Raw genomic sequence first — 129,247 nt, 5'->3', positions numbered from 1 at the left:
AATGTAATGAAGTATTTGTACTTTGTTACTGTATTTAAGTACATTTTTACGTATCTGTACTTTACTTAAGTAAAAATAATAATGCATACTTTTTATTTTACTCCACTACATTTTGCGGTAATTATCTGTACTTTCTACTCCACTACATTTGTACAGTTTATGCCATTATATTTTATGAACACAATTTCCTCAAAATGTTGCATGAAAAAATAGTTCGCCTATTGCGTTCTGGCGTTGTTTGCCATTTCCTACCAATCAGGATTTATTAGCTCCGATGATGGCAGAGTGCGCGTCAGTTCGCAGCACGAGCTGGTAGACGAGACATTCAACATGGACCCAGAGCTGCATCTACTGAGCTCTGAATCACAAAGAAATCCTTGTCCGGATTTAAGAAATTGTCACGTGGGGGCTGGACATGGCGATGAAGGAGGACGCATATGCGCGACTTCACAAGACAGGGGTTTAATACAAACTGCACACGACAAGGGATTAACACGCAGTGACCTGACGGCGAACAGACACGAACAGGACAGCGTTATACAATTATATAAATATACAACAGGTGAACACATCAGGGAACATTACACAAGACGAACATGAAACTCCGGTCCGAACTCCGGATCCGGAGTCACCCCTGTCGGTCCGGATCATGACAGAAATTTATTTGAGTACTAAGGAGCAAAGAATGAGTCCTTGCGATTTCTTTGCATCCCATGCCTGCCTCAACATAAAGAATTGTTGGCATTTAAAAACTCCCCTTTGAAAAAACATATAGAGGTAAGCTATGCTATGGTATGCTATGCTTTTGGGTATGTTATGACATGTTATGATACTATTATCTAGCAAAATGTATGATGATATACAGAAATAATATAAAAATCACACCAGTGTAGCTTCATTATTTTTTTAACACGGTGGTAAGATAAACCTGGTTTATTAGCTCAGAGAAGATAGCTTAATGTCTTTGCTAGCATAATGTCCAGCTTCAGTCCACACTGAAAAAGAACTAGTTCACTTTCATAGTTCATTTTTTAAAATTTTGAACCAAGTTCACAGCTCAAAAAATGAACTAGTTCACATTTGTTCTTTAGTTTTTTTTTTTCTTTCAGTCCGTGAAAATGTAAACAAACTGCTTCTGCAGAGGCATCCGGACTCGAAGCACCAGCCATGCTAGCCTGTAACCAGCAAACTTTAAAACATGAGCGGCGTTCAGTCTCTCCAGAGTGAACGTCACTCACGTTCACATTCATCATTTGTAAACTGATTCATTCAGTTCAGCATTCACGAAAAATATGAACGCCATTCATTGAACGCATTCATGCACAACACTGGTCCAGCTTGGCTGGAAGTGGTGCTTTCCGCCTGTTTCACAATCAGTAGTCATCTCTGACTAGAGATCACAATACACCAACACTTTCCTGGGTTTCTCACATATTTAGAGACCCCCTCCAATTTGGTTTTGTATTCACTTAAATGCAATCTCTCATAATTATAAGGTTTATATACATAGTTTAACACAGTAAATAGGCCTAATAATATACTTGATTGTGCTAGTTACTTTGTTACCACTGGTGTTTGGTTACTGTTGTGTTTCACTTTTACTGCTCTTAACAGAAGTGTTGAATAGTTTTGCAAGTACATAAATGATTTAAAGATATATCATGTCCTGATTGGTTTATCTTAATGGTATATTAGTGGGTAATACCTAGTAGATAACTTGTCATCCACATAATTCTAAGGTACACACAGGAGTGCACGCACAATAAGCACACCAAACTCTCCAATACACATACTATATAATTGCTTGTAATTATTATGAGCAATGACATCAGTACAGGCATAAGTCAGTATATGTACTATGCTTTTACAAAATGGCAAACCCCAGATGTTGAGACAAACCATTGTGTGAGTACTTTCTTTAAAAAAAAATACTTTAGAGTAAATTTAAAACTAAGTACTTGGGACTTTTACTTAAGTAAGATTTGCAGGTTACTTGTACTTTTACGCCTTACCTGAATTGATGGGACGGAATCTGCTAACTTTAGGAGCCCCATGCCGCCGTCTTTTCTCCATGAGTACAGCAGTCCGTCACACGTCGAATGAGGAAGACGCAGCCAAGCCTTAACCGCCCGCTTTACCAGCCCGTCGAGCCTGGCAAGCCTCACTGATGTTTCTTCGGCATGATCCGCTCTGTATATTAGTCTCGGTAAAGCAAAGTCGTTAAGGATCACCACTTTCTGGGAGGGCTTCAGTGGTGCCTCGTCGATTCTCTCAGTTTCTGGCTTTGAAATACCTGTCCAGGGCCCTATCCGTACTCCCAGGTATTTCTCAGATTCCTCTGGACCAATCATGTGCAATTCTGCCCTCTCGATCGACCATGGTTGGCAGTTGTTTACCGTGTAGGAATCATGTGTAGGTGTTATCATGAAGCCATGACACTTCTTGGCTTGCACCGTCAAGCCAGTCAGTTTGCAGAACTTTTCCAGAATCGACAGATTGTGGGACATACCTTCCCAAACGTTACTTAACAGAACGAGGTCATCCGCAAATGCGAGGGCCGCAATCTTCCCACCTTCTGTCTGAAACCCAATGCCATGGGTTTCGAGTGTCCCCAGCAATGGATCCATTGCAAGGTTAAAGAGTAGTGGACTCATTGGATCACCCTGCGTAACCCCAGGTTTGATGTTAATTTCCGGAGTTTTGGTATTACCCACCTCGATTGAGGTGTGGCAATCCTCGTAGGAGTTCTGGATAACTCAGATTACATGGCTGTCCAGCCCCCGCCACCTAAGCACATCCACAATGTGTTCATGTGAAATTGAACCGAAAGCCTTCGCAACGTCGATAAATACCACCGCAAGATGTTGCCATTCCCTTTTGGCTTGCTCCATCATGTATTTGAGAACCATTAGGTTCTCGGAGCAGCCAGGAGACTGGATGAACCCTCGCTGCCTCGGATTCAAGGGACACGCCCTAGCCAATCGCTTGGTAAGAATCTGGGAGTAGAGTCTCAAGAGCATTGACCCAATGGTTATTGGTCTCCAGTTTCCAATTTCCATCAGCTGTTCTTGGTCAGCTATCTTGGGCAGCAGTATCGACCGGCTTTGCTTGACCGCCACTGGGATCTTACCAGTGGCCCACCATGCGTTAAAGAGATCCACCACCGTAGAACCATTGCATAAATCCTTCATGTCCTTCCATGTCATTTTGTCAGGGCCTGTGGCCGATGTGCGGTTCATGGCCGCCAGGTTCTCCCCAATTTCCTCTGCTATGATAAGTCAGTTGAACACACTATTGTCAGCACAGCTCCCAATTGCAAAGGCCCCTAAGCCCCCATATTGGGTGGATGACTCCCACTTCTTCTTGAAGCCGTGCCCTATTCTTAAAATACTGGCACTGGTATCTACCAAATAATGCCCTGCTTTTAGCTCTCCTCTTCATCCACTCATAGGAGGTGTAGACCTTACCCTTGTCACGCTTCCCCTTTATATGGTGTGTTCTTTTATTGCAACTAGAGGCCATCTCTGAAAGTAACTCCGCAGTTACTTTCTCGACGGTTTCATCAATGCACCCATCACCGTTTAACTCCTTAGGGCGGTTGTTACTTCGTCCTCTCCCTCCTCTTGGGCCGGTCCGTATAGCCTAGCAGTTTCCCTTTTCAGGGATTCTGCTATCTCAGATGGTACTGAGATAATCATCGAGGCGGTCATCAGAAAAGCAAGAGGGTCCGCACCCACAACTTGCATGACTTCGGGGGAAGCTGATTCACGCAATTGCCTCCTTTTTTCCGCTACTTGAATGTGGCTCTTGTTTCCCAGATCCGCAGCAATGAGCTTATTGATAGTTCTCGCACCTTTGTGGGTCACTTCAAGCTGCCGAAGTCTTTCAATTTCCTGCTGCGACCATAGAGTTTTCTGCCCTTCTTTTTGCTTGACTGTGACACTGCCGCAATTCTTTCTTCATTCCTTTCAGTGGGGTGTACATGCCGTTTGTGCTGAGAAAGACCGCTGGTGGTCCCAAAAGATTGTCCACACAGAGTGCACTCATGACCTCTAGCCGGAGAGGTCGTAGGAGCCCCGATTGTACACTTTACGTGGTGGCTCAGGATCGATCTTGGGTTTTGGTCTCTCTTACCGCACTTTCCGAAACTGAAAGCCACAGGAACATCTCTGTGGTACTTCACAAAGTGTTCCTGCGCCTTCACCGGGCCTCCGAGGCACTTCCCCACATAATTGCCAATGAATCATAGAATTTGGCAGTATGATTGTCACAGTTTCGCCCTCCGAGGTGTTCTCACTCCCTAGCACCGGCTCAACTAATAGAGAGTGTTCTAGAGCATAACTGGACTCCTCCAGTTCTGTAAGATGGGCTTCATCCTCCTTGCCATCGTCGTCAGACAGGTCCTCTACAGACTCACCAGTCTGCAGCCAACTTAGGTCTGCGCCGTCAGTTTCAATCCTGCTCTCACTCGGTCTGGGTTCTTGGAAAGAACTATTCCAGATAGTGAGCGATAGGGGAATCGATGTCGTGGTGGTATCGCCAGTCCGTTTTTGGGTGTCATCTGATGCCAAAGGTTTGGCATCTTCATAATCCGTTTGTGTCCCAATTGACACAAACAGCACCCTCACCTTGTTCAGATTTTGTGGAGGCCTAATTATAATGGGCTGCGATCCGGCCTCCTGAGATCCGGCCATAGCACGTTGTTGACCCGGGCCCCGTGACATCCGGTATGACAATTTATCGCTTACCTGCATACTTACTGTTGACCTTCAGTTTCGGGGTGGTGTCAGGTCATCACCACCCAGGGGGCGATGTTGTTGCGTGCCGACCCTCTTAGCTGACAGAGGCACAACTCTGTCATTACCAGCGGGATGGTGTGTTGCATCCTTTCTGGATTATTATTAGCTGCCCATCAGCCCCTCGTTCATCCAGTGAAATAATCATCATGGATGAACGAGATTCCCGTTGGGGAAAGGGAAAGGGGATGGGGGTGGGGGTAAGGTGTCCGATCCGATGGGTTCGTCAAACCGTGTAGGATGGCATCACACGGGGAGGCCTAGTATCCCAGGGCCTTCCAGCTGGGAGGTCCACGTTGGTAAAATGTCTGATCCGGTTATGTTTGTTCGGAGTAAGTGCCACCTCCGAACATGACAAGCATATCAAGGGAGTACAGAAGGGCCCTTCTCGCCACTAACCTTCCAAGGGCCTTCATCCTCCCCTTCGTCACCCCGAGTAGTTGCAACACCGCGTTGTTCTGACTGTGCCATTTTCCTCTTGCTCCGATGGGAAAGCCAAAGAAATGCACAGTTTGGGTATCCATGTAATCGCGAACCTGCTGTTCGAGGCTCTGGTAGTAAACTACCTTCTCACTGGCTGCCTTTGCGAGGGAGTGGGAATCAAACTCCCATCGCACAGTGACATAGATTACGATTGCAACGTCCTCTCGTACAAATATAATGTCTGGCTTCCGCAACTCGCCCTTAGTTGTGTATAGCCTTGGTTCTTTATGCGTTTCCCAGCCCAACCTTTTCACCTCGTCAACCAGGATGTCACAAATCTTGTTGTGACGTGCTATCCTCGCAGCTTGGACAGCAGGGCATTGTCCCAGTATATGGGAACAGGACTCGTATTTAGAGCTGCACTTCCCGCAGTGCAGCAAGGCCCCGCTTATACCTCGATTGAGGCTTTCGCGGGTTGGATACACATTCGCCCTGAGCTGAAGAGCGGCGATGTAGTGCCGCTCTCTGAAACCACGGTGGTTTCGCAACCAGTGGTTGCTGATGTTGTCGTTCCCAAAGCAAACGGTTCCCATGCCTTGTACTGGTAGCCGACACCAGTACTCGTACTCGTCTTTTCTCCAGTCCCGGGGGACCGGATAGTTCACCTTTTGAGGTGTGGTTAAGCCGTCAACGTGTTCAGGGCTGACTGATGGTGTATAGGGGTCAGTCAGAGCAGGTGCAGTATCCAGTGCGCCCCCTGCTCTTTTCCAAGCCCTTTCAAAGCCCTCTTGTGCCTTGGCCGAACTCATGAGTTGCCTGATGGTAGGGTCCTCGGAGTGCGCAACTCTCTGAATTCGCCTTACCTGGATTGATGGGACGGAATCTGCTAACTTGAGGAGCCCCATGCCGCCATCTCTTCTCCACGAGTATAGCAGTCCGTCGCATGTCGAGTGGGGGAGACGCAGCCAAGCCTTTACCGCTCGCTTGACCAGTCCGTCGAGCCTGGCAAGCCTCACAGATGTTTCGCTCGCGTGATCAGCCCTGTATATGAGCCTCGGCAGTGCATATTCGTTGAGGATCACCACTTTCTGAGAGGGCTTCAGTGGTGCCTCGTCAATTCGCTGGATCCATTGTTGTAACTGACTTTCTGTGTCTGGCTTTGAAATACCTGTCCAAGTCCCTATCCGTACTCCCAGGTATTTCTCAGACTCCTCCGGACCAATCATGTGCAAATCTGCCCTCTGGATTGCCCATGGTTGGCAGTTGTTCACCGTGTAGGAGTCATGCGTAGGTGTTACCATGAAGCCGTGACAAGCCAGTCAAATTACAAAATTTCTCCAGGATTGACAGATTGGTATTCATGCCTTCCCAGCCGTTGCTCAATAGGACTAGATCGTCCGCGAATGCGAGGGCCGCAACCTTCCCGCCTTCAGTTTGAAACCCACAGCCGTGGGTTTCGAGTGTCGCCAACAAGGGATCTAATGCAAGGTTAAACAGTAGTGGGGACATCGGGTCGCCTTGCTTAACCCCAGTCTTGATGGTAATGTCTGGGGTCTTTTTGTTACCCACCTCGATTGAGGTGTGACAACTCTCATAGGAGTCCTGGATAACTCCAATAACGTGGCTGTCCAGCCCTCGTCGCCTCAGCACGTCCACGATGTGGTCGTGCAATACCGAATCAAATGCCTTAGCAATGTCGATGAATACCACTGCTAGATGTTTCCGTTCCCTTTTAGCTTGCTCCATGATGTACTTGAGAACCATTAGGTTCTCGGAGCAGCCCGGAGATTGGATGAACCCTCACTGCCTCGGATTCAGAGGGCACGCCCTAACCAAACGCTTGGTTAGAATCCGAGAGTAGAGTCTCAAGAGTACTGACCCGATAGTAATTGGCCTCCAGTTGCCAATCTCCATCAGCTGTTCTTGGTCAGCTGTCTTGGGCAGCAGTATTGATCTGCATTGCTTGACGGCCGATGTGCGGTTCATGGCCGTCAGGTTCTCGTGGATTTCCTCTGCAGTGATAAGGCTTTCAAACACACTATTGTCAGCACTGCCCCCAAGTGCGAAGGACCTCCATAGTTAGTGGATGACTCCCACTTCTTCTTGTACACTTCGTGTACCTCAGAAGCGGGGATTTGGCATTTCGTTGTAATATTGCCGTCGAGGATAAGAGCCGCCAGCCGCGCCCTGTTTTTGAAATACTGGCACTGGTATCTTCCAAACTGTGCCCTGCTTCTTGCTCTCCTCTTCATCCACTCATATGTAGTGTAGGTCCCAGCTTCCTTGTCACGCTTCTCCCTCACATAGTGTTTTTTCTTATCACTACAAGAGGCCGTCTTAGAAATTAACTTTTCAGTCACTTTCTTGACGGTTTCTTCAATAGGCCCATCGCCGTTTACCCATCTCCTTAGGGCAGCTGCCAGCTCGCCCTCTTCCTCCACCTGGGTTGGACTGCACAGCCTAGCAGTCTCTCTTTTCAGAGAGTCCGCTATCTCAGATGGGACTGAGATCACCTTTGTGGCGGTTATAAGGAAAGCAAGAGGATCCGCATCCACAGCTTGCGCGATTTTGGGAGCAGCTGATTCGCGCAATTGCCTCCTTTTTTCCGCCACTTGGATGTGGCTCTTATTGCCCAGTTCCATAGCAATAAGCTTATTAATGGTTTTTGCGCCCTTGTAGGTCACTTCAAGTCGGCAAAGTCTCTCAATTTCCTCCTGTGACCATAACTGAGGTTTTCTTCCCTTCTTCTTGCTCGGCTGTGACACTGCCGCAATCCTTTCTTCATTTCGTTCTGTGGGGTGCATGTGTCGTTTGTGCTGGGAAAGACCGCTGATGGTTTTGAAAGATTGTCCGCATATTCTGCACTCATGATCCCTGGCCGGAGGGATCAGAGGAGCCCCGATTTTGCACTTCGCATGGTGGCTCAGGATAGATCTTGGGTTTCGGTCTTTTTTTTCCGCACTTTTCGCAACTGAAGGCAACAGGAACGTCTCTGTGATATTTCACAAAGTGCTCCTGCGCCTTCATCGGGCCTCCAGGCACCTCCCCACATACTTGACAATGAATCATGGCGTTCGGCAGTATAATCGTCACAGTTTCGCTCTCCGAGGTGTTCACATTCCCCAGCACCGGCTCTACCAATAGGGAATGCTCTAGAGCATAACTGGACGCCTCCAGTTCTGGAAGTTGGGTTGCCTCCTCATTGTCATAGTCATCAGACAGATCCTCTACAGACTCTCCGGTATGAAGCCAGCCGAAGTCCGCGCCGTCCGCCTCAATCTCGCTCTCGCCCAGTCTGGGTTCTTTAAAAGAACTATTCCAGATGGTGAGCGAGAAGGGAATCAATTGTTGTGTGTTGTCGTCAGTCAAAGTTTGGGTGTCATCAGATACCAAAGGTTTGGTATCTTCATAGTCTGTTTGTGTCCCAATTGACACAAACAGCACCCTCGCCGTATCCAGTTTTTGAGGAGGCCTAGTTGTAATGGGCCGGCCTCCTGAGATCCGCCCATAGCACATTGGTAACCCGGGCCCCGTGCCATCCGGTATGACATTGTGTTACTAACCTTCATTAGTTTTGTGTTGACCTTCTATACCGGGGTGGTGTCAGGTCATCACCACCCGGGGACGATGTTATCACGTGCAGACCCTCTTAGCCGACAGGAGTGCTTACCTGCCATTTCCGGCGGGAACCACGGGGAGGTAGGGACTTCACTATGACTATGACCGCGCTTCATTGAATTTCTTCACTTTGACATTCAGAGCACTGGGCAGAAATCACATCGCGTCAACACCCGCCGCGGGCCTTCGCGATGCTTTGTTTTAATTAGAACTGGTGCGGATCAGGGCAATCCGACTGTTTTAGTCGGCTGCTAGGCGCCAGCCGAGGCACCACTTCAGGGTGGCCCCCCCCTACCATCCAGCGAAACCACAGCCAAGGGAACGGGCTTGGCAGAATCAGTGGGGAAAGAAGGCCCTGTTGAGCTTGACTTTAGTCTGGCACTGTGAAGAGACATGAGGGGGGTAGAATAAGTGGGAGGCCCTTTGGGACCACCAGTGAAATACCCACTAATCGTTTCTGGTGTCAAGGGCCCGCGACCCGCTCCGGGGACAGTGGCAGGTGAGGACATTTGCCTGCAGATGTGTCACTGGATGCGTCTCACCAACAATTTACTTTACATGTAACATAACCCCTTAAATCTTAATTAATGTTTTTGGTGTTAGTGATAAAATAAACGTGTATGAGTAAAACACATTGTGTTGGGCCACCATTTCCCCAAATTAAAATATCCTCAAATATAAATGAAATGACTCCCAAGAATAAGAAACCGCACAGTAAAATGGAAAAGAATATTAGATGTAAGGATTATATGAAAGTAAATTGGTACATCTCTGAATGCCTCAGGCAGCATGTTATAAATGAAAATAAATGAGCTCAGAGACAAACTGTGATCAAATCGAGGGGCTTCTCGACGGTGATGGAGCTGATCTGTGATTGGGGGAAAAACGCGGGAGAAGGGGGCAGGGCTTTTCAGAAGGAGCAGAGGAGGAGTGTGTGTTTGTGTGTGAGTGTGTGTTTGGAAGCAGTCTGGACTCAGGCAGTGTCTGGCAGAATACAGGAAGAAAGAAGAGGTGCGGTCTGAACCACTACAGTCTGTCGCGTGATCTTAATAAGGTAATCATTAAAACTGGAGGAAGATTCAACATTCATGAATGTGTGTGTGTTTGGATAAAATGGCATGTGTGCAAAATATGAGTATGTTTCAAAAAATTTGACATGCCTTTGACACACATTTATACGTGCATGAAGCTACAGAATGTGTGTGCATGTATGTTAACAGCATATTTCGATTGCACGCTCATGCTTTTCTTTATTCAGTCTGCAACATACACCATTTCCACACAGCAGCCTGGCAGCACTGATGGATGTCTGAAGGGATTCAACAAGACCAGGCTTGGTAACAGAGAGCAGATACAGGACCATGGTGGGAACACAGAGCATGGTTTACACCCTCATACAGTTACTACACAGTTTCCAGTTTTGCTCCACACTGCGTAAGTAATACTAATAATAAAATTTTTAATTTTATTATTTGTAGTAGTAGTATTGTTATTATTATTACTGTTTTACCAGAGTTAACTTTTGTTCAACTTGGGAGGCTGCAGTGGAGTAAGTACATGTACCGTGTGCTTCCGATGACTCTTTCAATGTCTGGAGATGTTTTCCATTCTCATGGGCAGGACATTATCATACATATAATTTGCATTCGATTTAGATATATGGCTTTATTCTAACAGTTCAAGAGATTTTTAAAATGCAATTACCAGGCCACATGCACTGAGTTTGTAAAATGTCACTGTAGTCTAATGATTGAATGGTGGAGGGTGGTCCAACTGTGAACCCAGCATGCGTTCCATCTGTAACACACCTGGCAATTTGTCAGTTAGTAATAAGAGCGCAAAAAGGGTTTTAAATAGGGTATCTTTTGTGTCCTATTAAAAAGGCTGATTATAGAATCTCTAGATCAATATTTATCTAAGAACCCAAATATGCCTTCTGACAGAATGAGGTGTGAATGATTGACCTCTTATTATTGTATAGCCAGGTTGTGGTGCCACATGCATGATTTAAGAGTTAATCAAGAAACTATTGATTTGAGAAACACCAGGCATCTCCTGGGCTGTTGGCTGCACACCAGCCTCCTGTCAGCAAGATTTACAGGTTTACAGCCATCCCATACAGCTGATTAACTGATACGCACAACAGAATGGCTTGCAAAAGTACCCCCAATAAATGATCTCAGACTCAAAATGCAGCTAATAAATATGGCTTTATGTACTTTGATTTTATGCAATGCAGTATAAATGTTATGTACGATGTATTAGACATCTCTGGGGTGTCTGCCTTTGGATTTTGTGCAGCATACAGAGGGAAAGGTCTGACAGGAAGTCAAACAAATATTTTATGTATAGCTTGTATTTTCTATCTGATAAGGTGACCTTGACACACCACAGAATCCATGTATTTCCTAATTCCCTGTTTTAAAGTTTCAAGGACACAGGATCATTTAGGGTTATTTCCATGAGAAAAACACATGAATGAATAATATTACCAAATTAAGTTCTAAAAGAAATGGTCCCGTCAGATCCACATTTGCTGATGCACTAGATAAATATATAGTTAGAATTTGGCCAGTTGTACTTTTTCTTTAATCAGTGCATCTGATTTCTGCTAAGATCATTTCATAGGGCTTTTCTAATGATCAATAGATCAATTAAAGTGACACTAATTACACAAGTGATAATGGGCCTTTACATCAATGTAGATATTCCATTCATTAGCAGTCATTCCTAACTACCACAGTTACTTTTGTAACAATGCCTGGACAGGAGTTTTTGGTCATTTTAATGTACTGTTAATATATAATCACAGCATTAAAGTTTTGTCCAATTAGATACGATTCAAGCTCAGTCTAAGCAGAAGTGTCTTTGGTGTGCCCAGCTGGTCTGTGGTAAGTAACTGAGGTAAAAGTGACGTGCAAAGTTCAGTTTTAGGTCTGTGGTTCCAGGTGATCCAGGTTATAAATAACAGGGTCTGGTTATGGCGGTCAGGTGTGTGACCATGTTTATTGACAGCTGGTCGTCAGTATCAGTAGGTGCTTAGGAGTCAGCGCTACAATCAGCCACCTCCCACTTCTGGGACTAATAAAGGTTTATCTTATCTTAACTTATCTTATCTATCATCCAGTGACAATAATGCAGCAACTTCATTGGACATTGATGTTATGAAGATGTTTATAGTGCACAATACAAAATTATACATAATTCTGACATATTTGTTATAATCCTTTGTTTCTCTTCTCTATGTGTCCAGGAAGCCCTAATTTATCCTCCTATGCTAGAACAGAGGACAAGCTTTTTAAAAACCTCTTCAGCAACTACCAGAAATGGGTGAGGCCGGTGAAGGAACTGAATGGGACAATTCGTGTCAAATTCGGACTGGCTATCTCCCAACTGGTAGATGTGGTGAGCAATGTCTTGTATTGCTCTCTCTCTCTCTCTCATATATATATATATATATATATATATATATATATATATATATATATATATATATATATATATATATATATATTAGATAGATATAGGTTTATTATATAGTATAGGTTCATCTAGTATATATCATATGAATGCACTATTATATTTATAGATGATTTCAATCTATCCTAGGATGAAAAGAACCAACTAATGACGACTAATGTCTGGATGAAACAGGTACATACCAGTTTAAAGACATAATGTAATTTATAAGCACAGTAATTAAACATTGAGTATTAAATGAGGACTATACTATTTTTACCTATTAAAAGAAGTAATTATATAGTTATTACAAATATGCGTGGAAGAGCAAAAACATCAATATTAATCTCTCATTGTTTGTTACACAGATCGTTTATATCATATCTTCTCATATCAAAACCATGCTCTCACCTGCATGAAAAAACATCCTCTAGAACATCCAATATTCCAGATACACATCCTCTATCCCCACACCCATCCACAGCCATCTGTCCCCCTGACTGCTTTATTCCTGTGCTGAGACAGCCATTGTACTCTTTGGCAAGACAGTCATCTCTCAGTGTCAGCAGGGTCAACAGGTCATGGCTCTCTGCTGCAATTACAAAGAGGCCATAAAAATGAGCCAGTCAGACAGACACATCACAATCATCAGTCAGAGCAGCAGACGTGCAGAAGTTCTGAGCTAGGTAGATAAAGCTAGGTTGCTTTTCTCTCCTGTTTCCTCAATTGTCACTTCCCACATTACACATATACACACATATCTTTAAGAAATACGTCCTGGGAAATAACCAGATTTATATATTTAAGTCGCACAGCTGCAGGTGAACACATTATACACAGCACTATGCATGGTGAATAATTGGTTATATTGAAATATAACCAATGTCACATGCAGTACACAATGCATCTCTTTTTTGGCAGTAGTGATTAATACAAGTAAAAAAGAAAGAACTAAGCAGGTGAATAATGGACTCCATAGAGGCGGGATCAAGCTACTTAATTACGTAATAACTACATAAGCATCCTAGTTAATGTATCCAAGAATACAAGATGATTTGCAGCTCACAAAACCTGCACATTATTAAAATTATTATTTTTGAAATGGAAAGCATGTTAATTTACTAAAAATGGGGAAGATTACATGAAAATTAGTGCTGCACGATTAATATAATCGCAATCGTAGTCGCGATGTCAGTCTGTGCGATTACATGAACGCAAAAAGATGCGATTTAAATGATTAGTACATGGATTGGATCGGATATGTTGCCGACCCATTCTCATTCTCTCAAAGTTGGCGAGCTGACTGAAGTCTCACGTCTCACATCTCAGTCGGATGTGACGTGTTTGGTCACATTACTTTCGATTTGGCGACATATGGGTAGACGGCGCATGACGAGCTGCATCGTACGTCAACGTCGCCGCCATATTGCGAGAGGCTCTGCAGTGGCGTGAACCATATACATGTCTATGGAGAGAAGTGCAAAAAATGCCTCACTCTTGTGCTGCTTAGGGCTGTACAAACCGCTGTACACTCCAAACCAGATCCCGGGGGATTACATTTCATAGGTAAAGCGGGACAATTGTTTTGAATATATTTGGCCATTATAAAATCCCGTTTTATAAGTCTTAACCTTAGCTAAGCTAGCGAAGCTATGCATTCCTGTGTTCAAGTCAGCCTCCAAACAACGTTTTGGCTAAACGTAGGCATTAATTATTTAGACTGTTCTTAGCTGTTTAGTTAACTTTTTCAAACTTTGAAGATTTCCTAAAGAAATTCACCTCAGTTTACAAATCTTAACCTTAGCTAAGCTAGCAAAGCTATGCATCCCTGTGTTCAAGTCAGCCTCCAAACAACGTTTTGGTTAAACGTAAGAACTATAATACGGGATTTTATAATGGCCAAATATAATCAAAACAGTTGTTTAGCCTTACCAGGGTTTGTCGTTTGACAGTAATGTAAAGAGTTTTTTGTGATTATTTTATTTTTTTTGTGATTATTTTATATTTGTAGAATATTGTATTTTGAAAGCACTGGGCATTTCAGGTTGTTATAAGTAGTTTGTATGTTTCACTTTGAAATTAAACATTTCACTATTAGTTTGCGACTTTTCATTGATATACAAGCAAGTGTCCTTTATCATATCGCAATCGCATTTCGCTATATTGATCTCAATAATCGCAATATGTATTTTTCCCCAAATCGTGCAGCCCTAATGAAAATCAATGATTAACACTTGATATATGTTGATTCTCTCAGGAGTGGATGGACCTGAAACTGCGCTGGAATCCTGATGACTACCTGGGAATTACAGCAATCAGAGTACCATCTGATTCAATATGGATCCCAGATATAGTGTTATATGACAAGTATGTGCTTAATGTCATTACATTGGATCTCTGTCAGTCTGCAATTTAAAATTAGCAAGACTTTTCAGATGCAGTCTGACTCTTCCTATCATCCATATTCCAAAAACCATGTATCCTGATTTGCTCTCACAGTGCAGATGGGCATTTTGAAGCCACGATCACCAAGGCTGTTGTTAGATATGATGGCACCATCTCCTGGACACCACCTGCAAATTACAAGTCTTCCTGCACCATAGATGTCACATTTTTCCCATTTGACCTCCAGAACTGCTCCATGAAGTTTGGATCTTGGACATACGATGGCTCTCAGGTTGTTGATTAGTCACGTTTCTTCCCTCCTAGCTTTAACTGAACTGAAAATGGGTCATTTATTTGACTCCAATCATGGTGACTTTCTTTATCCTGGATAGGTGGACATTCTTCTCGAGGACGTTCAAGTGGACAAGAAGGATTACTTTGATAATGGCGAGTGGGAGATTGTGACAGCGACAGGCAGTCGGGGTATGAGGAGTGATGGCACCTTCCTCTACCCGTTCATCAAGTATTCCTTCATCATACGGAGGCTTCCCCTGTTCTACACGCTCTTCCTCATCATTCCGTGCATTGGCCTGTCTTTCCTCACCATCCTGGTCTTTTACCTGCCCTCCAATGGTGGAGAGAAGATCTCCCTCTGCACATCTGTATTGGTCTCCCTTACTGTTTTCCTCCTGGTCATTGAAGAGATCATCCCGTCCTCCTCCAAGGTCATCCCTCTGATTGGAGAGTACCTGGTGTTCACCATGATCTTTGTCACGCTCTCAATTGTCATCACTGTCTTTGCAATTAACATCCATCACCGCTCCTCATCCACGCACCACAGCATGGCTCCCTGGGTGCGCCGGATCTTCCTGCACAGCCTACCCAAGTTGCTTTGCATGCGCAGTCATGTGGACCGCTATGCCACCTCATCAGGGAAGCTGAGGCCTGCTGAGGCTGGGAGAGAGGACAACGGACACGTTACAAAGAACTCCAAACAGGAGACAAACCCTCTGCTCTACTCCAGGACTAGCCTTCAGGCAGCCCTGGACTCCATACGTTACATAGCCCTCCATGTGGTGAAAGAGAATGAAGTCCGGGAGGTAAGGCAAATCCTTCAATGCTTTCTATAGCCCTGTTGCATTGTAGTATATACTACAAAATACAAAATGCCGTAATTGCCGTTAGACAAGTACAATAAGATGTTTGGAGAGGCCACTAGATGCAAAATAGAAACATGATTATTAGTTTACAAGTATAAAAAAAAAATCATATAAAAAGCAAAATGTTGAATGAAATGCATATACACAGTGCCTATGTACAGTGACAGTGTATGTAAAAGTTTACGCGTTTTGTGACAATGAATCGTTTAAAAGAAAATTCCCATTTCCGACGTGAACTAGTAAAAACATACAAGAAGCCAACAGCAAAAGTATGCGGCCTTCAGTCTTGTTGGTTAGTATTACATCAGCAAGTACATCTTGACTTGGCAACACTTACCAACTCTTCATTCCTCTGCCAGATTGCAAGGGCATCAGATTGCACAGCTCTCTTCAGGTCACGCCAGGGTTTTCTTTTGGATATAGATCTGGGCGCTAGCTGGGCTTTTTAACTTTTTTTAATTTTCAAAGGGACGTGCTTGTTTTTCCATTCAAATGTATGCATTGTAGGTCACATTGAAGGTGGGTAAGGTAATTACCTTAATTACATATTGTGGTTTCAAATTCTAATTATACTGTTTATTGTTATCCCAGGTGGTGCAGGACTGGAAGTTTGTAGCGCAGGTGCTGGACCGTGTGTTCCTCTGGGTCTTCCTCCTGGTGTCAGTGCTAGGCTCGGCCCTTCTCTTCATTCCTGTCATCTATAAATGGGCCAGCATCGTCGTGCCAAGTTACAATGGCATAAGCAGCTGAGCCATGGGGCTATGAACCGAGGGTTAGGAACAATTTATCCAGAAGCACAGAAATGGATCATGCACTTAGCATTTTCTACTAGAGGGGCATTAACTGAGAGCATTAACCTACTAACATGGCTTGTTTGTGTCGGTACCTCTTCCTTTCTGTTGCAAACCTTTGGTACTCAGTAACATCAATTTATGATATTATAATATGAGCTATATACACTATTTAACTGGAGTTAAATTTAAACTTCTTTAATTCAATAAATGATTGTGTTTGATATGTGATGAGGGTCAACATGTTAAATAATGATGACTCTGCATGATGTTGATGCTACATACTCTTTTTCTCTGTGCATGTAACATATTGCAGCACAGTAAAGTGAAAGAATATAATAAAAGTGTGTGCATTTCTATTTATGTAAGGCTGGTGCACTTCAGGGATGTGTGGCAAAACAGAACGCAACACTTCAGAGTTTTAAATACATTCATGGTATGAAGTATGCTTGTCACATTGCAACACAGGAAACCACATATTACGCCCTGGGATGTTTGCTGCTCCTAGGGCTCTGGGTGCATACAAAGTAGATCAAATTCAGGCCTTGTGTATAAAGCCTCTTTCTGCAAATACGTTTGAACCCGGGCATCTGTGATACAAGGTGTATTATTTTATCTCATTCACTTTTTATTTTCTCAGGTCACGTGGGGCTTCAAAAGGTTAGCCGACCTTTAACTGATTAACTGATCCTTATTTACAAAAGCTGAACTAAAGAGATAGTTTCATGGTTGAAAATGTGAATAAAGCCCTTGTTCAGGATATACAAAGGTGAACAGAACATAGAGAGATCCAAGACCCGCTTAGAAGTCCAGAATGAGCTAAAAAAAAGTTTTTTTTAGATCCAAATCATCAGTCTGTCTTATACCCATGATGCAATTTGTGTGTGTAGGTCTGTGTTTCGCTACATGACATATAATCTGTTAATGACTCCAGACTTTACACTTTATTAGCATAAGCATAATACAGTAATTACAATGTGATTGTTTAATTTATAAAGTTTTAAATGAAGTATAATGCAGCCCTTGTGTCAGTACTGAGCTTTAGGCAAATGTGTTTTGGAATTCGGTTTTGTGTGGGCTATTAGCATACAGTGAAAATATATAGAAATAAACAGAACTATAACAAATGAAAAATAAGTGAAGTGAAGGTTGTGGAAAAGATCAGGCATCAGGCAGCTGCAATGTCCTGTCTCACCATATAGCCACCAGAGGGCGCAACACCTTTGTATGTCAGTGTGATTTCCTGCTTACCTGACTCATGACTCCAGTCCCTGTCATGTGTCTGTACCTGTTTAGCCCACTGTATATTCTATACTGACTAAAATGTGCATTCAATGTAAAATGTTTAAACAAATACTTTACTTGCCCTTATGCTATTCCACTAGCTGCACTGTGTCTCACTGATGTGGCCCATCAGACATCAAAAATAATATTATAGTATTCAGTGTCTCTACATGCACAAATATGCCTTATCTGCAGAGTCAGAATCACCATCAGTCTTTTTTTTTTCTACCCATTTTTGTATCGCTATTGTAAATTGTGGATGAATATTCCTAAATGGTTGCAGAATGAACATTTTCAGCAATAAACTGTTTAAGAATAAACATGGCCTCTGTTGTATACAGTTTTCTGCTTTTATGTTAGCATCGGTTTGTTTTAAAGTCACAACCTAAAAAAGGACATTGAAATGTTTCATGAATTTTAAGATGAATCAACATTTGCATTTGAAGGTAAAATTAGACTGATTGTTAAGACACAAACAAAATCGTGGGTGGATGATGAGGACTCCTATGATGAAGCTGGTGGTGTCTGATGAGTATCAAAATCTGCAGTGAAACAACAATACATGAAAAAAGTGAAGTGATTGTCATTGTGAAACACAGACAATCACTTCACTCACAAACATACACATGACATTTAAATAAGTAAAAACAAAATAATGTTTAACATGGAACCATATTATGAAGACATTATAGTAAAGATAAACCTTTCAACTTACATCAGCTGATATGAAGCCTAAAGCACTCAAGTGAAAAAAAAAAACCCATAGAGAAAGTGTGTTATTCTGCTGTAAGAATCTCTACTAGCCAGATGGAAAAAAAACTAGGCAGAAGCACATGGAAATTGTGGTCTAAATGCTTGAATCTGGTTAAAAATTGCAGCAGCCTTGGAGCAGTGTGGTGATCCGATTCAAAGCGGAAACATATTTTTGCACATGCAGTCCAAATCAGGGTTTTGGTCCAAATTTGACCATCGCTACTAAATAAAAGCATCGCTATAACAGTGTAAAGCATCATCCGGGACAACATAAAGGGCACAAATAATCAACAAGTACATGGATAATGATAAACTGCTTGTTAACCAATAATAGTTTGAAACATTTTTTAAATCAAACCCTGTAGCATGAATCCCTCGGATCACTTTATATAGATCTATTATTATGGCCTGGCCATTTGAAGTGCTGATAACACAAAAAACACAGATCCCATAATGCAGTGCTTCAGTTACTTCAGTTACGCGTTCTTTATACACAGTGGTGGAATGAATCAAAGTATTTGTACTTCGTTACTGTACTTAAGTACATTTTTATGTATCGGTACTTTAAGTAAAAATAATAATGCATACATTTTATTTTACTCCATTACATTTTGCGGCAATTATCTGTACTTTCTACTCCACTACATTTCTACAATTTATGCCGTTACTCGTTACATTTTATGAACACAATTTCCTCAAAATCTTGCATGAAAAAATAGTTCGCCTATTGCGTTCTGGCGTTGTTTGCCATTTCCTACCAATCAGGATTTATTAGCTCCGATGATGGCAGAGTGCGCGTCAGTTCGCAGCACGAGCTGGTAGACGAGACATTCAACATGGACCCAGAGCTGCATCTACTGAGCTCTGAATCACAAAGAAATCCTTGTCCGGATTTAAGAAATTGTCACGTGGGGGCTGGACATGGCGATGAAGGAGGACGCATATGCGCGACTTCACACGACAGGGGTTTAATACAAACTGCACACGACAAGGGATTAACACGCAGTGACCTGACGGCGAACAGACACGAACAGGATAGTTTTATACAATTATATAAATATACAGCAGGTGAACACGATCAAGGAACATTACACGAGACGAACATGAAACTCCGGTCCGAACTCCGGATCCGGAGTCACCCCTGCCGGTCCGGATCATGACAGAAATTTATTTGAGTACAAAGGAGCAAAGAATGAGTCCTTGCGATTTCTTTGCATCCCATGCCTGCCTCAACATAAAGAATTGTTGGCATTTAAAAACTCCCTTTCACACTGAAAAAGAACTAGTTCACGTTCATAGTTAATTTTTTTTTTCATTTTGAACCAAGTTCACAGCTCAAAAAATGAACTAGTTCACGTTCTTCAGTTTTTTTTTTCTTTTTTTTAACATTTTCAATACAACGTCCTTCTATCTGAACCTCCTTCGGTCTTCTCCTTCTGTCATACCTAGTAGATAACTTGTCATCCACATAATTCTAAGGTACACGCAGTATTCCAGAGTGCACGCACAATAAGCACACCAAACTTTCCAATACACATATACTGTATAATTGCTTGTAATTATTACGAGCAATGACATCAGTACAGGCATAAGTCAGTATATGTACTATGCTTTTACAAAATGGCACACCCCAGATGTTGAGACAAACCATTGTGTGAGTACTTTCTTTAAAAAAAAATACTTTAAAGTACATTTAAAAGTAAGTTCTTAGGACTTTTACTTAAGTAAGATTGTTGATGTAGCACTTCTACTTTTACTTGAGTACATATTTAGCAGGTTACTTGTACTTTTACTTAAGTACTAAGCTTCAGTACTTCCTCCACCATTGTTTATACTGCAGCTGAATCTCTTCAGAAGCAGTTTCCACTAGGGATGTGCAATACCACTGATTTCCTTTTCGGTCAGATTCCAAGTAAAATTCATTGGCGATAGTGATAACTTGTTCTAATCTAATGAAATGTTATATATAATCTAATGAAATGTTGGAAACCCTATTAATGTCTAAGAACGAGCATGGAACACTGTTTGCGAGGTGCTTTGATATTTGTGTCACATCCACAAGCTGATGTGGGAATGAAGTGCAGAGGTTGGACATTCTGGGAAACAATGGTTTATTCAACATAAATAAAATGGCACAAACAAATGGGAAACAAAATGGGAAAACACAATCTAATCCATAGGTGTGTGGCGATTGCCAGAACTGAAACCTGTACACACAAGTTGTACGGGCCACATAAAACGTCACAGCCCTGAAATTCAGATAATAAACCTGAGCGTGAGCTACGACAGCAGTCTAAATCCCAGTCTAAAATTCTCAATCCCAGTTCTCCATTATCCTCCAGGACCCGGTCATCTTAATCATTATGCCCAATCATGCTTAAGTGTATTCTTCCTGATGTGCAGATTTAATCTGGACCCAGAGCGGAAGGCCACTGAACGAACACTGTGGGAGGCACTAGAGATCGCCCAGCTCATGTCTGTTGTCAAGGCACTGCCTGGTGGCTTGGGAAAGATGAGATGTCCTGTCTTTTTTTTTCTTTTTAGGGCCCTGTTATAATGATCAGCGCATGATATTTAGGGTATTTAGGGTGTCAACATAACCACTTTTAAAGTAGAATGCCACGGGTCAATTGCTGTTGTATGGACAGATACTTTCATTGGGATTTGCACCAGTTTTTTGCTGTTTGTGTGACTTTACATTTACACATTAAAAACATTTTAAGCTTCAAAATGAAACCCGTAATTGAACCCGTAATCAGAAGGCTGCCGGTATGAGGAAAATATTATTTAGGCTAAGAAGTATGGCAGACGTCTGAAAATAACTCAGATACATAAATACACGTTACTGATGTAGTAATATTAGTACTGAGGTCCAGAGTTCCAGTATACCAGTTTTAACAGGGGGAACCATATGGTCTGGGTACCAGGAAATACTTTTCCCCTTATTATTTAAGATAAGAAGAATGGCAGATGTCTGAAAATCAGTCAGGTACATAAATACATGTTACTGATGTAGTATTGGGGTGGTTATATCCTGGGTACCTGGCAAAAATGTTCCCCTTCATTTTTAGAGAGGGGGGACCAGACATCAGATAAGTACATAATTACACTTGAATACAGGAAACAGCCACTCATAATACACTTTTACAACTAGACTACTGCATATCTACTAAAGACATGACGTCATGATTTGAAATCAGCGCACCAGGAGGAATATGGGGGAACTGAATTTCCCGTAACACCTGCCCACCTCTGCCGTGTTTCTGGTTCACCTGCATGCAGAAAGGGCCGTTGTCGGGGGAAACGTAGTGGCGTGCTGGTCAAACAGAAGGCCCGCTTGCTGCAATCTCATGTTGCTTTCTCTGGAGACATTAGATCGGCACTTCGCTTCATCCTGTGGCGTTCTATCGAGCCTGTCTGGTTCTGGTTCCTGTTATCGGCTTGGACGAGGAGCAACAGACCCCTAGATGGTGCTGTGACTCATGAACAGGAACCAGGGACAAGAGGTCACATTTTTGAAAGGTGCTGTCAGATATTGTGACTGTGCTGTAAGTAGAATAGAAATGCAACTCAACCACACCCAACCATTTCAGGGAAGTTCTGTTTATTCACTTACACCTGTAACTAATACATATATGAATCATTATAACTGTAATTAGCACGTTTATGACCCCAAAGAGCTCCTGCTAAACCCTCGGGTTGCTATCAAACATTTATAGCCAGTAATACGTGAAGGTAACAGAATGTAATGATTTAACATGTACAAATTAATTTAATTTTGGCATGCAGCACAGCGGAACACTGTCGAGATGTTCTTTGTGTTAATGCACTGTGCATGGAACCGGTCAAAGATGTCGCAATGGAAATGTAACAAAAGCAGTGTCAATACAACAGCCTGAATATCAGAAGCATATACTGTGGAGGGAAAGAGTGTTTGTTATCTTCCCAATTTCTTTTTTTTTCCTATCAGTGTGTCACACTTAAATGTCAGATCATCAAACAAATTAAACATTTACAGCATTTATCAAATTAAACATTTCAAGACTTTTACCCTGACAGAGTCCTTTTCTGTCACAACCATGCGGGCATGACGAGGCAGCTTTATCCAATTGACACAGGTTAAAACGATTAGGGAACATTACACAGGACAACAGTGAAACTCCGGTCCGGGAGTAACACCTTTCGGACCGGATCATGACATTTTCCAGTTTTGAGAGCTCTGCTCTGCCCGTGATCCCAAGTACAACAAGTGCAGTTCTGTGCTCAGGATTGTGACAGAGGACATAAAAAATTTGGTCCTGACCTCTGAGTATGTCTAGTATAAAATTGTAAATGCTAGATGTCACAATGAATACGCCCATCTATGGGAGCGAATAATAAACAGAGCTGCACTCTTGGGACGGGGTAGAGCTCTTTTTAAATGAAAAAATGTCTATCAGGTTCAAGGTGGCATACAAGATTAAAACAATAAGCAATTCTTATTGTCTTGGTTTGTTACAAATGTCAGATATGTATTTTGCTACTAAACTGCAAAAAAATTAATAGATCCATACTTTTATGTTCAATATGTAATGTGCATTTAGGTATTTTTTTTATTGGAAATAAACTTAAACTACACTTCTACTACATGCAAAACAATGCAAATACAAACTCCACAAAAAAGGCCAGCAGTATTAGTTGAAAGACCCTGGCAATCTCCATGATAAGACCCATAGCGTTACCACTCATAGATTTATAATTATGCTGTTACAGGCATTTGTATAGACCTGTAGAGAACTATAGACATTGAACTGTACACAAAAATAAATGCGACATCTAGTGTTTATATCTATGCTTCACGCTTAGCACAATGCATCTGTAAAAATGTGTAATATAGCATAGTTCATAAATAATTTGTCATTTAAAGTATTTCTAGAGCAACACCCTCTCCAGACTGCCTGACTTATGACTTAAGCACTGGCCATGTCTTACGGTCTGTGTCCTTTATTCATTAATAATTTAGTGGGTCAAAATTTGAACATTGAAAATCAGGTGTGTAAATAGAGTCTGGAAATTGTGGCCACTAAAAAAAATTAATATATAAGGCAAAACATTATATATGTGAAGGTGTGGATTCAGTCTTTAATAAGGTGAATAGAGTATATATTTTTTACAGTGTCCATATTTATTTTGTCCATATTTAGAAAAAATTATGCTGACCAGAACAAGGCACATGTTTCAGGCTTTTAAAACTCTAAAAGTACACATTCTGCTATTATTCCATATGATTGAGTGACATGGGAGCAATGCTTGAAATTATTGTTTACATATACACATTCTAAGTAACCCAGTGATGCCATGGTTGGTGTTAAGAGCGTTATGACAAGTTATGATTTTACAGCATTTATCAGACACCCTTATCCAAAGTGACTTACAGGGACAGTAGATACAGGGACAGTCCCCCCCTGGAGCAACTTAGGGTTAAGTGTCTTGCTCAGGGACACAATGGTAGTAAGTGGGATTTGAACCTGGGTTTTCTGGTCCATAAGCGAGTGTGTTAGGCCACTACCACCCATACATTATGATGAAAGATGCCTGGTTTCTGACTGGTGTATTGTTCATAAATTAAGCACTGGCCATGTCTTACGGTCTGTTTTTTTTCTCTCCTTTATCTATACTTTAAATTAGTATCAGATTTTTGTCAACATGTGAACACTGAAAACTGTTTGTATCATAAATTAGAGAACAGAAAACTGCTGACAGTTTGTCAACGTTTAGAACACAGATTTAAGATATGCTGACAAGAGCTTTGAATTGATTGTAAGATTGGGCGTCGCAAGACCATGCTTTTGTTTTGCATAGTGTCCGTCGCAGGACAATGCTTTTGTTTTGCATAGCGGCCGTCTACAAGAAGAAATGTGACATTCCTGTGCCAATTGTTGTGCATGAAGATTCAACACCTCCGTTTTTCATGCCTTTTGTCGGACGGCAACGTGTGAGGTGTCGGACGGGAGGCACCGGGGGGCATGACATCAGAAACAACAGGTTCTGATTGGTCTGTGACTACTTTCTGTAGGCCAGTGACAACTTCCTGTAGGCCAGGGGTATAAAGGTCTGATCACATGTGGGGAAGGGACACTTTTTTCTTTTCTTTTCTTTCCCAGCTGTCTTTCCATCGAAACCGGATCTTCTGGTTTTCGAGCCTGCTCTATCATCTCATTATTTCTCATGACTCTTTCTCTCTCTCTCCCTCTTTACTCTTTCTTCTCATTTTTGTTTTCTCTGTAACCTTGGTACCTTTTTACATTTAATATTCACATGTAACTACAATAATTATTTACCGGTGTTAATAAGTTAGAAATTGTTCATTTTTAACCTCTATTGTACCATGCCTCTTTCTTCCAGGTAACATCAAATTGGAGTGGTTGAATACAGTGCTTTTGTGTGGAGGGAGAAAGAGTTTTTAAAAAGACCGTGTGGGGGGGTGAGAGAGCAGAGTGTAGAAAAACTCTTTCTCCCTCCAGACCAGACCTGCAGCACCATCTCTGTCTTCCAGACTTCCTGGTTTAATGATTAAGGACTGGGCAGATGCTTATATGGCATTCAGTTTTAGTGGAATCAAACTGTTCCATAATGTGAAGAAAGGACATGAGAAGACTTTACTTTACTTGGCAGACACTTTAATCCAAAGCGACTTACAAGTGAAAGACACCAGCAATTCTCATTCGGTTTCCATAGATTTTGAATAAAAAAAAACGAAGAGCCCTGACCATGCCTAACTTGTCCAGAATAGAACACCAGCATAAAGACAAAGTTTACAGAAACGTCTTTATACGGGATGTTCTGCCTAGTTTTTGTGAGTGTGAAAAGAGAGGCTGGAAATTGTGGCCACAAAAAAAGGTCAAATATATGAGGCAAAACATTAAATATGTGAAGGTGTGGATTCAGTCTTTAATAAGGTGAATAGAGTATATATTTTTTACAGTGCTTAAAAATGGGATGTATCACAGATAAGAAAACAGAAAATTGCTGACTAAAAAATTGTGGCAGTTTGTCCATATTAAGAAAAAGTTATGCTGACCAGAACAAGGCAAATGTTTCAGGCTTTTAAAACTCTAAAAGTAAACATTCTGCTATTATTCCATATGATTGAGTGACATGGGAGCGATGCTTGAAATGATTGTTTACATATACACATTCTAAGTAACCCAGTGATTGGTGTTAAGAGAGTTATGACAAGTAATGATTTTACAGCATTTATCAGACACCATATACCATATATTTAATATATATACATCGTTATATATTAAATAGTTTCAATCTAGAATTAGTGCACTGCATTCCATAAAATGTACAAAGTGTCTATTTTGGGGTCAGTGGTGGAATCACGGGAAAAGAAACTGGACTAGTAAACAGGAAAGTTGCGGGTTCAAATCCCGATCTGCCAATGTGCCACTGAGGTCCCTTTGATCAAGGTACTGTCCCCACATACTGCTCCCTGGGCACCTTTCATGGCCGCCCATTGCTCACCAAGGGTTAAATGCAGAAGACATAGTCCTTGCTTGGTCTTTATCACAATGACAAAAACAATCACTTTCACGTTCACTTTTTGCATGTAATGCAATTACCTACTGTCAATACTGCAGTTAAGTGGAGTTATTAAGAATAATAATTACACTGCGTTTAAAAACACAGTACTTGTGAACATCCAAGCATCTCATAGTCCCTTTATATAGAGAAAACACAGATAATAACTCATCATACAGTATGTGAAATATTACAAAGTAGGAATCAGTGATGTCTTGTTCCATATGATTTAGTAACATGAGAGAAATGCTTGAAATTATTGTTTACAACTACACATTCTATATAATCCAGTGACAACCCAGTGGTTTGTGTTAAGAGAGTGACGTGTATAGTGTGTATAATGAAGACGACTAGTAATTACGAAAGAAGCAACACTAGACTGTACTTCATTCGGGTTGGCTGGACATGGCGAGGAAGGAGGACGCATACGCACAATGTCACGAGACAGAGGTTTTATTACATGGTGCACACAACATCCGGAGTAGCCCCTTCCAAACCAGATCATGACAGATTGCACTTTTAGTGATTAAGTACATTGGAATGTTACTTTTTCTATGACATAAGAATAAAAACAATTTAATAATCAGCTTCATAAAAGTTGTTTCAAGCAAGGAATTTTCAACAAAAGATTGACTCAAGATACACAACATATTATGTTTTTAAATCATTTGTCTGTTATGAATGAATTCTAAATACATTGAACACCAGGGAAGAACAACAGAGCCTTAAACCATTGATTTTCATTACACGCTAATGCTTCCCAATCACACGACCCTGGGTTTGTAAGGGGTTCTGTGTCCCCATTCCAATACAACGTCACCCATTTCGGTTATTAAATATGGGTGGATTTACATTTTCCCTCACCACGACTCTAACCCTTTGGCTTCTTTGAAAGCTCTCCCTAAAAGCAAACCGGATGAGCTCTTCTCGAATATTTTGATTCTGGGGAATCAAGACCTGAGCTATAGTGGTGCTTTGACCACTGTTCCGCCGACAATTCAGCTGAATTTGAAAGTTATGGAAGCCACCTGCCATTCCTTGCATGTCAATGCGTAGGTACCTTGTCTGGATTAAATTGGACCTTGCCTGGGTTACCAAGTGCCAACTATGCCAACGGTTCACACAATCGTCTACGTCGTTACTCCAACGACGACCATCGAGAATGCATTTGTTATTATCTTGCTCTGCGTATAAAACAATCTGCCGGTTTTCACCATCAGGGAATTCATGGATAGGAATCTGTGACCCTGGGTTGCCACTCTGCCTTTTTCTGCGGGTAGATGAAACGTAGAGACACTCTGCTGGTTCCACAGTTCCACAGTAGTTCCACGATGCCCCCCTTGTCTTGCACCATTTGTACTTTTCACCATTTTCAGAACAGTCATTTAGGCATTGTTCATCCTTGTAAGTAACACCTTGCTGTGGAGAGCAGTAGTCCCAACCTTGCTCAGTTGTGCACCAGTAGTAGTCTTCTTCCATGTCATAGTGACAATCATCCAGACATTCTTCATGGTATGTGCTGCTGTAGTAAATCATTTCTTTTGGCCTCGTAAAGCCACAGTAGCCCCAGGTCCCAGCAGTATTATAGCACCAGTAATACGAATAGCCCCACAGGGGTGATTGTTCTTGCAAGGGATATCTTTGTAATCATAGCCATTATCAGTAGAGCAGTATTCCCAGTCACCTCTGGTTTTGCACCAGTAGTAATTGGAAGAGCCCATATGGCAGCTGCTGGTGCACTGTCGAATTCCACTGCTGTAATAGGTGTTCCTCACAATCTTTGTCACATCCTCACAGTATTCCAATCCTGAATCGCTCCCTTGCACCAGCCACGAAGATAGGCCACGGGGAGATGTAGATGTAGGTGATGAAACAGATGAGATGAAATACGGAGACAACTGGTTGAGGCATTCTTTTGGTGGAAAATTGAATGAGGTGGAATGACAGTTCTGCTGCAGTTCTCTTCCTCTTTATTTATAGCTTGACAATGGACAACACCCTTTTCTCTCAAGTGCCAACCCCCTTCTCTTTTCTAAAGTATTGAAAAATAAATAAGAAAAAAAAATGAATGTGTGTAGCGGTTCTTCTTCTGCGTTGTGTATTTTTTTATTTTGCTCTTCGAACAGCAAATGACAAGATGACACAAGAGATTTGCTTAACCACGTGTATTCTGCACAAAAAGCAAGGTCGCGTCAGAACGTTGCGTCACACATTGCATCTCCTTTCTGCACCTCCTTTTTTTCTCCTTTTTTTACAATAACCATAAATTGAACAAAATTGACCACAATATTGCAAGTATTCAAGTGTTACAAATATTGCAAATATAAACAAATATTGCTTATTTATGTTTTTAAACATAAATTATATGCAAGGAGTAGGGTGAAGGTGTGCAAATGACTGGGGGTATTGAGTCAAGAAGTTGTTGAAAGTGCAGGAATGTATTAGAGTTCTGTCCTATGTAGAGTTCGTATAGCCTGCGGGAAGAAGCTCCTGCTCATTCTCTCTGTGTTGGACTTCAGGGAGAAAGAAATAAACGGTGCAGGACCAAGAGAGCTTCCCTGATCGCAGCCGAGAGAACAGTCCATTGTTGTTCTCCATCACTATCTTCCTGGCCCTGGTCCAGCACCGCTTGCTGTAGATCGATTGAAGGTCCAGTGATGCCTTAGGTGTAAAGAAATAGAAGAGGTCTTGTGTATATTTGAATAAAAGAAGATTACATGACCAGACCTTTCGGGCAGCAGTAGATGATCTGACTGGCTGGAGCGGCATCTAATAAACAAGACACTGAAGTAGCTCCTTATTTGAATTGTCAGTTCCACCTTAAATACTGTTCAGCATCTGCAGTACCATATTCAGCAAGTAGTTCAGCGAGGTCTACAGCCAGGTTTTAAATCTGTATATGGTGATCATCGTTGTACCCACTCAACATCCTGAACTATTAGAAATGGTATGAAGTATTACCTGTCTGGCCTGATACTGTTTTCGCTTAACATTTCACATGGGAACTGTATATTGGATTGATTGAATGGCATTTATTATAAAAAAAAAAAACAGTTGAAAAGCTCTGGGTCACTGAATACGCACTTGTTACGGTTAAAATAGGATGTGTAAAAATATCAATTAATACCTTCCTGGGCCAAAACATTTTTCACTGTAAAATTGAACTGGGAACTTTGCTCCTGTGCACATAGATTTATTATGAATATGGAAATTTCAATGTAAAGTAACTAGTATTGCAGCCTATTTTTGAGGTAGAACAGACAATTTGAATAAGCAGCTGTGAATGAGAAGCTTCAGCGTCGTTGCGTACTCTTAATTCTATCACATCCATTTATGTGGGGCGTGAGCACAAGTTGGGGTGTTTGCCAAGGGCACCAAGCCGGCTACGGTTAATCTCACCAATATAGATGTGAAACAGTTATTCATATTGGGAGTCTGCTGCATTACTGCTCATATTGTCCTATTTGTGCGCTTTGTGTGGCATCCTGCTCGGGCTAACAAGCTCCTGGCACAGTCAGGAAATTCCCTGCGTAACATGGTTGTGATTAAATGTAATTTATTGGAATTTTATGTGACAGAGCAACACAAAGTTGCAAAGAATTGATAAGTGGAAGGAAAATAATTCATGTGTATTTTTAGTGAATAAATGTAGTAGTAGGATGATAATAAAATGCACACGCTCTCAATAACAACACATAAAACTAACCACTAGATGGAGTCAAATTATGGTGATTTATTGTTATAGAGAAGATCGGCAACATTTGGCCACATGGGTAGCAAGAACATTCACAGCAAGGTCTTCCACATGCAAACATCACAATGGAACTAACCCCAGATCTTTTATATGCTTGATTGATGATGCAATAATGAAGGAACTGCCCGCACCCCACACACACACACACACACACACAAAACCTGGTTCATTGCACTTGGGGCCCCCTCCATCACATCACACCACCTTGCATGGATAGATAGATTACAAGTTTTCTAGTGCTGTTCCACCTTGCTCCCCACATCTCAAAGTCTGCTTCTCTGCTCCATCCTTTTCTTTGCATTTTTCTGTTCTCCTTGCAGGCCTTCACCTCTGCCTCTGTGTGGTGTATGGCTGGACACAGCAGCGTATTCACTGCCTGAAGTTAGGCACCGTGCGGGACGCTGACACCCAGACTACTACAAGAAGAAAAGCTACTACAGCCTGCTCTCCCCCGGCTCCTACATGCAGCGTATTTGATGCCGGGATTGTAACCTTGTGACTGGAACAGTTGCCAGGGGCACAAAGCTGCTGGCCCTGTACATAAGCAGACACCGCTACTTTCGATCTGCACTTTATTTAAGGTTCCGGGTGGCCTCCTCGCCCAGTTGGGAACTGGGTAACCATTCCCATTTGTTCCTCTTCACAACAGAACACAGGAGTGTTGAGTTGACAACTGACCCTTTTCTTGTGTTTGGGGTCTGTGTGCACCAGGCCTCTTGTGTTTTACACCATCAAATACACAAGGAGTTTATTTGTTAGCTGGTTGCTCACACAATCTGCAAGACCTCGGAGTTTGCTGCAGAGAGAAGTGTGTGAGGCCACTGATACACACACACACACACACACACACACGCAAGTGTAAAACAGGATCTGAAATCACAAGCAGTCTCTCAGAAGAAGATCATGCCAGACCTATTAATGTTAAATGACTTTTAACCTGATGGTATTAGATGTTTAACATTGATATTTAGTATCATGTCCTCTGTGTTAAAACACATTGTTGCTTATTTTGTACAGAATTTTATGTACATACCCCGACTGACAATTCTGAATATGATGTAAAAGGGAAAATACTTCTAAATAGTACTATGCAGTATTTAAAAACTATGTTTACTATAAAAGGTCTCATGTATGTCATGTTTTTACGTTACGTTTTGTCTTTTTACTTTGAAAGTGTAGCAATTTATATTCATTGTGCCACTGAACAATAAACATCTTTATTTCATTCAGCCCAAAGCACATCATATTTCCACCGCCCTCTGAATGCCTGTTACATAACACTTGCACGACAGTCGTGTCGTTTAAGTCAAGTCAAGTCAACTTTATTGTCAATTCTGCCACATGTACAGGACATGCAGAGAATTGAAATTACGTTACTCTCTGACCCATACAAGTAACATTAAATACAAAAACATTAACAGTAACGAATACAGAGTATAAATACAATTTAAAAAGAAAGGCACAATATACAATTTTAAAAACACCATATACAAATAAGGGCACATGGTGGAGAGTGCAAAACCAGGAGAGTGCAAAAATCAATAGTGCAACAGAGTTTAAGTTTAAAGTGACGAAGTGAAAGTGAGGTAGATGCATGGTCAGTTTGTGTGAGTTAGAGTTCAGAAGGTTTGTGGAGCTGAAGAGGGGAGTGAGGGGAGTGGGGGCAGAGCTGGGAGGGAGTTGAGTTTCCTGACAGCCTGATGGGTGAAGCTGTCCTTCAGTCTGCTGGTCCTGGCCTGGAGACTCCGCAGTCTCCTCCCTGATGGCAGCAGGCTGAAGAAGGTTTTCATTGGGTGGGTGGGATCAGCTGCTATGCCGAGGGCTTTCTTGGTGAGGCGTGTACTGTAGATGTCTTGGAGGGAGGGGAGAGGGACACCGATGATTCTCTCAGCTGCTCTGACTATGTGTTGGAGAGTTTTTTGGCAGGACGCATTGCAGGCTCCAAACCACACAGTGATGCAGCTAGACAGGATGCTCTCGATGGTTCCTCGGTAGAATGTGTGCATGATGGGGGCTGGTGCTCTTGCTCTTCTAAGTTTGCGGAGGAAGTAAAGACGCTGCTGTGCTTTCTTGGCCAATGCAGTGGTGTTTTTTGTCCAGGAGAGATCCTCGGTAATGTGCACACCCAGGAACTTGGTGCTGCTCACTCTCTCCACAGATGCACCGTTGATGGTCAGAGGAGCATGCTGAGTGTTTCCTCTCCTGAAGTCAACAACAATCTCTTTCGTCTTTTCCACATTCAGGGAGAGATTGTTGTCTCCGCACCACTTGGCCAGGCGGCTCACCTCGCTTCTGTAGATAGACTCATCCCTGTTATTAATGAGTCCCACCACAGTCGTGTCATCCGCAAACTTGATGAAGAGGTTGGAGCAGTGTGACGGAGTGCAGTCGTGGGTCAGCAGAGTGAAGAGAAGGGGGCTCAGCACACATCCCTGAGGAGCCCCCGTGTTAAGGACGATGGTGCTGGATGTGCTACTGCCAACCCGTACTGCTTGTGGTCTTCCTGTGAGGAAGTCCAACAGCCAGTTACACAGTGAGGTGTTGAGCCCCAGCTGGATCAGTTTTTGTGTGAGCTGTTGTGGGATTATTGTGTTAAATGCTGAACTGAAGTCTATGAACAGCATTCGAACATATGAGTCTTTTTTGTCCAGATGTGTGAGTGCTGAGTGGAGTGCAGTGGAGATGGCATCATCGGTCGAGCGGTTGGGCCGGTATGCAAACTGGAAGGGGTCCAGTGAGGGGGGAAGGGCAGACTTAATGTGCTTCATGACTAGCCGTTCAAAGCACTTCATGAGGATGGGGGTAAGTGCAATTGGACGATAGTCATTAAAGCAGGAAGGAGATGACTTTTTTGGCACCGGAATGATTGTTGTATCTTTGAAGCAGGTGGGGACGACAGCCTGGGAGAGTGAGATGTTAAAGATGTCTGTGAAGACATCAGTGAGTTCCACTGCACAGTCCCTCAGTACACGACCAGGAATGTTGTCAGGGCGCGGAGCTTTGCGAGCGTTGATCCTGCTGAGGGATCTCCTCACACTGTCCGGTGCTGTTTTTCCCTTCAAAGCGAGCGAAAAAGGTGTTCAGCTTGTTCAGCAGGGAGATGGTGCTATCACAGGTCTGTGGAGGGGGCTTGTAATCTGTGATGGTTTGTATGCCCCGCCACAGGCTCCGTGTGTCTCTGCTGTCTTTGAAGCGACTAGATATTCCTCTGGAGTACTGTCTCTTTGCCTCTCTGATGCCACGGGAAAGGTTGGTCCTGGCTGTCTTCAGGCTCGCCTCGTCTCCAACTCTGAAGGCAGCGTTCCGAGCTTTCAGCAGTCTGTAGACCTCCCCTGTCATCCATGGCTTTTGGTTGGCACGGACAGTGATGGTTTTGGTGACTGTTACATCCTCAGTGGACAGTGGACAGTGGACAGTTAACTGTCATTCATCACTTTGTGTAGGGACAGTGTCTGTGTCTGAAGAACTCCTGTAATTTCTATAATCCTGTAAATCCTACAATCATTACAATCTGAATTCATCTGGTTTTCCATCTGTGCTGTTTTTGATGTCAGAGTGGGAAGGAAGGAATGGTGTTCCACCATGCCATGTCGAGGAGGTTTATGAGAGCTTGTGTTTGTGGAGACATTCAGCCACGAGTGCACCGCAGTAGTAAGTCAAACATTTCCCTAACATGTTGTATCTCTTGAACATGCATAAACATGAATGTTCACAATAGATATTAATATCTTTACATATATTCATATAATACAAATGAGTCAGCAATTTATGGTGATTACAACTAATATTTGTCTTGTCTCAAGGCTGGCTTTCCAATCAAGGTGGATTTCAGCTCATTTCTCCAGGCCCTGACCTGGGGTCCTTTCACTCAACTCCACCCTATCATGGAGGAAACTAACCAGTGCGTCCGTGCTGAGGGCGTGAAAGCAGCTCTTCTCACAAACAACTTCCTGTTGCCAGGTGGAGCCTCTTTCCTGCCTGTGAACCGCTCACACTTTCATGTGGTGGATAAATGAGAGATTTCTACTTTTTCCAAATGTACACAGTATTAGTCGATTATCTGGAAAATGAAACAAAAAAGATGGTAAAAACTAAGGTTTTAAAGATATTTAAAACATGGTTATCTCTCGCAATGTAACATTTTTACTAATTTCAATGGAATTCAAAGCAAATTATCATAATCCAAACATTCAAAGTTCAGTTTGTATATTTAATATTGAAAAGTGCATCAGGCTAAATTAAAATATTCATACAATGCACCACATTTGAACTCTTAGTACTGTCTATCATATGTCACACTTAACAGGTACTGGACGGCCAAGCGGGGTGCAGCAGTGGCAGTCGGCGAGGCAAAATCTCGGGTGTGGGAGGAGTTCGGTCAGGCCATGGATAAAGACTATCGATCAGCTCCAAAGAGGTTCTGGCAAACCATCCGACGCCTCAGGAGAGGAAGGCAGCAACTCGCTCACACTGTTTTCAGTGGGGATGGGGAGCTGCTGACCTCAACTGGGGCTATATTCGGGCGGTGGAAGGAGGAGCTCCTCAATCCCACCGATGCGCATTCCGAGGAGGAACCAGGGCTGGGATGCCTGGATATGGACTGTCCAATCTCAAAGGTAAAAGTTGCTGAGGTAGTCAAACAGCTACACAGCAGCGGAGCCCCAGGGGTGGATGAGATCCATCCTGGGTATCTCATGGCTATGGATGTTGTGGGGCTGTCATGGTTGACATATCTCTTGCTCATCGGGGGCTGTTCCTGTGGAGTGGCAGACTGGGGTGGTGGTCCCCATTTTTTAAGAAGGGGGACTAGAGGGTGTGTTCCAACCTCAGCCTCTCTGGAAAGATCTACTCCAAGGTACTGGAGAGGAGGGTCCGGTCGATAGTTGAATCTCAGTTTGAGGAGGAGCAGTGTGGTTGTTGTCCTGGCCGTGGAACTGTAGACCAGCTCTTTACTCGTCAACTCAATATCATCTGGATCCAATGGACCAGGGGAGTCGAGACCAACACCTAGAGACCATGAATAAAGAGCAACACCATGGATAAAGAGCAAAATCAGCATAAAAAATTCAGACCCGGCCTGCCTGCACACGACAGACACATACCTGCATCAGATGAGGCATCTGAAGCAAATGAAGGAATCTTCAAAAGCTGAGCTTTTTTCTGCTTTGGGGGGGGGAGCATTAATTATTATATGAAATGCCAATACGATAAGATAGCAGACAACACAAGGATAATGGCTCATTAAAGCGTTTAGAAACTGTACATGTTTATGGACAAATAAGTCGCGGGGGAGAAAAACAGAGTCTTCACACATGAGGAGCCCGTGGACACCAAATCTGGCAGCGAGACCTGAGGGAATCCGAGTCTTCGGCCAGGCTGGAGGTGAAGGCTGTCCGGACTGAAGTCCATATTCAATCTGCCCGCTATGTGCATTCCCTCAAGGAATGACGGAGGCACGACATAGAGTCAAAAACGGGGTTTATTCTGGTCTTAACAACCTGTGAGAACTGCTCACAAAGAAAACAAAAGAAAACTTTGCATTAAAACAAGTTCTTGCATGTTTTCTCATACATTTGAAACAACGTATTGATCACAAATAAAATATTAAAAGTCAACAAACCTCGTGAGCTGACATCCATGAGAGGCTAAATATTTTCTTATGGCTGTAGTTTCTTCCCAACATTGCTTTGCTTATTTCTTTTTTAACCTTTTAATTCTCTTTCTCTTCAGTGGCGCCAATCTGCAGCAACGCTGTGCAGACGGCGTGAGTGCATATATAAAAAGGGGGCGGAACCTTAAACCATAATAATTATTCCGTCTGTAATTCACTACTAGATGGCGAAAAAACAGTAAACTGGATTGACAGTTCAAAGAACATTAAATGTAAATGACTGTTACACGCAGGGGATTACAACGCAATCGGTGGCAAATTCCTGTGAATTTGCAGACAGGCTATCGATTTATCTTAACAGCGCCCTGGTGACGAAAACTGACACGAAGTAAGCAGTTTTGGTAGTTTGGAGAGTTTAGAGAGAGAGAGTTATAAGAGTGATGAGAGAAGGAGAAGTAAGAGAATGGAGCCAGCTACGAAGAGGAGGATTTGCCCTGTGTGGGAACATTTTGAGCACATAACTCATAATAACGTAAGCTAAATCTAACATAATTTCAGGTGCATTATGTTTGCTTTTCAAGAACTGTATTTTTCACTGTTTCTTATTTTATTCAAAGGCGAGGTGCTTATTGTGTTCCAAGACAGATAACAGACATTTTATTTATTCTCAGCCACCAGGAAACAATAGCTGGATAAAGCCCTTGACTCCATGATAGTGAAGGATACACAGCGCTTCAGTATTGTAGATGATAATGGATTCAGGACATTTGTTTCCACGTGAACCTAACGTGATCCCTGTTAGGTTCCTCCTACAAGGCAGGTATGTATGGGTGCATGCATGAAAGACATGAGTACTTTATTGTACGGCTCACACTATATATTTGTTTCCTTTAGGCTCTGAAGGCCATGGTGGAGGCCGAGTATGAGTCAGCCAAGGAGAAGGCTAAGGCTAAAGTGGAAAAGGTGGCTGCTGTTAGTCTTACATCTGACATGTGGACATCCATCAACATGGATGCCTACCTGGCTGTAACATGCCATTTTGTGGGTAAGAAAACCCCGCTCAGTTCAGTGCTGTTGGGAGTGCATGCATTCCCCCAATCACACACAGCAGAAAATATAGCTTGTGTGAAAGCTTCCCTGATGGAGGACTGGGGAATCACTAATAAGGTGACATGTATGGTCACTGATGGTGCTCCCAATATGGTTGCCTATGTGAGAAAGCTGAATCTGGAGCATCATATTTGCATTGCACACACGCTTAATCTGATTGTGAAGAAGGCTCTTGACCAGCACCCTGTGCTCATTGGCATCTGGGCCAAAGCAAAGAAGCTGGTTGGCTACTTTAGAAGCATCACCACTGCTAAGGTATGCTCTTTCCCTTTATTGCAATTTATAAGAACGCTAATAGTTTGTGTGTGTTCCTACTGCAGTGATTTATCAGTATTCCATCTGTATCTTTACAGGAAAAACTTACACAAGTGCAGATTCATCTGGGGATGGAGAAAATGAAGCTAATGCAAGAAGTGGAGACCAGATGGAACAGCACATATTTGATGCTGCAATGTTTGGTTGAGTAGGAGCAGCTTTAGCTGGTGCCTTTTCTTTATTGTCTCCCTTCTACAATGTTTCTGCCTCGAAAGTTGTCCCCCGGATGTAAAATGATAAATAAATAAAAAAGGAATCGCTTAAAACCAAAAACTGAATGTTTATTTCTGAATAAACATTCACCTGTTCTGTACATCATCGTCCATACATGACTACCATTTTGTGAAAATTTTCACACAGAATACACTAAAACAGTATTTTATTATACACATATCATCATTTATGTAGAACAATTATTTGGTCATACATGGTTTGTAATTATACACCTGGCCAGTAGGTGGTGTCGTGTGCACAGGAAGGGTTAAACACCACAGTCTAGTTCATCTTTCCAACATATGCTTGATCGCATAACCTGACCATTCACCACTTGAATGACTAAACAGTGATGTTAATATTTAAAGACAGATGTGGGCATTTGAACAGACTTTTGCCATGAGAACAAGATCTTCCTGAGTCATGTGCAAATGAAATTGCAGCTGGGCTCCTGCTGTATGGTGACAATGTGCTCATTTTCATTTTTAAGGCGTTGTTAATTAACAATTCACTCTCAGGTGCCATGGTTTTAGGGCATAAACAGTTATCTGGAGACAATATCTTGAAGTTGGCAGAACCTGGCACAGATGAGTTATCCAATCATTTTACCTTATATTCATTTAGAGGATTATTTAAACCAAAATGGTTTATATAGGAGGAATAAGACTTAGGTTTCAGGACATTGGGGGAAATTTAAGACCAGTGAGGATCTGAAAATAGCGACTGTAACTAATTGGGAACTCAAAGCGATGTTAACCAGAGGGCTTCTCCCAGGGGGAGCGGTTGGTAAACGTTCCCACTCAGAATAAGCTCAGGAATGTGAGTTTCTCTCTCACATACACACACCTCAAGGGCACAAAGACTGAGGGGATGTAAAAAACAACTGTTCTATTAGGCTATAAACACACTTTGTATTAACATTTAAAATAGAGAAACTGAAATGACATAAGATGCTCAGAAGAATTTTATTCTCCTCCTTCACATTACATTACATTACACATTACATATTACATGCAATCCTGCAGTGTTGCTCTGGTTAAGGGCATCTGATAAATGCTGTAAATGTAAATGTAACAAGTGGTCTCAAAACAATAAAGGGTATATAGGGTATATATAAAACAATATAACAATATAGGTTGCAAAACAATATAGGGTTTGCAAGGAATAAAATATATATTTTTGTAAGTATAAATGTAGCAAGTGCTCTCAAAACAATAAAGGGTATATAGGCTATATATAAAACAATATAACAATATAGGTTGCAAAACAATATAGGGTTTGCAAGGAATAATTTTTTTTTTTTTAAGTGCAAATGTAGCAAGTGTAAATGTAGCAAGCTCTCTCAAAATAATAAAGTGTATATAGGGCATATATAAAACAATATAACAATATAGTTGCAAAACAATTTAGGGTTTGCAAGGAAAAAACTATGTACAGAATTTTTTTAAAAGCACTGAGGCACCATCTGAATCTACTTGCAATTAAAGTGCTTTTGTAAAAGTGCTTTTGTAAGCGGCTGTACGTGTCTCTTTTGCTGCGCTCCCCAGCCCAGGTCCGGCTCTTCTGACAGAATTTCTGAAGGTCCTCTTTAAAGGCCTCATGATAATCCTGGGCTTCACTCTCTTCCTGAGAGGTATCTGCTCAATCCGAAATCAAATGCGGAACAGTCCACGTCGTCGAGAGCGAATCACAGGCTACAGTCAAGGAGGACAAAGATGTAGAGTCAGAATCTACAGAGGATCCAAAAGAATCAAACAGTAAAGAATCAAAGCATGTCTCACCGATCCAGGACCTTCAGCTGTTTTTTTAGTCACTAGTGGAGCAGTAAAGTGACTGGCCATTCCCACTGGAACATTGGAGTCACTCTGAAGAATTAAATGTCATTTTATTTATTACACAGAACTGTTTTAGTATGAAACATTAAACTGTCATGGTAGCAAACCCTGACATGCAATCACAGCTATGAATAAAATTATAGTGAACTCTTTGATCTTTGAACCTGAGACAAGAAAATAAATAAATATATAGTTATAGTAATTATATTTTACTTACAGTTTGGGACGGTCTGACTTCATGCACCATTGGGATGTATGCATCAGCTGAGATCCTCGTCCTCCTTTCTCTGACAGGCAGACTCTCATCTGGTGACACCCTTCTTTTTAATTCAGACCGTCGCTGTAGACTGGGTGTTGAGGGAGAGTGGAAAAGCCCGTGTGATCGACAGAGAATCACAGGCTACAGTCCAGGAGGACAAAGATATAGAGTCAGAATCTACAGAGGATTCAAAAGAATCAAACAGTAAAGAATCAAAGCATGTCTCACCGATCCAGGACCTTCAGCTGGTTCATCTGTCACTAGTGAAGCAGTAAAGGGACTGGCCATTCCCACTGGAACATTGGAGTCACTCTGAAGAATTAAATGTCATTTTAATTATTACACAGAACTGTTTGAGTATGAAACATTAAACTGTCATGGTAGCAAACCCTGACATGCAATCACAGCTATGAATAAAATTATAGTGAACTCTTTGATCTTTGAACCTGAGACAAGAAAATAAATAAATATATAGTTATAGTAATTATATTTTACTTACAGTTTGGGACGGTCTGACTTCATGCACCATTGGGATGTATGCATCAGCTGAGATCCTCCTCCTCTTTTCTCTGACAGGTGTACCCTCATCTGGTTGCACCCTTCTTTTAAATTGAGACCGTCCCTGTAGACTGGTTGTTGAGGGAGAGTGGAAAAGCCCGTGTGATCGACAGAGAATCACAGGCTACAGTCCAGGAGGACAAAGATATAGAGTCAGAATCTACAGAGGATTCAAAAGAATCAAACAGTAAAGAATCAAAGCATGTCTCACCGATCCAGGACCTTCAGCTGGTTCATCTGTCACTAGTGAAGCAGTAAAGTGACTGGCCATTCCCACTGGAACATTGGAGTCACTCTGAAGAATTAAATGTCATTTTAATTATTACACAGAACTGTTTTAGTATGAAACATTAAACTGTCATGGTAGCAAACATTGACATGCAAACAATTACAGCTATGAATAAAATGATAGTGAACGCTTTGATCTTTGAACCTGAGACAAGAAAATAAATAAATAGAGAGGTAAATGAGTCCATTATGGGGAGGGATTAAGGATCTGTAATTACCGAGTAGTTATATATTACTTACAGTTTGGGAGGGTCTGACTTCATGCACCATTGGGATGTATGTATCAGCTGAGATCCTCCTCCTCTTTTCTCTGACAGGTGTACCCTCATCTGGTGACACCCTTCTTTTAAATTGAGACCGTCCCTGTAGACTGGGCGTTGAGGGGATCTTCAGCTTGGGGGGTTCACGTTGACTAAAAAGAGAAAAATAAGCATTAACTATTATATGAAAAGCAAATTCGATAAGCTAGCAAACAACACGAGGATAACGGCTCATTAAAGAGTTCAGAAACTGTACCTTCCGAGAACCGCCAGAACCGCGCACAATTCAGTGACAGGGGAAGGCACGTCCGCGGGTGCAGCGGGGGAGAAGATCAGAGTCTTCACACATGGGGAGCCCATGGACACCAAATCCGGCAGCGAGACTTGAGGGAATCCTCGGCCAGGCTGCGGGTGAAGGCTGTCCGGGCTGAAGTCCATATCTGCCCGCTATGCGCAGTGTCCCCAAAAAACGGGATTAATCGGTGGCAAACTCCTGTGAATTTTTGAGTAAGCACACTAACGGTCCCGATTGAAAAGCAGTTGAAATTTGTCTTCCTCCTTCCTTCGGCTGTCAGAAATCGCGCACTCTCTCTGACACCGGGCTCCAATGTCGGGAAGAAAAACTCGAGTCTGTATCTTGTATCTATGTCGAAACCAAGGCAACCAGAAGCGTCAAACTTCTGACCAATAGCAGACACTGTTTTTATCTTCTCAACCAATCACAACCGTGATTGAAGAGGCGGAGGGATGACATACAGAATCGCCATCCAATCAGAAGCGGGACGGTTACAGCTGGTGCGAGCTATTATCCAATCAAATCGTCACCTTGAGCTGAAGGCTGGGTGCAGAAAAATCCGCGTAAAAAACGGCAGATTTTCCCGCGGAACGTTTCAAGCTGCGACTGGACCACCACCGACGAAAGCCCGTCAGCCAATAGAAGTGCGAGTTTTTGTTGCCATTTAAACACGACACGCCGTCTTTTAAGATTCGCTGTACATTACGTTTAATTTCACAATGGCTAATTCACACATTTAGGTCTTGCGCATGATACAGTTAGAAGAATAGTTTTTTTTAATATACATATATGCAAATGATTTCCAACTTTTGATTCATGATAAAAAAAAACCGAGTAATCAAAAATCATGTGGAATTTTTTTTTTATGATTAACCAATATGTATCTGCATGAGTACATGAGTATCATATTTTAAACAAAAAATCTGCAAACTGTGTTTCACTGATCACGAACACCCTCCTCCTGAATAGGTCACACTTGTATGCAAGCATGTGTAAGGGCACTAAGTGATTGATCCATACTGTCAAAAATGCGTATGGTATGAGTGTTACGCTTTGTCATTATATTCAGCCCAGCCAGTTTGTAGGTTGTCAGGTAAAAATCAAGGGGAGTAAAAATGAATGTGACTGACAATGATTTTACTACATCAATGTTACAGTAATTTGAGTAATTTAGAGGCAGTGATGGGTGGAATTTTACAATAATATGTAATCTTCTGTTTATGCAAATAGAGCACATCTTGGAGACATATAATGTAGTGTTTCTGCATAAAGGGAGGCCTTTCTCCACTCTCAACTTATTCTCAGTCTCAGCCTGTGTGGCCTGTAACCCATCTCCATTCTCAACTCACACTTGCATCTGCTATCACACACAGGTGGGTCAAAGCACATGCTCTCTTGGGGGGGTCCACAGAGAACATACCATTGTCGTGGGCCATGCAGTGTCACCTTTGGGTGACCTCACCCATGGTCACTAGTAGAGTGGGCAAAAAATAGCTTCACCTTCACATTCCACAGTAAAGAGCAAATCTCTGTCTTTCAGATAATGGCACTCACAGTCACATGCATGCCCTATAATGTCACCATAGACATGCATAAACTCCACATCTACAGTTGGGCAAACAGAGCAAAATCAATAAAAGTAGTCCCTCTGTATGAAAACACCATAAGAAAATGAAAATAAATATGTAGAATGGAGACTAACACTGCTCATCAGACAAAGTCCTCTGCACAGCCTCCCTTTTCCCATGAGATTGAATTTTATCAGGAGCAGAATCACACATTAAACATTTATATTACATTTGCAGCATTTATCAGATGCCCTTATCCAGAGCGGCTTACAATCAGTAGTTACAGGGACAGTCCCCCTGGAGCAATTTAGGGTTAAGTGTCTTGCTCAGGGACACAATGGAGATAAGTGGGATTTGAACCTGGGTCTCCTGGTTCATAGGTGAGTGTGTTACCCAATAGGCTACTACCACCCAACAGTAAAGCATCCTGAGAAAATTAATGTGTGAGGCTGCTTCTCATCCAAGGGAGTTCAATATTGGTCATTTAGTGCAAGAAAAGTGAGAGAATATTGTAAACAATGATATGATATACCCATATCAGGGACAATGACTTCAGATCAAATGAAGAGGAGGTGGTCTGGATGATAATCTCTGCTTTAATGTTAGTAAGAGAAATTAATTGATTGTTAACTTCAGAAGGACAAACACTGACCCCTTTTAAACATCATACTGAGCCTGATCTGATATGCTGATATGGTGTTCCAGGTGGGTCAGGGACAGGTGACACGCATGATTTTATAAGGACCAAATACTGTGGCCAAATTAGGGGCTCGCTCTTTGTACAGCAAAGCCCAAGTAGAAGCTTCTTAAGAGTTTATTTCATGTACAATAATGTTTTTTTTTTATTTAAAACGCTAATAAAGATCTGATTGTACAAAATAAATGCTTATTTGTGCAGATCTGTGCAGTTTCTTAAGCATAAATTCATAATGTATATTCACACGTTTTGACTGTTAGAAATTCCAGAACATTAAAACCACATGAGTAGGCCTGCTACAAGAGCTGGTCTGGCACATACTCCACATGACCTCTGAAGGTGTCTTGTGTTATATGCTACCAAGACATTGGTCTTGTAAGTGATTGTCACATTGTGATACACAGCAGACAGTGCACACAGTGAAATTTGTCCTCTGTGGGGATGGTGCTTTGCTGAGTGGCACCTCAGTGGCACCATGGCGGATCGGGATTTGAACCGGCAACCTTCTGATTACGGGACCTAAAATGCCCTGGACCTAAAATGGGATTTTGAGGATGCTTTGACCCAGCTGTCACAATGGACTGTGTTTAAGTCGCTTACATCTTTACTCTTGCCAATTTATTCAGAATCAAACATTTCATTATCAATAATTTTTTTCAAGGCATCTACATCATCACCAGGCAGCAACAGCAAGTGAAAAAAATATGTTTTATCAAACCTTTAGTACATCAGACCCTTAGCCATAATTATGCTTCTTATAACAGCAGTAATTATTATTAGAAATAGAATTGTATTTCTCATATATTTTTACTACCCATACCCATTAATAAGCAATGCAATTTTCATTGTCAACATTACATTTATATGTATTTTCATAAAAAACATTCAGGTATCAAGAATGAAGTCGTCATAAGATTTAAAACCACAACTAAATGGCACTCTTTAATCACCTTTAAATGTACATAGTTTATTAATCAATATAGAATGATTACATTACTAAGATTAATTGATATGTTAAATGTCAATCAATTTGGTCTTTGCTGCAGGCTGCAAACATGACTTGTTCAAAATCCCAATAGACAATATTTCATTTGCAAATACAAAAATCAAATTTAATACAAATATGATACTTGCAAATATCATCCTTGTTATTTGTCTGCCCTGACATAGGTACCAAACACGCTGTCCTGTCGATCCAGAAGAACTTTGGGTTCATCGTACTCCAAAATGACCCCGCGCTTCATCACAATCACCACATCAGAACTCAGTATGTTGTTGACGCGATGCTGGAGGACAAAAAGGAAAAATGTCTTATTTGTTGTTACACAAGATAATTTTTTGTGGACCCTTTTTCCAACAGGCAAAAAAAAAATCACTACTCACTGCTATAGTGACAACAGTCCGGTCAGCAAAAGCTGTCATAACAACCTTTTGCAGAATACTTTCCTGTGGAATATAGAGTATATAAGCAGAGAAAGAGTGGTAGAAGTCGAGAAGCCCCCAAATCACACTTACTATCAATGTGTTGTTGAGTCTGACACTCTGTCCTTGTAACTACTCACTATAAGGATACCTGCTAAATGCCATAAATGCCTCAATCAGAAGCATTCATTTTAGTTCAAGACAGTAAGTGCTTCTCTTTGGGGTAGTTATTTGGGGCAGTGGTGGCCTAGCGGTTAAGGAAGCAGCCCCATAATCAGAAGGTTTCGAATCCAGATTCTCTGAGGTGCCACTGAGAAAAGCACTGTCCCCACACACGGGCGCCTGTAATGGCTGCCCACTGTTCACTCAGGGTGATGGGTTAAATGCATAGGACAAATTTCACCGTGTGCTGTGCTGCTGTGTATCACAATGACAATCGCTTCACTTTCTAAACACAAAAGAAAATACACTGAGGAGCTTTCTGTTTACATTCAGATGTGCTGTGACATAGCAATACATCAGGGCCCTCAAACTAGCCTAGAATAATAATAATTATTATTATGTATGAATGTGTGTGTGTTTATATATATTTTTTGTACCTCTGCAAACACTGACCAAAATGTGACAGCAGCTAGGAATTACATGTACACAATGGACATTTGTGGATTTTTTTCAACACAGATCATTTACAAATATGAAAGTGAAATGATTCTCATTGTAGCACAACAAAATGTGTCCTCTGCTTTTAACCCTAACCCTAACCCTTAGTGAGCAGTGAGCAGCCATGAAAGGCACCCGGGGAGCAGTGTGTGGGGACAGTGCTTTTGCTCAGTGGCACCTTTGCGGTTCAGAACTCGAACCGGCAGCCTTCTGATTACGGGTCCGTTTTAAATATGTATGCTGATGACTGGAACAACTGGAATTGCATTGTGGAATAGAACAGTGTGACAAAAGACGTGGTCAAGCCAGAGATAAAATGAGACATTAAAGTGGAGCTGTTACAAGACTGCAGCAGACAATGTGAATTCCAAACCTGTATATCCTGCCTATATTTGCTCCGTTCTGAATTTACATAATACAACATTACATAATACATTTACACCCTACATGTGGTACTCTGACCTCTGGTGACCCTTACCGTGGCCATGTCTATAGAGGCAGTGGCCTCATCCATAATCAGGATGCTGCTCTTTCGCACAAAAGCTCTGGCCAAACAGAAGAGCTGACGCTGGCCCTGGCTGAAGTTCTCTCCACCCTCGGTCACCATGGCATCTACAGAAGAACATGAGAGAGAATTCTGATTGTATTTTTGGGCTGTAATTCTTTTTTTAATTACATGTAGCCACTGAAAAATTCACAGTAAACAGTTATTATTAGTAAATCAGATCTGGTTAGTACATTAGTTTCAATGGTTTGTACTGGTTAGTTGTTAGTACATTAAGGTTCATTTTGAAGCTTAAAATGTTTTTAATGTTTAAATGTAGAGTCACACATACAGCAAAAAACTGGTGCAAATCACAATGAAAGTATCTGTCCATACAACAGCAATTGACCGGTGGCATTCTACTTTAAATGTGGTTATGTTGACACCCTAAATACCCTAAATGTCATGCGCAGATCAATATAACAGGGCCCTAAAAAGAAAAAAAAAGACAGGACATCTCATCTTACCCAAGCCACCAGGCAGTGCCTTGACAACAGACATGAGCTGGGCAATCTCTAGTGCCTCCCACAGTGTTCGGTCAGTGGCCTTCCGCTCTGGGTCCAGATTAAATCTGCACATCAGGAAGAATACACTTAAGCATGATTGGGCATAATGATTAAGATCTTTTCATTCCAGAATTCCAGTAATTTAAATTCACCTTATGGTTCCACTGAACATGACCGGGTCCTGGAGGATAATGGAGAACCGGGATCGTAGGGTTTCAAGGGGGAGTTCAGCAATATCAATCCCATCCACAATAATTTCTCCTGAAGAGGACAGAACTTTTCAGATAAAACATCACCGGCAATCCTCACTTTTTTTTATAAATTAGTCCACTGTTCCTATCTGCCATTCCAATTGTCCGAGAGTGCTAACATAGCACAATATCATCACTTATACATCTGTTAAAGATCATTCTATTATAATTCTTTTGTACATTATTTGTGGCCACAATTCATTGTACTGAATTTTTTTTAAACCTTACAAAAAAATTGACATCTGCATGCTAATACTATAGTTGTTGGTGGATCCATGCAGATTTGAGACACTGTCCACATCTACTCTAAAAAATTCAAACTCATACAAACCTTCAAATGCATCAACCATTCGAAAGAGCGCTAAAGAGAAAGATGATTTGCCGCTTCCTGTTCGGCCACAAATTCCCACCTGCAGGACAGGACAAATTTTGTGGCCTTTATTGTATGATATATGTATGACCTCGTACTGAGCTGATCAACCTTTCCAGTAACCTTTTGTCCAGGTCTGATGTGAGCGTTGACTTTTTTTAGGACTGGTTTTAGACTGCTGTCGTAGCGCACGCTCAGGTTTTTTATCTGAATTTCACCATGCTGTGGCCACCTTGCAGGAACCTGGGCTGGTGCTGTGACACACAAACATACACACACAGCAATGATCAGAGCCATCTGAGGTGTGCGAGGGCATTCACTCACTTTCCCCCAAATGAGAGCCTTTGGTTTCTTAATTGCAGTATAATTGAATATGTTTCAGCTGACATGTAATCTTAATGGATGCAGTGAATATTGTCTTAGTTATTAAACATCTTGACATCATTATTGACATCACATGGTCATTTAGAAAAGGGTCAAATTACTGTCATGGGAAAGATTATATGAACCCCTGCTGATTTTGCAAGTTCGTCCAATAAACAAAGAAATGATCGCTCTATAATTTCAATATTATGTTTATGTAAATAGTGATAGAAGAAGAATAACAAAAATCTAAGTTTTTTTTCCAATTTCATTCTTGGAATTGCCAAATTATCATCAAGCAATGAAGCAATCTTTAATGATTAATGGTTAAAGGATAGAAATCAGTTAAAATGAATATGCAATATTGCTCCATGCAATAAGAACAGTTGTGTTGCACCACTTAAGAGTGAAGTTTATCTGTCCCCCTTGAAAGAGTCCTAGCAAACATCAAAGCACCATGCAAACATGGTTTCTTGCTCATTCTTAGATGTTCACATTGTGTCATTGGTAGGGTTGCCAACTTATTTTTATTAGTTTTTTCAAACACATTTAGTTTTTGAATAAGTTATCACTATCGCCAATACCAACTTGAATTTTATTTGGTATCTGACCGAAAAGGAAATCAGTAGTATTGCACATCCCTAGTGGAAACTGTTTCTGTAGAGATTCAGCTGCTTTGTAAAGAATGCGTTTGTAAAGCACTGCATTATGGGATCTGTGGTTTTTGTGTTATCACCACTCCATATGGCCAGGCCATAATAATAGATCTACAGGGTGGGCCGGTTATACTGATGGGAATGGGAATGGTTGGTGACATTGAATACATTTTATAAGTGGTCAGAAACCTTCAAATAACTCGTTACAACCCAAGCACACCATTGTTTTTCTTGTGAAATTACCAATAAATTTGATGTGTCACATGACCCTCTTCATACTGAAAAAACAAAAGTTGGATCCAATGGCCAACTTCAAAATGGCCACTATGGTCACCACACATCTTGAAAAGTTTGCCCCCTCACATATACTAATGTGCCACAAGCAGGATGTTAATATCACCAACCATTCCCATTTTATTAAGGTGAATCCTTATAAATGGCCCACCCTGTATATAAAGTGATCCATGGGATCATGCTACAGGGTTTGTTTAAAAAAATTCAAACTATTATTGGTTAACATAGACTGACAAGCAGTTTATCATTATCCACGTACTTGATTATTTGTGCCCCTTTATGTTGTCCCGGGAGATGCTTTACACTGTCATAGTGATGATTTATTTAGCCAACTCTTTCATTCAAAATCACCATCGTGCTGTGAGAGTAGGTGTGACTCACTTATGCTGCCATTATAGTGCTCAGGCTCTGTCTGCAACAGGCTGCTAATACGCTTTACACAGCCCAACTGCACCTCCATGTCCGCCAGGTTACGCACCATCCAGTTCAGGTAGTTAGATACCTAAACAGTGAATGACAATCAATAATTACATGTTAGACCTGAGACACTATCTGACAACAAGCTGAAACCTAAATGAAATCTAAAAGTAAATTTATGACAAATTGCTAATAATATCAGAAAGGGTATTATGATGATTTCTATTTTTAACTACAGAGGTTGGCTACAGCACTATAAACAGTAACCTGGACTTTTCATGATTGCCGTTGACTGTTTATTTCAAAACCATTAAATTACCTCAGCATTGAGGCTCAGCTACCTGACGTTCATCTCCTACATTGAAGCATGACTCAAGTCATATAGAAAAGTTAACTAGTTCAAAGAGAGATGTGTGTTTCTGATTTGCAACATGGGGACCTGTCATGATCCGGTCTAGAAGGCATTACTCCGGTTTGGATCCCGGGCTTTCACGTTAGTCCTGTGTAATGTTTCCTAATCATGTTGACCTGTGTCTAATGTATAAAGCTGCCCTGTTCGTGTCTGTTGACCGTTGGGTCTTTGTTATGTTACATGTTCACATGTTACCGGATGTCTCCCCTGTCCTGTTCATTGCAAGATTAAACCCGTTTTGTGACGTCGTGCAAATGCGTCCTTCTTCTTCGTCAAGTCTAGTCATCATTTCCGATCACCTGCCTCGCTTTTCCGATCTCCTGCCTCGCTATTAAATCATTGCTAGTCAATTTTCATACCATCAAAGCGTATGTGAGCCCCAGGCCCACCTGACCAGCGGAGAGCTGTCTGTACAGGGAGCTGCTGATGGAGGCCACTGCAGCTATCAGTACAACACATGCCCCAATGTACTCCTACACACAACACAACACACAACAGAGCTTAACAAAAGGTTACATTTCAATCATCCATATTCTTATATTTCAAGTGCTTTCCAGACAAGAACAAAACAGAATAGAAACTTGTGGTTAAAGACTTATTACCATGCGAACTTCCAGCCATCGATTAGCTGCGGTTAAAAAGAGGGAAGCAATGTTGTTGGCGTCTGTGTATTCCAGTAATTTCTTTTTGAACTTCGCCTCATACCTTCAGGGTAAAAATAGTATTATAAATGGCAGAAAAAACAGTGTTTGTATGTGGCATATAATAAGACATAATCAGACTGAAAAGAATGAACTAGTTATAATAAGCCATGCATTATAAATGTACAGCAACAGTGTCATGATGAGGCATAATAAAGGTAATTCAAGTTAAGCTCTTTCACTTTTATTTGGGGAAGCCATCAGCTGTCAGATCAAAAGAAGTCAGTCAGAGGGTGGGTGTATCACCTGAAGGCTCTGATGGTAGTAAGACCCTCCACAGTTTCAGAGTAGTGGGAAAGTAGAGGGATCTGGGTGCTGTCCTCCAGCTGCTGCAGATCCCTGTTATAGAGAAAGAATACAATACTGTTTTGATGTCATGTGACCTTTGAGAACTGTACTCAAGGATGAGTACCATTAATCCAAAATAATTATACTCAAGTACAGGTAAAAAGTAGTCTTCCAAAAAATGACTCAAGCAAGAGTACAAACGTATTTTGTGATAGAATTGTAATATCTTGCATTACATATAATACAGCTAATGTATTTTTTAGAAACTATATATATAGTTATACTTTCAGTAGTTATTTAGTTATTTTTAGTTATACTTTCAAAAGTGCCTTTGACCCACCTGGAAGCCACTCTGAAGTACTTCTGGATGAAGTAGCAGGTGATTAACAGTGGTACCAGTGTAATGAGGAAGACAGGTGTAACATAGGCAATGACCCCCAAGGCAGAGACACACAGCAGTGTAGAGCGGCTCAGACACTCAAGTGTGGCAGGGATGTGCTGCAACAAACACACACACAGACTTTAAATCAAAAATGTGGAAAATATACACTATTATTGAACCAGTTCTTTTCTGATGTAAGTGGATAAAATAATTATTTTTTACATGATGATATATAATAATCACATGGGATGAGTGTCTTGAACTATAGTGAGTGTTGTGGGGTTAAATAGTGCATCACATGGAATAAGATTTTATTTTAGTGTTTAAAGTATGGTGTTCACCTGGTCAACAGTATTTGTGTCAGCAGAAAACCTGTTTAAAATGTTGCCAACTGGAGTTGTTTCAAACAGCCTGAGGAAAGTAAAGTACAGCTATAAGCTGAAGTCACTTCATCATCACTTCATCAACACATCATCATCACTGTATCCTGGAATAAGGACAGTCAAGTCCATTTATTTATTATGAAATATGAATATTACTAAATTTATTCATGATTTTTCTCTTTAAACAACAGATTTTAAGACAGACTTTGAGCTTTGCATGAATAATTGTCAGGGATGTGCTGAAGACCACATAATCTTTAAACTTTGTACCTAGCAAACCAGTCCAAAATGTTTGAATATGTGACTACAGTATATAAATACAGTATACAGTATCCTGACTTACACATCCAGTCCCACACACGTACCTCATGGGAGCTAGTACAATGATGTTGAGAAGGCTGTGGTGCAGCTGGGTGGCCACATGCAAGCCTGTCCACTCGACGGTCACTGAGGTGACCAAGCACAGCACAATGCCCAGGCCACAGAGCACACAGAACACAAGCAGGTATGAAGAGTGAGTGAAGTCACACACCTAAAAGGACAGGGAAGAAGTGAAGTCACCAGTTGCTGAAGTGCCCAGAATCAGAAAATGTCATTACTCCCAGAGGAAACTGCAAAGGGCACAAAGACACAGAGACTTACATACAAATGTAAGTGCCAAATCTTGGTTGCACAAAGTAATGTACGCGAGACTTCTTCAGAAAATTTCAAAAATCTTCTGTGCACAGATACAAAATGTAGAAAAGAAAAATATCAAAGTTAAAAAAGAATTTCCTTAGATATGTGGGACTGCTGAAATTCTGCATAGTCATGGTCAAAGACTGATGCTTCTAAGTCATTCACGCAACAAACAGCTTCTGCTGAGTAATATAGAACAAATATTAATATAGTAAATTATTTTAAACCTTGAAATTAACGTTGTTATTATTTAGTAATCATTTCCTTTAAATATAAATGTATAAATCTGTCACAGCGGCGAGCTGACGGGGGAACAAACCGCAGAGGTGGGACATAACGAAAACAAGAATTTATTACTAAACACTATTCATTATGGCGCGATGGCCGAAAACAGGGGAAATAACGGGGAGAACGAAAACTAGCCCGCAGGCGTGTGCCGATTGCCAGAACTCAAAACTACACATCAAACAGTTGCAGGGTCCACTACAGAGTTCACGAAAGGAGTTCACGGAGCTCCCGAAGGGCGGAACCACAACGCCTCTTATCCGCAGTCTGGATTGGCCACAAGTGATGTCTCCAGCTGAAGCCAATCCTGACAGAGCCCCCTGTCCAAGGGCTACGTCCTCGGAGCCCCAGCAGTACCATCAGTGGAGGAGGCGGTGCGGACTGCGGTAACCACAGTGCTCCTTCTGGGCACATGCAGCCCCTCTCGTTGCACATCCCTGCTGGTAGAGAGACCAGCTTCTCTCCCTGCCCTGCGCATGGAGGTGGTCCTGGTCCCTCTGGCAACCACATACGACACCCCTGTCTGGTACCTTCTGTCCACATGCAGCTTCTCTCCCTGCAGCACACAGCAAGGTGGTTCCGGACCCTCTGGCAACCGCTCACTGCACCCCAGGCTAATGCCTTCTGGACACGTGCAGCCCCTCCCACTGCACATTCCTGGTGCCAGTGTGAGGGCTTCGCCAGACCATCGGGCCAGCCCCTTCTGCATCCATTGGGACAAGCAGGCCCTCTTCCTTCCCTGTCCCAGCTCAGCCAGTCGGAGTGAGAACGGGGAGCGCCAGTGGGGAGCATTGGATAGTCACCCGTGTGGTCAGGTTTGGGATATGAACCAGCCACTAAGCCTTGTTGCTATGTCATGCTGTGATGACACCAATGTTTGGACACTTTGGTACTTTTATCCAACTTTTATCCAACCAGGAGTATTTTGGTGTATTTATTCTGGTGGTGCTGTAAGATTGGGTTGGTCCTGGATCACCAACCAATCAACCTAAACTGAAAATAAGTGTTATTTTCATCTGCCTGTATCTTATCCCTATACTGATGTGACATGACAGAATGCCTGATCCTAAAGAGGCACAGCAAACAAATAAGAATAAGACATACGTGCAGGTTCTGGCTTGAGGATGTTACCCCACTCAATGAGGCACAGTCACAACCCAGATTCACCAGAAAAGGAAGATCTCAAGAGCCTTCCTCAAGTTCCAGTGCCACACCCCATCTTCCATGGGTTAAGCAATAGCAGAGCTGCTCCTGCTGCCTGAAGTGCCCATAGGGAGAACAGAACCAGAGATGGACGACACAGTGTTGTTTTGTCTCTGTGCATTGAGACTGGACTTTGTGTCGGTCCTCACTTGAGTGAAACAGGACTCTGCCAGGATGCCCCTTACTCTGCACCAGCCCAAAACCACTAAAATGAGAATGGCTGGTCCTTGAGCATCACCTTGTGACAAGAGGAGGGCAGGGTGGGCATTGTGGAACCATGTTAGATATGTCTGGGATCCTAATGTGTCACCACAGCCACCACCGTAACAACTAAAGCTTCAGGGATTTTCAAATGGACCAGTAGCATCATAATTGACACGTATTGTACACCATGACACTGGACTACACTTTGGACTTCTCCCCTCTACAACTGTAAGCCTTTTTCTCTTATTGGACATAGGGCTGGGCGATTTTGATAAAAAAAAAATCTTCCGATTTTTTTTCCAATGCACTTAAAAAATGGCTGCAGACATCAGATATAGTGTCAAAAGTGCAACTTTATTGCTATGATTGTCCTCAAGAGTTAAAATGTGTAGAATCCCAAAACAAAAAGTAAATGAGGCTCTGTCATTCAACAATTTCAAGCTTTAACCCAGGTTTAAGCAAAAGTGCAAAAAGTAGCTTAAATGCTCTGTTCAAGAAATCAGATAATTACAAATTTTGTAACATATAACATTACAATTAAAAAAAATAATCTCAGTTTAGTGTGAATATAAAAAAATGAAACATGCCTGTGGCAGACATATAGCCTGCTCAAAGAATGAACAAATGTATACTTTTATCTATAACAACAAAACACGTGCTTTGTGGCTGAGTAAAACTGCATCTCCTCCAGCTCACTGCGGATCTTTTCCCGAGTTGTATCGGCGAAATACTTGGCAATAAATTGGCAGCATGTCTGTGGCAATATAAAACGTGACCGCCTCTGTAATCGCTTTCCATCGCGCTCCGTTCTTATCATAAGGCACACAGTTTGTAAAGCTGTCAGGAAGTGTACTTTGCTTTTTTAGCAGGTGTGCTAGAGGAGCCGTTTTCTTCGGGATGTTTATTCCTCAGGTGCTGGAAAAGATTTGTTGTACTGCTGCTTCCAGTAGCAACAGCCTTGAAACATATTTTGCAGCAAGGCTTCGTGTGTCTTTCGTCTTCTGCATCAAAACCAAACCAGTTCCAAATGACGGAATTACCTGTGCCTTTCTTTGGAATTAGTTCTCTGCTACACGCTGCCATGTTGTTTTGACTGTGTTACGCGGGGCAGGGGGCTACGGTAACCAACAAGGACGAAACGCGGTCCGAAAAAATTATTGTGGCAAAAAACTCGAGTTTGCAAAATAAAAATAGTCTTAAACTACAAAATCGATAAATCGATGAAATCGATTTTTCCCCCAATCACAATCACAAACCCTGCACTGACATCACTTGCAGGCTCACTCTACCCTGGAAGGGGTCCTTCTCTGTATCACGTTTCTTCCTTTCTTTTTTTCTCTCTCCTAGAGTTTTTTTGTGTGGAGTTTTTCCTTGCACGCAGAAGGGTCAAGTGTGGAGGGTGTCAAAGCCCATTGAGATGTACTGTATGTGATTTTGGGCTATATAAGAAATATATGTTGTTATTGTGGTTGTAATCATCCTCAGCTGCTTAAGAAGAAGCAGGGCTCTATAGGAATTGTGGGCATTGTTATAGGTGTCATCCATGTATTTTGTGTTAACCAGAGCCCGACGTTGTGTTTTGCTTTTCACTATGTTGACTTCATCCCTACACTGATGTAGCATGACAGGCACATGTTTTGTTGAATAATAATCCTGGATGTCTTTACTAGAGACACAGTGTGAGCCCAGAGATGGACCACTTTCCTTTAGATTTGATACCTGATCCTGATGCCACGGCCAGCTGATGTTGGCAACTGGGATCTCAGCTACATTATGAAAAAAGGGCAAAATCATTTTAAATTTGTTCACAGCTCAGAAATATTAAACTGTCTCTCACCTCTACAGCAGTGCAGTTGCCCTTGGTGATGCTGACCTTGGCTGAGATGACACTGGAGGTCCAGTGAGCGAGCCAGTAGTCAATTGCCACCATTACAGAGTGTTTGGTGAGTTGGGAAAGGATGAGGAGCAGGAGGAAGAGAAAACTGGCTGACTTGAGGTATATGCTAAAAGATGTCCAGGGTATGGTGTCCCTCTGGTGCAGCTCCGTGGAGAGGCTGTCCTCATCACTCTCCAGGGACTCTGCAGAGGAAGGCTTTGGTGAGGAGGACGGACTGTGACTGAAGAGCTAAATTAATGGCCTCCCCTGGTCAGGTAAGTGGCTGAAATTGTAGCCCCTCATATGTGAAAGTGAAGTGATTGCCATTTTGAAGCACAGCAAGCACAGTGCACACAAGGAAATGTGTCCTCTGCTTTTAACCCATCACCCTTGGTGAGCAGTGAGCAGTCATGACAGGCACCAGGGAGCAGTGTGTGGGGACGGTACTTTGCTCGGTGGTACCTTGCCGGTTTGGGATTCAAACCCATAACCTTCTGATTATGGGGCCGCTTCCTTACCTGCTAGGCCACCACTGTTATTACATACACCTGCCTCTTGGGCACAATGCATGGCCTAAGCGTTTTAAGAAACTTAAGTTTTATTGCCAAGGTAAGATTGCATATTTTAGGAATTTAAATGTCATTCGCTAGTATTGTTTTCATTTTCAGTTTAAATATGTTCTTGAAAAACACGCAAGGCACAAGAGCTAATTGTGCATGACGGCCACATTTTTCAACACGTGAAGACGTGTTTGAAGCAGGACATGGAAAGCAATTCAAGCAGATATTTACAACAGTTTGAGGATTTTTTTTGGGTGGATGTTGGGAGATTTTGGAATACTTTCTGCACTTTTGGTGTTTGTAGATTGGGAATGCTTGTTTCAAAATCAGTGCAGAATCTGCCTACATATATGTACGTCAGTCATACTTGCCTCAATTTAATTTAATTAAGTCATTGTGTGTGGATTCATCTTAAACTACTGGTATAATAACTAGGGAATGGATGTCCACATTGTTGATTTGTATGTGGTTCCCACCTGGGTGGGAAAGATGGGTGAGATCCGTTTATACCCGTGAGTTCAAGTTCTTCAATATGTTACATACATGCAGCACACTTGGTAAGGCAAAGAGTTGCTTGGATTTATGGGCGTCTAAATCTTATGAATCTGGGGTTCCAAAGAGGCCCTTATAACACCTGCATGGAGTAGGCAACCTGGTGATGGAGACCACTACATGCTCTTCGTACACTTTCAATTATTAGCATTCGTTACCATAGGGTCGGCCCATATACGTGTTTCTGTAATCATTACAAATGGAGTATGTCCTTTAAAAGTGTTTTAGATAGGACTCTCTGCGTCAGGATGGTTTTGGTGATGAGACCAACAGAAACATATTTAGGTTAATTCAGTGAACGTGTTTGGTCGCTTTGATATGTCTTAAGGCTGACAAATGGAGAAATATCAAAGACTGTCAAATTAAAGTTTGCACCTGACATCAGCTACATTTGCTATTGCACAATTACTGGAAGCTGGCTCACATACCCACGTTATTCTGCTTGGCATGACTATGTAACAGCTTTATGGAAATTGGTTCTGTTTTCGTCAGACGTTTTACTCTATGGCTTCATTTTTTCAGCAGAAGCCTCGTTCTACAGCTTTAGGTCCTCAGCAGAAACTATGTTCCCCAAATGTACCCTTGTTCCACAAAAATACAGATTTTGTATTGTTTTACAAAAAATTTGCAGATGTCACTTTTCCTGGAGGTTGGACAGAGAAGACTGGACCAAACTTTAATGCAAATGTGTTTAAACTGTTCTGATTTTCATCAGAACATTACATACATTAAATCTTAAACCTTTTGATGATAATTTGTCAACACTATATTTGAATAACTGACTAAAGATCTGTGACCAGACTGTATATCCAAATACAGACAAGCTCAGGTTCTGTCAAGTTTCACAATGGGACTGACAGCTGCACTCATTCTGTGGACGCAGTTACATGCTGTCAAGGTTTTGGGGAACAATGGGAACTGGGGACCAGGGAACAGTGCAATTCCAGGAACTGGTTCCCTGTGTGCTTTCAAGTGGTTTGCTGCTTGGGATAGGAAGTGGATGCAGGAACAGAACAGGGAAGGAGCATCAAAAGAGTCTTACAATACTATTAAAGTAATTATTTTCCCCATTTAGAATATTGTAGCACTAAAGTTTTGAGACCAGTTGGACCAATAAATCTGTTTAAGCAGATCCCGTAATCATTAAAATTCTTATAGCCTTGAATATCAACATCTGTAGCACAATCTAACACTTCACAATATGTTTACCATTGTTAGGATGTCAGCTATAACCGAATCTGAAAAACATTAACCTGAATATGTGCCTTCTGCGCCAATAAATCTACATGAATGTTGGACCAAAGAGGCACCACTTACCTCCAGGTTTCCAGGTCACATAACAGGATCCTGGGGCCAGAGCTTCCTATGTTCTCCTTAACTCCAACAGTTCACATAGGGGAAATCCCCCAAAATAAATCGAAACCAAAAATAAAAAAAAATGTGCAAACTAGATAAACTAGCTGGGAGGAAATTTACAAAACTGGGGAAGATCCTAAATTCCCCCTCTCAACATCAGCCAGACCCATATTAGCTTCTCCTTTATGGCCCAGCTTGCAGACCTGAAAACCTAGAAGCCAGCTGGTGCCCCCTTGTGGATGTGATTGTGTGAGTGTCCACATCCTATGCATATATTCTATTATAGTAAAATTATTTATTATATTATTTTTGGCCTGAACAATAAATAAAATAAGAGTCGCCACACTGCTGTATTAGTAACAGAGCACCCCGCTATAAAGTAGATGCATGAAGGAAGAAGGTCTGCATTTTCACAGTCACGTCACTTGTGTGGTTATGGTTGCTGAATTGTACAAGCACCAAATAGTAATAAGTGCCAATACATTGTAATGGATTGTAGCACACTCAAGAAACAAGAATGATTAAATAAGTAATTCATTTACAAATTAATTAATTAATTAATCTCAGCTTCCACTGCTCAACCACACTCGACTGTGAAAATGTAATTCATTCAATAGAATGCGTAAAATGGGCAGCCATTCAGAAGGATGCATTCCATTTGTTCCAGACCTTTGTGAGCACTATGGGAAACATCAGGAGCTGGAGAATTCCCACATGTCCACACAGTGGTGCCACAGAAACAAAGAGAACAACAACAGGAACAACAACAGATAAACAACATTGGTTACTGTTACACACATTAAAAAAAAGACTGTCACTTACCCTTATGCAACATAAATATATAATACTGTATGGGTAGATGTGTACTATAAAAAATGCAAACATTATTGGTGAAGTGATTGCACAGCACAGGTTGCTGCAGCAAAGACTGACAACATAAGCTGTATGCTGCAGCAGCTTCAAATATTGTAAATATTTGTGCAATATAATTTAATATAATTTGTAACTGTTTTTAAGCATTTTCTATAATACGTATCAATATTAATCATGTATAAACTATATGGACAAACATGTTAGGATGCCTGACCATTAAACAAGAGGTGATGTTAATTAAATTGCATTCAAATAAACATAGTGTACTCTCAGAACTGAGATTTTGAGAAGTAGTCATTTTGTTTCACATATGTTTCAAAATGGATTCTGTATGGTTGTGCTTGATTTTGTACATGGGACAATTGGTCTGAAACACCTGAATTCAAAAATTCATGTCCCAATACGTTTGTTCACATATTATATATGCCTTTAAACACAATTTGGAAACAAATAGAAATAATATTTTGTTCCATAAGGGTATGTTCCTGAGGCAATGATAACCAAGGTACATTGCTATAAAACAATGACTTCACACGCCTGGGAGTGAAATGAATAGCATGGAGCTGGAAGAAACTGAAGGTTGAACTGGTAACACAACAGGGTCCCACCTTCATCACGGTCTTCAGTGGCCACCATGTCTCTGGGGTACATGGTCCTTCTGAAACTCCACTTCCTCAGCTCATTCCCACTCTCCTGACCTGCTTCCTGTTGTGCAAAGTGAACGTGGTGACAGGCATCAGTGATGGGGCTTTTATAAAGGCTTTCTCTGCAAAAAGAAGTGTTTTAGTGTTCTCTTGTCACTACCTTCCTGCGCATGAGCGTGTTCCACTGCTCATACAGTTCGGGCTCTAAGCCCTGGATGTCACTAAGAGTGCCCTGTGTCTGTACGGTGCCGTCCTTCATTGCAATGATCTAGGATCAAGGAAAGCCATGTCATGATATTTCAAAGCACAAGCCCATAAACATTGATGGTAAGCTTCTAACAGTTGTCTTTTTTTAACACTATAACTACACTTAATTCTGATATTTATGTGTACTTTAAAACGTGTATGTATAATGTGCATATTTTTCACAAATAAGAATGTGTGGTGGATTCTGATTAGACAGTGTTTAGAATTCATGTGTTGTGTCTACAGATACCCAGTCAGCGTGAGGCAGATACTGCAGTCTGTGAGTGACTAACACCACCGTCCTTCTCTCCACCCTCAGCAGCTTCAGAATTCCCTGCTGCATAAGGTGGTCACTCAGGTGGACATCCAGCGCTGAGAATGGATCGTCCTGAAAAATGATGAACAGTATGTTTATTAAAATGTATACTAATCTATAAGATCAACAGAGGGTATGTCTCTGCCCCTGGAAGAACTTATTCTCTGAACCTTGTTCATCTTGCAGTATGAACCTTGCATCTCCAAGGGTGATGGTCAAAAGCAGAGGACACATTTCACTGTGATGCAGTGTTTCACAATGACAGTCACTTCACTTTCACTTCGATGTAGGACTCTTGTGATTTTTCTTGTGAAACCTCTCCTGATGTGTGTTTTGGGGTCCCAACCCTGTTTCTGTTGTTTTGTGACTTTGTATGAAAAGGGATAAAACCCACGAGAAAGCATGAACTGCAGAATTGAGAGTGGAGGTATTGCAAAGCTCAAAATGTGTCCAACACGCCATTTGAATCCATTTACTTAGCTTTCTTCTCACACTCTACAATATTTTTTAATGGACTCACTGCCCACCTTTATTAAACAATTCTACAGATTTTTCAACCACTAAATGGCATGCTGACAAATGTAGCCAGGGTGTCCTCATCTACCACCCATGAAGGGGCTGCCATTATCCCAGAATGAGATTTTTTTTTCACTGACCTCCCAGAACAAACTTTGCTTACTCAGGTTTTCTTCTCCAATTCTCCTTGCATCTCTGCCTCTTTTGTGTACAAACACTTGTCTATTTCCTGTGTTGCTTTCATATATTATACTTCAGTTGTGTTCAGTTGCATTGCATATTAGCCACTTTGATACTTGCACTGCGAAAAAATTGTTTCTGTGGTCTATTCAATTTGTATAATTTCAACACAAAGAGTAAAACCGTATTCACGTATTCAGTTTCCATGCACTCACCAGCAACACTACGTTGGTCTGCTGGTACAGGGTTCGGGCCACACTAATGCGCTGGCGCTGCCCACCTGACAGAATGATGCCCTGTGGAAAAGAAAAGAATTCAATTCCCATTGAAGCAAACATGGCATAAAAAGGAAGAGGGAAGGAAGCATTTGAGTATTTCAGGTTGGTTAAATAATTCTACGCATTTTACGCATTGAACAGCCTTCATTGGTGTCTAATAACATGCATCGCTACAGAATTTACTCCAAAAAGATTCAACAGGATTCCATGGGATTTTGATCTTGGAACTGAAATATTTAGTTTAAATGCACAGCCTGTCCATAAAATAAAAAAGAAAATATGTAATTACTATATAATTGGATAATTGTGGCATAGATTATTATTTTTTACTTATTTAACCATAAATGTTGCAGGGAGAAGCTACTCATTTATAAACTATCATGTTAGAAAACACATCCTGTGGATGTGGAAAATATGATAATCTGCATCAAAATTGCTGGAACAATAAAAATTGGGTTAAGAACTGTGAAACAGCTTATTAAAAACCGGGAGGATAGTGAGGAACCATCATCTTCATGAAAGAAATGTGGTCAGAAAAAATATTGAAAGATTGAGATCAATCACTGAAACATTTGGTGAAATCAAATAGTAAAATATCAACACAGTTGTAAAATACTCACAGCTATGTTTAACAGTGACAGTAGGAGCATTTCCACTGGCCCAATGTGAAGGTAACTCAAGAGACTGGGACTAAACAGCTGTATAGCCTTAATAAAACCACTGATCAGTGAGGCTAATGAAAAAAAGGCTTTTAAAGGGAATTGGAATATACGGAAAGGTCAGATGAGTTATGTTCCAGATACTTGCACTGCGAAAAAATTGTTTCTGTGGTCTATTCATGCCCATCACCCTGTTCCAGAATGATGGGCATGTCAGGATGCAGCTATCATGTCTAGTTCCTACAATACAAGCTTGTGGGGACAGTGCTATGATCTGGGGTTGCTGCAGTTGGTCAGGTCAAGGTTCGGCAATGTTATAAGGTCAGCTGACTACTGAATGACCAGGTATTCCATAAGTGAATTTCTTCTTCCCTGATGTCACTAGCATATTCCAAAATAACAATGGCATTTCTCTTCAGGCTTAAACATGTAATTTTCACACATGAATTGTGTGGTAACTTGTCTTGAAATAAAGACTCAACCACGGAACGCACATAAAACTTGACTACAGCTTTTTTACAGAACAGAGTTGAACAAAGAACACAACACAACCTGAATTTACCTCTCACTTGTATAACACGAACTATACAGATTCTCCACTAAATGGCAACCTCGACCCACACATCAGTCCAACTTGTCCCATGTCCTCAAGATCTCTATAATATCTTGTTAATAATTTCATGCAACTCTGCACAGAAATAAATGTTGTGACATTGCAGAACCTCACTGAAGCAATGGCTCAGAGAATGTGCGCTGTAATCAATGCTAAAAGCAGTCCAACCAAATATTCCAGTGTGTGAATATTTTTTTTTGCACAGGCAGTGTAGTAATGGTGTAACAAAGTGGGATGAGATGGCACAGGAATGAAACTAGGCAACATGCGTGCCTCATTTTCTTTAGTTGTGCCTTTTCCTTCCTTCTTTGACATAATGGGCACACACTCATGTTCAGGCACTGGAGCCTGAGGCAGTCAAGGTCCTTAGTCTTCCCTCTGAGATTGTGCTGGGTCAGTGGAATGGAATAATTCAGCTGGGACCTACACCAGTCACACTCTTTTATTACCCAACAGTGTAACCACCAGGCCTTGTTGTAATATAAAACATCCAATATAATGGCAAATCAAGCCCTACCTGCTCGCCAATCACAGTCTGATCCCCCTGAGGAAGCGATTCGATATCAGGTGCTAAAGAACAAGCATCAATAACTTCTCTATACCTGGACACGGAAACAGAGAGATTGTCATTTTCCCAAAGGTCAGTGGTACAGTGTGTGTCATTATGTAATACCTCTGTTTATCCTCATTTTAAAACTAAACGCATTTGTGTGCAGCTATGGCGTATACCAGTGAATGTGAATATTGTGGAAAATACTACACAAACACATAAAAGGAAAATATTTGGTTACTTAGCAATATAGTATTTGCATATGTACTTTATGCTTTAAGAGTATTTGCTGTTCTATGTTTGATACGTGCTCTTAAATATACGTTTATCGCATATATATGTGTAAATGTATATTGTAGGAGGGATTATCTATTCACAGCATTTATCATGTACCCTTACCCAGAGCGAAATTTAGTCAGTAGTTACAGGGACAATGCCCCTGGAGACACTCAGGGCTAAGTGTCTTGCCCAGGGACACAATGGTAGTAAGTGGGTTTTGAACCTGAGACTTCTGGTTCATAGGCGAGTTTGTTACACACTATCACCCCACTTTATTCACTTTCAAGGGTGTTACGCAATGTGCAATGCATCCTTCTTATTACCCCCCCCTCCAAAAAAAAAAAAAAATGGTGTTGAGTTTGTCTTTTGTGTTTTAAAAAATACATTATTCCACACTCTGATGGCTGCAGTTGGTTATTATGATTGAGAAGGCTTAGGATAAGATTATATTTTATATAAAAAATAACTAAATATTAATTGTCAGAAATAAATAAATGTCTCTCGCTCTCTCTCTGTGTGTATGTGTAAAATACCTGGACTGGTTGGGAGGTGTGTCAAACATGATGTTCTCCTCTAGAGTGGCATTGAGCAACCAGGGCCTTTGTGATGCATAGGCAACTGCACTTCTCTTCCTGTGGGAGGAGTTAGGTGCATAGTTATTCCTTCATCTTGCACACAATCAAGATAATTATACATAACAAGACCTGCACTATACACATCATTTGTGGTAATTAGGCACAAGAAAGACATGGGACACCAGGGAAACCTGGTAATATTCGGATTAGAAGATACAAACTACTAGATGTTGGTCCCTGCATGGATCATGGAGCATATTACACATCCCCAGATGATCAATGCAAACATACCCAGTCAACCACATGAAACAGTAAATGAAACAGTCTGTCATTTGACCAGGCTACCTTCTTTGTCAAGTGTTGATGATCGCATGCCCCTTATAATAGGGTCTGGATATGGGTCTGCATGGGCATTGTGCCTACACAAACAGCATTAATTTTTAATCCTACAGTACCCTCATTAATTTTTAATCCTACATCCATCATTAATGTTTAATCCTACAGTACCCTGTCATTAAATCAGATGCATATAATGGCAGATTAAATAAATCAGATTAAATGCAGGTCACCCACACATTTATGAGTGAGCCTTGTTTGCCCATGACACAGTCACTAGTTTTGCTTTCTGAGTTTTGGAGGTGCTGTGATCCAGCTTCATAATCAGATTTGTGAATTAACCATTTGAGAAACATTGTACCCTACCTGTTTATTTTACTTCCTGATGTGTGGTTTTCAAAACTGTAAGAAAAAAAAAGCAGCACATTTTATAATAATACTCAATCACCCCCTCAGGTTTTTGTATAATCTTAAATATATTTCCTGTGCCACTTCGTTAAACAGTTCTGTAAGTGAAGAGTGTTTTCAAATATTCACTAATGTGATTTTATATATGAAATCATATCACAGACCTCCCTTCTCGCTCTGAATATGGCTTGTGCAGACTGCAAAGGAAAACAAATATCAGATTAGTTTGAATGTGGTTAATGTAGTCAAACCACAGATGTTAATGCTTTCTGGTTAGCTCAGCTTGTTAGAGTGTGGTGCTAATAACGCGAATGTCAATGGCTTGACCGCCCTACAGGCCACATTTAATTTTTGGTGACGGGTAAAATCCTGAACCGGCAAATACACTGCTCATTGGGCATCTAGCATGGCTGCACACTGCTCAATAAGGGGGGTGGGTTAGATACAGACAACACATTTATTGTGTAAACCATGCGCTGTGCTGCAGTGTTTCACAATGACAATCACGTCACACTTCACTTTCACTTTTTTCACTTTCCCTTGCAAAATACATTTTTTTGCAAAAGCACTGGTCACAGTGAACTATTTGGTAAACAGGCCAAAAGTCCTTCTTGTATGATGACTGTTGTGGTTGTGGACTGTTGTGAATGTTTATACACCCTTTTGTTATTTATTTTTTCATTGTTTAAGAAATATCAAGTTTGTCATTATGGGGTATTGGGATGTGTAAAATGGTAAAAAAAAATGACTTTAATGCTGTAACATAAAATGTGGAAAAACTGAGCATTGTGAAATACTTTCTGGATGCACTATGCTAAACTGTGCAAAATGGTACATAAGTCAGTGATAGCTTAGTAAGTAGTGTGTGGAATAAAATGTTGTCTTCTTCTTACCTGTTCCAGCTGATGCTTCCTGACATCTTCTGCATCTCCCCCATAGCAGCCAATAGCAGGGAGGATTTCCCACTGCCAACCTGCCCCACGACCATTGTCAGCCGTCCTGACACACACACACACACACATACACATACACACATACACACACACAAAAACTAATGGTGTCTGAAAACTGAATTCATTGTCATGAATGTATTCAGTACCTAAAATGTGTACTCTAAGAATACTTCCACAATATATAAAACAATAAAAACACTAGTGCTATTTCATTACTTGTTTTTGTTTGCAGTTAATTAGCTACTTTTCATGTTGTTTTTAACATAATTAAAATATAACATTAATTAACTAAAAACATATTAAGAACATGAAAAACAGCTTTTTAAAAAAAGCTCTCTTTTTGTTTTGCAGCCTTATGGTGATTAAAAGGAATGTAATGTTAATATTATTCATTCACAGCCATCTGTACTGTATTAAAACACTTACAGCTAGTAACATTATTAATATGTGCATTTTTGTGTATATAGTTTTTTAAAAACCTAGTTTACATTTGATGGAATGTGATGTGGTTAAGGAACCAGGAAAAGGCCATTTCTTCAAAAAACTTGTTTTATATAATATAGCTAACATATGTGTTTACTGTATTCGGATACACGCCAAACTTGAATGCACACAAGCAGTACAAAATCTAGTGAATAAAAAGAATCTTAAAAACAGACAATCCTACCAAAAGGTACTTTGATGTCAATGTTGGATAATGTGGGACATCCTTGGGTCCAGGTAAAATAGCCATTTATAATCTGCACAAACAGAACAGAGCATACGTATTCAAATAAATCAACCTGAATAGAACAATTACAATGCATTGCAGTGAAGAGAGCAGTGATGAAGAAGTCTAGTCTTACAGAAAGAGAGTGAGAGAGGGGGGTGCAGGGCGCAGACCTTGCTGTTAGCCTCCTATTTAAAGTGGTCAGACAGTTAAAGTCTTTATGTGCCTTTGCCAGGTCCTTGCACGTCTTTCAGTCAGAACATTGACTGCTGCCTCTGGGTTTCTGCCTAAGCAGCCTTTCTACCATGCGTTCATTACATTCTGCTCACTCAATCCCCTTCTTCCGCCTTTAGACATAGTGGATAGCTGACATAGTGATACTACAGCAGCCCCTGCTGAAATTAGACTCTTTAAGGCGTTTGACTGAGCACCTTTACAGTGTCTAAGACGTGTCTGGATACTGCCTGACTGAAATGATACTCCTGGGAGGTTTTGAGAAGCACTGGCCCATTCCTCTTCTAATTGCCTGGAGCAGTGACAGTCTAGGTAATTTGAGTGTTTAAATATCAAATGACCTACTCTTGTTTTTTTGTAATACTATAAGAGTGTTAATTTATTTGTTATAATGCTACTACCACTACTACTAATAACAATGACTGATTTAAAATTAGGCAACACATGTACAAATGTAACTACAAGTGACATTTTTTTAACTGTAAATATGTTTGAAAACGAGGTATCATCTTATATTCGCCGTCTAGAAATAAAAAACTATATTGTTATAATTATAGTCCTGTATGGTAATTCATTTTTTTCTTCTAAAAATAGACCACAAAAATGGTCTAGACCACATAAAATCTTTGTATGATGAATTCAGTGCTGCATGCTAAAAAATGTTGCTAAAAATAATTTGGTGAATAATTTAAATGTCAGTTGTTGTTTTTTTATCTTAACTTGCACTGGATCAGAAAACCCCCTAGTACCAGCTTTTTAAAGTTTTGTCCCAGGTTTTTACCTAAACAATTTATGCAATTATAAAAAAAATATCTATACCCAGAGAACATCTTTGTCTTGTATTGGTATTAAAAAAGGAATGCTGAAAAGCATTCTCTTTTTAAGGTAAATTCTTAAAATCATTATACCCATAATTGTTTAAGATTAGCACTTAATTGAAAGTTGTGATACCACTGTGACCCTGGTGGCACCAATACACATCCTGATTACTTACAGGAAGGGTTACAGGGATTAACCGATTTGATGATTAACCGCGATGTGAAACATTGCTGTTAATCCACCTGTTAATCCATCAAGACTTCCCCACATTGCATTAAAAATTAACCGGAACCAAAGACATAAAATGGCGCAACCTTCACGGACAAAGTGAAACACACACAAAACACCTCAAGCGAATCATGACAGAAGGACATCTGTCATGTCTCATGGCGGCAGCCTTGTGCACACGGTACGAGTAAAGTTGAACTTTGTTGACGCATTGTCGTGCGACCAATAGAATCAGTGCCATCTACTACATGACATTATTGTCTTACTGGGAACACATTTTCTGTGCTGAGACCCACGGTGAGCATGGCAACATTATGAAGGACTCACACCACCCCTTACATGCCCTGTTCACTCTCCTCTCAGATGGTATTTTGGTTTATTTAATGGTGTTACTAGTGGTTTCTATGGTTTTCTGTGTTTTCCAGCCATTGTTCCGGGTGGGTTTTTGGTCACATTAAACTCACTTTTTTCCCCCATGTCATGTCCCTGTACTTCCTCTTTCCCTGCTGGAATTACAAAAGTAAACTTAACAGTATCATTAGTCCTTATCTGGGATAAGCATGTTTTCTGGCAAAAGGCAAGTAAGTGAAAGTGTTTTAAATATAGTATGGCAGCCACTGATTGTTGTCCCACTTAAAAAGATGAGTGAGATGAATTTTCATTATAGGTACACTTCAAATGCGAGACAGAAGAGTCCCCCACACCATTACATCACCACCACCAGCCTGAACCTTTGATACAAGGCAGGGTGGATCCATGCTTTCATGTTGTTGATGCCAAATTCTGACCCGACCATCGGAATGTTGCAGCAGAAATCGAGACATTTTTCCAATCTTCTATTGTCCAATTTCGGTGAGCCTACATGAATTGTATCCTCAGTTTCCTGTTCTTAGCTGACAGGAGTGTCACCCGGTCTGGTCTTCTGCTGCTGTAGCCCATCTGCCTCAAAGTTCAATGTGTTGTACGTTCAGAGATGCTCTTCTGCATTCCTTGTAACAAGTGGATATGTGAGTTACTGTTACCTTTCTATCAGTTTGAACCTCTCTGGCCATTCTCTTCTGACCTCTGGCATCAACAAGGCATTTTTGCCCACAGAACTGCCGCTCACTGGATGTTTTCTCTTTCTCGGACCATTCTCTGTAAACCCTAGAGATGGTTGTGCATGAAAATCCCAAAAGATCAGTGTGTGTGGCACCAACAATCATGCCACGTTCAAAGTCCCTTAAATCACCTTCTACCTCATTCTGAAGTGCAGCGGTTCGTCTTGACCATGTCAACATGCCTAAATGCATTGAGCTGCCACCATGTGATTGGCTGGTCAGTAATTTGCATCAATGAGCAGTTGGACAGGTGTGCCTAATAAAGTATACATGTATGTGAACATAATGAACATATTGTCAATGCTCACAAAATAGTTAAATTAAGTGAAATCTGGAGAGAAATCATTGAACCATTTACCAGACACTTATGCAGTGTGACAGGATAAAATAAACCTTTATGCACCTAAACCCATAAAAAAAAAACAGAAACTGGTCTTGCACTGTCAATGACACTGAATACCAACAAGCATATTCAGCTGACATGGGCATGTCAATTTATTTATCTGAAATAATGGCAATCATCTGTATTTTTTCTGATTTTCATTTTACAAAAAAAGGAATCGGTACCAAGACTAATTTAGTAATTTAGCTTATGTTTGAAAGCAGATGTGTGCAACACATACAATTTTAACAGGCATGCCTGTGCTGTTTAGCTTCAGTGACAGACCATATGTCAGTTCTCACCTTGATGCACACATCCTCATTATGGCCAGGAGGGGGTTCACTGTTGGGACTGATCTTGGAGGCACTTCCATTGGCATCTGGCTTAATTGTCCGCTTTCGGTTAAGTAGGTTTTTAGCATGGAGCTGGCACAGGTACTGAAGACACAACAAGACACAACTAAGCTTTGAATAAATCTGTTACAAAATACAGAGCTAATTCATGAAAAAAGAAATAGAAAGACATAAGGTTAAAGTTCACTCACTACAGACTTAATGTTGTTATGATTGCTGCTGTTAGTTGGAGTTGAGGCTTTTGGCTCAGGTTCTCCTTCTATTTCTTCACTGGAGAAGAATTCACTCAGCTTCTGAACACTGATGGAGAGAAATGTCACTATGTTTTAAACAGTTGGACTTAGGCATTCCATTTATTCTTCAAAAATGTCAGATGTGCACAAAAAACTGTGAATGAATGCACAGCAGAGGTAGTATGTGCCAAGAAAAAGTGGTAAATGTGTGAGGGTTGTATTTAGACACATGATGAATATATGGTGTATGCGTGAGGTTTGTATGTAGATGCGTGAGGAATATATAGATTGTGTGTGTGAGTTTGTAGACGCGTGAGGAATATATGGTGGTGTATGCGGGAGGTTTGTATGTAGATGCGTGAGAAATATACAGTGTGTGTGTGAGTTTTGTATGTAGTTGCGTGAGGAATATATAGTGTATATGTGAGGTTTGTATGTAGATGCGTGAGGAATATATGGCGTATGCGTGAGGTTTGTATGTAGATGCATAAGGAATATATGGTGTATGCATGGGGATTGTATGTAGATGCGTGAGGAATATATGGTGTGTGTGTGTATGAGGTTTGTTTGTAGACACGTGAGGAATATATGATGTGTGTGTGTGAGTTTTGTATGTAGACGTGTGAGGAATACATGGTGTATGTGTGGGGTTTGTATGTTGATGCGTGAGGAAAGGTGGTGTGTGTAAGCTTTTTTTGTTATATGAACTGGGAGCACCTCATACACTGTGCTGTATGCTCAACCATCGATATTAAAAAATGTAAATTACAATACAATAGTAACCATTGTGTCCCTGAGCAATTCATTAGATAATTTTATCCAGAGCAACTTACTTGACCTTGGAGACACTCAGGGTTAAGTGTCTTGCTGAGGAACACAATGGTAGTAAGCAGGGTCTTCTGGTTCAAAGGGGAGTGTCTGATTACAGGATTAAATGCTCTATTTGAGGTGAGGACCTGACCTCCAAATTCTCCAGATCTCAATCTAGCATGCTGGAAAAACATGGATGCATGGACTTTACGGATCTGCTACTGATGGCTTGGTGCCAGATACCACTTTCAAAAGTCTAGTAGAGTTCCCGACTCAAATGCAGGACCGACACATGTTATCACTATGGCAAAATGTTCACACATAATTAAAACAAATGAAATAAAACAAGGAATTTCATGAATAAAAGTTTAATCATTTAAATAACACTAACCTTTATGATTAAAGTTCATAAGGCACCTCTCACCTGACCAGGCCTTTGACAGTGGCCCGCAGGACACTGGACAGCAAGAAGAGGGGAGTCACCAGAATGTGGAAGAGTGACAGGGATGCAAAGGCCACTGCAGGGGAAAGGTTATCCCGGGAAATGTGGACATGGGCCACAAATGTCTTTAAGAATGAAAAATCATCTATTAACCCCCAAAATTACTTTAATTTGTGTACTTAAGTTTATTTAATGTTTAATTTAATGAATGATTGTGGTTGAATATGTGTAGCTGCATATGATATGTACTGTGAGTTACAATCTGAGACACTTACTATAAGAACAGCTGCGATTGGAATAGCTGCATTCATGAAAACTGAAGGGGGAAAAGAGCCTTGTTATTTGTACAATTTAGTACAAATAAAAGTTCCATTCCAATCTGTTGTACAAAATGTTTTGATTCATGAATTAAATTATTCATCTCACCAGTGATTGCCTGGCAGTCCAAAAAAAGACTAGGTGCATACAGAGATGAGTTTTATAAATATGGAATTGAACAGACGGGCTACAATTTTATGGTGTATGCAAGTTGAGATAGTGGCAGATGAATAGTGTATGAACAGTAAAAAATTAATATGTGGTACAGGGGGGAGCTCACTGGACACAGAGGTGAAGAGGGCGAATGTCCGGAGGCTGGAAAGCTCTTTGTGGCGTGTCTGCTCGATACTGTCCCTGAAGATGTGCTCCCAGGCGTAAAGTTTAAGCAGCTTAATGCCACGCAGCAGCTCACTGGTCTTCTTCAGTCTTTCACTGGAGTACTCCTATCGCAGAACATAGCAACAGGGAAAGAACTGATCGGCACAGGGGTGCCTTATAGCAGCTTTTATCAAACTTATCACTTATGATCACTTCTGATCTCAGTGCGCCTGTCACTGCATGGCCATGGATTCTTTCTTTCGGAAGCATACATCAAATGATAAGTTTATTTTACCTAGAAAAAAAGCATCATCCATTTACTCTAATTCCCCCCATAAAAAAAATATAAATACTCTAAATTTATTTCCCCCGAAACCAATCTGTGCCATCTGAACTGAACTCACCAATGTGCTTTTCTGTGCCTGTGAGAGTTTTGTTGCCACAAAGTACTGGACTGGGGCCAGAAACATGATGACTGTGGCTCCTAAGAGTGCACTGGGCCCAAGAAGATAGTAGAGGAGCATAACAGCAATGATTACCTGGAGTAAAAACAATGCAGAGAACAGAGCTCAAAATAATGACAACAATGCTTCATCCAATTGCTTCACAATTGTTTTATTTAGTATGCTCAGATGAATGACAATAATTTTCTAATAAAACTTTAAGCAATGCAATGAAGATGCAAAAGATCACTGTAAAGTCTCACTAAGTGTATAACAGAATATAAATAGATTTAAAACCGGAAGCCATTTCTGACCTGAACTGGCATGGCAAAAAGGTTGGGACACAGGAAAAAGAACCACATCAGCTGGTTGGAATCTATAGCCACCAGGTTACAGATCTGAGCCACTGTCATGTCCCCCATTGACATGTTGGATGTTGACAAACGCATAATCTTGTTATAGATTTTTGCCTGATGGGAAAAAGGGGGATATACATAATGACACATAACAATTTTATTATATTGTGTCAGTTTTGTCAATTACATCTATATCAATCAGCCACAAAATTAAAACCACAAATTATTCACTTACAGTGACACCTGTTAAGGTGTGGAGGTGCACTGTCTGTCTTTGCAAAAGAAATGTGTTAGAAAAAATATTATCTTAAATGAGTGTGTGTCATGGATGACACAGAGGGACAGAACGAATGTTGCAGAAGACTGGAAACCCAATTGCCGTGGCTCTGGCGCAATCGAAGACAGTCCAGTTGTCTGATGAAATCAGATCAACTCTTTTATAGAGTGATGGTGCATTAGGGAAAGAAGAGAGGTGCTTGAAGTGATGCAATCATCATCATATCATATCCATTGGTCAGAGCTTTGTTGGTGTCATATTTAGCTGGTTTTATTGTTGTGACTGATCAGAGTACATGACTATTATGTCTATAGATTGGGCCATCTATGTTGTGAATAGTTTAGGTTACCTGTATGGCTCCTCTCAGTTTGATCCCTGTTTCTATGGCAACATAGTAGGAAGCCTGTAAGAAGGACCTTTGCAGGATTAGGGCAAGGAACAAGAGGACAGCCAGGACATAGGCATTTGCTAAAAATGCCTGAGATGAAATGAAATGGACTCCCAAAAGTTTGACCTGTAACAAAGGAAGACATCATAAGACGTTTTCAGGGAGAAAAGTGCTGAGCACTCTTTGCATTTATGATTTATTCATTTAGAAAAGTTAAAAAAATACATTTTAGAACAGTTTATAAAAAATCCCTGTATATATATGTGCATTTTGCACTAATAAATATATGTACTGATAGTTAAATCAAACTCCATATTGCTTGATCTGACTAAAAAAGCTTCAGTGGCTTTTGCTGCTCTTTAGTGGGTTGCAATTTTCAGCTCACTCCTGTTCCCATATGGCCCCTGTCCTTCAGGGCAGGACTAGTGGTTTAAGTGCTACACAGGACAGTGGAGTCATTTATAACTAATGGGGTCTCTTGGCATTTAAAATGAAAAAAAAAAAAAAACAGACTAAGCAAGAAAGCAGCAGCCCAAACAGATTTCATCCAAGCATATATTGTAGATTCAGATAGGCTCCAATAATATTGACACCCATCTTAAAAAATATTAAAATAATTAAATAACACAAATTGCTGAAGTACCTTCATCTTACACAGACAATTGAAACAATTGTATTCAACATTGTATTAAAAACCAGTGATCCCTACTTGGGATCACTGATCTAAATACGGAAGATTAAATCTGATTTGTCTGAATATTACCGGAGGCAGGATGGTGTTGTTCTCTCTGCTGATGTGGTGAACAATGCCAGAGATACAAAGAGGTCCAGCAAAGCCCAGCAAATCGGCAACAAAGCGCAAGGTGGTGCTGAGGGCCAAAGACCTTCCAAACGCCTGCCGCATGGCCTGACAAATCCAATGAGCCCCACGGGGCACAGCAGCTCCCTCTCTTTGAACCTGTACACCACAAACACCGTGAAATGATGAATAGGCTAAAGTATAGGCTAGAGTAAAGTATAGGCTGAGTAAAGCAGGTTTAATTAGTCTACTATTCACAAATGGCCTAACTTAACATACATTTTTATATATAAAACAATAAGATTTTGAATAGTGAGCAACTTTTATTCCCATCTGGTTTTTAAAGCATCATTTTAAGATTCAAACGGAGTTACATTTTACATTTACAGCATTTATCAGACGCCCTTATCCAGAGCGACATACAATCAGTAGTTACAGGGACAGTCTCCCTGGAGCAATTTAGGGTTAAGTGTCTTGCTTAGGGACACAATGGTAGTAAGTGGGATTCGAACCCGGGTCTTCTAGTTCATAGGCAAGTGTGTTACCAACTAGGCTACTACCACTCCCAGTTATGTTCCTCATTTAAAAGAAGCTCTGGAGTTTTAGAGCACACAATTATAAATTATGAATTAATAGTCCAATCTGTGTGCAATTTATATGATGATCATTGTGACGCTGCTTTGCCTTCATGTCTTGATTAAACAACACAATGAGGTGGCCCAGTATGTAATCCTGGGCAACATCTGGCCAGTCTGAGAGATGGAATCCCCAGGGATCAGAGTTATACAATGACGTGGTGGAGAAATGCCTATTTTTGACTCACAAAACACCAAAGTCACATGAGTCCATCTCTTCTGGGAACCACACACACACACACAGAAGCAAATCCGTTCATGTGGAAAGAGAAAGCAGGACTGCAGATACTGTTCTGAAACTAACCATATTATATAAAAAAAGAACATTCTACATTCAATATCAATATCATGATCAAAGTGTTTAATGGTATCTTAATGTTATTGTTGATTCGAACTGAAGATTTTTCAATAATGATTTAAAATTTGTTCTGGTAGTAGTCGAGTAGGTAAGACACTTAATACCATTGTGTCCCCAAGCAAGACACTTAACCCTAAGCGTCTTCAGGGGAACCTTCCCTGTAACTGTAAGTTGTTCTGGATAAGGGCATCTGATAAATAAAATGTTAAATAAAAATTTCTCAAACTGTACCAGTCAGAGGGTACAGATTATTTACAGCGTGTATACTGTTGAAATAGCATAATTCCTTTGGAAATGTTCCCATTTTGTTGCTTTACAGCATACAATGAATTCTTTCCCAGCTTTATTTACCCACTGTAACCTATAACATCTAAATGTACGCTATTATAACTACTTTCAGAAAATCAAAAACAAGAAATACTAAGATTATTAAAGAATCACTCCCCAATGTCAATATTTTGATGAAGCACCTTTGCTTTTAATGACAGCCTTGAGTCTGTTAGAATACTTCTCTAGACTGAGCTGAGAAATATTTTCCCACCAAAGCAGCATATTTAGCTTTTTCCAGCATCACTACTGATGTGAGTTCTTCTTCTTCTTCTCCTTCTGATGTGTTAATATTGCTCGTGTATTGTGAGCAGGTAGGTCGCATCTGAGCATTGAACCGTACAGTGTGCACACAAAAATCATGAGCTTTTTTTCTGCATGCAATTTATTCGTACAGTTTGAGCTGGGTGTTTTATCCCATGACAGGAAACAACAGAAAAATTTGAGTGTTACATCCTTGATCCCTCAACTGGAGGACCAGGACACTAAGTAAATCTTATTCACTTACCACCCCAGCAGCTCACAAAGGAAAAGATGCATCCTTTTTTCAACCATGCAAAACCTTTTTTAGTTTTGTTAATATTAGCAATTGCAGAAGTGTTATTGTTGGGTTTGAATATATTTGTTATGAAAGTGAAGTGATTGTCACAACGAAATGTTTTCTCTGCTTTTAACCCATCACCCTTAGTGAGCAGTGCATGCATTCAAAAAAATCCATAATCCAAAACAGTTAAAAATGTTGCAGCAACAAGTCTCTTCTTAGCATCAAAAGAAAAACACACCTTATAAAAAAAAATAGTTAAATGTGTCTCCATCCATATTTAAATGTACAGGATTTGGCAGAATTATCTCTCAATCGATTCACTTGGACCCCATCTACAAAAACCTTTTGGAAGGTCCTTAGCTTTTATTTATAATAGTCACAGCTGACTGAGTAAGTTGCTGTTCTACACATTAATGAAAGATTTTTGGCTTAAAGTTCTGGTTAAGACAGACAGGAAAATATTTAGATAGCTGTCGATCTCTTTGGTCCCTTTATGTTTTCCATATATCTGATCTAATACTCCAATCCTAGTCTACAACAACACTTTGAAACAACATAATTACAAATGCCAATAAAATGTCAATTTATTGATTTTTTTTCAATCAAACTAATGAGTGCACTAATAAGCATTTCCATAGACTTTCATTTGGCCAGCATCCCTTATCCCTTACATTTACATAAAAATATAATTAAATTAAAATTTATGAGAGTTAAAAAAAAGTTTAAGGTAATAAAGAGTGAATCACATTAATGAATCCCCACTGCATTATAACCAGAACACAACACTACCTTCTGGCCTTCAAGAGCTTTGCGTAGCCGTTGGTAGTTGGTTATAGCTCGCATGGCAATGGGGAGCTTTCCTATGGTCTTGAGGTCAATGGGGCGCTTGTGTGCAGAGGTGATGAAGGTGTTCATCCACCAGTAGGTGCTCTTGGATAGCAGGTTGACAAAGGGCTGCAGGAAGCGAACACCCAGGTCCTGCAGGTCATCAGGTGGCTTCACCTCCCTTGGATGGTTGAAGCATATATATCTCTGAAAGAACAGGGTGAAAAAGAGGATAAACTAATGGGGTTGCTGTGGTGCTTAACTTTCCTTCCTGCTTTGTATTGCAGTGGCTGTTCAGATAAATAAGTTAATTGTTTTTTAAATTAGTTTAAAAGTCAGTTTTGTCAATCAACATCTATAAAAAACTGAAAAATGGGTTTTCTTTTGGGTGTGAAAACTTATAAATGAGTCTTGTTTTTATTAGTATGGCTGTTTTTTTGTGTGTGAAATGCACACAAAATAAATTGAAGACAGTGGTACCTGGAAAAATATTAACAACACACCCCCAGGAACTCATCAAAATGTTCATGTGCTCCGTGTGTCCTCAGCCAACCCATCTCCCTGTCATCATCAGTGCCAGAGTGGCACGCATGGCCCTGCTGTCCCTTGTCTGATAACCACCACACTGCCAGATAAACGGCTTGGGGGAGTAGGGATTAGCACTGACTGAGACCAACAGCTGCAGGGCTGAAAAAACTGCGGCCCATGAGGCTTTAGCACCAGTTGTTTCCAAAGGCTGATGAACCAACTGCTGCCTTCACAGTTGCATGATCAAGGCAGACCATAGTGAACCATCACCACACAGGTAAACACAGTCTATATTTCACTTAAATCAGCTTTCTGGCTTCCTGCTTGAATTGCATCAAGGACTTTAGATTCACAGCATCAGTAAGTAACTGTCAATAATATTTCAGCCTCTTTCTAATTCATAGCACAAACAATATTAACAATATAACCAGTGTTAAGTATAGAATTTAAAATTTTCTGTTTGTTGCTATTAAATTACATGACATTAATTTGGCCAAAGATTTAATCTGAAGCAGGGGTGGACAGTAACAAAGTAAATATAATTTGTTACTGTATTTAAGTAGTTTTTTTGTGTATCTGTACTTTAATAAAGTATGGCTGTGTTTGTAATGTCAGTGTATTTTATAATATGATGTGTTTTAAGTGATAAACATGATAAAAGTGCGAACAATAAAAAGTGATAAGTGATCAACATCTTAACTTTTCATGTTGGACAATCAAATCTATTATCACACACAGTATGATGCTAAAATATTGGCAATTGTAGGGAGTTGTGCTTGTACCCAAAAACATTACCAGATTATTTAGACCAATCCCACGTTAGTCGTGTAATTGTGTGTGAAAGCAGCAGCAGTCTCACAAACAATTTCCTCATACACTCTGTTTCTAAAGTGGAGAATACATGCATTTTCAAAAATGCCTTTATTTTTACTTAGTTTTCCCCACCAAACCAAACATGCAGACTGATTATCAGTTAGTTTTCAAAAATCTGTCATATCATGGCATCTTTTTTCATTTCACAGCACAAATCTCTGAATTCTGTATTTTACGTGTGCTGCATGAATAGGTCAAAATAGATTTATATAGATTTATAATAAAATATCCATATCATCGAATACATTTTGCTTATATTATATGATTCAAGACGTTGTACAATGTAATGATCACCCAAAACAATTATATTGTGAATACAGTAGTAGATGAAAAACAAAATGTACATTTTAACTGTTATTGTACCTGTACTCTGCATCTGTTCTCAATATCAGCAAATTCTCAGCAACTCACATTCAGTGCATAACAAGATTTACCGGAAGTACATATGTTATGATGTAGAAGTAGTTCCAGAGTTTGAGACAGCCATGAGTTGCAGATTCTTTGCTTCCTGTAACGTGTTGCATGTCTTTAGTAAACGTATGTTTTTGAGTTTCACTTTCATTTGCCATCTTATTACACCACAACACTTCCAAACACTCTCTGTGTTAAAAATATAAAGGTGGTCTGAAGCCCCTGAAGTCCCTGAACAAGTCACTTAAGCCTGAGTGTCTCCAGGGTGATTATCCCTGTTGCTACTGATTGTAAGTTGTTCGGGATAAGGGCTTCTGATAAATATCATACAAGTATATATATATATATATCTGATCATATCTGAGATATCTCAATGGGAACTCTTCCCTCCAAAACCCTCTGGCCAGGCATTCCCCAGCAGGTTTGTAGCGCCAGCACCAGTGCCCCCACCAGCTGTAGAGAGTGCCCATTCTCCCAGGCAGCCACCGGGACCTGCTCCCCGCACTCTACAGTGGTGATTGAGCTGCCTGCTGCTGCCACCACTTAACACACATCCCCAATCTCCTGCAGAGACGCACCCCTGCAGATGTCACAGAGCCTCCAGAGTGTCCTAAGGTTTCAGAAAGAGGACCTGCTCATCCCAATGAATGCAGACAGGGCCAAGCTGTGAAGGGACCCACAACGTTACCATGCCTCCAGCAGAGATGTGCAGGGAGAGGACCAGGGAAGGGATGGCAGGGAGCGATCGCCTCTGTGGTATGGTGAATGGTCTCCGGGTGGTCCGGGATGCGGTGAGGGATGCTGGGAACACCAATAGCGACGTGCAGGGCAGGGTCCACCTATCAGGTCTATATGATAGAGTGGCCAGACAGAAGCACATGGCAAAAAAAGGCACATGGTGTTTACCAAAAGTCACCTGAAGGACTCTCAGACCACAAGAAGCAAACTTTACTGGTCTGATGAGAAAAAGATTGAACTCTTTGGGGTGACTGCCAGGTGTCACATTTAGAGGAATCCAGGCACCGCTCATCACCAGGCCAATACCATTCCTACAGTGAAGCATGGTTGTGGCAGCATCATTCTGTGACAATGTTTTTCAGCTGCAGGAACTAGTCAGGAAAGATGACTGCAGCAATGTACAGAGACATCCTGGATGAAAACTTGCTCCAGAGCACTCTTGAACTCAGACTGGGGCGATGGTTCATCTTTCAGCAGGACAACAACTCTTAGTACACAGCCAATATATAAAGGAGTGGCTTCAGGACAACTCTGTGAATGTCCTTGAATGGCCCAGCCAGAGCCCAGACTTGAATCTGATTGAATCTGGAGAGATCTTAAAATGGCTGGGCACTGACGCTTCCCATCTAACCTGATGTAGCTTGAGAAGAGACGCAAAGAGGAGTGGGCCAAACAGGTCAAGGATATGTGTGCCAAGCTTGGTATCATATTCAAAAAGACTTGAGGCTAAAATTGCTGCCAAAAGTGCTCAATACTGCCAAAGAACCGAGCAAAGGCTGTGAATACATGCTATATACATGTGATTTCTCTCTTTTTTTTTTTTAAACAAATTTGTGAAAACACCAAGTAAACTTTTTTCATGTTCTCAACATGAGGTGGAAAAATGCATTTAATCCATTTTATAATAAGGTTGTAACATAACAAAATGTGGAGAAAGAGATCCGCCTTGAATACTTTACGGATGCACTGTAAGTACATTTGAAGGCAAATACTGTTGTACTTTTACTCAAGTGGAAATTTAAATGGAGGACTTTAACTGGAGTAAAAATTTACCTTGGTTAACTCTACTTTAACTCAAGTACATGGTTTGTGTGCTTCTTTCCCCACTGATCTAAAGTAACTGAAGTAACAAGTGATGGATTTCACTCAAATTTCGGAACAATGGTACACCTAAGAGCGATGAATGATTATGAAGTGCACACTTTAAGAGAGGAGATGGTCTTGGAAGAGAAGAGAGTGATGCCCTTGCAACATGAGGGGATTAGCCTAGTGGTTAACACACTCACCTATGAACCAGAAGACCCTGGTTCAAATCCCACTTACTACCATTCTGTCCCTGAGCAAGACACTTAACCCTGAGTTTTCTCCAGGGGAACTGTCCCTGTAACTATTGATTGTAAATCTATCTGGATAACAGCATCATAACAGCATCTGATAAATGCGGTAAATGTAATGTAATGGTTGTTATCGTCTCCCACCATTGAGGAACCACAGTGTGTAGGGATGGCAATGCCAGAAAATGAGGTGAAGTTTAAGAAGACCCAGTCATGACTCCACTGTAAGTGAGTAGACTTTGGAGGTGACACCTGCTTTCTATGGTTGACTGTGAATTAAATGTAATGCCATTTGTAAGAGGTACTCTGTTGACGTTGGAAGAAGTAACAAAGACACATGATATCTATGACCTACATCAAGTGCTGATTTTTTTTAACGTATGTTGTGAAGTGGTAAATTGACAATTTAGTGCCCATTACATGTGCTGCACTTTCCATGAATATTTAGTGAGAGGAGAGCTATTTCACACTACTATTACAAAATTCCTTACCCGGCCCAGGATAACGTTGACCTCCACTGCAAGGAGCAGACCGTACACCAGTGCCAGCAGCCCTGTGATGCAGAAGCGGAGCTGCCCCGCCCCGATGCCATGTTCATCATACTTGGCAAACTTGATGGTTTTGGTCACAAATGCTAAAATCCAGTAGATGAGCAAAGCTTGAAAGAGTAGAAGTAGAATTTATAGATATGGAAGACGTATTTATTGTCAATTACCAAAGACCAGCTCAGTGTCTTACATATGGCTTTTCCATATCTGTATTGTATTACAATACTACACAATAATAAACAATTACACATATGTACACAATATTCATATCTAATGCATACAGATTTAATAATGGACTTTTTTTTAAACAAACAACTTCTGGCATTTGGCACTCAAAGTTGTATTGATTGATTAATACTGTACCCAGCAGTAGTTTGGGGAAGTTGGAGGTCTCTATGTTGTGATAATATACAATAGAAGTTATGGTTGCCAGGAAAGCTAGGCCTGGTGGCATATAGAGGTGCAGGTGACGAGACTGACTGAACCTGGGGACAAACCAAATTTACATAAATCTACTCATACTGATAGCTACAATAAATGTTATTTAAATATGTCAGCATGTAATCAGGTAGGCAGCAGTAAAATGATCACTTATTTAAAAAAAACAAGTAATATTAACAGTAAATAATTATGTTATATTAACAGGAAAAATTGAGTGCTGGTCTTTGCTGATGCCATCCCGCTGTCTAATCCCAATGTACCAGTTTGATTCTATTAAGTACTGACCCATCTGAAACGATTCCCTCAGCGATCTCACACACAAGGACAAACAGCAGCACAAAGGTGAGCATCCAGCGTAGGTTGTGCCCAGGAAAGTGCAGCCAGGTGCTGTGGTGGATGTGCACCTTGGTGCTCTGACTCCCCCAGCCTACAGAAGAACGGAATGGAACAGAACATCAACCAGGACATTTATAAAAAGAGAAAAAGTTGTGCCACCCTGTAGCTCCACCCCTATCACCCAGTCCTGAATCAGCAATCCATACCATGTCATGTCACCGCCAGTTACCCAGGCTCTGGATCATTTAACACCTGCCTCATGCTCCCGCCCTTTTGAATGTATGTATTGTGTTTTGTACATGTATATCTGACATTCTGAGTTATTGAGTGCTTGAGATCATTTCAGAAAAAAGTCATTATTTATTCACCTCCTGAAAACATGACACTTCTATATCCAAACTTTGTGTTTTGGCATCAGTCTAACTCATTAAATTAGCACTTATAGACATATTTTGTCCCACTCAGAATGTTGAACATTAACATTATGCTTCCTGATATACTCAGATCAGACAGAAGTGCAGGGGAAAATGGTTATATTAGTCATAACCTGGAAGATATCAAGGCAAACCTGAAAATCAGACAGTCAGTGAGCTAATGATCAGTTGCTCATCACTCTTTAGCAGCTCATAAATTAATCACCCACATAAATGAAAGGCATCCAATCTCTCCATAGAAACAGGCACATGGACATAAAGGAAGAAATAGAGGTATAAACTCACCAATGAAAAGTATTGGAAATGTGCTGAAGAGCAGGAAGACATGTGGCACAACTCCAAGGGCATCCAGGAAACAGCCATTGTTCAGGATGCCCTGGTCCACGTTGTATGCAGCGGAATTGTTGTCATTGCCACAGAATGACAAGGACATGTTGGAGACACGACTCTGAGGACAAGCACAGGGGGAGAAGCAGAAACCAGAGCATGAACATGAGGAGGAGGAGAAGCTAATCATTTGCTAAGCACCTGCCAATCAACAATTATCCCACCTCTCATATTCCTTGATTCTGACAGGCATGTTTAGATGACACAACGGTAGTACTGATCTCCTGAAACAATCTATCCATCACAACCGAAATGGAGTCCCACGTGGCAGTCAACTACACCCATGAGCAACCGAAGCCATTGCCTTGATCCTGCCTACTGGATCTGGCAATGGATCCTGACCTTCGATTGTGGCATCCTTCACCATAGTCAGAAGTCACAAAGGCTCAAACTACACCAGCGTTCGCTGAAAGATGTTCCGTATTTTTTTTTTCTTTTTTTGGCGGGGTGGGGGGTTACTGTAATACTGTAACATACAGTAAACTGGCCCACCAGGTGGCACCATTGTATTGTTTTGTTGCATTACTTTTTTTTATCTAAGCTCCTCAACTCCATTGCCGCTCATCTGTGTTCAGACCGCCTGGAAATGCAGGGTGAATAGTTCAATTTATATATACTATGTTAGTCTTTGCTGGGACTGATGTTTGGTTTCTTTTTTTATGTTAATAATTAATGCTTATATTAATTTAATAATTAATATAAGATGCTGTTATCCAAGACTCACAATTTTATCTTATGCCATTTCTTTAAAATTCCACAGAAATATTTACAAGAAAATTTTAATTTAAAAAAGTGTTCAATGCCTAATGCTTCATAGCCATAGCCAATATTAGAATTTATTTCATGTGTCTCCAACAATAACATTCATGTGCTTATCCAATGTTATCTTTTTATTTTTACCAGCGTGTTGGGCATTAATTACATGGTATTATTATGCAAGACTATTACGTAAAAGTGAGATTCAGAACAGGAAGAATTAAACCTTTGCCAGAGTGACCATTGTTTATCCTCGATTGTGCTGCAGGCTGGAGCAACCTTACTAATGTAGATACAGTCAGATTAAAAATTGAAGGATTACTGTGTTCAAACACAAGTGACTCCTACATGAAACAATGACGTTACTCATGTTCTTTTTAATTTTTTTGTGCAACACTAGCAGAAGAACCTGATGTTCTGAAATCTTCCAGGTACTGAAGCTGACCCCGAGACACTCACCTCAGGAATGCCAGCACACCATAGATGTTTTACACACGCACACACACACAACAATCACACACAAAATTTAGAGTTGCCATTTACCAGAAACTTGCGGCAACATTTCTGAAAGCCACAAATATCTTCAAAAAAACTAAAATTATATAAACAATAAGGATCATCTGTTGTGGCAAACCCTAACGGTAGAAGATAAAGGAAGACTAATTTGTATCTGAATGTGTTTTGGATTACCGAAAACGTGACATTTTGACCCATGGTGACGTTTTACAGCACCAGCTGAACATAAACAAAACAATTTACCATTATGCAATGGGTAAAAGAACAGACAGCATTGTATACGCTAGTGCTGTAAGCAGCTGCCTAAAGCCGAATGCACAAAATGTAGGTGGTATGTGGCAACGTAACATCCACATGAATGCAAGTTTCCTTGCAGAACAAAGTGGATCCTGGTGCGGTGACACACATGCACTCGGCCAGCTACGTGATGTAAAAGAAACCGTGGGTCATCACACCTTCGTCCATTACTTTATAGTCCAGATGTGCACATGCCCACTGTAGGCACATTTCTATTTGTTGTGGTAGAAAGCATATTCATATTCGTAGTATTTGTATTAGAACAAATTGGTGTAAACATTTCTCACTTTTACAGAGACTCAGCAGCCTGATTTTGATTTTCATGTTGTAAAAGGGTTATGGCATTAGGTAAGATTTTTTTTTTTTTTTTTTTTGTGTGTGAAATTCCTCATCTAAATACTGCATTTGTATTCCAGTGGGCATGGGTTACCATAAGCACCCCCTGACTGGTCTTCAGGCTAATATACTAAAAAAAAAAAAAAACATTCCATCCAATATTGCCACGTCACCATCTGTCATCTAATTGTTGGTATGTAAATCAAGGACTCGAGTCTAGTGTTTAAACTCCATGCCTGTTATCTGGGAAACTTTAAAGCTAGTACTGAGTATTTGCATGTTGATGATACAATGTTGGTGTTCATGCTGTATCTGAAAATTATTGGATTTATTGCTCAATATTTCATTTTGAGTATGCATGACAATAATCCGCTGCGGGAAGATCTGCACTTTATGTTGAGGTGAGGTCCATTAGAATAAAATTACATAGAATTAAATATAATTTGAAAAGTTTATGACATATCGACATATAAAAAAATAGCTAAATACTTTGCATTAGTTTAGTTTTTTTTAGATATATAAATGTATGCATTTAAATATTACTCACCGGCTGATATCGGTGCATCATTTTCCTTTAATATCAGTTTCTAAATACAATCTCAAGCTTTAAAATATCTCAAGCTTTGTTCCAAGCTCGTCTCACGTGAGAATTATGAAATAATGCTCGGTCACATCAATTCGCATCATGTAGTTGGACAAGGCACCAGATCGCGCGACCGTGTCCTGTCCGTGACGTCGCTTAGCGCGCGCTGATCCCAAACCTACGAGGCGCTGATTGCAGGGTTGCCAGAGTGGTGTTTTTAAAGCAAACACTAAAGCTAAAGCCTTACAAAACCACTACACGCTACTCTAAAATAGCTTCTATCTTCACGTGCACTGAAAGGACTTTTGTTGTAATTCAACAGATATTTCTAAATACTAAACTATGATTCCACATTCTGTTAGTCACAGTGGCAGTGGACGTCCTTCCTTATGGATATTTGGGACATTTTTAGATTAAATATGGCAACATATGGTTGTCTTGTGCAATGGCTGACGAGGAGTTTTTAATCATCTTTATTGAAATATTGTAGGTCAAAGCAGGCTTTATGACATAGAACCAGCGGCATAAGTCCAGAAGGAAAGAAAATGACCAAACAGCGACAATAAAAGGAAACAGTTCTCTTCTTTGTGTCACGGAAAAACCCTTCCATGCCGCGTGTGAGGAATGATTATGATGATTATCCTGACGAATTTGTCTATCGTCTGTTCGGATGTGTTATTAAGGAATTAAGCGGCTTTTGGCTCCACACATCCTGATAGTAAATACGTTACCGGTTCGTGTGGGAAGAGCGCGGTTTAGGTCCCTCTGGCGGTGATAAGGTGAACAGCAGGCGGAATCCCAGCATAGCTGTGTGGGACAGTTCCACAGCAGGCTCTATGGAATGTGTTCAATTTCATATTTAAGAATATACCTGGATGTATTTTATCTGTAATATTTAACATTGGTAAGTTTTCCTGTTATGGAGGCTGTGACCAAAGGCTACAGTAGTTCTTCTCATGGTCAGCAGTACCTTCAATAAGCTTCTTACAGAACAGAAAGAGACGTCAGCCATGCATATCTAGACAGTTGGGCTATCACTTGTGCCAGCCACCAAGGCCGACTCTCACAGTTTTAATACTGGCCTTCAGACATCACGGGGGCTCTGAAACACAAAGGCAAAGCAGAGACAGGCGCCACAGTCCATGAGCGAGGGGAGAGAGAGATTATTAAATGTGTCTTTTTGGCACTGTGGATGCTCTTTTATCAGTGCAAGTGCAGAGGGGATTGAGTGGTGGGGCTTCTCTCACTCACTTGTCCCACACTCTGGTGACAAAGCGCTTCTCTGTGGCCTTCTCCCTACTCCACTGGGTCCTGCTGCCATGCAGCACTGGCCCAGGTCACATTACAGCGTTATGAGAAAGCTCACGCACAATGCTGAGATGCACAAAAAAGCAGCATGGGACACAGGAGCCCACCCAGCGTCTCTGTGGAGCTTTTCCTGATCAAAGCCCCTCTCTGTTAGAGACCCTCTATACATGTCACTCGGACATCAGGTCACTTCCTCTAAGAAATATGAACTACGTCCATCATGTCATTCACATCCAAATGATGATGAGGCAACTTCAGGATTCAAAGGCACTGCACAGGAAAAAATTTACAGAACAGCCGACACACATGTACATTGCTCTGCTCTCGTGTGACATTTGTTGACTCAGACAGGGGCAGAATAATTCATGAACATGAGTCGATGTGCATAAATATATGAAAAATTGTGAGCACAAGCTGATTGTATATACTTAGATAAAAATAAAACATAATGGAATCTTCTGGCATTTATGGGATTAAATCTGTTCCTTATAAAACACCTTAAGAGCGTGCAGTCTTGCACTCAAAAAAGGTTCTTTGGACTTACTGACTTAACTACGCTGAAAACAAATGACTAAAATCGGATTGAAGTAGATACATAACAAACGTATTTATTAATGTTCGACAAATGACATTTAAAGCAGCTCCGAAGTCGGGTCGTGAAATGTCAGCCCAGCTGATGGCGCCAGAACGACCCCTGCAGCGCTTTGGCGTTAAAGCCAATTAAAATGCAGTGCGCCTCATTAGCATACGCGGAAGCGCGTGCGGTATGCTAATGAGCGGCAGGTGTAGGGTCGTGGGCGGAGGGATGGAGGCTCAGCCGCCCGGAGCTGAGCGCCGCGACGGAGCCGCCGCCCGAGGAGAAATAATGCAGAAATAACAGCCGCCGGCTCGTATGAGGCACGAATGGATCCTCATTTCAGGCTCGGCAACAATGTCGTTTTATTGACTTTTTCATTGGTTTTTATCCTAATATACCAAGGTCGGTGTTTCATATTTTTCTCTTCAGCGATGCTTAAATATGTGTTAAATATCATTTGCAAGCAATTTTAATATTAAATTACAAAAACTCGAAATTACAGTTAATTACATTTTTGCTTGTGTTGTCTGAAAGTTTGTCTGTTTATTAAAATTTTATCGGTTTATTACAATTCTAGCACATATTTCGGGGAGCACTGACACCGTGAATATAACAAATCAGCAAAATGTTGAAAAGTGAGTATTTTCCATATTATAATATATCATTTCCTTTATGATTAGTACTGATAATGGTATCAGTTTTACTGTATATCACTGGAATAAATACTTATTTATGTGTAAATGAAAATACTTTGCTATCTGGCCAGACACTGATTTTTCAGAGCTGTAATTTTATTGATGTCAGGGAAAAGGTCTTTGTCCGCTGCGCAGCCCTCCTGCTTCTCTGCCTAACACAAGTGCTGATTACCTGTGAGAAACAAACCGTGCCTTGTTCTCTCTTTCTTACAGCAGCGAAAGCAGCAGTATAATACTGCAGAAATGGGATACCGGTTCCCAAGGAGAGCAGGTAGGTAGAGCCCGGGTCCTGATTTGAAGCGCTGCATTGAGACCCCCACATAAATAAGCTCAGGCACCAGGCCTAAAACAGAATGCCAGGAGGTTAAATGCATAGAATGACACATAGTAGGGTTAATCTACAGAAAGGACCATTCCTAGAAAAAAAAGGTGTAGTAGGTTCAAGGTGCAAAAATTAACCATTTCTAACTAAGAAATATGTTAATGATAAACTATTGTATTCATGGAAAAGGACAAGTAAAACTGATTTTTGTGGCTATTTTAGTTAAGATGTGAAAAGTGCAATACTGCTGGCTGAAACTTTTCACTCTGTATCAGTCCAAAAATCAGTTGACTGACTGAAGCTTGGTTAACCCATGGCGTTGAGACCTCATCATTTGGGCCATCTCTCATACCCTGCACAGTATTACAATATGGAATCTTATCGATTCATCTTATGTAAAAAGTTGTAAACTATTAAAGTGTCTTGGTCAGTATGTGATAAATCACACTCATGATGCCAGTTATCTCCAGCACTGAGGCTATATATTTTTTTTTTTTTCTGAAACGTAGTAGATGCACTACAGTTTCACACTTTAATGAACTCTTTCTTAATCTGTCACATGAGAGTTTGATTTTGTTCCCAGCGCTGAATGTTTGCCTAACTGCATTTTTTGGAAAAGTTGAATTAATTAAAAATGTGGCTCAGTTACAAGGGCTTAGTTTTGGCCGGTTGAAAATCATTCATGGTTTTCTGTCTCAGGCTCTGCATATCCACAGGCTTTGCATATCTGATTGAGGGAAATTGTTTTCATAACCGTGCTTTCTAATTCATATTTATATTATTTATATACACTGCTACCTGGATCTAAATGAACAAATAGTCTTTGACTTAAATATTGCAGTGATTAGTAAATTATTTCATTTTACTGGATGCAATGCAGGATAGTGGAGAACCATCATCTCACTGGAAAAAATGTAGTAAAGGCTGTGATCACTTAGGTGACATGAAGTCATAGAGAATCCTCAGCTTGCAAAAATATTCAATAGTAAAATTAAAACCATTTCTACATATAATGTACTGCCAGAACTAAACAGGGTTTATTTTTGTACAGTGTTTTGTTGGGACAAAACAGCTGCATGTACACACAAAAAAACCCACAAGTGTGAGTAATTGTAAAACTGGCTCAGTTTGCTATGGAAGCACAAAGAATGGAGCAATGGAAAAGGTTGTGTGGTCTGATGAGTCCAGATTCCTGACCTTAACTACATTGAGAATATCTGGGATATGCTAAAAAAAACAAAAGACTTAACACAGTTGTTTGACTCTCTCAAGCTCAACTTAAAATATTTGTGAAAAATGGATACAACTCTGGATCGAAGTCAATGTTCATCAAAGTAGTGCCATTGAGAATGTGTATTGTAATCAAAATTTAAAGGCATCACACCAAATATTTGAATATGTGACTGTTTTGTGGCAATGTATATTGATTTGTTATTTAGTTGTATTTATTATTGTTGTTTTTATGTATTTATTTAATTTTATGTTAAAGGAAGGACTTACAATCAATACATCTACAGCTATACAAGAACCGGTGAAGCCATCAGTACGCAGAGTTACTGGTAAGTTTGAAATGTTGTTGTACTGTAAAAGTAATTGTATTTTTTTATACAAAAATGCAACAAAATATTTAGTTTTAGTAACTATAGTTTTAATAGTTTTAGTAACTTTTTTTTTACTCTGTTACAAAGCAGGGCTGTTGCTTGGAATTCTGGGCCCCTGAAAAATATTGTTCTGGTTCCCTTTAATTATGTAATTTAAAATGCTAAAAAAATAAATATATATTTTCTATGTACTCCTTTGTGGTTGTATGTCCCAAAAACGATTGGACCATCTGAGCCCATTAGCACCAGCTTATTCATATATATTCATATATATGTTTTTTTGTGTGTGTGTGTGTCAAAGGGGCCAGTGGCCCTTGATCCCTTAAGCTATACCCAGACACTCCAAAGGTGCTGTTTTTTTGACTGAGCAGAATGGTATTGTTCAGTGCAGCTCGCCTGCCTCTGTCCCCCATATGCTTATTTTGTCCATGTCCATCTGCTCAGTAGCTGTCCACCTGTAGCCCCTCACTGCGGCCATCCATGTCCAGGCTCAGCGGCATGGAGCCGATGCGGCCTGGAGGAGAGGCGTAGCAGCAGGGAGGGGGGACGCAGGCTGGCTAAGTGCACATTTAAATTCAGGGCTTGCTGCTTACTTCCGATTCCTCTCCACAGTCCTCCAAATTATGCCATTAAGGAATTAAACTGTTTATTCAGAAATGCCAACTGTAAAAACCTGTAGAATTTTTTTTTCTTTTTTTGTTGCAACCGCTATTGATCAGTTTGTTGTATAATATTTTTATTGAGTAGATGCTGAAAATAAATTAAAGCCAATTAAAATGCAGTGCACCTAAATAGCATATGCAGAAGCACGTGCGGTATGCTAATGAGAGCCAAGTGTAGGGTCGTGGGCGGAGGTATGGAGGCTCAGTCGCCCGGAGAACACCAAAGAATGAATTTACAATGAATTTCCACAATAAATGGATTGTATTACAGTGTTTCATGTCAAATTGATATACAAATATCTTTATTGTAGATCTCTGCACTTTTTCATGCCTTAATGGAGGGCATTGTGCACATCCAAACTCATGCAACTGCAGTTTTTATCAAGCCACTGGAGTGCGGTGTCAAACAGGTTCAAGTTCTGCTTCGAGCTGCACCTCTGCATGTTGGGCTTTCATTTTGCTTACAAATCTCATCTCAAGACATGTTTGCTTTTGACCAGCATTCCGTGTTTAGTTCCAAACACAGGTTTTGAGCGAGAGATGACCTGTCGCTCGTGGGGACAGTATAACTTTGAGACCTTTGATGGCCTATATTTCTACTATCCTGGGAAGTGCACTTATACCCTTCTACGAGACTGTGAAGACAACACCCAGTCCACCATCCTCATACAGGTATGTTCTTACTAACCTGACTCATTTTATCATGAAAGTGTATTATTGCAATAATACCCATAGATTAAAGTTTTCCAGATTTCCATCAATTTAGTGCAGTAAAGTCCTTCACAGTCCAAATACGTCCTGCATGGCATGGTGCTCTGAATCCCATTGTGTTCTATGGAATGCGAGCGTGAAGAGTGTATAGTGCTCTGTGAGCCTCTCCAGACACTGTGGAATATTGTTGAACTTTGATCTCAGCGCGTTAACATGCAATCATTAAAAACAGTGCATCGAAGCGTTCAAACAAAGATGAAGGAGAAATAATGGTGTTCAAACCAAGATGGAGGAGAAGTAATGCCGTTCAAACCAAGATGGAGGAGAAATTGGTAATAGTGATTTAATTAAACTTACCACAACACCATGAGGATGGAGAAACAAGTTGGATGCTGCAGGTCTGAACACTGCTCTTGTTGGCAGAGTAGAAATAGCATGTGATAACTATAAACCTACCTTTACTTATTTATTGAAATAACCAAAAATTACAATATCATTCAACACCAAAAACAAAATCTTATACAGCACTATAATACAGAACTAAGGGGGCAAAAAGAGAAGTAGAGAAGGAAACAACAAATACAAAATGAAAAATTATTTATATAAGAATATTAAATAATTCAAGCCTTTGAATTACCAGGAAAATATTCAAAATATTAAGTAATAGCACTGTTTAGCCTCCTTCAAGAAAAAAATTAACTCAGGTTTTTCTTGCCAATCAACATTTTATGAATATTATTCTGAGATAAAAATTATTGATAAGAAAGATGAGAATTCTTTTCATTAAACGACTGATCAACCAAAGGAATTTTGTTATGAAGCCAATAATTGAAAAAGATAGATTTGTGTTTATACACAATGTCCTTGTTTTTCCATAGAAATCATTTGTGAGGTGAGAAATTGTGTTTGTAGATGAGTGACCAAGATAACCCTGGCGAGTAAAAGCAACTTTACTGGGATTTTATCAATATTGTAGTTGGACATAAGAACAAAAACTCAGCAAGTGCTCAGCAATGGCATTACCACACCTGCGTAAAAAAAAAAAATAATCGTCACAGTTGACATGCTAATATTTGTTTAGGACTGTTGGGACAATTAATTGCCTGATATTGTCTTCTGATACAACAACATCATTCAGCTGTAGCCGGTTACATGGTATGACAAGATGCCAAGTCAAAATGATGATATGATATCGTGAGTAATTTCCTTTGTTAGGAATCAATTTGTAAATGGGTAAAATGGGTAAAATGTAGAATATGTCATCTGTCATTTAATGTCACTAATTATGGCCACTTTTTTTTAACTGTCGCAAGGAACACTTGGTAGTTATCTGTATCTTGGAGAGAAATGGACTAGTGTTTTTGTTGTGTAAGCATATTTGAACATGATCATAAATTCTGTTTTTATGATTTTACTACCTCATTCCGCATGTTTATTTCATGAATTATCTTTAATTTATTCTTTAAATTCTACTGACCTTACACTAGTGAACAAGCAAAAGGCCAGTTTGAAAAGGGCTTCCTCTGAGGTTCATTTGCAGAAGATGCAGTTGTGATTTATTTACATTTATTTTGATATTTCAGCAGGATCTGAAGACTTTTTTATTTTTCTCAGTCATATATTGTTTCACAGAGATGTGCTTTGGTGTACAACCTCTGCTTTCAGAAAAAAAGTATTTACCAGCAGATTAGTGAAATTGATCTCATCATTAGAGTCATTTATGTCAATTAGAGTTTAATGCAGTAATTACCTGAAGGGCCCACATACTCCCCCATCCGAAACACAATTTAGTTCTTTCCCAGAGAACTCACTCCTTGGGAAACAAGAGGAGGAACGACTTAAGCACACAATTGATTGCCATCATTAACCTAAGTGCCAATATCATTTGTCAATGAATCAAAAGGATGGCAAAGGACAGTGTATCAGGCTGACAGTGCCAGATTTCGGCTGTCATTGTAGCCTTCTGCTGGGCGATTATGGCAGTCTGTCATTGGCAGCACAAAGCCATCTATCCCCACTTCTCACTGATTTCATCTTAATGCGCAGGTTCACAATGATCCAGGCTGTAGATCTTCGCCATACTCATGCGCCCGTTCAGTGAGCCTGTTTTTGCCTTGGGAAGGAGAGATCAGGTTGCAGAACTTCACTGTCACCTTCAGAGGCCAAAAGTACTCATTCCCCCTTTCCACATATCCACACATGTCTCAGTGTTGCTGACAGCACAAGTAATATATGAAAATGCCTACAAATATTAAGCAAAAGCTGACATTCATTCTTCTAAATCTTGTGCGTAGCATTGAGCTTCCACACAACATCCATGACATTGAGATGGAGCGGATAGCACAGTACATCCTGGTCAGTCAGCCGCATGGCTTTACCCTGGCCTGGGAGGGCTACACCGGGTCCGTTTACGTTAAGATGAGCCCAGAGTATGTTGGCCGGACATGCGGCATGTGTGGCAACTTTAATGCAGACGTCCAGGATGACCTGAAGACCAGCTATGGTAGGAATTTTGATTTCTGCTTTGATTTCTGTTTAAGACTCCGCATTTGAATATGCAAATCTTGTAACAAGTTTCTCATTTTCATGAATGCTGTAATATTTTGTTGGCCCTGTGGACCAGTAATATTTTGTATCTTCTGTATCTGCTGTGATGTTTATAAACCACTGATGCTTTTGAGATTTTGTTTGCACATGGATCTTTACAGGCATAGTCACAGAGGACGTGGCCATGTTTGGGAATAGCTGGATGGAGGAACAGCCTCACCATGCTAGGTGTCCCATGGTGCCCTCCACATACCCCTCTCCCTGTGACAGCCAAGAGCCTGGAATGCTCCTGGTACAGTGCTTTGTCCTGTGTGATATTTAGTTACATCTACAGTGCAGCTTGAGATCACTGAATGCAGACTAGAAACACGCATGCTCAGTCAGTTATTTCTCAGTGTTTCAGTCATTTATGGTAGATTTTACATTTTACCACATTGTTATGAGACATTATATATGCAGGGATCTGCTGGTGCAAAATCTGATTCAAAGTGTTGTGAGGCGTGGACAATCATCAGTAATATTTCAAAAGTTAATTGGAATGATTATTAATGTCATTTACAAAAGTCATTATTACTTCGGAACAATTGTTTATTGTTTAATTTCAGTTTTTTTATTCCATTCATCCCATATTTAGAATGCTCAAAATTCACAATGATGTGGCTAACAAATTTCCAGCACCTTGATGTGAACAGTGGGAATGAGGCCATGCAGTTTGACATTTTCAAAAAGAATGCATCTGTGGCATCTGGAACGCCCCACAACACCAAGATCTTGTGTTTTTTTTTTTTCTTCTTCATTTACTCTCCCCTTTGCGTCAGTAATGGAACAAAGGAACATTCTTGAAGCTTCTTTCAGACAGCGCACAACAATGAGTATGGCTAAAGTGGGGCAGTGGTGGCCTAGCGGTAAAGGAAGCGGCCCTGTAATCAGAAGGTTGCCGGTTCGAATCCCGATCCGCCAAGGTGCCACTGAGGTGCCACTGAGCAAAGCACCGTCCCCACACACTGCTCCCCGGGCACCTGTCATGGCTGCCCACTGCTCACTCAGGGTTAAATGCAGAGGACAAATTTCACTGTGTGCACTGTGTATCACATGTGACAAATCACTTCACTTTAAATGTTCACATGCTGAGGTGCAGTTAATTTATCTATGATCTTTTTTTTTTAACACCACAGAACATAGAAGAGGTATGTTCAGCACTGCTGAAGGAGCCTTTTAATTCCTGCCACGAATTCGTTAGTCCATTCTCCTACATGGCCAGTTGCTCCAACGACCTTTGCTTGTAAGTACTGAGAAGCTTCTTATTAAACAGATTATAGGCCATGTATTAAGAAGTAGATGATGTTTTTAGAATATGCATGGGAGACTTGGGCAAAACACAATGCCTCCTTTACTCACAAAACAAAGAATTTGCCTCTTAATTGTTGTTAGCGAGGCTCAGGGTTTTTTCAATGGATGTGTTGTTTGACTGGGTTCCCCCTTTCCAGGTCTAGTCCCAGTGGTGATGCAGTATGCCAAGTATTTACTGAGTATGCCAGAGCCTGTGCCCATGCTGACCATCCCCTGCACAACTGGAGGACTCACATGCCTGCATGTTGTATGGCCCTGGTTTTCTCCTCTAAATGATCTTTATTTCTCTGTTCCGTTACATAATGTATGTGCAGTATACATTGACCTCAATGCGTTTCTTTTTGCATGACTTACAAAGCTGTTCCCTGCCCACCGGAGCTGCAGTACAATGAGTGCATCACCTGCTGCCCAGAGTCCTGTAATGTTGAGAGGATGTGCATCGACAGCAAGCTGCAGTGTCTGGATGGATGTTATTGTCCTGATGGTGAGGCCGTCTGTCTCTTCTCTTTTTATTTTCACAATTTTCTGCAGACAACGGAGCTATGTTTAAAAAGAATTTGTACCCCAGTGAAAACCTGAACTGCCTGCCGGTGTTGTGCCTGATCTGATATGCTTGTGTTTCTGTCCCCCTGTCCCCAACTTAACCCCCAACAATAATCGTGCTTTTTCCAGCATGAATGGTTACAAGGGATATCAGATCAACCTTGAATTGTGTGTGTTTGAGGGGTATAGGTTTCTTAAAAGCCCTCTGAAGTAAAGACATACAGATTGCAATATACTCTAAACTTGTCCAGTTTCTGACATCTACATCTAGTTCTGCACCAGGATTTAAACCTCAATCACCAAAAGGAAAGTGCTGCTGGTAAGGAACAGAAAAAAAGTCATATCAAACTAATAGAGCTTCAACGGTCTCGAGAGGGGAAGGGTCTACATGAGAACCAGTGGGCACCAATGTAAAGTTAAATCAATTAAATCAATATTTGATTTTAAAAAGCGAACGATATATTCATTGGTTATTGTGATTTACATAAATAATGCAAAAGCCACTGCATCAATCTACATCAACCATATTACTTCCACCAATAAGGTAGTTTATCAATGAGGGTGCGTGCAGGATTTCCAGTCCGGTTCCTGGAGCAGATCTCTGTCACAGGACAGATCCACAAATGTTCATTTACTTTCTTTGACCTCATAATCCTGTTGATGTACTAAGCTTCAGTAGTGATGGGAAAAATGACAAAGACAAAAATGTATACATTGTATACAATGTATCCATTTCACAATTCATAGGATTCATGGATATCAATTCTGTAACATTACTTCAGTTTCAACTATATTTCCATACAATTATAATAGTTTTATAATATTTGTTTACATACACTAATCAAAGTCATCATGATCATAGCCATGGCATAATTCTGACTGACCACCCTTCATGCACCACCTGTGAATTTCACAAGAGCTTGACGGTGGCAGGCTTCTTGCTTTTATCGCACCCTCATAGTCCCAGCAGTTTCCAGTTCATGGCAGGCATGGGCCTGGCCATGCTAACAATTTCTTCTCATCTGAAAGTAACAAGGATCTTGTCAAACATGGCGACAAAGTGGCAACACCTCCCAATAACTTTGAATAATGTATTATAGTGAACTGATATTGGAATCTGCAGATGTTTAAGAACATTGTGAGTTTATGTGAATGTTCTTCTGAGGCCTGTGTGTTCCCTGTGCTTCTGCAGATCTGATCTATGAGGGGGGCAGTTGCGTCCAGGCCTCAGACTGTCCTTGTGAGCACCGGGGCATGCTGTACCCCCCTGGACAAACCATAAAGGAAGAGTGCAACAACTGGTTAGTGTCTACTGCAAGCTCAACAGGCATATACTTTGTGCTGCAAAATATTCCTGATTTTTGCGTTAAGTGAAACATTGTTTAGTTCTGTTATTAGTCCAAAGCAAAAACTGATTTGAAACCAATGTGTAGAAACCAGTTCTTCTCTAGTGTCATAAGGAACATTTCATCTGATCTGTAGGACATAACAGTCCGAACAAAAAACCACATTGGGCTTAAAAATTACAGACCAGCATAGCCTGGGTAATTCTGTATTCCTTCCAATACATAATTAATTAATCTCTGACTTTTTTGGTCATTGTGGGCAGAATGAGTCAGCTTGCAATGTGAGTAAGTGCCACTCTTCAGTTCCCCACTGCGAATAAGGCAGGTAGTCATGCATGCGCATCCACCTGTGACCTCTCAGGTTTCACTCTCTTTCAGCACCTGTCTGGGAGGAGTGTGGAACTGCACCGACTACAGCTGTCCAGGTCACCATTTTCTTCTTCACTGTAACAAAAAAATAGATGGTTCTCATGGACTTATTTCTAACAGCGACATACTTTGTGCTATCAGGAGAGTGTTCGGTCACTGGAGACATGTACTTCCAGTCGTTTGATGGCAGAGTTTACACCTTTCCAGCCACATGTCAGTATGTGCTGGCAAAGAGTCGCAATTCTGGGAAATTTACCGTGACCATACAAAATGCTCCCTGTGGACCAGTAAGTGAAAATATATTTCAACAATGACATAATCAAATTTAGGGTCTTATTTTTATAGTGCTGATTTTTGTGCTAATCAGATCTGATCTGTGATCAGTGGGAAAGTGCTTATTTTTTGGCTTGGTGACCTGGTGATCACATGGCAAATGACATCTGTGACATCATCTGTGAATTTAAAAAGTCTGTGCAGGGATTCCCCCTCCTGTCTCCGAAGGCACCTTGATCAAAATGATTATTGCTTTACTAATTATACTAGTTGTAAATCACAGAGTTAATCAAATAAAAAACGAAAAAAATGTACAGCGCTTTTTGTCTCTGTTGATAGTGTTAGTGTAGCTTGCTACAAAAAATATTTAATTTTAAAAGAATTATAATAGAAATAGAATTAATTGTTCCCACTCAAAGCAAAGAGGCGGGTATGAGATTAAAGGACCAGCAGCGGCGTTTGTGTCATGATCAAACCCTGGCATATAAAACAAACATGAAAAGCCATGAAAGCCTGAGACCCTCTCACCATCAAAGCTGGCAAATTTCCCCTGACACTGATGCACTGATGCTAAAACTCATCGTTCTGTGAGCAGGATCGGGATGAGGTGTCAGACAAATTCTCGTCCTGCGAGAACGGCTCCCCTGGATTACTGTATCTGGGTCTTGAGTGACAGACTGAGTAGCTTTGTAGTTTGGGAGATGAAGAGGGAACTCTGGCAAAGCATCTGCTGAAAGGCCTCTGGCCCGTAACTGAGAGAGGGAGACTGAAGCACCTGCTCACTTTCAGCATAGACTCTGAATCAGGCAATTCATACAGCTTCAGTCCACCGCAGGTTTTGTCTGTCTTAAGAACTTTGAAACAGTTGCTCAGGAAGATCCCAAAACTAGTCATTTTTACAACAGATAAGATTGAAATACATATGTGCACACATTATGTTGAAAATTGTAAAACTACAATGCATTCATTCATTCAGCCACTATTGTTTGGTTTATGAAAAGGTAATCATACAAATGCTTTTTAATTTTTTTTATTTTTCTTGATTGTAGAATCTGGACGGGGCTTGTATCCAATCAGTTAACCTGGTTCTTGATGAGGATCCAAGGACAGAGATTACAATGAGTCACATTGGAGAGGTCTTCATTGCCAGCCAATACAGGATCTCCCTTCCCTATTCAGACGGTAACTCCATGTTCGGTGTAAACCCCAAAAATTGTATGGCTGGTCCTCCATGCTCATTCACTGCCAAGGAATGGCCAGTGTAGATCAAATATCTGCTGCGCTGCTGAGGTGGACAATGCAGCAGGACTGAAAGCTTTGATGCAGTATTATGCTCGACTCACAAAACTCTCCTTCTCCCTCCACTCTTGCCATTTTACAACTTGAAATTTAATGAGAAATTAAGCTAGTTATACATGATTATTTATTGTTGTTTAATTGAGAAATTGTTTGATATTATTATTCATAAAATAAATAAATGTTTACTAGTTGCTGTGGATGTGAATTTTAAACAAATCCTCTTTTAAACATTGTTGCACTTTCAGCTTCTGCTGAAGGACATTGATGAACCGTTTCAGTACTGGTATCTACTGCGGGATTGCACTCCAGCATTAGCTAATGTTATGGGACCATCTATAATAATACAGATTTGTGTTACTATTATTTGTTCACAGATATCTTCCATATCCAGGAGCTGTCCAGCATGTTCCTCCAGGTGAAGACAGCCCAGGGCCTGAGGCTTCAGTACAACTGGAGGGAGTTTCGACTCTATCTCCAGGTGTCGGAGTTCTGGAAGGAGGACACGGTGGGGCTCTGCGGGACCTTCAATGGGAACATTCAGGATGACTTCCTGTAAGTGTGCTTCCTTGACCTCATCGCTTCGGCAGCCTGTAACCACAGTTTCCTTCTGGCAGCGGCTTCCACCACTTACGCTGAAAGAATATTGCATTTCACTGGGAGAGGGAGAGTCAGACGATTCTTGTGGTAATGAACACTGACAGCAGCTTCCTCCACAAAGCGCTCTTTACCAGTCCCTACTTTGGTGATTGGCCAACTCACCTTTTTTTTCTGGGTTGCTTCTTTATGGGCTGGTCCAAGTGTCACACTTGTGTCGAATAGTCCATTTGTGACACATATACCTCTTGAGCCTGGTGAAAGTAACTATCTTTCTGTATGTATAAGAATTGATTCTTTCTAAGTTATATCAATTAAAATATACAATAACTCCATGTTATTCAAGTTCAATACATTTTTTGCTGAACATTTCATGTTGCACAAATCTGGTAGAAAACAAGTACTTGTCATGGGTCTGTCAGGGCAGAAGAAAAAGGACGCAAATGCAGGACTAACAAACAAGGGATTTAACCTTACTCAAAATTCATGAATATTTATGCAATGGCTCCGTAAGTCAGATCGAAGCAGGCCAAATGTCAAAAGGTTGGTCTTGACTTGATTTCCAAATCAAATTGATCTGTCTTGAATTTTGGACTAGAATAATAAATGCATTCCAAAAACTTTTATGGGTTATTGCGTGTGATCTGTAGACGCATCGAGGCAAGCCATATGTCTAATTGTTCAGGTTCTGACAATACTGTCTCCTGTTCTCTAGGTCTCCCTCTGGTATGATCGAAAGCACCCCACAGCTGTTTGGGAATGCATGGCGTATTTCTTCAGCCTGTGTGCCCAGTCTTTTTCTCCCGCAGCTGGACCCGTGTGATACCCACCATCAGGCTGGTGAGTCTGTAACTGCTTCTTTGCATTTATCCCATCACCCTGAGTGAGCAGTGGGCAGCCATGACAAGCGCCCGGGCAGCAGTGTGTGGGGACGGTACTTTGCTCAGTGGCACCTCAGTGGCACCATGGCGGATCGAGATTCGGACAGGCAACCTTCTGATTACGGGGCCACTTCCTTAACGGCTAGGCCACCACTGTCACGGGTCTCTGGTTCCTCTGTAATCTGTCCTCTCTTTCTTTTTCTGTCACTCTCCTTTCAGCATCATATGCAGTGCAGATGTGTGACGTCTTAAATCAGGAGATTTTCTCCCCCTGCCATGAATACCTGAGTCCAGCACCCTTCCACCAGCAGTGTCGGGCCGACACCTGCAAGTGCGGCCAGCCCTGCCTGTGTTCAGCGCTGGCACACTACGCCCGCCAGTGCAGGCGCTTCTCAGTCATTGTGGAATTCAGGACACGTGTGACTGAATGCGGTGAGTTCTGAGCAGGGTGTTTATTTTCAGCATATGTGGCATGTAGAAATGAAATTATATTTCACTGCTGAATGTACAGAGTTCACGAACATTTACTTCACAATGAGGTGAATCCATAAATGTAACAAAAATAAAGCACTCAGTGTTTACAGTAATATTTGAAAGTGAAAGACAAGTGATTGTCATTGTGAAACACTGCAGCACAGCACAGAGTGACTCAATGAAATGTGTCCCCTGCATTTAACCATCACCTTTAGTGAGCAGTGGGCAGCCATGAAAGTCACCCTTGGAGCAGTGTGTCGGGACGGTACCGTGCTCAAGGGGACCTCAGTGGCACCTTGGCAGTTTGGGATTTGAACCTACAACCTTCAAATTATGAGTCCACTTCCTTACTTGCTAGGCCATCAGCGAACCACTTAATCTAATGAAAACAACATTAATATAATTATTACTATACAAATAACTATGCTGGGCTGCATAGAGCTTAATTACTTGCATTCTAATGTCATGTAAAGGTTTGTCCATGGACCTGTCACATGTGTCTTAATCCTTGCCAGAAGGTTTTCAGTCCAGCCTGGCCTTAAGATTTGTTCATTTTTAATGACTTAATAGTGAAGGTTATACATTGTAAGCAGTGTAGACTTGGCCTTAGTTGACCTGGCAGGTTAGTAGTTACCACTTTTTAAAATAACTGATACAGTTTTCACATGTCATTTGCATGTATATTATAATTGGCATGTTTGTACAGTTATACATAATATACATCTGTAGATATTTACTACGCTGTATGCGATTTATCTAGGAACTAATTTGAGACGGTTAACCAAACGTGTTTCTGTTTTCATGTCCCTGTTACCATGAGCAGCCATCATGTGCCCTAAATCGATGGAGTATGGAATGTGTGTGTCGTCATGCCAACGCCGCTGTCAGTTCCTCTCCGTGCCCCATCATTGTGGAGAGGAGTGTGAGGAAGGCTGTGTGTGTCCTGCTGGATCTTTCTATGATGCCCGTACACACAGCTGTGTGAAAAAGTATGTGGGTTCTAAAAGAACTGCAAAAAACGAAGGACATAAATAAATAGTTCATACATTTACAAACTCTTTTTTTTGTGTAGCATCCTGCTGCAGGCCTGTGCCATTCTTACCTCCTACTAATGTTACAACCAAGAATTTGTGCTGAAACCATCTATTCATTCCTGCAGTAGCTGTGAACCAGACAGATATCTGATAACCAGTGAGAGAGAATTTGTAGTACAGAGGCTAATGTGTTACAGTAGCCCATATATTACAAAGGCTTTTTAACCTTTACTAAACACTCTTTAATGCCTGTTCTCTTGCTCTTTAACTCAACTGTTTTGTGTGTGTGTGTTAATGGTCAGTTGTTTTCAGTTAGATCTTTCATTCATTATTTGAAAATCATTTTAAATACATTAACATAGGAATAAAAAGAAACACTTAATTCACTCTGACTGAAACATTTTCCTTCTCTACAGGAATGAATGTCCTTGCAGCTTTTTAGGAACTGACCTCTCCCCTGGGGACATAATCATGACCTCATCCGGAGTACAGTAAGATGGTTATGAACCTTTTTGTCCCATCACATGCAATGCATGAATCTATCTGAAGCTGAAGGTGTTGTTTGTCTCTCACTTCTGTAACTGACCAGAATCTGCCAAGATGGAAAGATCATGTCCCCAAGTGCCTTTGTCAGTGAGTGTCAAATTTGCTTAAAATTTGCTTAAAAAACAATGCTTTCCTATTGTCCTGGAATTATTATTTCCTTCCAAATTCTGATGCTTCAGGGCTAACATGTGTATATTGCAGGCCGTACGCAGAGGTAGCTATTAAGCTATAAGTTCACTGGCTGGATGGTGATGAAACTGAAGGAATGTCTGCAAACTTTAATTAATATTCTTTCTGTTTTCAACACTTTCTTGATTAACTTCATCTAAGTATCCAGACAGGGTAATTACAAAATATTCCTTTGAACACTCATCTTTTTGTGCGTTCCCAGATAAGACATGTCCCCCTGGCCAGTGGTACCATGACTGCAATAATGGGAGGGGCAAAGGTGTGGCCTGTGAGGAGACATGTGAATCTCACCTGCTGAACCTGACCTGCTCTGCACATGAACCCTGCATCCCGGGATGCGTCTGCCCCCCTGAGTGAGTTCTGAGTCCAAATACCTTTCCAACATTCTCACCTGCAATGTTTCTGTTTCTGCCCTAATTCTCACCAGGTCCTCATTGTATTAACATAATCAGACATCACTGTAAATGTATGTAGTTATTTATTACTATTTCAAGGATGTTAAAAAATGTTAGACTGTTTTTCGAAAATATGCACATGCTGAACCCATTGAACCCATGTTTTTATGAATAAATAAGGTATGAGCACTAAAATAATAGCTGCAACGTGGAACTTCATGAATTTGTATCTGAACCAGTATTAGTATGTTGGGAGATCTGTGTAGCACTGCTTGCCTTCCTAGTAAAAGTTCAGGTATTGTGTCACTAATCCATGATTCCATGATGTATGTTGTGAAAGGTCACAATAATGTCAGAGGAGTTGAAAGAAACAAGTCTTTATTTTTAGCCTCATGACTACTAGACAGTGCAAAAAAGTCATCAAGCTAAGCTGTCTTTATTAGAAGCATAATGACTAAAACTGGGCTTCTATGATGATCCAATGGAAACTATTCTGTGGTGTATGAAAGTTGGACAAAAGGCTGAAAAACAGGACTAAAAACTGATTTTAGCCTTTGAAGAAGCAGAAACATGAATATAGTTAACCATTAGACTGGCAGGTAATTTCTTTAATTACATCAGCCACAAAACATTATTTTGAAATTATACAAAGAAAGGGAGATAACATTTACCTAAGCTAATGTTTATCTGTAGAGCAATTTTAGGGTCTTATTTTACTAAGATCCCAAACAAGGTGTACTTATTATTGAAAGTGTAAAAAATTAGTAGTTAGTCCTTTGTACATTTATTTTTGGATGTTTTCACACAGACCATTGGTGGATCAGCCCCATCGTTTATGTTACACAAAATTATAATACCTTTTTGCAACACAGTATTTATTTGTCCTTCAGAATCTTTTCAGGATTGAAGGTGTTGCATGTGCAGATTAAAGGAGCTCTGAGAAAGGGATTCACGGCTTCTTGACGCACATCTGACCTTTTCTGTGGAAACCTATGAATCCACATGGAGAACTAGACCTCATGGCACAAAAGTTCTGTCATGAGTGTTTAATAAATGTCCCTGCAACCTGATAGTTTGGCATCTAGCTTGTAAATATGGACACAAAGGCCCCTTTTACTGCAAAAAAGAAATTGCCGATTGATAACAACGCTTGCTTGGAAATGATTCATTGTGTGACTGAAAAAAGCACCTTGCATTCTGTCTTTTTTACTTTTTAAAAGTAGTTAATGGTTTGTTGGTTTGATACATGTTCAGTCAATTTTTCATGTTGATAGTTGACTGGATTACAATACAGTACCATCGATCACATGCGACAATGTCCAATTTCAATGCCAGTATTTCAGATTTTATTTATAATGACAGTCGACTGAGACCAGTGCCATTATGCCTGACAGTCCTGTTTCACTGAATATTTGGAAAATGTGCATCAGTCCTTGACTTTGTTGCACTTAAGCTGTGATTTAAGATATCGTGACATTATTATTTATTTAGGTGTCCCCTAATACTGTATCTGAAGTCTATTTCCAAAATTCAGCCTTTGTGCAAAATTACAGCTACTTTTAGCCAGTACCACAATGAGATTTCCCCAGGATGCACAGTTTCTGTGTCTGTAGCTTTAAATGCTAATGAGGAGGAGAGAGGTGGGATGAGAACCTATAGAAGTGCACGGGCATTCGTGGAAATGACGTAAACAGCACCAGACTGTTTGGCTGTACTGTGTTTTTCCAGAATAAAAAAAAATTCAGGCTAGGGGAACTCATATTAATATTAAATAATCTCACAAAATGGAATTTTCATAGTAGGGGACCTTTAATCTTTCCCTCCATGGTTTAACTTTGCCCACAACTTGGTTGGAGAATTATTCATAGTCAGAATTCTTAATAGTCAGAGGTAGGTGAATTAAGTTTCTGATGTAGATGAAGTGGCTTTCTCTTACATGCAGGTACTTAAAAATATGAATTCCATGAAATCCTGGAGATATAATTACCAACAGGAACATTTCAGACCTCAAAGTGGAAAATTGTCTACAGTACTGAAGGCCTTTAGCTTTTCTTAGACTTGGCAGGCTAGTCATCTGGAAGAGAGGAAAGTCCCCTGGAAATGTCACTATTTAGATAAGAAAGAAAAATAAAAAGAGGGATCAAAGTAAAAATGGAAAGCTACCAAATAAGACTTACTATAAAATGATAGTTTAAAAACAATGTGACAATAGAAATTTGAACTGACCCAAAAAAAGAATTTTGATAGTTTTGTAAACCAGTGGCCGTCATTTTGGGACTCATCAGGCATTAAGTCAAAGTGAGCTGGGCTTATGAGAATGAATTTATGACTATGCCACTGAGCCCGGCGGGGGGTGGGGTGGGGGGAGATCGAGATTTTTTTAGTGCTGTTGTCATTTCAGTGAAGAATAGGGTGACAGCATTATCAGATCATTTCAATGTCTTGTCATTTTTGGTTGTCAATGCTGAGACATCTGCCCATCGAAATGCAACTGTTGCCTATAGTGTACAGTCTGTGAGTGGATGCTAATTAGGCTGTATTTATAAATTGGGAAAGAATGGGTTATTATGGGGACTTTGATGGAAGTAATTGATACAGGGTCTTGGCTTGGGCACAAAGGAAGCTGTTAACACCACTTTATCTGGGTGTAACTTTACACAGATGAACCTGAGGTTTGGGCGCAACCCATTCAGTGTGTTGCTGCATTGTCTTCCCTCAAGTCAGAGGAAATAACTCAACCTCAGAATATTACATGATGATTAACTGCCATGTTTGACAAAAATCAGATAGTCTTACTCACAGAGTCTCACAGAGTCTCACAGAGTGGAAATGATCTGAATTTCTGAAGGTAATGCACTGGGATTTTCTGATTTCCTTTGAGTCACTTAAGGAAGATAATGTCCAATTTCATTCAATTATTTTTTTATTGAACATTTTTCACAGTTGTAGCAATTTTAATACCAGTTTGTACGCATGGTACATTTGCTGTCTAACAATATAAAACTGCAAAAATCTATTTGTGAGGAGGTTTTAGTGGGACTATTTTGTCCCAGGGAGTTAGAGTTAATATTTTGCTTACACTGTTTAATTAAGTTGAGATCATAACCGTGCCCAAAGGTCTGCTATTAAATTAAGGTTAAGCTGAGTACTGTGTGACCATGTGACTAATACCTATACCCATAGGCTGAATGGTCATAAATAGTCACAGCCTTAAACTAAATATTTAGGAACTTTGTTATGTTCTTACAAATTTTATAAATGTTATAAATGAAGAGGCTAGTTATTTCTGATTAACTTTGACTATCAACATATACAAGCATTCAAAGGTTTGGGGCAGTGGTGGCCTAGCGCTTAAGGAAGCGGCCCTGTAATCAGAAGGTTCGAATCCCGATCCGCCAAGGTGCCACTGAGGTGCCACTGAGCCAAGCACCGTCCCCACACACTGCTCCCTGGGCGCCTGTCATGGCTGCTCACTGCTCACTCAGGGTGATGGGATAAATGCAGAGGACAAATTTCACTGTGTGCACCGTGTGCTGTGCTGCTGTGTATCACATGTGTCAAGCAATTCACTTAAGGTTTGGAGTCATTTAAAAATTATGAAAGGGAGTTTGAATAAAAGAGTTCATAGACCTCCTGCTATCATAGTCATTTAAAACATTAACAGTATCTGGAAATCAATTTGATATTATTTTAATGGGCAAAGTAAAACTTTCTCCAAAAACACTCAAATCCCCTTACTGAAGTTGAGCCGATTTGTTCCCTAGACTGCTGAAACATGGAGATGAATGCTTTCAACCAGAGACCTGCCCATGCCTATGGAAAGGCAAAGAGTACTTCCCTGGAGACAAAGTCATGTCTCCATGTCATCAGTGGTAAGCAGAGACACCGTAAGCATGAGATAAGAAAGTCTTTTCCAGGTTAAATGTTTGCTTGTGGAGGTTTCTCCTCGAGATCGAATCTCGTTCTGTGAGAGATTCCCATCATTCCCATCAAGATGGTGTTGCTGAATCAGTCTAACAAATAGAGCACTGAATTTAGACAAATCTCCTAAAGCACAGCTAATTTTCAAAAATGATCTGCTGTTTGAAGTGACGAGTCCTCAAATTGCCAATTTACTGTGGAAACCATCATTTGATAACCCTTCTCAGCATTGTTTAGTGAAAGGACTTTCCCTCTTCCTGGGCTTACAGAGACAGTCCTTGTATGATTGTCTTTCATTCTGCTCCTGTGATGAAGGCTTTCAGAGCTCTCACAGTGAAAGGGGGGCGGCATTAAACCCCTGATTCTTCACCCTGCGCAGATAAAGATGACAGCTTAATGATATGTTAAATGTGGATTCAGCTTTTGGCAGGTTGCTCTGTCTCTCTTTTTAGGAAATAATTATGACCTCTCACCATAAAAGAGCCCTTTTCATGAACAATGGACTCACTTGCCTTAATTGGAAAAAAATAGACTTGATTGTACATGTGCAGTTTATCTCATTTTATCTCTGTCTGCTGTTAGTGTTTGCCAGCATGGGACATTTCAGTGCGTTTTCCATCCCTGTCCCTCAATGTGCACTGTGTATGGAGACCGACACTACAGAACTTTTGACGGGCTGTTGTACGACTATGTGGGGGGGTGTAAGGCCTATCTGGTTAAGGTGAGATCAGCTTCCACATTACTAATTAACTTTTTGGTCATGACCATGTCTTGTAGACCCATTCATTGGGCAGATACAGATAGAAATAAATGTTTGGTTTTCTGGAATGTATGTATTTCAATGAGGTCTGCCATTCATAACCATGTAGAATACAACTGCACACTTCACAATGACAATGAATGTGTTAAACATATGAATATTTTGTTTGTGTATGTGTGTGTGGTGTGTAATGCAGAGTAGCATGGATTCCGTAATCAGTGTGACAGCAGAGAATGTGGACTGTTATGAAACTGGAGTGATCTGTAGGAAGTCCTTGATGATCACCATCGGAAGGTCCTTCATTAACTTTGATGACGACAGTGGGAATCCAGTAAGGAAGTTTTTGTCTGAATGAACATAGTGTCAAAGTTCTACGACTTTGTGCACTAAACCAGTTGCAATAGGAATTTGTACACAGAAAGTAGATCATGTGACACTAATTTACTACCTGTAAAGTGCATGGTGTTCTGTTACCTTGGTGCAGCCTGTTGGCAGCAGCAGGGGAGTAGGGTGATGTGGAGTAGTGCTGCCTGTCGATCTCTGATCTTTGCAGAACCCACTGAGCGTGATTGACAAGAGACAGAATGTGTACATATGGCAGGCAGGGTACTTCACCATCGTCCATGCACCTGTGGAAGATGTCACTGTCCTGTGGGACCGAAAGACCACCATTCACATTCAGGCTGGGCCAAGGTGGCAGGTGAGACAGGTGTAGGGTGCACAGTGAACTTTAAATGTTGTTTAATTGCTGTTCACCAAATTCACTTAAAGATAAAATAAAGTGTATAAGAGTCACCTGATAACTTTTTACGCAATTAGACATATTAATCTAACAGTAGTAGTTACTTTATGATACTGAATGAATAAAGAAAAAATCAGGATTTAGCTATTCAGAATTTTTTTTTAACTGAAAAATGCAAATGTTTCTAATATATCTATTTTATGATACATACAAAAATGCACTGGGTCTATGCTAAAAATGCACATACTGTGATACATACAAAAATGCACTGGGTCTATGCTAAAAATGCACATACTATGATACATACAAAAATGCACTGGGTCTAAGCTATTATATTGATTGAGTGTGTTTAATATGATGTTTAGGGAAAACTTACGGGCCTGTGCGGCAACTTTGATCTGAAAACAATGAATGAGATGAGAAACCCTGAGAACATTGACTCTGCCACACCACAGGAGTTCGGGAACAGTTGGACTGCTGCTGAGGTATGATGTCTACTCCAATTAGAAAAGCACACTATCCCATGCTGAGATCATGACACAGGCCTCAAATCATACACTAGGATTCCATATGCTTCTTTGGATCAATACCCATGGCCACCAGAGATCTGACTGCAACAGGCTTTACTGATCAATTTCACTGACTGTAAGTGTGTGTGTGTGTGTGTGTGTGTGTGTGTGTGTGCATTCCTGCATGCAAGCAGTGTGTCAACAGTCCAGATATCAGGCACCCCTGCAGCGTCAGTCCTCTTCGAGAGCCCTTTGCTAAGAGGCGATGTAGCATCCTGCTCAGTGAGGTCTTCCAAGTCTGCCACCCAGTGGTGAGTATGAGCATTACACTGCTAATAAAAAACAAACAACAAAAAAGAAACGTGTGCCCACACAAGTGGTGTCATTTGACTTGAAGACCCTCACTGTGTGACCCTGAGTAACGGGTTCACTTGATCTGGATTTTAAACAGACGGATTTCTCACAATGATTCCATTGTCTATACTCATACCCTAAACACAGACTAGATCAGATCCAGTTACTCTATACGGTGGCTTTGTCACTTCATTAAGTAGATAAAACAGCACAGGAATTACCGCTGCTCTCTCATTACTGCATTAATCTTCCTTAATACTGTGCTGGAGGTTTAAGGTTATTAAGAAACAGTTGTATGGTTAATCACCTGTAATCTAGTACTTGTTACACTGAAATGACACATGTTATCTGGCAGCTCTGCATGGACCTTACACACCAGATCAAGGCTCTGAGACAAACACACCTTTATAGTCTATAGAAAGGGGTGCAATGCTTTTATACCTTTCATAACAAACCTTTATTATGAACTGTTACTGATTGTAACCTGATTGTCCCAAATGTCCCAGAGCACCAAACAGACTACAAACTGTTAACTGCTTGCATACAAGTTCTGGACACAAGGGACAAGAGCAGAAAATGTTCCATTTAAAGCTCCAGATAAATGTCAGTTTTACCAGTAGTACTGGTCAACATACAGACTTTATAGCAATGAACTGTAATAGGCTTTAATTATTCTATGCATAGTTCAAGGATTTAGGGTTACATAAAAAAAAACTGAACTGAAGTAAAAAACAGTTTAAAACTAAATGTTACAACTACGAATTATTTAGCAAAACAACCAAATCTAAAATATAGCTAAAAATGAAAAAACACAGATCTGGTAAAGGATCTGGTGAGATTTGGATCATTTCGCATGACAAGAAAACCACTCACATGAAAAGCACTTTTGACTCATTCCACCCTCTGTGTTCTCCATTCTAGTTGTATTCTAGTGTATTCTATCTCGTTCCTTAAACATATGGTACTGTGTGTGTTTTTTGTGCTGATTCCTTTTTTGTGTTCAATTAACATGGATCCTATGTGATAAATCACTTGTCACTCTTAAAATCAAAGACTATTAACAATCTCTCACACGGTAGGTGGATGTTACCTGGTTCTATATGAACTGCCTGGCTGACACGTGTGGCTGTAACAGGGGAGGGGACTGTGAGTGTTTCTGCACCAGTGTCATGGTATACGCCCACCAGTGCTGCCAGCAGGGTGTCACTGTGGATTGGCGCTCACCATCAGTGTGCCGTGAGTATCGACATCACACAGACATCATGAAAACCGTCAGCAGTGTATGATGTGTATTAGCAATATTTTATCAATTAGTTGAAATATTCCTCTTGAATTTGATTTTCTAATGTCTCTTTTACAGCTTACGACTGTGAATATTACAACAAAGGTAGGTCAGACACGCTGACATATTTATCATTTTGAATTGAAATCATTAATTAAAATGATTCACAGTTTTGTAGTAAAAGACATCTTACAGTAGACACCCACTAGAGGGCAATACGTGCACAGATCAAACGTAAATGCGTTCAGACTGAAATAGAATTATTTTTTTACGATTTAATTACAGTTTAGTTGTAGTTTGTACAACATTCAGCAGTTGTAATATGAAAATAATTTGTTTTGCAGTTTTGGGGAAAGGGCCCTTTCACTTGGTCACATACAGGGAACGGAACACGGTGCTCACCGCTAACAGGAGCAGTGGACTGGTTGTGCCCAGGAGAAGGCCCACCGAAGACAGACACTTCCTGTCCCTGTTCATGATGACCCCAGGGCTTACCCGAGCACGGCCTCATGGTGAGCCCTGCTAGTTCGAATCACAAATCAGTCTACAATTTCATGTCAGACAATCATTCATTATTTGCATACTTAGCTTATTTCTGCATACTTTCACCAATCTCAGCCATTCAAACAACACACTGACAGATAACTTTATATAACTTTATCAGAATAACCCTACATCACCTTCTATGTTGTTTTTCTAACTGCGGATTAGAGGTTTCTCAAACATCAATTTCTGCGTAAAGGCTACACTGGCTGGGTGTCACATTCGGTGATGCAAATGCAGAAATATGATCCCATCCCATCTGCCAAACTGCAGCAGTTGGCCAGTTGGGCAGCTCGCAGCGTGACTCCACTAAATCACTGGGCTACAGTTCCTGCAAGCATTCACTGGAAACACAGATACCCCAAGTTCATGGAAAAGACCATGAACACTTTCATATACTGTATATGTCATGTAATTCTTCAATGGACGTATGGTGGGTTTGATTTATAAATGCAGTTCTTTCCTGACCTTCTAGCATGAACTCGCAAACTTGGGATATCATAAAATATGTCCTGTCCAGTGCAGACTGGGATCATCCCACAGCTTGAAAGATGCTATGACCCTTACACTTGCCTGATTGTTCTTATTCCATATTTTTCAGTGCATGCAATTGATATTATGACTCATATACACAGTATTATTTCCATCAATTTTGTTATTGTTAAAGAAAAAGTACAGAACACTAAGGCAGCTCAAAGTAATGGTGTTTGTCTGAACATAAACTGTCCTGAATATGAATGAAATACTGCAGAACATGAACGGTTCTTCTGAACATGGCTTCTCTTGCCTTTCTTCTTTTATTCCCTGCAACAACTGCACAGAGGTTAATGAACAGTAGCAACCGCAATCTTCTTTTTGTGCTTGATGTTTTTTTATTATTGTATGAACATCATGACGTTTACTTAAGGTAGAAAGTATCGGGATAGTGAGCGCAACAAAAGGTGACTTCATCATACATCGGGACATTATTATACAAAAACTCTGGGATACAGTTATGTAGGTGTTATTTAGTGCCATTTATTTTTTCTGATTGATTCAGCGATACGTCCTAGCCTAACGTTAATATTCCGTTGACATTATAATAGAGGTGGGTAGGTTGGAACCTACTGGATGGCAGATGGGAGCTATAGCTGAGTGACCTCCTGTCTGTGAAATTGTCTATGGTGTTGGTCGTTAATCTGATCATTAATTTGAAGAATTCATTATGATAGCAAATCATCCACACGGATAGTGGCAATCATACTGCCATCAACTTTCTGACAAGCCCATTCAACTGATGGAAAAACTAAATAAACAAACAGATAATACTGCCTCCAACAGCGGTGAAATTGATTTGATCCAACTTGAAGTCAAACATGCTTTTTTCAAACACAGTAAGAAGTAGTAATTCTCTGATGGCTATGAGATGTTACATGGTGCACCCTTGTTGCTGTGAAATGTTTATCTGCTTCCACAAAAAAGGAACCTTCCACACAAAATGTGTTATTTTTTCCACAAAAAATTATTGAATTTTACAGCAACCTTTCAGCATTTTTAACAATCCAAAACTCAAGGCATTCTTAAGATAGCATTCACTGAATAATGCGGGCTGCATTAACATTAAACTTTGTTATCAGCCTGTGGGCCATCCCATGGGCTGGCAGGCTGCGAGTTTGAGACCCCTGGTTTAGAGATTGATTGTTTGTTTGTTTATTATATTTAAAGAAGACTGATATATATTAATTATTGGTTCATAAAAAATGCATTGATCCAAATCCACCTGTTTTTTTAGGTGTCTCCTATTTTTGCTCATCAACACTTGTGTCATTGTTCCATTGCTGCTTTAGTTTCTTGTTTAGTTTTTTTTTCATGTTGTAGTTTTTTGTATTGTATTTCTTTATTTTGGTGTTATTGTTGGTTACATGCTAGCTTTTATTGTTTTGTAAGTTCTTGTGCGATTCTTTCCCCAGATACTTCTCTTGTGTCTTTTGAGGCTATGGATAGGCCCAATTATTTTCTGAAAGTGGGACGTGGTGGCCACCTCCGGCTGTCCAAGTTTCAGGCGAGTGAGTCTTTTCTGGATGAGTCCACCTTCATGCTACATCGGGACACCTGGATCAGCGGATATGATTCCTTGGAGTCCTTTTCACAGCCGGGGTTCTTCCTGCACTACATGCTGTCATGGTTCCACCTGATGAAGTATGACCATTCCGACGGCTTCCGCAGGGCCACACTCTTCAGGCTCACAGGTGTGTGTGTGAGCAAGCTGACAGGCTCTGGAACATGGAGAGAATGTGTATGTTCCTATGTATGTTTTGTCACGATCCTGCAAATGTCCCGACGCTCTGGTCTCATGTATTCCAGAACAGAGTTTAATGTTTGTCTCATGATTCCCTGACTGTTTGTACAGTTGTATTTTGGAGTGTGACGGGGTGTGTAATTGGTGTGTGTTGGAACATGGCATGTTGGTTACCCCATGCAGCTGTTAACTGGCACACTCTTTTCTTCCAAGTAAAGAAGGAATTATGACAGCTTCTGTCAGTGGCTAGTGGCTGATGTGCAAGGGGGTTCTTTAATCAGGCTCATGTCAAGACATGAGGCGGCTGCTGTGGATTTCAGTAGAGGACAGGTCATGGACTGCCTTTTTCAGCACTGTGGAGATGAGAATTCAATAACAAAGTGTTACACACACACTAGGCCAATGGATCTAGACCTGATCTAGACTTTTATGGTGTGGAACAGAAGCAAATCAATAGATATAGACCCACAGGAATATTTAACTGATGTATATGAGGCTAGATAGGGAAATAAAAATTTCTCTGGTCTTGCATGTAGTCTTTTGAAGGAAGGATTTACATCATGGACTTTGAGTGGTCATCATGATTATGCCAGTTGTCAGGAAAAGAATGTATTTAATACTCAATAGTATTGTGCATTAGTGCAAATTGACTTTTATTCATAATATTGAATAATGTGTCAAAGCACATACTCACACGAAAAGTGGAAATATACTAACAAGACCCACAGTATTTGCATGAACTGTGTACGTGTATTGTATAATACACTACAGCAACTTAATATGTCATTGATGTTAATGTTATGTACAAAAAAAAACAATAAAAAAAAATCATGGTAATGTTAATGTATTATTTTTTAAATATAAATAGATTTTACTATGCTGGACAAATTTTGACAATTAGAAAACAGTTTTATGACTATGATCTCCTGCTTCCTTGGGTGGCTCCCATTAGGGGTCGCCACAGCAGATCAGTCAGCCTGGTTGTCCATACAATTGACATGGATCCTAAAACTGTCATATATTTTCCCCAGGCCCATCCTCTGAATACCAGGTAGGTCCCCGGTGCCAGTGGAGGTATGATGCCTGCGTCAGCCCCTGTTTCAAAACCTGCAGCGACCCATCGGGTCAGACCTGCGTCACCATTCTAAAGTAAGAGTCATTAACTCTGCAGCACAGCACATTTTTATGACACCAACTGCGTCAACACACATCATGACCGCTCCTCAACTCAGTATTGTGTGTGAACTTTCCAATGAATGTTTTAGAGCTGCATAGGTGACAAATAACTGCCTCATAAACACATGGTACTCTATTTAGAGGCTGAGAATAGTTTAAAATATGTCATTGGTTTGTTTGAAGCTATGCTGTGTATCTGAACTCAGTTTTGCATTGAATTTTTATTGTGTTTGATATTACATGATCTTTGATAGCGTTATGCATTTTTTTGTAGAGTGGAGGGGTGTATTCCAGTTTGTCCTGGAGACATGGTCCTGGATGAAGTCACCCACAGATGTGTTCATTTGGAAGATTGTAAGAACAAAATGATCACAGGAAAAATGTGCCCCCTGTCAACCTAAAAGTAGGTTGCTTAACATTTGTTTCATTGTTGGTCTGCAGGCATTAATGCTCCTGTGTCCTTGCTGCCCATTACATCGTCCAGTGCTCCATCATCACCTGCAGCTGTCACTTCTGCCGCTGTTCTGACCACCACAACCCCCTCTACAGAGCCTGTCACACTCACATCAGCACTGATAGCTTCTTCTTCTCCCCGTGCTCTGGAAACTTCTGGCACCATTGCCACAGGCACCGATCAACTGGCTCCAGCAGTAACTATAGCCTCTACACCTGTACCTTTCCCGCCAAGCATCGCCACTGAAATTACACTTCCAGTGACCACCGTGAAGACATCTGGAGTCCAGACCTACAGTCCTGTGATCACAACAGAGAAGACAACTCCTCAAGTTACCTCCTCTTTTGAGACACCGACCAGCCTGCTCACAGAAAAAACCAGCCCAATGTCTCCTACTGCTGTCTACTGGTTCACCTCCTCCACAGCCAGACCAGTTACTGTTACTTCCCATTTCCTCACCAGTACAACTAGAACTGTTGTGCCCACCAGCCCTGCAGAGGAACCCACTAGGGCAGTCACTTTGCCTGATCTAACAGAGACCAAACACACTACTCAGTTCACCACATCTCCGCACTACACAACCACCACCAGATCCATAACCCCTACAGCCTCACTGTTACCTAGTTTTCCATCCACCTCAACCAAACCTACTCCTGGGAGTACCACAGTCGAGCATGTGACATCACCTGCAGCTGAGACATTCGTGCCGTTTGCAACAGCGGACTCTCCACCCACTACTCATTCAGTTGGAGTTACCACACCAGCGGCCACCCCAGAGCACACTGCAGAATCCACGACACTGTTCATTACTGAGAAAACAACAGAAAAAAGTCATTCAACTGTTCATTCATCTTCAGCTGAGCCAGAGACTTCCACAACACATGTTGAAGAACTAACCACAAGCGCTTCAGTTACATCACCTAGATGGACTACAACAGTGTCATTAATGTCATCTTCAGAACAACCAGTATCAACAACCTCAACACCAATGCCACCCCTGATAACTCATATTATTACACCTACAAGACCATCAAAAGAGGAAACATCTACAACCACCGAAACTAAAGCTTACACCACAATCACCTCCCACCCCCCTGTTATGCTATCTACTGAAAAGTCCACAGAATATGTAACTCTAGACTGGACACAACCATCCAGCCAACCATCTACCTCCCAGACCTCAACCATCCAGCCTGTCTTCCCAGAACTTATTTCCAGCACTCTGCGACCACTGGAGAGGTCTCCAGCACAAGAAGACTCCCTGTACACTGTTTCTACTACCAAAGTCTCCATGTCTGCCAAAACAGAGACCATTACGACCACACCATCCTCAGAGACAACAACCTTGAGACCTGCCTTCAGCACTGCTTCTACATCCCAGCCAACCTCACAAAGAACCACATACTGGCAGACACCTCCCATTCCAGAAACAGCCTTCATTCCTACTATTGAGAGAGTAACTGCATCCCCGTTTACCACTACAGCAGCTTCTTCTTCACACATACCCTCACAGACCACAAGAACAACATCAGAGTTCACTGAAAAGAGCACAACAACTCCAAAGAGACCAGCATTAACAAAGTCAGTATTGACCACAAAGGCTCTGGAGGCAACTACTGAAACAGGTGTCAGTACGCTCTCTCCAACATCAACATCTACCTCTGTCACATTTACTGGTGTCACCACACACCCTGTTACACAAACCACCAAGATCCCCCGGGTGACTGAGAGATTTGAATTGTCAACAACAGCCCAGCCTTCAGATTGGTCAGCCCTGGTTTACAGGCCCACAACTGCAAGAACCTCAACCATTACCACAGAAAGGGCCACCACCAGAGTAACCCCCACCACTCGAATCCCAAGGACTACAACCACATTAAGAGAGACACCAAGGGTCACTGTGTCACTGTCTTCACCCACAGCAACCATTAAAACCACAGAGTCTCCACTCACAACATTTTTATCTGCGACCACATTAACCAGATCCCCTTCAGTTCCTCCTCCAAGCCCAGCATCTGAGCCTGTTTCTGTTGCCCTCACCATTCGCACCTCCACCACGTCCAATACCACAGGATACACAACTGTGTCCTCAGAAACATCATTGGTAACAACCACCACTGTTCCAGGGCCAAGCCTCACCTCAACTACACCACACACTGCTCTGCTTACTGAGTCATCCACTCTCCCCACTGCTGCTACAGAGAAGGTCCTCACCAGCAGCAGAGTGACACTTTCTTCTTCTACACAGCCAGTAGAGCCCAGTGTTACCCTTGCCACACCCGAAGCCACACCCAGTGTCCCAACAACTCCATCTCCCTTCCCATCGACAGTACCTTATTTCACAGAGAGAGAGCACTGGGCATCTACAGAAGAAGAGTCTTCCGTGTCTCCCACTGCCCCGCACACGCGAGCTGAGACACACACTGCTGTGACTACTGAAAGCACCACCCTGACGGCACCTTCTGTGCGAATGTGTACGGTATGTTAATATGTTCATAACTGCAGTCTAATCTAAGCCTTCTTTTCAGTAATACGTTGTCAGATTGTATAAATTATTTTTTAGGCTCCGTCCACACAAGATCGCTTTTCTCTAAATACAGGTTTTTGGTTTCTATAAAACTCTGAAATGTTGTTATCCACAAAGAGATGCAGAGAATGTCCCGAATGCTGTTTTAACCCCTCTCCAGCCTTGTATTTTCATAAGAAATGTGCACCATATGAGGATATCTGGTAACCACAAGCACTTTTTTTTTTTAATTGAGCAATCAATACAATAACTGTAACAGCAACAACATTTTATACAGTACTGTACTGGGGGGCGTAAAGAAATAAACATACAAATTGGAACATGATTAATACAAGAATATTAAATAAAGAACAATACTTAACTTTTTGGAATGATCTGAACAAAAGATTGAGAATTAGTACATTTCAGTATCCTTAAAAAAACTATAAACTGCGGTTTCTTGCACTACCAAGAACGAGTTATCCGACATTGTTATATGTATGATGTGTTTGGGGTTATAGGCTAGATTGGAGGTTTGGCTAATATGTTTTCACAAAGAAGTAACTTTTCGTCCGAAGGGATGCGAGGAAAATATAAGTTCATTCCGTAACCCATTTCAGAAAATAACTCACGAAACACCACCTCTGTATGGACGCAAGGCCAGATGGGATAGAAATTTAAGAGAAAAATGTTCTCATGTGGATGGTGCCTTAGCAGCAGCAGATTATTTTAGTTAAGAAGTTGCAATACAGAACAATATTTAATCCAACAAATACTGCTCACGTGCATGTATATGTTTTCCCTTGCAGCCTCCCTTTTCAGAAATCATCGATGAATGCACAAAGTTCATCTGCGTTGGGGGACAGCTTGTTCTATTCAACAAATCACAGAGCTGCCCCTATGCATCCACCCCACCCAACTGTGGGCTGCTGGGATTTGCTATTCTTGTGAATGGAGACAAGTGTTGCCCTAAGTGGGACTGTCCCTGTGAGTACACTAAACACACAAACACAACCAGAACATTCAAACCTGTGTAAATGGTTACACAGGTGTGTAAAAACAGGAAAGTATTATGGTATTTTGGTAAAATACCCCAATAACAACAGTCTTCATCTTTCAGGTCGCTGCTCCATCTTTCCTGATCTGAATGTAATCACCTTTGATGGCAACAGTGTGGCTGTTTACAAAGCTGCCTCCTATGTGGTGACCCAACTACCCAACGAGACGATCAGCATCCTGGTCCAGGAGTGTCCTGCCTCAGATACGGTAGGTGCAGTGAAGAGTATTAGTGAAATATATTTTATTGATGACGTTATATCTATATTTTCTTTTTCTTTGGTAGCTTCTGTGGAATTTCAGCAACCTTTGCCTTGTGGCTCTAAACATAACACATAAATCCCAGCAAGTCCTCATCAACAGGTTACAGAGACGGGTGAGCTTTGTTGTACACAAAATTAGTTATTATTAGTTATTAGTTTACTGCCCAGACAGATCCCTGACTTGCATATTTTGTTAGTTGTATGTTAATTCAAGGTATGCCAAGCCCCGCTTCAAGAAGTATGGATTTGAGATCCTGGACACGGGAAACATGTATCTAATCCGAACCCCGGCGGGTCTCAAGATCCAGTGGTTCCACAGCACAGGGATGATGGTAATCGAGACAGAAAGCTACACCAGCAAACTGCGCACCCTGGGACTCTGTGGTGGTTACATTTCACTCAGCTTTTATACCATACCTCCATATATTTTTCTCCACAGTTCCTTAAACATTCCCGTCTTTGTTCTTTTCCTTGCAGGCTGCTGTGATGGAAACCCAGCGAATGACCTGACTCTGCCAAATGGCACCACTCTGGGTGCAGGAGAGGACCCAGGCATCTTCATTGACAGCTGGCAGGAGCCAAACACCACCAGCTACATCAGCCAGAGTCGCCGCCGTGAGGTCAACTGCTCCACAAGCGACTGCTCCGAGTGCCTGGCCATGCTGCGCAACCGCACTTTTATCGCTTGTCATGCATACGTACGCCCTACCCGGCAACATAACATACACTCACAACATAATATAAATATAAGAAGTGACAAATCAACACAAGTTGTTTCATAACGTTTACCACCTTTAAAGTGACTTGTACAATTAATTTGAAAAACAAACAAATCTGTTAAGATAAAATAAAACGTGTTTAATAAGCTGGTTTCTCTAATTATTGGTTGAATCTTACTTCAGCCTAACTCTAATTAACATGATCCAAGCTTAGTGCCATTTCATAAAAAGTCATCTATTTATTTATATACACATGCAAAACACATGCCTAGATAGATTCAGGAATTTTGAGCGTAAAATTGACTTGCTTTTCATTTCCACTAAGGTTTCTCCTACAACATTCTGTGAAGTATGGGTGCGTGATGCAGAGTATGTTAACAATCCTTGTGTGGCGCTGGCTGCCTATGTAGCATCCTGCCACAAATTCAACGTGTGCATTGATTGGAGAACACCAGAGTACTGTCGTAAGACCACTCATTTAATCATTAAATTGAACAATCATTATGTGTGTGTGTGAGTGTGTGTATATATGTGTACTTATTTCTGTTCATACAATCCATGCCACAAATTGACGTATATAATAATGAAATCACTTAACATTATATTGTGTTTTTGTCCACTTCTCAAATTTGGTCCATAAAAACAAGGAGTTATCAATTGATTTCGTTCACAAAATTCACAGAAAGCAGTTGCCAATTTGGCACATAAAATGGATATCAGCACCTGTCATTTTGTGGTCAGAAGGCTGAATGTATCTGTTTTTTATGAAGGACAGAATAGTGACAAAATATAATTTCATCCACACAGTGAACCATAAAGTTTGTCATGAACAGAAAGTAATTTGGTCCACAAAATGCATTTTGCAAACAGGCATTTCTTTTAAAGGTCCCCTGACATGATAATACTGTATCTGAAGTATCTTTCTGGAATTCAGCCTGGGTGCAGAATTACAGCCACTTTTAGCCAGTCACACAATGAGGTTTTCCCAGGAAGTAACATTTCCGTGTATGTAGCCATAGAGGAGGAGAGAGGCAAGACAAGGAGGAGAGTGGAGATAATGTTTTAGGGGTGGGAAATTATATTTCCCCATAAGATGACATAAGGGGACAAATTCCAAATCCAACCGACTGAGCTGCAGCTCTCTGAATGATGAAGCACTCTTTACACCTATCATTATTTCTATCCACTGCAGCACCATAAACAGGATAGGGATATTAATGTAAAATCTCACAAAGTAAAATGTTCAAATGCCAATTAAAGTGATAACTTGTGGAGGATTTGTCTTTATATAAACCATGTAAAGGTGTACATTTATTTTACATTTATTTATGTAAATATTATAATAATTCAGTTTGTGGCAAAGAATGGATTTTGTGCATTTGAACATGTGGAGCTCCATATATATTCAGATGAAATTTCCTGCTTAACTCCAAGTGTAAGAGTTTGTCTCTTTAATCTCCTGGTTTCTGTCCTTTAGCCTTCATGTGTCCTGAGGAGCTACGGTACCAGGCCTGCTTGCCAGCCTGCACAGCCCAGTCCTGCCCCAGCCATGAGTTTGATTATGACCCCGAACAGTGCTATGGCCTCTCTGAGGGCTGTGTGTGCCCGGAGGGGACACTGCTGCACCGGCCCTACTCTGCTCTCTGTATCCCGCTAAGCAAATGTGGTAAGAAGATCTGTAGCTGTATCCAAAGTATGTGATTTTTATATCACAAGCACAATAGTTTTACAGGTGAAAACGATGAAATATAATTTGTAAATATGTATGTTGTGACCAGGGAAAGATTAGACTTTGGCTATCATTTTTTTAGAATCTCTTGACCTCACTGCTTCTAGAACTTTTAGGTGTTTAAGTGTTTTGATTTCCTTTGCATGTGTCTAGCCTGCACAGACAGCTTTGGGGCGCCTCGAGCCCTGGGGGAGGTGTGGAAGGCCTCGAAAGATGGCTGCTGTATGTACCGCTGTGAAAACGACACCATTGTGCCAGTGGAACTCAACTGCACTGATGTGACCCAGCCCACATGCCAGAGAGCTGGGGAGGTGACAGTGAGCATTGCAGATGACAGGAGCTGCTGTCCCCAAAAAGTCTGTGGTGGGTGAATCAGTGTTACAGTGGTTTAAAGTCATGTAGAATCTCAGTATTATACATGTTTACAGCCAGTATGCTAAAAATATGTTCCTTAGTGCATGTTTAAAGTTTAATCTGATTCCTAAATATGTTTTATTTCAGTGTGTAATCAGAGTCTGTGTGATGCCGCACCCCCAGTGTGTAAGTATGGAGAGAAGCTGGTGTCCTACTTCAGAGAGGACTCCTGCTGCCCAGAATATGCTTGTGGTGAGTTGCAGCCTCTCTCACAGGGCTGTACTATCATTTCTGTACTAATTATCCCACCCAGGTTCATTAAAGAAAATGGTGTTTGTGTTTTGTAGAATGTGACCCTGGTCGTTGTGAGGTCGACGTTCCTTCCTGCCGCGACGACCAGGTCCTCATTGCCACACAGGCTGATGGGAGCTGCTGCCTGGCACACATCTGCTGTGAGTTGGACTTCCTGACCCCACCCTCATGGTTCTTTATTATGATGAACATTAGGACAAGTAATGTGAATAACATTGATGATCTGATTACAATAGTAGTTGACAAGAATATTAGACAGCAAATAAACAGTCAGTTCTTGAGGTTGATTATGATATTGTAAAGGTTTGAGTGGTGGAAGGACAACCAGTGAATTGGTAGCAGGATTAAAGGCCCCACGGTCTCATCCAGCAAATTTGAAAAACTAACTTCTAGTCATGAAAGGTGTTAAGACACACTGTAGATAGCATGAAGATGGAAACTGAACCTGAATTTCCTCATGACGGTGCCCTCTTTCAACATGAATTACCCTATCACATGGCATAAAAAATTCTCTCGAATGATTTGAGCAACATGGAAAAGAATTCAAGGTGTTGACATGATCTCCAGATTTCACAGATGTGAGTGAGGTGAATCTGCAGGATATGCTGGTAAATTGAGTCTTACAGGACTTTATCAGCACCAAATACCGTGGGTCCATGCCTCTGTGGGTCAGAACAGTTATGTTGATGCATTACATTACACTGGTTTGAATGTTCTGGCCTGACAGGTTTGCGTGTCATCATAAGTGTTCTTGTGTTGAGATTGTGTGTGCATGTGGTGTTATTAGTGTGTGAGACGTGCCTGGATATCACACCAGAGTGTCAGGAAGGAGAGTTGATGATCGTGGACACTAACAGCACTGACCGCTGCTGTCCAGTCTACCACTGTGGTGAGTGGGAATTCAGTAGCTCATATTATGTCCATTATGACCACAAGACGTATTCTAAAGAAAGTGAAATTGTCATGAATTAATTTTTTGACATAATTAATGAATTTTTCAAGTAATATGTGTGATCGTAAACATTAAAAGGCAGAGTAAATACTGACCATTCCTCCTCCTCTCTCTGAAGCATGTGAGCTGCACCGCTGCCCTCAGGTTTCCTGCCTGCTGGGAATGACATTGGTTCCTGAGTCTGTCCCTGGAAGGTGCTGCCCAGTCCAAACATGTGGTAAACCTTCTCCTGCTTTCTTTTTCAGTCATTTCTCAGCACTGTCAGGTTTGGTACATTCAGTGAGGCTTTTTTGTGTGTTTTTATTCATCAGAGTGTGCATGTGATAAAATCCCAAGCCCAAAGTGCAACCTGGTATGTGTTTGCTAGCACTTTGTATGACAGTTCTGACATTAATATTCACAATGATACTGGATGGGGATCATTTGCAACACGCATAACATGTATTTCCATATTTTCCAGGGAGAGACAATACAGGTTGACAGATCTTTTCAGCAGGACCCAGAAAATAGGTGTGGTTGTAAAAGACATAAGTGTGGTGAGTTGTTAAGTATTAAACTAGTCATGAATTCTGTTTGTGTAATTATTCCTAACAGTATTCTGGACATCTGTCTGTCTTGTGTGTGTGTGTGTGGGCAGTGAGAGATGCAGTGTGTGTAGATGAGGAGAGGGGAGTCATGAGACCAGGCCAGACTCTAGTTGAGCACAGTGAGCAAGGTGTGTGTTACAGCACCCATTGCACCCGCACCCTGGACCCCCTTACCGGCTTCTACCACATGAGGACCTCCAGCACCAACTGTTCTGCCCAGTGCCAGCCAGTGAGTTGTGAGCTGGGCTTCTGTTGGAAATGAATGTCTTGGTGCTAATAGAAGCTAAAAGATTAACTTTGTAAGATAATATGACCAGTGATTGTTCATTCACCAGTAAATTGTAGTGACTCAGTGCTTCTTTAACAATCATCTAACAATCATCTTTTTTTTCTCATTCCTCTCTCAGAATCAGATATATGTCCCTCCAAAAGATCTGACCACATGCTGTGGAGTGTGCAGGAACATTTCCTGCCTGCATCAGAGTGAGAACGGGTCAGTCGCCCTGTACAAGGTAGGCTGCCCTTATCGCCGCCATCATCTCTGTTTTTCCTCCATAAGATGTACATGCTGCTTCCAAGATCTCTGCATGCCTAACGGACATTTCATCCTGGATAGTAGATCTTCATCTAAAACTGAACTAATACTCATTCCAACAAATTCTTCATCACATCAGAACTAAGGCTGGACAAAACCAATTAATCTAGTGATTATTTTTAAGATGTGTCGATTAACAAATAATTTTTCCCACAGATCTAATCAATTTGATTTGATTCTTGATTATTTCAACATTAACCGACTAATTTAGCAATTATTCTAAAACATTCCAATTCCAATGTTTGTTACTCTCAAACTCAAAATTACAAAATACAATTGAAATAAGAGTGAAATAATATTTGAAAGAATACAATAACCAATGTAAACCCGAACTAACCCATTTTAACAATCATGGTGAAAACACTTTTCTAAAGTCTTGTGATTTCATTTATAAAATGATCTGACTGACTGTGGGTGCAGGAGATTTACCACAGGTGCCCAGCTCATGAAAGCTAATTTTTTTTGGTGAATATTTTAGGAAGATTGTGATATGATGTCATATTTTTCTCAGAAAACCAACAGTAGCTTGAAACAGCAGCCAGTTTTTACAGTTGCCTGGATAGACGTTTTTGGATAGATGATCTCAATGATCTTAAAAAACAAATGGGAAAAATGAACCACCACACGGAATAATGTCCTTCTGTGCTCAGATGAGTGTAAGACTCCACAAATAAGTGCCTTCTATGATGAGCGACCTCGCTGGCTCACGCACAGCCCAGAACTCTTCTGCGATTGTGGTGGCCTGCGGCAGTGGTGGCCTAGCGGTTAAGGAAGCGGCCCCGTAATCAGAAGGCTGCCGGTTCGAATCCCGATCCGCCAAGGTGCCACTGAGGTGCCACTGAGCAAAAGCACCGTCCCCACACACTGCTCCCCGGGTGCCTGTCATGGCTGCTCACTCAGGGTGATGGGTTAAATGCAGAGGACAAATTTCACTGTGTGCACCGTGTGCTGTGTATCACATGTGACAATCACTTCAATAACTTAATCATGCTCCTGTATGGCACAAAGGGTAGATAAATGGTAGAACAACACAATCCTGTATGAGAAAAACGACATGCCGCACCTGACACCTGTCTGTCTGTGCCGATGGGACCTGGAAAGGGAATGTGATGAGGAACCGGTAAGTGTATACTACATGATTGGGATTTAACCAGGGCATCTGCGGCTACAGACAACATGTAATGCTGACACAGACACAAATCCTAATACTCAGGGAAGGGGTAGCGTGTCAGTCGGAGTGGAGCCAGCACGGACTTGACAACATTCATCACGTCATTAGCATCCTACACATCTGTTTGCGGTAGTGGATAGATTCCCACCCGGAGTCACTTGTGTTGCTGCTTCTCGCTGGTGCAGCTATCTTTGTTTTGTATCCAATGCATCGGTGTGCATATTTTGCACTGACATATTTTTTGTGTCGATGCAATTGATAACATCGATGTGTTGCCCCAGTCCTAATCGGTATCTTGCTATCTACCTGATGATAGTATGAAAAAATTATAGTATTCATGGTTTCAGTTCTAGTGAACTTATGGTAACATGAAAGCATGTTGTAAGTCACTCTGGACAATGACATCTGCCAAAGCAATGAAATGTAAATGTAATATTCTTTGGTTTTGTAAATGCTGTCTTTGTACCTAAAGCCTGAATGTCTCTTGTTTTCTCTCAGCCTGGGAAGACATGGGTGTCTGACTGCATTAGGTACGACTGTGCAGATACGCAGTCAGGGCCAACGCTGGTGTCCTCTTTTTATAGCTGTCCGCCGTTCAATGAAACTGAGTGTGTGAAGGTGAGAGGATGCTGCTTTGTCCTGTAATGTAATAAACGGAGCCCGGGGACATATCATATCCAAAACACAGTTAACAGAAAAAACAATGCAACCTCAAGAAGCCTATGCTCATTTTGTTGTTGGTTTTCTATCCCTAGGTTGGAGGTACAATTATAAGTTACATGGATGGATGCTGTAAAACTTGTGAGTAGATTTTGCATAAAATAAAGAGCAAGTGCATTAGACATAGTTGAGAAATGATCTACTGTCAATTCAGCTACATAGATACATATCAGGTCTCCATCAATATCTGAAAAGTCCTGTGTAGATTAGGTGTATATTTGGATGTATAAAGCACCACAGAGTCATGCAAATACATACTTGTTTGATGTGTAACATTGACGACTATATACTGTACTGTACCAATCCCCCCAGGTTCTGGATTTTCACTGTTCCCATTCCATGTTAGCCCTTTGAAACCTACCATTAGCACAAACTGTGAAAGAGGTACCTGAAAACAGACGATACGATGAAGGCATACCAGCACCATTGTTGTTTTCCAACAATGTACTCCCCTCCCTCCCACCGAAAAAGAATACAGGATGCACACATTTTGAAAATCCATGAAATACTTCAATTCCATTATTTTCTTTGTTGATTATTCTCATGGCATCACTTTGGTCTTTTCCCATTTGCTCTGTATGGGCAGTGCATTGTTGAATGCCAACAATGTACTGTTGGTAGTGGCCAATTTAGTGATTTATTTGTAGACCTTTGCATGACCTTGCACATATACCTTCAATAGCGCCATAATCAACTAGTTGCTGTAGATTTTACTGTAGAAATTGGGTGCTCTGGTAATTTTTTGGGTAATATGGCAGAAATATCATATTAAATTAAGGTTATTAATGAATTTATCTTTTACTTTACGTAAAATTACATAGTTTAATCCATATTACCCAAATATTACTCTGCTTTGCTAAACCAGAAAGTGCACAGTTTTTGTTGATGTAGTATAAATGAATGTTTTTTAATCTATTGCATAGATTTTTGCTTTGGGTCATGCTACCACTGAGATGCATCCTAAGTTATTTCCCACACACTTGTGAATAGGGGCATTCATGTGGTCCCATTAATTGGTATAGACATCACAATAGACCCTTAACACTTCCAGGTTTGACTGAAGTAGTCATTGCATGAAATTGAAGGAAGATGATGGTGAAAACACAGAAAAATTGTTCTGTTTTGTTCAAACATAACATATGTCTATAGAAGATTTTTGCTTTCATATTCATTGCTGATACTGAAAATAAATATTTAAAACTTTAAAGTACTTAGCACTACCACCTTCCTTCAACTCTGTAAAGTGAAACCCTGAAGAGTAAAAGGGACTGGTGAGAGCAAATGTCCCTATGTCCTTTATTTCCCTATGCCCTAGGTATTTCACCAGTGTTCTCATCTGTTTGTTGAAAATAAGTGCTGGGCACTTGCCATGTGGGGAAAGATTCTCTCATTAAATATGTATTTCACTAAAAAGAAAACAAGGCGTACAAAAGACATATCAAATCTTTCAGCCGTGAGCCATCAGTTAGCAGGAAAATTTGCTGTATGAATTGATTTAAACTGACAGCCCACCATGACAGTTTATATTTAATTTGCTTTGAATTTCCATTTTCTGCCATGCCTATGTAGGTAAAGAGGATGGAAAGTCTTGTCAGAAAGTGACAGTGAGGATGACTATCAGGAAAAATGACTGCCGTAGCAACAGGCCGGTAAGTAAACTAAAAACTGAGAAAGGAAATCTGTAGTCCTGGCTGAAGAGCTGCATTCATTAGCAAACTGTAAAGTACCAAATGATGGGGGACAAACACCCGAATTCAGTGACTAAGAAATTTGTCCATATAGAGTACATCTAATAAGGTTTCATATACATAGACATTCAAATACAGGAGGTAAAAACTGTGAGTTCTCAGATGAATACACATTCTTGTGTAGAGTGTGTAGAGTGTAACTATTATCACTCACATAATGACCACCATCAAAAAGTGCACTAAAGTGATCAAATGTGTAAATTAAAGTATATATCTCTTTGGGCTTTGAATGTGCAGCTCTGAGTGTTAAATGTAGTTCATTTGCAGGTGAACATAGTGTCATGTGATGGAAAGTGCCCATCAGCGAGCATCTACAACTACAACATCAACACTTATGCCCGCTTCTGTAAGTGTTGCCGGGAAATAGGTCTCCAGCGGCGTTCTGTACAGCTCTACTGTAGTGGGAACTCCACATGGGTCAGCTACTCCATCCAGGAGCCCATCGACTGCTCCTGCCAGTGGTCATAGTAACCACTCCCAGCAACCTCTTCACTGCAGAATCCACAACCGTCTCCTTTGTACCTCGGTGTTGCCATAAAAGGATGTACATATACTGGTGTCTGTGCTAGCTGGGATGTTCCTGGCTTCAGTATATCTATTATGGTGATGTGCAACAGGAACGTTTGCTCTGACATTGTTACAGCCACTGTTGATTTCTTTAGCATGATTTGTTGGGTGTGTCCACTAGTCATGTTGAAATTAAAAGAAGTGGAAAAACATTCACACAACGTCAATACAACAGTGCCCAAACATTCTGAAACACACACATTGGTAGTTTCAGCAGGCGTTTGAAATCTCGGGCAAAAATTCCCTTCATGTGTTATCAATGCATTTGGTAACTGAGGTCTGATATATCTGGAATATATATTTTTCTCCCAAATTTTAACTCCTTGTCCAACAAAAGCAACTCAAATTATATATTATATGTTTCATTTAAGATACATAGACTCAAACCATGTTCTCTAGAGAAACAACTTTAGATTCATTGGTGCAATAATGCATATTTCATCAAATGCATGGATATGTTAGTAGGAGTACTGTAATATTTAAATATGCACTGTGGTAACCGTACAGCAGTGAGCAGCACAACTGGTATATCACATTGCAGACATCTGTAATAAAACTGGGAAACACAGCCTGCATATGCCTTTCACTGGCAAATAAAATTTCTATCTAATAACATTTATTGTGTTAGAACATTGTCCATGTGGTTATCTCACTAGACACATAGCACCATTTATTTATTCCAAACTGTTGTGCAGAGGAGGGCTTTCTTGGTCACGAAAATTAGCCAAATTTTAGCCTTGAATAATAATTTAGCAAATAAATGTCATGTTGTTTCTTAAGTGTACATAAAAATGAATTTATTGGAATTCTTTAAAATGTTTTTTACATTTATATGAAGAGATTTTTTGCATAAGTTAACATAGTACTAGAATATACTGTATATCAAACGATCAAAAATGCTAAATAACCAGGCTAGAAAGAGGTTGTTAAATAAGTCAAGCTGTTTTTTGAGCACTTTATTTATTTATTTCCAAGCAACATAGGACAAAAAAGTATAAAGTTAACATACCCACACCCACAAATATTCATTTGTTTGAAGTTATTTTCATAGCTATATCACAAGACTCTACCGTAAGGATATGTTATTAATTAATAACATAACCATTCTAGGCAAATTCAATTCAATTATTAATTACACTGTTCAACTACAATTGCAGTATTTCCATCACTTCATATACAAACATGCAAAGGGCTTCTTATAATCTTGGTTTTGTGTTAAATTGTAATTTGAAAATAATGTCACACTTTTTCACAAATTGCTCGACACACAGACAGGAATGTGTATACCATATCAAATGTGTATTTACTTTTAAATAAATTTCCTTAAACACTGCTGTTGTCATATGAATTTAAGACAATGTGTTTCATTCATTCCACAGAATCTATAAAATCACAATTTTAACAGAGCCACTAAGGAGCAATTAGTAGAATTCAGTTATTTTTCACAATAAAAATACATCTTGGATACAACTTGTTAATGTATAAATAGCATACATAACTTTATACACCACTTTGGAAATATTATACATTGCTACAAGGATACAAAATGTGAAACATCAGCATATTGATACATGTATATGGATAGCCCCACATCTAAGTGCATCTTAAAATTATTTGTTATGATCATTAACATTGTTCAGCTTTAAGTTCATTATGAATAATTCAGGTTGTCAGGTTGGTTGGCCAGCTTCTTTCTCATTTCAGACTGCAGTTCTACATGCAACAATTAACTTGAGACTGATCATAATCCATAGGTTTAAATGCACCCAGTTTTGTTTTATCCCCATAATGAAGCTTTAGGTGTAGATGCTGCCAGCTGAGGACCAGTGTGTATGGACAAGCGTGTCCATTAACCATACACCTGTCCACTCGCCTTGAGCTGCAGCACATGTTCTGAGGCCATCACAGAAACAGCCCCCCCACAAGGGGATTGTTCCTCCAAGGGGGTTAACTGGACCCCTGTCTACAGAACATGTGTCCACACACACGCACAGACACACTCGTGCCACACAGTTCCCCAGAGGTAACAA

General features: G+C 40.7%; 4 protein-coding genes across 7 annotated transcripts; 2 read left to right on the top strand and 2 right to left on the bottom strand.

Annotated features, from left to right (window-relative positions):
- Positions 1–9,757: 9,757 nt before the first annotated feature.
- LOC114765721 (neuronal acetylcholine receptor subunit alpha-5-like) lies at positions 9,758–17,276 on the top strand. Of its 2 annotated transcripts, XM_028956104.1 has the most exons (8): positions 9,758–9,891; positions 10,123–10,271; positions 12,091–12,242; positions 12,447–12,491; positions 14,554–14,663; positions 14,796–14,973; positions 15,074–15,781; positions 16,433–17,276. In XM_028956104.1, the coding sequence occupies exons 2-8, from the start codon at positions 10,199–10,201 to the stop codon at positions 16,589–16,591; spliced, it is 1,425 nt and encodes a 474-aa protein (XP_028811937.1). In that variant the 5' UTR covers positions 9,758–9,891; positions 10,123–10,198; the 3' UTR covers positions 16,592–17,276. The 2 variants fall into 2 exon arrangements, with proteins under 2 accessions (XP_028811937.1, XP_028811938.1); XM_028956105.1 differs by lacking the exon at positions 9,758–9,891 and having other exon boundaries at positions 10,054–10,271.
- A 21,045-nt stretch (positions 17,277–38,321) lies between these two features.
- LOC114766214 (uncharacterized) lies at positions 38,322–42,611 on the bottom strand. Its single transcript, XM_028956874.1, has 8 exons — positions 40,695–42,611; positions 40,419–40,590; positions 40,102–40,185; positions 39,832–40,014; positions 39,561–39,644; positions 39,291–39,473; positions 39,020–39,103; positions 38,322–38,932 (listed from the first exon to the last, which is right to left on the bottom strand). The coding sequence occupies exons 1-8, from the start codon at positions 40,874–40,876 to the stop codon at positions 38,891–38,893; spliced, it is 1,014 nt and encodes a 337-aa protein (XP_028812707.1). The 5' UTR covers positions 40,877–42,611; the 3' UTR covers positions 38,322–38,890.
- A 990-nt stretch (positions 42,612–43,601) lies between these two features.
- LOC114765854 (ATP-binding cassette sub-family C member 8-like) lies at positions 43,602–84,346 on the bottom strand. Of its 3 annotated transcripts, none has more exons than XM_028956343.1 (41): positions 84,168–84,346; positions 81,614–81,776; positions 80,844–80,985; positions 80,481–80,602; positions 80,061–80,227; positions 75,650–75,892; positions 72,961–73,155; positions 72,159–72,323; positions 71,491–71,646; positions 71,138–71,272; positions 70,696–70,858; positions 70,373–70,413; positions 70,080–70,222; positions 68,804–68,912; positions 68,562–68,696; positions 65,455–65,527; positions 64,728–64,833; positions 63,999–64,031; positions 63,793–63,828; positions 63,049–63,147; positions 62,204–62,288; positions 60,352–60,432; positions 59,375–59,512; positions 59,039–59,146; positions 58,843–58,939; positions 58,031–58,060; positions 54,855–55,096; positions 51,013–51,179; positions 50,606–50,675; positions 50,223–50,380; positions 49,841–49,933; positions 49,496–49,598; positions 49,253–49,366; positions 48,446–48,566; positions 46,875–47,005; positions 46,713–46,791; positions 46,283–46,391; positions 46,092–46,195; positions 45,559–45,692; positions 44,382–44,444; positions 43,602–44,284 (listed from the first exon to the last, which is right to left on the bottom strand). In XM_028956343.1, exons 1-41 carry the CDS (start codon positions 84,186–84,188, stop codon positions 44,147–44,149), a joined length of 4,812 nt encoding a protein of 1,603 aa, XP_028812176.1. In that variant the 5' UTR covers positions 84,189–84,346; the 3' UTR covers positions 43,602–44,146. The 3 variants fall into 3 exon arrangements, with proteins under 3 accessions (XP_028812176.1, XP_028812178.1, XP_028812177.1); XM_028956345.1 differs by having other exon boundaries at positions 70,373–70,383; XM_028956344.1 differs by lacking the exon at positions 58,031–58,060.
- A 2,005-nt stretch (positions 84,347–86,351) lies between these two features.
- otog (otogelin) lies at positions 86,352–128,476 on the top strand. The gene is made up of 57 exons (XM_028956921.1): positions 86,352–86,490; positions 86,666–86,723; positions 86,997–87,054; positions 88,595–88,664; positions 89,680–89,778; positions 89,883–90,040; positions 92,126–92,247; positions 92,374–92,582; positions 92,788–92,918; positions 93,802–93,908; positions 94,114–94,223; positions 94,335–94,460; positions 95,712–95,820; positions 96,244–96,290; positions 96,376–96,521; positions 97,557–97,689; positions 98,181–98,358; positions 99,116–99,240; positions 99,501–99,713; positions 100,579–100,744; positions 101,206–101,280; positions 101,379–101,422; positions 101,727–101,877; positions 105,684–105,791; positions 106,423–106,561; positions 106,797–106,931; positions 107,154–107,300; positions 107,708–107,827; positions 108,043–108,162; positions 109,285–109,441; positions 109,566–109,592; positions 109,832–109,999; positions 111,980–112,258; positions 113,340–113,457; positions 113,759–113,838; positions 113,926–116,417; positions 117,254–117,431; positions 117,565–117,710; positions 117,787–117,876; positions 117,961–118,147; positions 118,241–118,461; positions 118,808–118,946; positions 119,960–120,148; positions 120,365–120,574; positions 120,713–120,817; positions 120,913–121,017; positions 121,665–121,766; positions 121,948–122,046; positions 122,141–122,181; positions 122,290–122,365; positions 122,467–122,645; positions 122,824–122,928; positions 124,681–124,800; positions 124,938–124,983; positions 125,215–125,286; positions 126,472–126,551; positions 126,918–128,476. Exons 1-57 carry the CDS (start codon positions 86,415–86,417, stop codon positions 127,116–127,118), a joined length of 9,492 nt encoding a protein of 3,163 aa, XP_028812754.1. The 5' UTR covers positions 86,352–86,414; the 3' UTR covers positions 127,119–128,476.
- Positions 128,477–129,247: the final 771 nt, after the last annotated feature.

Source organism: Denticeps clupeoides, chromosome 16 (assembly GCF_900700375.1).
Source record: "Denticeps clupeoides chromosome 16, fDenClu1.1, whole genome shotgun sequence".
NCBI classification, from domain to species: Eukaryota; Metazoa; Chordata; class Actinopteri; order Clupeiformes; family Denticipitidae; genus Denticeps; species Denticeps clupeoides.
The sequence above is the reverse complement of the archived record's forward strand: the minus strand, read 5'-3'. Positions and strand labels throughout refer to the sequence as shown.

Bases quoted from the DNA above. Each gene is read 5' to 3' on its own strand.
- LOC114765721 (XM_028956104.1), top strand. From the start codon at position 10,199: ATGGTGGGAACACAGAGCATGGTTTACACCCTCATACAGTTACTACAC. The intron at 12,243-12,446 runs GTGAGCAATGTC...AATCTATCCTAG, and splicing joins TCTCCCAACTGGTAGATGTG to GATGAAAAGAACCAACTAAT. The intron at 14,974-15,073 runs GTTGTTGATTAG...TATCCTGGATAG, and splicing joins GGACATACGATGGCTCTCAG to GTGGACATTCTTCTCGAGGA.
- LOC114766214 (XM_028956874.1), bottom strand. From the start codon at position 40,876: ATGGACTTCAGCCCGGACAGCCTTCACCCGCAGCCTGGCCGAGGATTC. The intron at 39,645-39,831 runs GTAAGTAAAATA...TTAATTCTTCAG, and splicing joins AAGTCAGACCGTCCCAAACT to AGTGACTCCAATGTTCCAGT. The intron at 39,474-39,560 runs GTGAGACATGCT...CCTGGACTGTAG, and splicing joins CAGCTGAAGGTCCTGGATCG to CCTGTGATTCTCTGTCGATC.
- LOC114765854 (XM_028956343.1), bottom strand. From the start codon at position 84,188: ATGATGCACCGATATCAGCCG. The intron at 75,893-80,060 runs GTAAGGAATTTT...CTGTTCTTTCAG, and splicing joins TCAACGTTATCCTGGGCCGG to AGATATATATGCTTCAACCA. The intron at 63,148-63,792 runs GTAGGGTACAAT...CTCCTCCCACAG, and splicing joins TCAGGAAGTAAAATAAACAG to GAAGAGAAGTGCAGTTGCCT.
- otog (XM_028956921.1), top strand. From the start codon at position 86,415: ATGGATCCTCATTTCAGGCTCGGCAACAATGTCGTTTTATTGACTTTT. The intron at 87,055-88,594 runs GTAGGTAGAGCC...TTTATGTTAAAG, and splicing joins CCGGTTCCCAAGGAGAGCAG to GAAGGACTTACAATCAATAC. The intron at 116,418-117,253 runs GTATGTTAATAT...TTTCCCTTGCAG, and splicing joins CTTCTGTGCGAATGTGTACG to CCTCCCTTTTCAGAAATCAT.